This window comes from Procambarus clarkii, chromosome 59 (assembly GCF_040958095.1).
Source record: "Procambarus clarkii isolate CNS0578487 chromosome 59, FALCON_Pclarkii_2.0, whole genome shotgun sequence".
NCBI classification, from domain to species: Eukaryota; Metazoa; Arthropoda; class Malacostraca; order Decapoda; family Cambaridae; genus Procambarus; species Procambarus clarkii.
The window spans coordinates 24805592-24949770 of NC_091208.1; the positions used below are offsets into that span (position 1 = coordinate 24805592).

General features: G+C 45.5%; 2 protein-coding genes across 7 annotated transcripts; both read left to right on the top strand.

The window, feature by feature from the left end:
- The first annotated feature begins 3851 nt into the window (after nt 1–3851).
- Nucleotides 3852–105436, top strand: LOC123768229 (protein LZIC). 5 transcript variants are annotated; one of them, XM_045758688.2, is made up of 7 exons: nt 3852–3984; nt 4220–4347; nt 8249–8375; nt 39573–39708; nt 85205–85360; nt 97495–97615; nt 105380–105436. In XM_045758688.2, the coding sequence occupies exons 3-7, from the start codon at nt 8275–8277 to the stop codon at nt 105424–105426; spliced, it is 561 nt and encodes a 186-aa protein (XP_045614644.1). In that variant the 5' UTR covers nt 3852–3984; nt 4220–4347; nt 8249–8274; the 3' UTR covers nt 105427–105436. The 5 variants fall into 5 exon arrangements, with proteins under 5 accessions (XP_045614644.1, XP_069163151.1, XP_045614647.1 ...); XM_069307050.1 differs by having other exon boundaries at nt 3946–3974; XM_045758691.2 differs by lacking the exon at nt 3852–3984 and adding an exon at nt 5728–5786 and having other exon boundaries at nt 4115–4347; nt 8274–8375.
- Nucleotides 105437–125396: 19960 nt separating this feature from the next.
- LOC123768231 (zinc finger protein 3 homolog) lies at nt 125397–141428 on the top strand. 2 transcript variants are annotated; one of them, XM_045758692.2, is made up of 3 exons: nt 125397–125477; nt 130919–131044; nt 138696–141428. In XM_045758692.2, exons 1-3 carry the CDS (start codon nt 125466–125468, stop codon nt 140487–140489), a joined length of 1932 nt encoding a protein of 643 aa, XP_045614648.1. In that variant the 5' UTR covers nt 125397–125465; the 3' UTR covers nt 140490–141428. The 2 variants fall into 2 exon arrangements, with proteins under 2 accessions (XP_045614648.1, XP_045614649.1); XM_045758693.2 differs by having other exon boundaries at nt 125464–125611.
- The last annotated feature ends 2751 nt before the right edge of the window (nt 141429–144179 follow it).

A 144179-nucleotide genomic window follows, 5' to 3' on the forward strand; every position in this document is an offset into this window, starting at 1 on the left:
TCAACCGCCCCAAACCGCCTTAGTGTATGAGAACAAGCATTTTATTGCTTCTTAATTACAATTAGTACTTAATCTATAGCTATACTGATATTACAGTTTTATAAAACTAATAAAACAAAACTAAAATCTTTCAGTAAATTATAATGTCACTCAAGATTCTTTCAAATTTTGTATAAAATCTCTATTGTTTAATAAAACTGTAAAAGAATTCTTTTATATTTAAAACTTTTGTATACAGAAAAGAATTCTTTTATATTTAAAACTTTTTTTATACAGAAATAAAGCTAAGTACTTATTAAAGTCCTGGAACGTTAATCTCTGAAATCATCTTAAGATACTCCTCAAGAAGGTGTGGGGGAAAACACTTAAGACAAAAACTTAAAACTAATTGAGATCAAATATTAAATTGTAGTTAAGAAGGGAAAAAAGAATGATAATTACATGATGGATGGAACAGCAGAAATTGAAACAGAACAGGAGAAGTCATTTTACCTAAATAAACAGAAGACTACAACTTCTTCTAATAAGTACATACATAGAAGCAGTTACAAACATTCCGATTGATTTATGGATAGAGCTTGTACATACAATACCTAAAGCCTTGCACTACGGGCTTACCATAGCCCGTGCTACTTGGAACTTTGTTCCAGGTAGCGAATCTTTAACAACAACAACAAACAACCTAAAGCCACTAGTACGCATAGCGTTTCAGGTAAGGTGAGGTGGGGAAAAAACAATTAGACTAAAACTTAATAGTAATTGAGCTTAAAGTATAAATTGTGTTGAATGAGAAAAAAATAATAAAAGATAAAAAAGGGAGGAACATGGTAAAAAATAGTATACAAGTTGGTCAACAAACAGCATTGTTTAACAAAATAGTAAGACATGGGTTGACATTTAGAGGTAAGGTAGGTTACATGGAGTTAATTAGGTAGTACTTAGTTTTCATCTTAAACTGGTTGAGAGAGGTACAGCCTTTGACATGATTGGGAAGGTCATTCCACATTCTGGGTCCTTTGATTTGAGGAGCATTTCTAGTTTGATTAGGTCGTACTCTTGGAATATCAAATAGGTATTTGTTTATGTATCTGTGTAAACACTCTATGCAAATTAAGGGACCTAGTCTGTGGAACTCACTCCCTAGTGAATTGAAAAACTGTAAAACTTTTGCCTTATTTAAAAGCAAAACCAAAAAGTACCTAATTTCATCTTCTTAGTTTCCTACACTGAGCTTTAAATTTGCTCTGTACCTAGTGTTACCCAATCTCCTAATTTTTATGTAATATCAAACAACCTTATCATTGTGTTCATTGCTGTCTTCTTTAATGTGCTAGCCATATGCTGTATTGTGACTACCAATTTTTGTCAACTACCATTCAAGCTGTCATTGCAACCAATCTTATATTGTTTCTGCTGTATTGTGCCTACCAATTTTTTTGTCAACTACCATTCAAGCTGTCATTGCAATCAATCTTAGCTACCTATGTGCTTTAATATACTGTACCTACAATTTTCTCTCATCTTTTTTTCATTTCATGTAATCTGTTATCATTTTTTGTCTATAATTTTTGCAAGTATTTACCTCCTTAAAATTTTCTTAAATTAAGGACCTGCCCGAAACGCTGCGCGTGCTAGTGGCTTTACAAGACTGTAATTACCATATTTGTATCCTCACATTCCTTATGTACATTCTTGTATATGCATAAATAAATAAATAATAAATAAATAAGTTTATGGTGTGGTGCCCATGGGTTTTTTATTTTTATATTTTCTCGAGACAATTTATACTTTAATCTCAATTAAAGTATAATAGATAATCAATCAATTAATCATTATCTGCTGATGTAGACCTGACCAAATGTAAACTGTGTCAACAAAATTATTCGCACACCCTCCGTCACTATGTGATAGAGTGCGAAAAGATACGTGAATTTAGAGACAATTCTATAACCAATGTTCCAGCGATGTGTCAATATCTCATTCAAAATGATCTGCTACCAGAAATTTTAGCCAAATATCCCCAGTTTGCTAACTGTAGGTAGTAACTGAGTGATTGTAACCTATCCACCGCTGCCCACTGGATGGGGGGCGGTGTGCAGGACAAACATATCAATTTTGACACTAGCTCTCCACATATGTCAGTTGCTTAATTTAGAACCTGTACTTGTGGTCGATCTCGAACCCATTGTTGATGCGATGACTTATATTGAATTTTGTAACTATAGTTACAAAATTGATGAGCTATAGCTCATCAAGATTGTAACTTGCTTAGCTAAATGAATTGTGGGGTTCAGTCCCTGAGCCCATTATGTGCCTCTGTAACCCTTTCCACTACCGCCCACAAGATGGGTATGGGGTGCATAATAAATGAACTAAACTAATTAACTAATCTCAATTAGTATTAAGTTTTAGTCTTTAGTGTTTTTCCTGCCCGAAACGCTTTGCGTAATAGTGGCTTTAGGCATTGTATGTACTAGCTCTATCTATAAATCCATCAATGTTTGTATCACACCTTGTATGTATGTACTTTACCTGAATAAACATTTGAACATATTCAAAGATTTGAGTAAGGGTACCGAGTGCTGTCTGAGATATTGTTCTAATAGCAGCTTTGTGTTGGGTAATTAGAAGACGTAAATGAGTTTGGGTAGTAGAACCCCAAGCACAAATACCATAGTTGAGATAAGGATAGATGAGAGAGTAACAGAGCGTCACCAGGGCAGGGCGGGGTACATAATATCTGATCTTAGAAAGAATACCAACAGTTTTTGAAACTTTTTTTGCTATATTTAGAATGTGTCCCTGGAATTTCAGCTTGTTATCGATGAGGACACCAAGGAATTTACCATCAACTTTACTACTGATTTGTATATTGTTTATTCTTAGATCAATTTCATTTGAGGAATTATTACCAAACAAAATATAATTTTTTTGTCAATGTTAAGGGTGAGTTTGTTAGCAGTTAGCCAAAGACTTTACATGACAATAAAGACATGAGACTTTATTTAGTTTAGTATTCACAGTGACATTTAGAGCAAGAGGATCAGGACTGAAGAAAATGAAAGTTGTGTCATCAGCAAATAAGATTGGTTTGAGGTGTTTATAGAGGCATTTGGAAGGTCATTAATATAGATGACCAAAAAGAGAGGGCCAAGTATGCTGCCTTGTGGAACACCAATGTTTACGGGTAGTATAGGAGAAATGGAATTATTCACAGAAACATACTGGAGCCTGTCAGTAAGGTAGGACTGAAGGTATTGCAGGGTATTACCCTGCAATATCTTTGACAATACCAAGAAGGTATTACCTTTGACTCCATAATGATGTAATTTAAGAAGAAGGTTTTGGTGGTTGACAGTGTCAAAAGCCTTACGTAGGTCCACAAATACCCAACAGGGAACTCATTTTTATCAAGAGCTGTATGTATCAAGTTAATCATACTAATCAGTGCATCGTTAGTGCTTTTATTGGGTCTGAAACCATATTGGCAAGAGCTAAGTATATTGAGTTTGGCTAGATATGAGTAAAGCTGCTTGTAGATTAGCTTTTCAAATATTTTTGACAAGTTTCAAATTGATATGGGTCTGTAATTGTTGACATCAGTGAGATTACCACATTTGTGGACTTGGGTTATTCTCGCTTTTTTTAGAATAAGTATATGAATATGAATAAGTATAAGAATAAGCATAGAATAAGTATCTATATAAGAATATATGTAAATAAATTAAATAAATAAATACTCTGAACAAAAATTTAAAAGCAGCACGGGTTATGATGAGCTCGTCGTACTTACCTGGCACAGGAAATATGCCCCAGGTGTCGTTACCATCAGACGTCCACGCGTCGTCAAAACTGAACCAGAAGCCATCATCTGTAAACTTTGATAAATTATTGGGGGGGGGGTGTTATCTTCAAGAACACACGCAACACGACTTCCTCTCCACATTAAGGCCACCGGAGATGGTAATCCATAGGTAAATTCAGGTAAACATATACAAGGCACTTAATAACGTTGCAATACTTGGCCTGATTGAGGCCTATCTAAGGTCTAAATTTCAAACTTAGCAAAGTATATCCATCATTTACCATGACGAGAGAATCGGACACGTGTTGATACTTTATCAGTCAGCTGATCGGCCTGCGGGGTTGCTCTTGTTTACATTTCTAACCACTGAAGGAGTACATTGACGCACCTGACATGTAATTGAATTCCTTGCAGATTACCATGCACATTCTTCCACCGAGGAATATATACTCTCATTGTCTTCACCTTCGAATTTGGATTGGCAAGGAACATATACAGTTTAGTCCCGTCGCTGCCCCTAATTAACAACACGCCCTGTCTAGGCAAGTTTTTCTTAACGTTCCTTTTATGTTTAAATGTTAATTAGATATAAACCATGTGTTAAATATTCACATATGATCTTTCCATTAGTCTTTGCTGCAGAGGGGGTAAAATCCTACCACTGCTGGAGATAGCTTGGCTACTTTACTTTGAAGAGGTTTCAAGAATCAATATCCTTATGCCAGGCATCTTGGCTGGTGATCTGGTCACAAGGCTGTTAGATGCCTCTGCTCGAAGTCTAACATATAATAATAATAATAATTATTTAATAATTTAGCAGTCTCCGTGGTGTAGTGGTAAGACACTCGCCTGGCGTTCCGCGCGTGCTATGTCATGGGTTCGTATCCTGGCCGGGGAGGATTTACTGGGCGCAATTCCTTAACTGTAGCCTCTGTTTAACGCAACAGTAAAATGTGTACTTGGATGAAAAAACGATTCTTCGCGGCAGGGGATCGTATTCCAGGGACCTGCCCGAAACGCTACGCGTACTAGTGGCTGTACAAGAATGTAACAACTCTTGTATATATCTCAAAAAAAAAAAATATAATAATAATAATGCATTGTCTTGGGACTGCCAGTCAGAGTGTATTCATACATATTAGGCTTACATCAAGAACTCTTTTCCCCCCCCCCCTCCTTAGGTCACATTACTGACCCCACCCAGGAGGCAACCCAACAACAAGCTGACTAATTCCTGGGTACCTACTTACTGCTAGATGAGCAGGGGCATTAGGTGAAATGTGCCCAACCATTTCTGTCCTGCCCGGGATATGAACCCAGAATTCTCAATTGTTACGAATCGAGAACGAACCCGATTGTACTACCAGGACCCTTAAAATACAATGAATAATACCTTAATAAATTATATACAGTTCATCAGGTGGGGATATGGTAATATCATGCACAATCGTGTGACAAAGCTCATTTTCTGATTGCCTAACCTGTATCATTAGGTTAGCATGTATTAAGTTAAGCTTGATTGAGTTAGGTTAGTTTGGGTTAGGTTAGGTCATGTAAGGTTAGGTAGGTTTTAAAGTCCATTGGTGAACTCTTGTATTGCATACTTTTCATTTTTTTTATTTTTATTTATTTATTTATTTATGTATATATACATACAAGAGGTCTTAAATTCTTGTACAGCCAGTAGCACGTATACCATTTTGGGCAAGTCATTAATCCTAATTTACCCCAGAATATGACCCACCAAATCATTTAACAACCAGGTACCCATTCACTGCTGGGTGAACTGAGGCTACAGTTAAGGATTGATGCCCAGTAAATCCTCCCGGCTTGGATATAAAGTGCCAGGTGAGTGTTTTACCACTGTGCCACAGGGACAGGCACAAGAGTTGTATCATACAAGTAGATTATATCTCCAGTAGATTGACCGTTGAGAGGCGGGACCAAAGAGCCGCAGCTCAGACCCCATAAGCACAATTAGGTGAGTACAAGTACATTGTGACTTGTATTCGATCAGGTATTTTTTGGAGGTGTATTAAGTTTTCTCTTGAACACCAAGATAGGTTGTCTAGTTATGACCCCTTATGTATATAAGTGTGTTGAAAAGTCTTGGGCCAGGTGAGAGAGAGTGCTAAGAAGCAAGATCACAAAATACATGGAATCACAGCATCTCCATAACCCCGGACAACATGGTTTCAGAACAGGGCGCTCTTGCCTGTCGCAGTTGCTGGACCACTATGATATGGCATTAGATGCTATGGAAGACAAACAAAACGCTGATGTAATTTACACAGATTTCGCAAAAGCTTTTGGTAAATGTGACCATGGTGTTATTGCACATAAAATGCGTTCAAAAGGAATTACCGGGAAAATAGGCAGATGGATCTACAATTTCCTGACTAACAGAACCCAATGTGTAATAGTCAACAAAATAAAATCCAGCCCATCAACCGTGAAGAGCTCAGTCCCCCAGGGTACTGTGCTTGCTCCAGTACTTTTTCTCATCCTCATATCGGACATAGACCAGAACACAACCTATAGCACTGTATCATCCTTTGCAGATGACACTAGGATTTTCATGAGAGTTGGCAACATAGAGGACACGGCAAACCTCCAATCAGATGTAGATCAGGTCTTTCTATGGGCTACAGAAAATAATATGGTGTTTAATGAGGATAAGTTCCAGCTCATGCGCTACGGAAAAATTGAAAATATAAAAACAGAAACCACGTACAAAACTCAGGCAAATCATAACATAGAACGAAAAGGCAATGTAAAGGATCTGGGTGTACTCATGTACACCTTACCTTTAAAGAACACAATAAAGTAGCCGTCACAACTGCAAGAAAAATGACAGGTTGGATAACAAGAACTTTTCACACTAGAGATGCTATACCGATGATGATACTTTTCAAAACGCTTGTGCTCTCTAGAGTGGAGTACTGCTGCACAATGACAGCCCGTTTCAAAGCTGGAGAAATTGCTGACCTAGAGAGCGTACAGAGATCCTTTACTGCTAGAATCCACTCAGTAAAACATCTAAATTACTGGGACCGACTAAAGAGCCTAAATCTGTACTCCCTTGAGCACAGGCGGGAGAGATACATAATAATTTACACGTGGAAAATAATTGAGGGGCTGGTCCCAAACCTGCACACAGAAATAACACCACATGAGACCAGAAGACATGGCAGGATGTGCAGAATACCCCCGTTGAAAAGCAGAGGTGCAACAGGTACTCTGAGAGAGAACTCTATCAACATCAGAGGCCCGAGACTGTTCAACACGCTTCCACTACACATAAGGGGCATAACTGGCAAACCCCTCACAGTGTTCAAGAGAGAACTGGATAAGCACCTCCAAAGGATACCTGATCAACCAGACTGTGACTCATACGTCAGGCGTATGTTAGACGTCAGGCGTCATACGTCTGGCTGTTAGACGCGGCTGCTCGCAGCCGCGTCTAACAGCCTGGTTGATCAGTCCAGCAACCAGGAGGCCTGGTCGACGACCGGGCCGCGGGGACACTAAGCCCCGGAAGCACCTCAAGGTAGCCTCAAGGTAGGTAGGTAGGTTCTGTCTTTGGTAGGCCAAACACACTCCACGGAGTGATCGGTCTGAGTGAATTATGAACCTCAGCTCCCTGTACATCTTTAAAATACCCATAAAATGGGAATTGATAATACACATAAAATTGTTAAACAGTTTGTCATGGTCATATTCTGGGGAACATAGGATTAAGGACTTGCCCGAAATGCTACGCATGCTAGTGGCTGTACAAGAATGTAAGAATTCTTGAATATATAAATAAACAAAAAAATAGAGGGGGGCCAGGTTTTAGCTCACAATGCCTTTCAAGTACTTGGTGTGACTTGACTTTGATGGAGCTATCCAGATAGCTAGCAACAGGGAGCCACCATATGAGCCTTCTCAGAAAACAGTGATCAAGTACTATACTGTATACAGTATAGGCCTGCAATGTAATATATATACTGTACAGTACATTTATTGCATGTAAATCTGTTCCTGGCTCAGCTCAAACGAAGTGTCTTGAAGCCCACTCTTTGCTGCTATTCTGTCTGGTAATGCTCGAGGTTACCAGTGGGAAACACCAAATTGTGATGTGACCATAATTGCTTTGCTGGTGGAAGCGTACAAGATTACCTCATCTATAATAAGCCATTAAAAAGATAAATTTTCATGGGTCTAGATTAACTCCATTACAACCATATAGATGTATTATAACCATATTTACATCATTTGTATAAAATCTGTGTGATGATAACTAAAATCAACATACAATGATAACTATGTTATCCATTGGGTTAACAAATGACAATAACCACACACTAATGGTTAAATATCTCTTTTCATAAGAAAGTTGTCTACCATCACTCTATGCTACCCTGTACATTATTTTATTCCTTGATTGTTAATTTACAGGTGTAAAGATTCTGCTTTCTAACAGTATGGCCAGTCGTGGGATGAGTGAAACACAAAGGTTACGGCAGCAGATGGAAGAGCAACTTGACCGATTAATGGCACAGTTAGCTGATCTTGAGGAATGCAAGTAAGAAGTGAAAAACTTGTTAAATGTTAATCAGAAGTGGATAACTCAAATTAGATTTATCTCATTCTATCCTATCATCAAATGAGTATTAGTGATTAAGCTTTTGTAATAATATCTAAACTGTATACTGTACAGTACTAGAATATGAGAGATCCAAATACACTACTGCATTTAAAAGCATGTCTCTGCCATTTATCTTTTTATACTGTTCTATGTTGAGAGTTTATAGTATCCACACAACTTAAATTCAGGTCTCTGTTTTAGCTGAGCTTTTCCCTGGCACTCTGCTTATCAAGCAGCTGTTGCTTTTTGAGCTAGGTTTGCTCTTATCTGTAGGTTGCGGCTTACCATCAATGGAGTTACCCCATGGCCGGCCCTTTTGATATTTTCAGGACCTGATCTTGGAGCAGTTGCTCTTTTCTACTTGGTCTAAGTTTGCACCTCCGTCTCGTTTGCCGGGTTCAACAGTTATTGTGTAGTGGGCCTAGGGTCTCCCCTTCTGCTCCCAGTTCTGAAATGCCTGGGGGTTTGAAAGCCTGGGGGATGGTGTTTATTCAGGCATGTTTATGCCTTCTCGAGACCACCTCTTCCACTTTGACACCAAAGGTAGTTGAGCTTCTGTTTCCTCATAAGGATGTGCTCCCTTTCATTCCTCAGGAGGGTTTTCCTGCTGCAGATCCTTCCCTTTAAAGTTGTGGATGGAATTGACTTCAACAACCTCTTCCTTGAATGCATTTCACTTGCCTACAGGGAATGAGAATGTCCTTACCTTTCCTTGGCTCAATTGTTTGTCCGGCTTCCACTGATGTTCCCCCTTGTCCTAACTTTTTTTAATTTAAATAAGCTTCTTTTATGCAATTTATCTATTCCCTCCAAGATCTTGTGCATACTTAACATATCCCTTCTGATATGATCAAACTTCAGGAGTGGGCAGATAAATTATGCTCACTCCTGAAGCACCCTACAGTCCTTTTCAGTTCTTTCTCTTCTCATTAACTTTGCATCATCTGCAAACATCAATATGTATGAGCACCACTCCCTCTGTCATGTCATTTACATTAATTAAAAGCAATTGTCCTAGGACAAAGCCCTGTGGAACACCACTTTCCACTCCTCTCCAGTCTGACATGTCCTCTCTGACTACAACGCTTTGTTTTCTGTGCGTCAAGTACTCCATACTCAATCTAGTGCCTTTCCTGTTATCCCTCCTTGTCTTTCCATCTTGTGTATTAGCCTCCTTGTATTTCCATTTTGTGTATGAACTGCATCACAATCTTTTTGCCAGTCTTAAAATTCAATCAAGTTTGTTAAGTATGATTTTCACTATCTGAAACCATCATGTGCCTTTGTTATAAAATTTACTCTTTCTCCCAAATGTTCTATTTTCCTTTAATTGATGACTTTTTCTGGGTGGAGCCCCTTTGGCTCCCTGGAGCTATCCAGGCTGATATGGATATTATTAAACTTTGGCATCAGTCGATGTGAATGGAGTTCATAGGCCTACCAGGGACCACGAGCCAGAACCTGGCCCCCTCAGAGAGGCATGAGGAGCAATGGCCTATAGAACTGCACATGTGATTTGGAGCATTCTATGTCTGCCATCGACCAGGTCAGGCACCCAAAAAGGTAAGCATCCCACAACAAACCCCCTATTCTGGTTGAAACTACTACTGAAAGTCAAACGATTGGACAGAACTCCCCAAAGAAAAAGAAGCAAATGAGCATAATGTCGCCACTTGCCGCGCTGCTGTCTGTGCGGCTCCCCCCCTCCCTGGGAGGGGGAAGGGGGAGCCCCAGACCCCCCACGCCAGCTACCCACACCTTCAGTTCTTTGGCCATGTGAATGGCATTGGTCATTATGGCTCTGGCTCCTGACTTCTGTCCTTTGCTCTGTGCCTTGTGGTGTGGGGTGAGTCTTCTCTGGTGGTGATCCTGTTTCACAGTCACAGAGAACATAGAATTTCAATCCAAATCTGTTGCATTTGGAGGGAATATGCTGCTTGAACCCAACACATCCTTTGAAAAGCACAAGAGATTCGTCAATCACTAGCTTCTGTGCTGGTACATAGAAATATTTGTATTTTCCAATCACTTCATTCGTAATGTGCCTGACTCTCCAAAGTCTTCATAATGTGCCTGACTCTCCAAAGTCTATCATCCTCTGTCCAGTCTTCATTACAGGCATACCTCAGTTTAAGAGTTTAATTGGTTCCTGGAGACGCCTCGTATTCCGAAAACTCGCATTCCGAAGCTAATTTCCCCAAAAGAAATAAAGAGAAATGAATTAATCCGTTCCTGACTACCCCAAAAACCCCACATCAAACTAAATTTTTATACCTAATTCATCTAAATAAACCTACAAAACTATGTTCCAGTTATTACTTACCTTGCTGTCGAGTGCTGTAGGCGTATGGAAGATGGTGAGGAGGGGGGAGGAGGAGAGGAGTTACTGTTTGGAAGGGGAGTCCCCTTCCATAATCACATCAGGCAGTGAGGACCTTTCTGGTGTGCTCTCCCTGGGACGTTTTATCTGAGTGCCACTAGGTCCTGGTTGAGGCTCACTGCTCGATTTCCTCACCACAAATCTGTCCATGGAAGCTTGCTTTTCCCTTCTTCGCAAGCTCTCTCTGTAGTAAGGCATCACATTGTCATTGAAAAGATTAAGACAACGGCCTACTACAGCTTTCTCTGGGTGAGTCTTTTCAACAATTGTTTGAATCTCTTCCCACATCTGACACACCTTAATTACTGCAGAAGGGACATTCGCTTCTAGACATTCAAAGTCTAGTTCTCTCACACATTCAGGCCACAATTTTCTCCAGCCAGAGATCAGGGTTCTTTGAGTCACTTCTTGCCAGGCTTTGTCAACGAGTTTTAAAGCACTACAAATGTTAAAATGCTGTTTCCAGAACTCTTTGAGGGTGAGGTTTGTGGCTTCAGTCACTTCAAAACATTTCCGGAAAAGTGCCTTTTCATAAAGTTTCTTAAAATTCGCTATGATTTTCTGGTCCATAGGCTGAATTAGAGGAGTGGTGTTAGGAGGAAGGAATTTAACTGTGAGGAATTTATTGTATCTGGGCAACAAATCATCTTCCAAGCCTGGAGGATGAGCATGAGCATTGTCGAGGAGAAGCACGGCTTTGAGTGGCAAATGTTTCTCCTGCAGATATTTTTCTATGGCAGGGCACAGCACTTCATTCACCCACTCCGAAAAAATAAGCCTAGTCACCCATGCTTTTTTATTAGACTTCCACATCACACACAAATGGGTTTTCTGCACTTTATACTGTTTGAAAACCCTTGGATTTTCAGAATGATACACTAGCAAGGGTTTAATTTTCAAATCGCCACTCGCATTTGAACACAGCACAAGCGTAAACCTATCTTTCATAGGCTTGTGTCCAGGCAAGGATTTTTCCTCCTTGGTAATGTATGTCCTCTTAGGCATTCTTTTCCAAAACAGTCCTGTTTCGTCACAATTAAACACTTGTTGCGGTAGGTATCCCTCAGCCTCTGCAAACTCTTTAAATTCGTCAATAAATCGTCCAGCGGCTGGTTTGTCTAAGCTGGCTGCCTCCCCATGCCTTGTAACACTATGGATACCACTTCTCTTTCTAAATTTTTCAAACCAGCCCCTGCTTGCCTTAAACTCTTTCGTATCTGCATCACTCGTTGCAGGGGTATTCTTTAGAAGGTCTTCGTGCAACACCCTGGCTTTCTCACAAATAATGGCCTCCGAAACACTATCACCCCTCAACTCCTTGTCGTGTATCCAAATTAATAACAACTTTTCCACTTCTTCAAGTATTTGTGGTCTTTTCTGGGGGGAGCCCCGTCGGCTCCCCGGAGCTATCCCAGGCTGATATGCTAATGTCAGACTTTGGCATCAGTCATGTGTATGGAGTTCTTAGGCCTACCGGGGACCACGGCCAGAACCGGGCCCCCTCAGAGAGGCAAGGGGAGCAATGGCCTATAGAAGCCCCCGTGTAGTTGGAAGCATTCTATGTCTGCCATCGACCGGAACAGGCACCCAGAAAGGTAAGCGCCCCAAAACAAACCCCTATTCTGGTTAAAATTGCTACCTAATACCGAACTAGTGGATAGAACTCCCCAACCGAAAACAAGCAAATTAGTGTGACGTCACACACTGCCGCGCCGCTGTCTGCGCAGCTCCCCCCTCCCCGGGAGGGGGAAGGGGGAGCCCCAGACCCCCCGCGCCGGCTACCCACACCTCAGTTCTTGAGGCTGATGCTATTGGCGGTGGTCGTGTGCTCTGGCTCCGGTGTCGCTACTGCACTGTGCTTTGAGTGTGGTGTTAGTTTTGTGGGTGTGAGAGCCAGGAGTTATCTTCAGTACTCGGGCTGCATGCGCCTAGGGCTGCCTTCCCTAGGTGCCCTGTAAGTCCTGCCCTTGGGGCTTGGGGCCAACTTCCACAGGCTCCTCGGGGTCTGCCTCTGCTGGTCCGTTTTACCTTTCGGTTTTTCGGCCGCCTGTTGGGCTCTTGGGTGTTCTGTTCTCCCTTGTTACCGGCAGGTAAGAGGCAGTTTGCACTGGTCGGGGCGCAGGGTGCTGCTCAGCTTGTAATTCCCGACATCGCGGCCGGCTCTGTTCCTTGGGGTTCGCTGTCCTCTTGCGGGGTTTTGTTTTTCTTTTTGTTTTTTGCCTGGTGGGGGGTTCTGTCATTTTATTCAGTTTGTTTTTGCCCTTCCACTGTTCTCCTCGGTGGCGCCCCCTGCTAGGTCCCCGTGAGTGTACACGTCCCTGGGGTTCAGCTTTAGAAGTTTGCTTGGTAGTTTTGGGCGCCGGTTTGCAGCACCCTGCCTGGGACTACCTGAGCGCGAGTCCTCTTAAAGTAAACGCTCAGGACCCTGGGAATCCCCTAGGGGGCGCGTGGGTCCGATGGATGTGACCCCGGAGTCCCCACTCGCTGTGTGCGAGTTTGAGGGTTGCTCGGTCCCCTTGTCTCAGGGTGACCCTCATTGTTTTTGCCTCTGCCACGCTGCCTGTTGGGTCGGTGATACTTTCGACCCTGAGTCCTGTGAGTGTTGCTGCTTGCTTGTGACTCAATTTACCCAATCCTCTGATGATTCTATTCGGGTACAGGCGGCACGTGCGTTGCAGTCTAGGTTTCGTCTGTTGCAACGCGCTCGGTTGGTTGCTTCCCCGGATGCCCCGGGGCTGCCCCGCTTTGCTTTTCGAGACCCGGACTTGGGGGTGGGGGTCGCTTCGATCCTGGTTCAGTCCGCACCTCCTCGTCCTTCCCCTTCTGTTCGTTCTGGTCCCCCGCCCCTGCTTCCGGCCCCGAAGCGTCTGAGGGTTTCGGGGTCGGAGCAGGGGTTACTTGATCTCGAGACTCGGGCAGCTTCGGGGGTTGCCCCTTCCGGGGGGGCGGCAGAGGCATTCGAGTCTTGTCTCCCGGCCGAAGCTTCAGGGTCTGACCAGTGGGCCCCCCTTCCTCCAGCTTTTCCGGCTGCTCTGTCCTTGTCTTGTGGGGTCGGGGCTTGGGGAGAGGACTCGGCCTCGGGTCCTGTGGTGACGGACCTCGAGGCTGGGGAGGGGCTGACTTGGGGGCCTTGGGCCCCGCTGGACCCCGCCTGGGTTTTTCTTCCCACTGAGCGGGGCTTATTGTTACAAGGAGTGGGGTTTTCTTTCCCCCCCTCTGCGTACGAGTTGGATTTGGTGTCGGCCCCTCCCCGGGTACGGTTCCGTGTTCCCCCGGGTACGTCGGTTCCGTCCTTCAGGAGGTTTTCGGCTTATCGCATCCAACCGGGTGTGGTGCGCGCGGCCTTTGCAGCTTACCTCCTGCGTGACCCGGATTATGCCTCGGAAATGGATCCGTCCACGTTCAGGTTTGGGACTTCGTTCCCTTTCTGGCTCCGTTACGAGGTTCCGGAGTCATCCTGGCTAGCAGACTGCCCCTTGTTTGGTCTGGATTCCTGGCATTCCTTTTGTCGTTCCCGCACGCTGGAGTGGCGGGCAGCTTCCACGGTGCTTCAGGTTTTCCTGGGGGGTGAACTTGAGTACCTGAATGAGTGCTTGTTTGCCCCTGCCCTTCCCCGCGATGTGGGCGTTATTCAGCTCCATGTGCAGGTTCCCTCCCTTTCGGCGGCGCTCGTGGCGGAGGACTTGCGCGCTCGGGGCCTTTTGTGTTCGGCCTTGCGGTTCTTTTCCCTCCTGGAGCTGTCTTCGGATTGGCTCGTGGAGGATGTGGGGACGCTTGGGTCCGTCCCGGGGTCCGGCACCTTGTCCTCGGCTGCGCGTTCGTCGGCTGCCTTGTTGAAGCTGTTCACGCCGATTTTGCGGGATGCGGTTTCCCTGTTCTATGCTTCCCGTCTCGCGTGTCGGCAGGCGGTGCTGGGTTCCTCCGTGGAATCTGCTTGGGCTCTGGCTCTTAGGCGTTCTTCACCTTTTTGTCCTCTCCTGTTTGGGGAGTCGGCCGTGGCGCAGTTTATTCAGGCTGCGTCGGCGGCTTGTCGTCCGATGTCGGACTTGTTGGTTTTCCGGGGGTCCCGGGGTGGGTCTTCCCGGAAAGGTCGTGCCAGGGCTCGGGGTTCCTCTCGTCGTGGTAGGCCTCTGGTGTCAGGTTTGGGGTTGGCTCCTCCTGCGGACCCTCCCTCGTCTGGTCGGCGCGGTGTTCGCGCTGTGCGGGGTTCTGGGTCTCGTAAGGGTCGCCGGCCCTTTCGCGGTTTGCCCCTTTGACGGGGCGATGGGGGGGCGGCTTGCGCTGTTCGCCCGCGCCTGGTCCCACGATTCGTGGGCCTTTCGGGTCGTGTCTCGCGGCCTGCGGTGGCGTTGGGTGGCCCCTCCCCCCTTTGGGGGGTCGGGGCTGGCGGGGCAGGCTTCTTCCCCTGCGCTCTGTCGAATCGTCTTGGAGTGGGTACGCTTGGGCGTCGTCGAAACGACGTCGTCCCTCAGATGGGTTTCCCGTCTGTTTCCGGTTCCGAAACGGGACTGCGCGGACCTGCGGTTCATTCTGGACTTGTCCCGTCTGAACCCCTGGGTTCATTGCCCCTCCTTTCGGATGACTACGCTGTCTCAGGTTCGGCTCCTCTTGGAGCCGGGTGCTTGGATGGTGTCCCTGGACCTCCGGGACGCTTATTGGCATGTCCCGATTCATCCGCGGTTCAGGGACTGGCTCGGTTTTGTAGTGGGGCGTCTGAGTTACCGCTTTCGTTGTCTCCCGTTCGGGTTGAACCTGGCACCTCGCGTGTTCACACGCCTTACACGGGTTGTGGTGGCTCGTTTGCGTCTCCTAGGTGTTCGGGTGTTGGCCTACCTCGACGACTGGCTGGTTTGGGCTCCCAGCCAGTCAGCTTGCTTGCTAGCCAGGGATTTGGTTCTTTCCCAGCTCGCCGGGTTCGGGTTCTTGGTGAACTGGAGGAAGTCCCATCTGGTTCCCTCTCAGGTTCGGACTTGGCTGGGTCTCGTGTGGGACTCTCGGACCGCCTCCTTGTCTCTCCCTCCGGAGTCTCTCCTGCGGCTGCGGTCCCGCCTTCGTCTGTTTCTGGAGGGCCCTCGGGTCACCCGGCGGTTGCTCGAGGGGCTGTGCGGGAGCCTGAACTTCGCGATGGTGGTCTACCCGCCAGGTCGGGTTTGGCTTCGACGGCTGTTCTGGTTCCTTCGGGGTTCCCCCTTCCTCCTCTCTCGCGATCGCAGAGTTCGACCCCCGGGGGACTTGCGTTGGTTGCTGCGTCACCGGCTTCCTCTTCGGGTTTTTCGGGGTTCAGTGCCTTGGCGCCTACCCGAGCCCTCGCTCGATGTGTACACGGATGCGTCGTCTCTCGGCTGGGGTTTTGTGACCAGTGCTCACCAGGCCGGCCAGGGGCGTTGGGATCCGTCCTTCCGTCGAGCTCACAGTACGGTGCGGGAGTTCGCGGCAGTGTGGTTTGCTCTGGGGAGGATTCGGGTGGCCCGCGGATCGACGATTCGGCTCCATTCGGACTGCTCTCCGGTGGTTCATTGCCTGAACCGCGGGGGTTCGATGCGGTCCTTGTCTCTTTGGGGTTGGTCGCTTCGGGTGACTCGTCTGCTGAGTTCTCGGGGTTTGGCTCTCCTGGCGGTTCACGTACGGGGCGTGTCCAACGTCTTGGCCGACGCCCTGTCTCGCTTCGTTCCCCTCTCCACGGAGTGGACGGTCGACGACGAGTCCTTCCGTTGGCTTTGCCAGACGTTCGGGCGCCCCGAGGTGGACCTCTTCGCGTCGGCGTGGTCGCGGCGTCTTCCCGTTTATGCGGCGCCCTTCCCCGATTGCGAGGCCGTCGGGGTCGATGCCTTTCGGCTCGACTGGTCGAGGTGGGGGTTCCTGTACCTCTTTCCCCCAGTTCGGCTGTTGCTCCAGGTCCTGACTCGCTTAGAGACTTACCAGGGGAGAGTTGTCCTTCTGGCCCCTTGGTGGCCGGCCCAGCCTTGGTTTCAGGCGCTGGTTGCTCGGTGTCCGAACCCGAGGGTTTTCCCGCGGCTCCGCCTCTTTCAGCAGATCGGGCCGGTACGTCACGTAGCTGGTTCGATCTTCTCCTCGAGTCTTCGCGTATGGTTTTTTTGACTCGGGTCTATCATCATCTCTATGGTGATCAGGTGGCCTCCTTGTTGGTGTCCCACCTGAGGGCTTCTTCTCGGCGGCTGTATGAAGTTTCCTGGCGGTCCTTCCGTTTCTTTTTGCGTCTTCGTCGTGTTAGCTCCTTGTCTGTTCGGGTGGTCTTGTCCTTCCTCTCGTGGTTGTTTCAGGACCGTCATCTTATGCCTAACGCGGCCTGCGGTGGCGTTGGGTGGCCCCTCCCCCCTTTGGGGGGTCGGGGCTGGCGGGGCAGGCTTCTTCCCCTGCGCTCTGTCGAATCGTCTTGGAGTGGGTACGCTTGGGCGTCGTCGAAACGACGTCGTCGCTTCGTATCGTGCGGCGCTGGCGGAGCCGCTTCAGCTTGCTTTCGGTATCGATGTTACGTCTGCGCCGTTTCGCAAGCTGTCTCGTGCATTGTTTCACCTCCGGCCTGCTCTTGCGTCGCCTGAGCCGTCCTGGTCTTTGGACAGAGTGCTCGCTTTCCTTTCATCTCCTCGTTTCGTTGTGGCCCCTTCGGTCCAGGATTGTTTTTCCAAGGCACTTTTCTTGTTGGCTTTGGCCTCTGGGGGTCGGGTAGGGGAGCTTCATGCTCTCTTCCGGCGCAGGGGTTTCTGCTCTTTTGGTCGTGGTGATAGTTTTGTTCGTTTGCAGCCGTCTCCTTCTTTTCTGGCGAAGAATGAGACTGCTGCGTTCCGGAGGGGTCCATGGGTGGTTGATGCTTGGTTGGTCAGGCCGGGGGTGCATCATGTTTTGTGTCCGGTTGCGGCGCTTCGCCGTTATTTGCGCGCCACAGCTTCTGTGTCCGGGGACGCGCTGTGGGTTGATCCGGTTTCCCTTCTTCCCTGTTCGCGGGTTCGGGTCTCTCAGGTCGTCCGCAGGGTTATTAGGTCTAGCCAGCCTGCGGTCTATCCCCGTGCCCATGACGTTCGTAAGTTCGCGGCTCTTGCTGCCGTCTTTGGGAATATGTCTTGGTCTGATATTCGGGCGCGGGGATTTTGGCGGTCGAACAGGGTCCTGGCTGCTCGTTACCTTGTGAATGTCCCTGGCCCTCGTCGGGCCTGTGTTGCTTTGGGTCGGCGGTTGCAGCCAGTTGTCTCGGCTTCGAGTTGAGGGGTGAGCGACGACCGCCTCCCGGGTAAGTCCCTCTTTTTTCTGTCTGTGGGTAGTTAGCTCCGGGGAGCCGACGGGGCTCCCCCCAGAAAACCAGCGTTGAATGTAATGAAACGCCATTTTCTGGGTGAGTCCCGGAGGCTCCCCGGCATCCCTCCCTCCCTCCGGTCGGCGGTTTTTCGCGTTTTTGACATCCAGCCTCAAGAACTGAGGTGTGGGTAGCCGGCGCGGGGGGTCTGGGGCTCCCCCTTCCCCCTCCCGGGGAGGGGGGAGCTGCGCAGACAGCGGCGCGGCAGTGTGTGACGTCACACTAATTTGCTTGTTTTCGGTTGGGGAGTTCTATCCACTAGTTCGGTATTAGGTAGCAATTTTAACCAGAATAGGGGTTTGTTTTGGGGCGCTTACCTTTCTGGGTGCCTGTTCCGGTCGATGGCAGACATAGAATGCTTCCAACTACACGGGGGCTTCTATAGGCCATTGCTCCCCTTGCCTCTCTGAGGGGGCCCGGTTCTGGCCGTGGTCCCCGGTAGGCCTAAGAACTCCATACACATGACTGATGCCAAAGTCTGACATTAGCATATCAGCCTGGGATAGCTCCGGGGAGCCTCCGGGACTCACCCAGAAAATGGCGTTTCATTACATTCAACGCTGGTTTGTTTCGTTATTGTTCTTACTCCTTTTGCCACTTTAGCACCCATAATCTCATTTTTCTTCTTAAGTATAATGCATATTGTTGATGTGGCTTTGTTGTACTGCCTACAAAGTTCAACAACACGTGTACCATTCTCATGCTTCCGAATGATCTCTTGTTTCTCCTCTATTGTCATCCTCACATGAGCTTTCTGGCCTTTATCCTTACCACTGGCTTTCTTGGGACCCATGGTGAGATATATAATAACAAATTGTATAGACAGATCACCAAAAATCCAACAAAACACTGAAAATCAGCGAGAAGAATTGATGTGGGGGTAGTCACTGAGCGCGAAACAATGGTAAACTGAGGGGCGGCGGGGCAGAGGGGCGACGATCGCCGAACCACTACGCGCTAGGTCGGCCTGTACGCGTATCAACAAACTCGCGTCCCGAGGTAACCCTCGCCTTCCGAGACATATTTTTGGAGTAAATCCTGCTCGTCTTCCGAAAAACTCCCATACAGGGACACTCCCTTGGGAAAGAGTGATCACGTCCTGTTAGACATTAAATATGCTTTAAGATATCATCTAGAAGAAAATGGGGACATTGAAACAGTTGATAAACTCGATTTAAGGAGAGGCAACTATGGGGAACTTCGAAATTTTTTTAATGAGTGTAATTGGACAGAATTGTTGCTAGGTAGGGAAGTAAATGAAATGTATGCCAAATTTTTAAAACTATACGAGGAAGGCACACAAACATTCATACCAAAACAGAGATGCAGGGCCAGAAAACAGGATTGGTTCGACAGAAATTGTGAGAGGGCAAGAGACCAAAAGACACAAAAATGGAATCAGTATAGGAAGAGGCCAAACCCCCAAACATACCAGCGATACAAAGATGTGAGAAACAACTATACAGCAGTAAGGAGAGAGGCAGAAAGAAATTTTGAAAAAGGGATAGCAGATAAATGTAAAACAGAACCGGGCCTATTCTTCAAATTCATAAACAACAAATTGCAGGTAAAGGATAATATCCAGAGGTTGAAAATGGGAAACAGATTCACGGAAAATGAAAAGGAAATGTGTGAAACATTAAATGAAAAGTTCCAAAGTGTGTTTGAACAAAATGAAATCTTCAGAGAACCAGACACAATAAGAATTCCAGAGAACAACATAGAGCGGATAGAGGTGTCTAGAGATGAAGTGGAAAATATGCTAAAGGAGCTCGGGAAGAACAAAGCAGCTGGCCCAGATGGCGTTTCACCATGGGTTCTGAGAGAATGTGCATCTGAGCTCAGCATTCCACTTCACCTGATCTTTCAGGCATCCCTGTGTACAGGAATCGTAGCAGACGTGTGGAAACAGGCTAACATAGTTCCAATCTACAAAAGTGGCAGCAGGGAAGACCCCCTCAATTATAGACCTGTATCATTGACAAGTGTAATAGTGAAAGTATTGGAAAAGCTAATCAAAACTAAATGGGTAGAACACCTGGAGAGAAATGATATAATATCAGACAGACAGTATGGTTTTCGATCTGGAAGATCCTGTGTATCGAATTTACTCAGTTTCTATGATCGAGCCACAGAGATATTACAGGAAAGAGATGGTTGGGTTGACTGCATCTATCTGGACCTAAAAAAAGCTTTCGACAGAGTTCCACATAAGAGGTTGTTCTGGAAACTGGAAAATATTGGAGGGGTGACAGGTAAGCTTCTATCATGGATGAAAAATTTTCTGACTGATAGAAAAATGAGGGCAGTAATCAGAGGCAATGTATCGGAATGGAGAAATGTCACAAGTGGAGTACCACAGGGTTCAGTTCTTGCACCAGTGATGTTTATTGTCTACATAAATGATCTACCAGTTGGTATACAGAATTATATGAACATGTTTGCTGATGATGCTAAGATAATAGGAAGGATAAGAAATTTAGATGATTGTCATGCCCTTCAAGAAGACCTGGACAAAATAAGTATATGGAGCACCACCTGGCAAATGGAATTTAATGTTAATAAATGTCATGTTATGGAATGTGGAATAGGAGAACATAGACCCCATACAACCTATATATTATGTGAGAAATCTTTAAAGAATTCTGATAAAGAAAGAGATCTAGGGGTGGTTCTAGATAGAAAACTATCACCTGAGGACCACATAAAGAATATTGTGCAAGGAGCCTATGCGATGCTTTCTAACTTCAGAATTGCATTTAAATACATGGATGGCGATATACTAAAGAAATTGTTCATGACTTTTGTTCATGACTTTCTGTTATAAATAATGGTGTGTGGGGCTTCTATGGGGTACTGGTACTATTAAGGGGTAAGGGTAGTTAGAAGACAGAGTATCAAATATGGGAGAGCTAAAAGGCCCGGCCCCCAAAATAAACTATCCACAGTAGTAATAACTTGCTACTAGACCATATATGTTAGTCTAAGGGTTGATCAATGCGCTCCCACACAGGAAGAAGGGATACTCTGTAATTCATGTACTTATTTATTAACCCCTTAACAACCCCCCATATACACTCACACCAATAACAAAAATAATAATAACTTTACCACACTATCTTACGTTAAAAGCCTTGGTCCACGTAGGCAGGATACAAGGTTTACACTAAGAACAAGCTAGGGTAAAGTACTACTGGATAAGCACTGAAGCTGGATGCAGCTTAGGGTAGGGAAACCACGTGGGACCCTAATACAAAACACAACACTTAGGGGTACCCAAAACACTGGCAAATACTACCCCCAGGTCTCACCAATCGTTACTACCAGATAAGGTACACTTAATAATGCCCCGTACTTAACTTAAGGGTACAGGAACTTCAGGTAAGGGAAATAAGTAAGAGGAGAAGGGAGAAGAGTAGGGGTGCAGCCACAGAGTAGGTCTCGTCCGCACGAACGCCAGCCAGAGAAGAAAGCTCCTAGCGACCAGCTAGCCTCCCTCATGTCGTGGTGCCGGAAGGAGCCTAATTGATCGTGCAGCTAAGCACATTAAAGATCTTCCCCTATGCAACGTATTGTTACTTTACAAATGATTAGAAAGTATTAGTAAGCAAAGTTGGTGCCTGTTATTATTTAATAATCAACCCCCAGCTCAGTCTTTAAATGCTCTTTGAGAAACAATAATAGTCTTACGTCTGGCAGGGAAGATACAAACAATTGCCGCTCGTGATGCCTCAACTGTACTACCAGAAAGTTTAATAGCTCAATTTTGACCTCTGGTTTCCACTGGAGAACCCAGGGTCGTAACACTCCTCCCCCCTTCAGAGAAAAAAAAATGTGACTACTAGAATAGTAGTCATATTTTTTTGTAAGAGTATACAGAGAATAAAAAGAAAAAACATATGACAAAAACAAAAAATCAATCAAAAACAATTTCTCTGCAAAAAAAAAAATACAAAGGAGTTCTCTGAAAGAAAAAAACACACAAAAAATAAAAGAACAGGGAAGTAAAGAAATTGGACACGGAATATTTAATGTCACAGGAGAACCTAAAAAAAAATAACTAAAGCATGACAGTTGGTAAATGGCTTTCTGTGGCTCAGATGAATGTTATTCAGGCAACTGGGACAGAGCGTCGGCTATCACGTTGAGTCTGCCCGGTAGGTGGGTAATGGAAAGATTGAAGTCCTGTAGGTACAACGCCCACCTGAGGATGCGTTTATTCTTACCCTTCATCTGAGTCAGGAAGACTAGTGGGTTATGGTCCGTGTACACTTCCACTATATTACCTGTGAGGTAAACTTCAAACTTTTTACATGTTAACACTAGCGCCAACACCTCTTTTTCTACCACTGAATAATTGCGTTGCGCCTTGTCGAATTTCACAGAGTAATAATATACTGGGTGTTCCACCTGATCATCCCCTGTTTGCAACAACACTGCACCAGCACCCGAGTCAGACGCGTCAACATGAATTTTAAACGGTCGGTCGAACCTTGGACTAGCAAGCACTGGGGCGGAAGCTAAGATCAATTTCAAATTTTTAAATGCCTCTGCACCGTCTGATGACCACTTAAATTTAACGGTTTTCCGCAACAAGTCTGTGAGAGGAGTGGCAACACTGGAAAAGTTCTGACAAAAGCGTCGATAGTACGCACACCTACCGATAAATCTTTGAACGTCCTTTTTAGACTTTAGCACTGGATACTCCAGAATGGCACTGATTTTATCTTGCCGAGGTAACACTTTTCCTTGGCCCACTTCATAACCGAGGTACGTCACTGTGCCTTGGCCAAAATGACACTTTTTAGCATTTAAGGTAAGATTTGCCTCTTTCAAGATTGCGAAGAACTGGCATAACCTAGCTATGTGGTCAGCCCAATTACTGTCAAAGAGCACGATATCATCTAAATACACCCGACAATTTGGCACCTTAGCGAGCAGAGAGTTCATGAGTCTCTGGAACGTGGCAGGGGCATTACGCAAGCCGAATGGTAACACTTGATACTCAAAAACACCCTCTGGTGTCACGAACGCAGTTAGCTGTTTAGCACGTTCAGTGAGTGGGATTTGATAATACCCCCTCGAGAGGTCGAATTTCGAAACGTACTTGGCATTTCCCAGCTCGTCGATGCAGTCCTCGAGGAGGGGCAGCGGATAGGCATCCACAATGGTCACCTTGTTGAGCTGCCGATAGTCGGTGCATAATCGCCAGGAGCCGTCTGGTTTGGGGACCAAAAGGCAGGGCGAGCACCAAGAGCCCTGGCTCGGCCGGATGAGGCCGTGCTGGAGCAAGAAGTCGACCTCCTTCCGTACGATGGCCTTCTTTTCTGGACTCATCCGATAGGGTTGAAGGCGAATGGGAGTGTAGTCCGTCAGTCCGTCAACTCGACATCATGGCAAATGGCATCAGTCTGGGTCGGGACCTCCCCGAACAGACTGGAGAATTCATCAACCAACGACTGCACCTCTTCACGTTGGGCCATCTGCAAATGGGACAGTCCCTCCACAGCATTCACAGAACTAGAATTATTGAAAATGAGATTAGTTGGGTCCCCAGAACAATCATCCCCTCTCTCACTGGAAATGGAAACATTGGTTAGTGCAATGGGCCTGGGGCCCTGGAACTTCTTCAGTCGATTTACATGTATGAGCATTACCTGGTTACGTTTGTCAGAGTGCCTCACTTTGTACGTGAGGTCCCCAGTCTTTTCTGTCACAATGTAGGGGCCTTCGTACTTGTGGGACATAGTGTTCCCTAGTCGAGGCTTTAATACCAGGACAGGGTCGCCAGGCTGAAATACCCGTAACTTAGATTTAGCATCGTTACGTTCTTTCATCTTTTCTTGGGCCTTGCCAAGATACAGGCATACCTCAGAATAAGAGTTTAATCCGTTCCTGGAGACGCCTCGCGTTCCGAAAACTCGCATTCCGAAGTTAATTTCCCCATAAGAAATAAAGGGAAATGAATTAATCCGTTCCTGACTACCCCAAAAACCCCACATCAAACTAAATTTTTATACCTAATTTACCTAATTCATCTAAATAAACCTACAAAACTGTGTTCCAGTTATTACTTACCTTGCTGTCGAGTGCTGTAGGCGTATGGAAGATGGTGAGGAGGGGGGAGGAGGAGAGGAGTTACTGTTTGGAAGGGGAGTCCCCTTCCATAATCACATCACATAACCCCATGCCTTGTAACACTATGGATACCACTTCTCTTTCTAAATTTTTCAAACCAGCCCCTGCTTGCCTTAAACTCTTTCTTATCTGCATCACTCATTGCAGGGGTATTCTTTAGAAGGTCTTCGTGCAACACCCTGGCTTTCTCACAAATAATGGCCTCCGAAACACTATCACCCCTCAACTCCTTGTCGTGTATCCAAATTAATAACAACTTTTCCACTTCTTCAAGTATTTGTGGTCTTTGTGCCGTTAATGTTCTTACTCCTTTTGCCACTTTAGCACCCATAATCTTATTTTTCTTCTTAAGTATAGTGCATATTGTTGATGTGGCTTTGTTGTACTGCCTACAAAGTTCAACAACACGTGTACCGTTCTCATGCTTCCGAATGATCTCTTGTTTCTCCTCTATTGTCATCCTCACATGAGCTTTCTGGCCTTTATCCTTACCACTGGCTTTCTTGGGACCCATGGTGAGATATATAATAACAAATTGTATAGACAAATCACCAAAAATCCAACAAAACACTGAAAATCCGCGAGAAGAATTGATGTGGGGGTAGTCACTGAGCGCGAGACAATAATAAACTGAGGGGCGGCGGGGCGGAGGGGCGACGAACGCGCTAGGTCGGCTGTACACGTATCAACAAACTCGCGTCCAAACTCGCCTCCCGAAGTAACCATCGCCTTCCGAGACAAATTTTTGGAGTAAATACACCTCGCCTTCCGAAAACCTCGCATACAGGGACAATCGCATTCCGAGGTACCACTGTACTTTAATGTAGCCGCCTTGCAGTCCTTGAGTCTCTGGTGGTGTTGCGCAAAGAAAGCCGAACCTTCGGTTAACGTTACGTTCCCTAACAGATTCTCCTGTAACATTTGCAAGGGTCCACGAACCTTATGGCCAAAGACTAACTCAAAAGGAGAACAACCCAGTGAACTTTGTAATCCCCCTCTAGCCGCAAACAAAACATACGGTAAATTCTCATCCCAGAAGGTGTGGGAACTCTCGCACGATGTCTTCAACATCTGCTTCAGAGTTAGATGGAAACGTTCAATTACCCCCTGACTCTGTGGATGGTATGGGCTGGAAACCTAATGAGTTATTCCATGTTCCTTACAAAATTGCTCAAAAATATCAGACTTAAAATTAGTACCATTGTCAGTTTGCACGACCCGAGGCAGTCCAAAAGTGGAAAAAAATTGCAACATACGAGCAACAACAGTTTTTGCTCGGATGTTCCTTACAGCAAAAGCCTCTGGGTAACGAGTAGTGATACACATCATTGTGATTAGGTAAATATTACCAGACTTAGTTCTAGGTAATGGTCCAACACAGTCCATTACCACATGAGAAAATGGTTCCTCTGGCACGACAATAGGCTTTAGACGAGCTTTAGGTGGAGTCTGGTTTGGTTTCCCAACCAGTTGACAAACAATACACGCATTACAAAATTTTGCCACATCGCTTTTCAGCTTGGGCCAGAAAAAATACTTTAAAATTTTGTGATACGTAATATTAATACCTTGATGTCCCCCCATAGGATCATCATGAGCAGCTGCCAAAACTCTTTCTCTATAGCAGGTCGGCAACATAACCTGGTGGACTACCTGCCACTCATTTGACAAGGGAGCACTCTGTGGTCTCCATTTTCTCATCAAAATCCGATCATTGTAGTAGTACCCAGTTGCTGCGTCTACAATTTCCTCCATAGAGACAGCTGTCTCATGACAATCTGCAAGAGTGGGGTCAGCTTTCTGTAACTCACTCAAGGAGGCATCTAGGCCTTGGTCAGATGCTATTGGCCGAGGCTCAACAGTGTTCTCCTCCACCTCCCCACTACTCTCGGTAGATGGCGGTGGCAGGCTTTCCACAATGTCCTCGGCCACGTCATCGAGTCGGGCCATGAATGTGTCCGCGAGGTCCACTTGGTTTTCACCACTCGGAAAGCTCCTCGTGACCTCGGGATTTACCACCTTGGCAAGCACAGGGCTGCCCTTACATTTAAGTCCCATAGACCTGGTCACCGCGCACGCAGGGTACACAACATTATCCTCTGCGGCGGGTGGATCCAGGCAAACCTTAGGGGTAGGCAACATAATAGGCAGTCTGGAGTCCCCTACCTTATCCCCTGCTAAATCATTACCAACTATTACATCAACATTAGGGAAAGGTAGGTATGAAGTGACTCCGACTGTACAAACACCCTTGTGGAAATCAGATTCCAGGGTAACCTTATGGAGGGGTACTGCTCGAGTATCACTAGTGACACCCTCGACCAGTACCACCTCTCCAGTGTCGAGAGTGTTGGCACCTTGCAACGCACTCTCTAAAATTAAAGTCTGGATGGCACCGGTGTCTCGGAAGATCACCACGTCCTTCCAGGAAGAACCCTCAGACAAAAGTAGTCTCCCTTTCGATAAGAATGGGGTAAGCAAGTCCAACCACTGTGGGTTGGAGGTCTTACTCCCTAACCCTTCTGAAGGCCTCAAGCCCTGTGTCACAACTAGAGCATTGGGTCTTTTTTCCGGGTACAGTTGCCAACAACGGCTAATATTGTGGTTGGAACGATTACAGTGACCACAAAAACGTCGGGGAGAAGAGACATTACTAACAGAATTACCCTTCGGTTCACCCTTAGGTGCCGTGGGGCTAGACACTTTAACAGGGTTAGTTATGTCTGAAACAGAAGGTGCATTAGTTAAAGGGTTAGAATGAGCTGGTCTGGACTGGCTGTGGGTATAAGTTTTGCTACTCTGTGGGGTATAATTATTTTTATTGGGCCTTTTGCCCGCCAATTGGTAGTTTTCTGCCAACTTGGCCAAATCCCCTATTTTAGAATTTACCTCTACCCTTCCTCTAATGTACTGTGAAACATTCTCTGGCATAATATCTATAAAATGCTCCATTAAAATTAAGTTCCTGAGAACCTCGTATGTTTCGGCTTTCGCCGAGCGAATTCATCTATCAAACAATCGAATTTGATCATTCACAAATTCAGTGAGCGGTTGGTTGTGAGTAGGCCTAAGGTTGCGATAAACTTGGCGGTGAGCTTCAGGAGTAATTTCATATGCCCGCAAAATACATTCCCTGACTTTATCATATTCAAAACACTCGTCGTCAGGCATGTTTATAAAAATATCTTGTGCTTTACCCCTAAGTCTTCCCTGTAGGATTTTCACCCACTCTTCCTTTGGCCAGTTCATGGACGTGGCCAATCTCTGAAAATGGTTGAAAAACCTTTCAGGGTCAGACTCGGAAAATTCAGGCAAATTATGCTTTTTCTCATAATGCCTGGGGTTTGAATCCCCGGCAGGTGGAGGTCCAGTGGCATTCGCTCTAATTCTAGCCTCCTCGGTTTTGAGTCTTTGCTCCTCTAATTTTATTCTTGCTAACTCTAGAGCTAATTCTCTATCCTTATGAGCTGCACTTTCTGCTTGGCTAGGCTGGCATAAAGGTGTATCACTTGCCAATAGTTCTTCATCAATACAATGTTGTAATATTTCATTCACCAAAGTCCACTTTTTATCCGCGTCATTTAATTCTAGGCCAAATTCCTTGCCTAACAATACTAAATTAGACTTTTTAAGTTTCTTTATCTCTACCACTGAAGGCTCGCTTGCCAGTCTCTGCATTTCAGAAGACATCACTAATAATTTTAGCTCCCAGCCAAAGAAAAAATTAAAAAATAAAAATTGGAAAAAAACAAAAATTTGCACGGCCCCTAACACAAGGCCACACTAACCTTAATCGTGAAGGGATCCAGCTGGGTGTCCAGTCAGTGCAAGAATGTCCTTTGCTAGATGAGCTGGACCCTAGGCTAGCACACAACCGTTCTGCGGAAAACAAAAAATTTTAATTTTGGCACTCAAGAATCTATTTTTTTACACTTATAATGTTCCTCCCGGACTGGCCAACCACTTGTTATAAATAATGGTGTGTGGGGCTTCTATGGGGTACTGGTACTATTAAGGGGTAAGGGTAGTTAGAAGACAGAGTATCAAATATGGGAGAGCTAAAAGGCCCGGCCCCCAAAATAAACTATCCACAGTAGTAATAACTTGCTACTAGACCATATATGTTAGTCTAAGGGTTGATCAATGCGCTCCCACACAGGAAGAAGGGATACTCTGTAATTCATGTACTTATTTATTAACCCCTTAACAACCCCCCATATACACTCACACCAATAACAAAAATAATAATAACTTTACCACACTATCTTACGTTAAAAGCCTTGGTCCACGTAGGCAGGATACAAGGTTTACACTAAGAACAAGCTAGGGTAAAGTACTACTGGATAAGCACTGAAGCTGGATGCAGCTTAGGGTAGGGAAACCACGTGGGACCCTAATACAAAACACAACACTTAGGGGTACCCAAAACACTGGCAAATACTACCCCCAGGTCTCACCAATCGTTACTACCAGAGTAGGTACACTTAATAATGCCCCGTACTTAACTTAAGGGTACAGGAACTTCAGGTAAGGGAAATAAGTAAGAGGAGAAGGGAGAAGAGTAGGGGTGCAGCCACAGAGTAGGTCTCGTCCGCACGAACGCCAGCCAGAGAAGAAAGCTCCTAGCGACCAGCTAGCCTCCCTCATGTCGTGGTGCCGGAAGGAGCCTAATTGATCGTGCAGCTAAGCACATTAAAGATCTTCCCCTATGCAACGTATTGTTACTTTACAAATGATTAGAAAGTATTAGTAAGCAAAGTTGGTGCCTGTTATTATTTAATAATCAACCCCCAGCTCAGTCTTTAAATGCTCTTTGAGAAACAATAATAGTCTTACGTCTGGCAGAGAAGATACAAACAATTGCCGCTCGTGATGCCTCAACTGTACTACCAGAAAGTTTAATATTACATTAGGCATTAGGCCAAAGCTAGAATATGCAGTTGTTGTGTGGTGCCCATATCTTAAGAAGCACATCAACAAACTGGAAAAGGTGCAAAGACATGCTACGAAGTGGCTCCCAGAACTGAAGGGCAAGAGCTACGAGGAGAGGTTGGAAGCATTAAACATGCCAAAACTAGAAGACAGAAGAAAAAGAGGTGATATGATCACTACATACAAAATAGTAACAGGAATTGATAAAATCGACAGGGAAGATTTCCTGAGACCTGGCACTTCAAGAACAAGAGGTCATAGATTTAAACTAGCTAAACACAGATGCCGAAGAAATATAAGAAAATTCACCTTCGCAAATAGAGTGGTAGACGGTTGGAACAAGTTAAGTGAGAAGGTGGTGGAGGCCAAGACCGTCAGTAGTTTCAAAGCGTTATATGACAAAGAGTGCTGGGAAGACGGGACACCACGAGCGTAGCTCTCATCCTGTAACTACACTTAGGTAATTACACTTAGGTAATTACTCGCATTCCGAGGTACCACTGTACTTGCAAAATGAAGACACCTGAGGAGTATCTGAAACCTGTCTTGAGACATATATTTCCCAAACAAAGGTGTTGGAACAGTCTGGTATTTGCTTCAGTACTCTGAGATAACGTGTTTTACACAACCTTTCATCAACATACATAGTGCCAAAAATACATACATTTCACCTACAGTAGTGTTTTTCCAACTGCAGTAATCAGTGAAAATTCTGTTATCTCTCTTCAATGAGATGAGCTGCATGAATGTTTGTTTGGTGTACAATATATTCCATGAGCAGCTCATCATAAAATGCTGTAAAATAGCTCTGAAGCTATGCTCTGAATCCACTTCACTAAAATCAGAAAAAGAGTCACCTTCCTCTGACTCGTTGCCCAAAATATCCTCATACTCTAAATAAGTACAAGAATGTGTGGTCGTGGGCGAATTGGAGTAGACACTGGGCGAGGCGGCACTGGTGAGCGTGTAGGCCTCGCCATGGGAGCAGGCTGTATCTCAAATTCACTCTGTGCTACTTTCATCGGTCAATTGTGTGTAGTACCTTATCAATGTTAGTCATCAATATCACTTTCCTCACCATCAGAAAATAATGCACTAGTTATTTGCTCTTGAGTAGGTGATTGTGTGGTGCATGCCTGGGAGGCTTTTGGTCGTGCGCTCGCCGTGGTGACTGCTGGGTAACTGAGGCCTCCCACGCTTTGGTGGCGGAGTTGGATTTTTTTTCAAAATGGCGGCTGTTTACTATAGCCCCTGGGCAGCGTATGGGGGGGCCCCCCTACCCCGCTGGCCATTCAAATCTTGCGTGGTACTCCATCATGTCATATGAAGCGTTGCGCACTTTTGCGTAAGTTACTCAATACGTCATATGACGTGTTGTGCAGTTTAAAAGTTAACCTTCCTGTAGTTAGTGGAGGGGTTGTAAATAACACTTACCACAATCTTCATGGTCCTCACTGTTATCATACCTAGTATAAAATCCTTCTAATAAATATAATAAATAAATAAATGTTTTTTCAGGTAAAAGTACATTACAGTACATACATTCAAAATGACTTCTGGTTGATTATCTCCAGAATTTCTGTCTCCTCAAAGCAACAATGTTGTTGTCTCAATAGGGCTATGCCTCCTCCATCCCTCCCTCCCTGTTTATCCTTTTTTTCTTACTACCTATTATCCTTTTGGTAATATTGCATCTTCTATTATGTTCCTTAGTTTTGTCTCCAGTACTGTGATGATGTAAGGATGCAATTCTGCCACCGGTATTTGCAACCCTTTATTTGTAATGCTGTCTGCATTTGTGTATTAAATTTATATACTAATTTCTACTGGGCTGCTCTTTCTTTGGAGAGCCTAATCGGCTCCCTGAAGTTACCCAAACTGACATGTGCAATATTAGTTTGGGGGTCATCAGTCACAGAAATTCTTGTGCCTACTGGGAACCATAAGCCAGACCCTGGTCCCCTCAGAGAGGCGCAGGGAGCAATTGCCTATGAGCTCTACATTTAGAGTACTGTATGTCATACAGTACTTGCCATCGACCGGGGAAGGCACCCAGAAAGATAGGCGAAACAAAGCAAGCCACAAGCTGTTAAAATTGCAACGTACATCCAAACCAAGCAAAATAACTCCCCCCCCCAAAAAAAATGAAGAAAAACAAGTAAAATATCATCCCCATAGCCTAACCACTCATTAGCTCCTCCCCACCCCCTTAAAAGGGGTGGGGGGAGTTGGTTCATCCCCTCAGTTCTCAACTGATGTGCTTGGTGGTCAGATGTCACCTTTGGCCTCTGTATCTGTCAAGGATTTTGTCCTGTGTGACTGTCGCAGCAGTGTATGTGAGGTGGCCAGGTGTTTCTGTTACGTGGAGCTGCATGCATTTGGGGTGCCTTCTCCGTAAGTACTTTCCTTGCGTTTCAGGGTTATCTTTCCTGGGATGTTCAGGTCTTACTCCCATTTGAGGGCTTCGTCGCTTGGCATTGTTCTCGCCCTTGGAGGAAGTCAGGGGTCTTGGGGCTTTCCGTCTTGCCCCGGGTAGGGAGGTTTTGCTGGGGTTTGTGCACTGCGGCCGGCACAGCCTACACTCGTGGCGGCTGACAATTCTTTCTGGCAATTAGTTTGTGTGTGTATCTTCGAGGGGGGGGGTTGTTTTGTTTTTCTTGTGTGTTCGTTTGTGATTGGTGGGGCTGGTTGCTTTGAGTAGATCTTTTGCTGAGTTCTCAGTGTTTAGCTCTCCATGGCATTAATATTCAGGGAGTGTCCAACGTCCTGGCAGATGGCCTGTCGTGCTTTATTTCCCTTTCCACGGAGTGGACAGTTGACACCATTTCCTTCCTTTGGCTTAGTCGGACGTACGGGCGCCCAGAAGTGTATCTCTTTGCATCGGTGTGGTCTCAGCATCTTTCATTATGCATGGCTATGTTCTCTGACTGCAAGTGGGGAACGTCCACCATCGCGGTGGACGTTTTTCGGCAGGACTGGTTGAGGTGGGGGGCTCCCACTTCGAATAAAGGTTCCTGTACCTTTATTTCCCAGTCCAGCTGTTGCTCCGGGTTCTGGCTCGGCTCGAATCTTATCGAGGTGAGGGCTTCTCCTGGCCCTATGATGGCCGGCCCAGCCTTGATTTCAGGCACTGCTTGCTCAGTGTCCGAACACAGGTATCTTTCTGCAGCTCTGCCTCTTTCAGCAGGTTGGGCCGGTGAGGGACCTCACTGGTTCGGCTTACTCTTCCGATATTCGCATCTGGTTTTTCTGATGTGGGTGTATCGCCACTTGTATGGTGATCAGGTGGCTTCATTAATGGTGTCTCACCTGCGGTCTTCATCTCAGCAACAGTATGTAATCCCTTTGCTGTCTTTGCGCCAATCCTTTTCTGGGGGGGAGCCCCGTCGGCTCCCCGGAGCTATCCCAGGCTGATATGCTAATGTCAGACTTTGGCATCAGTCATGTGTATGGAGTTCTTAGGCCTACCGGGGACCACGGCCAGAACCGGACCCCCTCAGAGAGGCAAGGGGAGCAATGACCTATAGAAGCCTCTGTGTGGTTGGAAGCATTCTATGTCTGCCATCGACTGGAACAGGCACCCAGAAAGGTAAGCGCCTCAAAACAAACCCCTATTCTGGGTAAAATTGCTACCAAAAGCCGAACTAGTGGATAGAACTCCCCAACCGAAAACAAGCAAACTAGTGTGACGTCACACACCGCCGCACTGCTGTCTGCGCAGCTCCCCCCTCCCCGGGAGGGGGAAGGGGGAGCCCCAGACCATCCACGCCGGCTACCCACACCTCAGTTCTTGAGGCTGATGCTATAGGCGATGGTCGTGTGCTCTGGCTCCGGTGTCGCTACTGCACTGTGCTTTGCGTGTGGTGTTGGTTTTGTGGGTGCGAGAGCCAGGAGTTATCTTCAGTACTCGGGCTGCATGCGCCTAGGGCTGCCTTCCCTAGGTGCCCTGTAAGTACTGCCCTTGGGGCTTGGGGCCATCTTCCACAGGCTCCTCGGGGTCTGCCTCTGCTGGTCCGTTTTACCTTTCGGTTTTTCGGCCGCCTGTTGGGCTCTTGGGTGTTCTGTTCTCCCTTGTTACCGGCAGGTAAGAGGCAGTTTGCACTGGTAGGGGCGCAAGGTGCTGCTCAGCTTGTAATTCCCGACATCGCGGCCGGCTCTTTTCCTCGGGGTTCGCTGTCCTCTTGCGGGGTTTTGTTTTTCTTTTTGTTTTTGCCTGGTGGGGGGTTCTGTCATTTTATTCAGTTTGTTTTTGCCCTTCCACTGTTCTCCTCGGTGGCGCCCCCTGCTAGGTCCCCATGAGTGTACACGTCCCTGGGGTTCAGCTATAGAAGTCCCCTCTCCACGGAGTGGACGGTCGACAACGAGTCCTTCCGTTGGCTTTGCCAGACGTTCGGGCGCCCCGAATTGGACCTCTTCGCGTTGGCGTGGTCGCGGCGTCTTCCCGTTTATGCGGCGTCTTCCCGTTTATGCGGCGCCCTTCCCCGATCGCGAGGCCGTCGGGGTTGATGCCTTTCGGCTAGACTGGTTGAGGTGGGGGTTCCTGTACCTCTTTTCCCCAGTTTGGCTGTTGCTCCAGGTTCTGACTCGCTTAGAGACTTACCAGGGGAGAGTTGTCCTTCTGGCCCCTTGGTGGCCGGCCTAGCCTTGGTTTCAGGCGCTGGTTGCTCGGTGTCCGAACCCGAGGGTTTTCCCGCGGCTCCGCCTCTTTCAGCAGATCGGGCCGGTACGTCACGTGGCTGGTTCGATCTTCTCCTCGAGTCTTCGCGTATGGGTTTTTTGACTCGAGTCTATCATCATCTCTATGGTGATCAGGTGGCCTCCTTGTTGGTGTCCCACTTGAGGGCTTCTTCTCGGCGGCAGTATGAAGTTTCCTGGCGGTCCTTCCGTTTCTTTTTGCGTCTTCGTCGTGTTAGCTCCTTGTCTGTTCGGGTGGTCTTGTCCTTCCTCTCGTGGTTGTTTCAGGACCGTCATCTTATGCCTAACACTGTCGCTTCGTATCGTGCGGCGCTGGCGGAGCCGCTTCAGCTTGCTTTCGGTATCGATGTTACGTCTGCGCCGTTTCGCAAGCTGTCTCGTGCATTGTTTCACCTCCGGCCTGCTCATGCGTCGCCTGAGCAGGCTGTCCAAAGACCTGTCCTGGTCTTTGGACAGAGTGCTCGCTTTCCTTTCGTCTCCTCGTTTCGTTGTGGCCCCTTCGGTCCAGGATTGTTTTTCCAAGGCACTTTTCTTGTTGGCTTTGGCCTCTGGGGGTCGGGTAGGGGAGCTTTATGCTCTCCTCTGGGGCAGGGGTTTCTGCTCTTTTCGTCGTGGTGATTGTTTTGTTCGTTTGCAGCCGTCTCCTTCTTTTCTGGCGAAGAATGAGACTGCTGCATTCCAGTGGGGTCCATGGGTGGTTGATGCTTGGTTGGTCAGGCCAGAGGTGGATCATGTTTTGTGTCTGGTTTTGTGTCCGGTTTAGCCCCAGACCCCCGCCCGGCTATCCACCCTTCAGTTCTGAGGCTGATGCTATAGGCAACAGTCGTGTGCTCCGACTCCAGTGGTTGTTTCAGCACTGTGCCTAGAGTGTGGTGACTGTCTTCTAGGTGGTGCATGAGCCAGGAGTGACTCCCCAGTACTCGGGCTGCATGCTCCTAGGGTTTCCTTCCCTAGGTGCCCTGTAAGTACTGCCCTTGGGGCTTGGGGTTACCTTCCCCAAGTTCCTTGGGTTCTGCCTCTGCCAGGCTGTTTACTGCTTGGTTTTCGGCCTCCCTTTGTGTGCTAGGGTGTTCTGTCTCCCTTGTTCGCCTTATGGTGAGGGGCAGTTTTGCGCTGGCTGGGGTGCAGGGTACTGCGCAGCTTGTTTTCACCAATCATAGCGGCCGGCTCTGTTCCACCTGGGTCCGCTGTCCTCTTGCAGGGTTTTCTTCCCCCCCCCCCCTCCCGATGTGGTGGAGGATGGTGTCATCCTCCACCACATCGCTTCCTCATGCATTCCGCTTGTCTACTACTCAGACACTGCTATACTTCTTTCCCATGTCTCTATGCCTCGTTTGGGCTCTCATTCCACTGGTGTTCCCTGGTGCGTTTGGCCCTGGGGTCCCATAGTCGGTCTTTCTCTATCTTCTCAATTCCTTTGAGAATCTTAAATGTGGTGATCATATCCTCGTAGCTCGTACTCCTTGGTTTGTCTAAAGCCTGTCCGGTCTTGTGTCGTTTCATGGCATCTGTTGAGGTTGACAGTTTCTTCTTTGCTTTGAGACATGCAGTGCTGCTGCTTCCTGAGTAAGTCCATGTTTTTCCTTCTGTGTAAGTACTATAGTTAGCTTAATGGAGCTGACAGGGCTTCCTTCAGAAAGCCAGCGTTGATGTAATAAAACGCCTTTTTCTGGGGGTAGCCCCGGAGGCTTCCTGACACCATCCCTCCCTGTAGTCTGCAGTTCTCATCAGACTTTGTCTTGGAGGGGTGGACAGTGAATGAGCCGGTTCCTCCTTCCCTTTGCGGGGGAAAGGGGGGGGTACGTTATTTACTAGCAGTCGTACTAACAAACTACAGTGATACCTCGGAATATGAGTGTCCCTGTATACAAATTTTTCGGAATACGAGTCGGATTTCCTCAGAAAATGTGCCTCGGAAGGCGAGGGTTACCTTGGAACACGAGTTTGTTGATACGCGTACAGGCCGACCTAGCGCGTGGTGGTATGGCGATCGTCGCTCCTCCGCCCCTCAGTTTACCAGTGCCTTGAGCCCAGTGACTAGCCCACGTCAATTCTTCACCCGGATTTTCAGTGTTTTGTTGGATGTTTGGTCATTTGGCCATAAAAGTTGTTATTATATATTTCACCATGGGTCCCAAGAAAGCCAGTGGTAAGGATCAAGGCAAGAAAGCCGATGTGAGGATGACAATAGAGGAGGAACAAGAGATCATTCGGAAGCATGAAAATGGTACACGTGTTATTGAACTTTGTAGGCAGTACAACAAAGCCACATCAACAATATGCACTATACTTAAGAAGAAAAATGAGATTATGAGTACTAAAGTGGCAAAAGGCATAAGAGCAATCACGAAACAAAGACCACAAATACTTGAAGAAGTGGAAAAGTTATTAATTTGGATACGCGACAAGGAATTCAGGGGTAATAGTGTTTCGGAGGCCATCATTTGTGAGAAAGCCAGGGTATTGCACGAAGACCTTCTAAAGAATACCCCTGCAACGAGTGATGCAGATATGAAAGAGTTTAAGGCAAGCAGGGGTTGGTTTGAAAAATTTTGAAAAAGAAGTGGTATCCATAGTGTTGCAAGGCATGGGGAGGCAGCCAGCTCAGACAAACCAGCCGCTGGACGATTTATTGAAGAATTTAAAGAGCTTGCAGAGGCTGAGGGATACCTACCACAACAAGTGTTTAATTGTGACGAAACAGGACTGTTTTGGAAAAGAATGCCTAAAAGGACATACATTACCAAGGAGGAAAAATCCTTGCCCGGACACAAGCCTATGAAAGATAGGTTTACGCTTATGCTGTGTTCGAATGCGAGTGGCGATTTGAAAATTAAACCCTTGCTAGTGTATCATTCTGAAAATCCAAGGGTTTTCAAACAGTATAAAGTGCAGAAAATCCAAATGTGTGTGATGTGGAAGTCTAATAAAAAAGCATGGGTGACTAGGCTTATTTTTTCAGAGTGGGTGAATGAAGTGCTGTGCCCTACCATAGAAAAATATCTGCAGGAGAAAAATTTGCCACTCAAGGCCATGCTTCTCCTTGACAATGCTCCTGCTCATCCTCCAGGATTGGAAGATGAATAGATGCACAGATACAGTAAATTTCTCACAATAAAGTTCCTTCCTCCTAACACCACTCCTCTAATTCAGCCTATGGACCAGAAAATCATAGCGAATTTTAAGAAACTGTATGAAAGGGCACTTTTCCGGAAATGTTTTGAAACGACTGAAGCCACAAACCTCACTCTCAAAGAGTTCTGGAAAGACCATTTTAACATTTGTAGTGCTTTAAAACTCATTGACAAAGCCTGGCAAGAAGTGACTCAAAGAATCCTGATCTCTGGCTGGAGAAAATTGTGGCCTGAATGTGTGAGAGAACTAGACTTTGAGGGGTTTGAGCCTCTAAATGATGCACCTATTGTTGAGGAAATTATTACTCTGGGCCGGCAAATGGGCTTGGAATTGGATGGTGATGATGTGGAGGAGTTGGTGGAAGAACACAACGAAGAACTGACCACCAAAGAACTCCAAGCCCTTCAAAAGGAACAGCAAGATGACGCAGCTGATGATTCTCCAGTGGAGGAGGATGAGGCAGTAGCGAATGTCCCTTCTGCAGAAATTAAGGTGGTGTGTCAGATGTGGGAAGAGATTCAAACTTTTATTGAAAACATTCACCCAGAGAAAGCTGTAGTAGGCCGTTGCCTTAATCTTTTCAATGACAATGTGATGCCTTACTACAGAGACAGCTTGCGAAGAAGGGAAAAACAAGCTTCCATGGACAGATTTGTTGTGAGAAAATCGAGCAGTGAGCCACAACCAGGACCTAGTGGCACTCAGATAAAACGTGCCAGGGAGTGCACACCAGAAAGGTCCTCAACGCCTGATGTGATAATGGAAGGGGACTCCCCTTCCAAACAATAACACCTCTCCTCCTCCACCCTCCTCACCATCTTCCATACCCCTACAGCATTCAACAGCAAGGTAAGTAATAACTTGAACTTTAGTTTTGTAGGTTTATTTAGATGAATTAGGTATAAAATTTAGTTTGATGTGGGGTTTTTGGGGTAGTCAGGAACGGATTAATTCATTTCCCATTATTTCTTATGGGGAAATTAGCTTCAGAATACAAGCTGTCTCCAGGAACGGATTAAACTCTTAAACCGAGGTACCACTGTACTGTATTATGCTAGTACAGTGGGGCCTCGATTTACGATGGTAATCCATTCCCAGAGACGTATCGTAAGTCGAAATATCGTAAGTCGAAACGATTTTTCCCATGAGAAATACAGGAAATGAATTAATCCGTTCCTGCCGTTCCTGACTCCCCCAAAAATTATCTTCAAAGTAAATTTTATACCTAATTTACCCAAATCTTCAATACAAACGTATGTACAAGTTATTACTTACCTTTAATGATGACTCCTGTTGGCATATAGAAGATGGTGAGGAGAGGGGTTACCTTACCTTGAGGTTACCTTGAGGTGCTTCCAGGGCTTAGCGTCCCCGTGGCCCGGTCATCGACCAGGCCTCCTGGTTGCTGGACTGATCAACCAGGCTGTTGGACGCGGCTGCTCGCGGGGAGGAGGAGAAGTGTTGCAGTTTGGAAGGGAAGTCCCATTCCAATATAACATCAGGCAGAGATGATTTCTCTGGGGTACACTCTCTCCTATGTTTTGCCTGCATGCCACTAGGACCTGGTTGTGGTTCACTGCTAGTTTGTCTCACTAAAAATTTGTCTAGTGACACTTGTTTTTCCCTTCATTTTAACATTTGTCTGTAGTGATGCATCACAGTGTCATTGAAAAGGTTAAAGCAACAGCCTACTGCAGCTTGATTTGGGTGAGTCATTTCAGTAAAAGTTTACAGTTCTTCCTATGCTGCACACATTTTCTTAATTTTTGAGGAAGGGATATTCTGTACTATTGCTGCTATGGTCATCCTTACATGTGTTTTCATTTGAACCTTACCACTGACTTTCTTGGGACCCATGGCATGATATATAATAATCAGTTTTATGTTCAAAAAGCAAAAAATAACAAAAAAAATTGAATTTCTTATAAGCGTGATTGTCACTAAGTGGGCAAGTTATAGTAAACTGAGGCAGGTTGATCCGCATGACTGGGAACCATGCGCTCAGTCGACGCAGATATGTATCAACAAATATCGTTAGTCGACGAAACTATTGTAAGTTGAGGCGCATTTTCCGATCAAATTTGCATTGTAACTCAGAATTATCAGTAAGTCGGGGCAATCGTAAGTCGAGGTGCCACTGTACTAATTTGCTTGCAGAGTTGCTAGTTTCGGTTTGTTTATTTTATTGAAAGGGAGTTTCTTTGCTCTTTTGGGCTGTAGGTTTCATTTCACCTGCTAGTTACTTGTTTTAATTCGCCTATTTTTCTGGGCTACTGCCCTGATCAATGGTGGAATATGACTTTACTTTAAATGTAAAGTGCTCATACGCTATCGCTCCCTGTGCCTCTCTGAGAGGACCAGGTTCTGGCTCATAGTCCCCGGTAGGCTCAGAACTCCAGTAACTGATGACCCCAAACTAATAAAGTACACATCAGTTCGGTTAGCTTCAAGAAGCCTCCAGGGCTAACCCCAGAAAAGGGTGTTTCATTACATTCAATGCTGGCTTTATTGTAACCTTTATGCTTGCTTCTGCATTTCTTTACAGAGGAGAATTAGATCCAGAGGAGTATGAAGAAGTCCACAAAGACACCATTGAACAACTGAATGAATTTCATTCTTCGCTCTCACGCATGACTAGTGGTGACATGACACTGGTTGATTCCTTTAATGCAATGCAGTTGGTGAGACCCTAATATTCAATTGTACAAAACATACTATGTACAATACATTGCTTAATCATATGTCAAGTTACAAAATGTACTAATTTGGTAACTTGACATATGATTAAGCTTTTTAAGTAAAGAATAATATGGCTTAAAATAAATAAATAATAAATAAATGTTTATTTAGGTAAGGTACATACATACAAGAAATTTTTACAAAGATTGGTTGACTTATAGGTAGAGCTAGTACATACAATGCCTAAAGCCACTATTACGCAAAGCGTTTCGGGCATGAAAAACTTAAATGACAAGCTTAATACTAATTGAGCATAAAGAGTAGAATGAAAACAAGAAATGAAAACATAGCTGAAAAAGCAGCACAAATACAATTATGTCGACAAACAGCGCTCTTTAAAAAAAACAGACATTGGTTGACAATAGAAGGGTAAGGTAGGTTACAGGGAATTTATTAGGTATAGCTTCGTTTTTATCTTAACCCTTAAAGTGCGCATCACTTCATATGAAGTGTAAATCGTTTTACCAGTCAACTGCGCTTCACTTCATATGAAGTGTATGGGTACCGCGCACGATTTGAATGGCCCGCGGTGTAGCTGGGGGTCCCATACGCTGCCCAGGGGCTCTAGTAAACAGCGGCCATTTTGAAAAAAAATCCAGCTCACGCTCCGATGGCATGGGAGGCCTCAGTTTAGCGAGAGTCACCATGGCGAGCGCATGGTCAAACGCCCCACGGGCACGCACCACTCAGTCCCTCACCCCAGAGCAAATAGCCCACGAATTATTCTCTGAAGGTGAAGAAAGTGTGTTTGACGATTCAGACAACGATGAGGATTATACACAGTTGTCGGGAGATAGTAGCAGCAGCAGTGAAAGTGAGAATGACCGCCATGCCATGGCGAGGCCTATACACTCTCCCATGCCTCCTCGCCCATTTTCTACCCCAATTCTACCACGACCTCACAATTCCTGTGGATATTTTCTGTTTGAGGGTGACGAGTCAGAGGGAGGTGACTCCTTTTCTGGGTTTAGTGACTCAGATCAAAGTTTTATTGAGCCTGTGGCTGGTACCAGTGGTGTAACTGGGCGAGAAATTGTCGCGTCAGCAGCATCTCGCCCAGCCAAGCGCCACCGCATGGCACCACATGAGGGACCAAGACCCTCGTGTTCACGTGCACCCACCTCACGTGCACCCACCTCACGTGCACGTAGCCGCCGTGCTTCTCGCAGACGGTATTCAGCTCCTGGTCGCCGGTATGCATCGCTTCCTCGCCGTCTTTCCTCTGCATCTCGCAGGACGCCTGGTGTACTTGAGTGGAGTGATGGTGACGATTTTATTCCTAATATTCCTCACTTTGACGATAAAGATGTAGGGATTACAAACCTTTTCCCTAATCAAGGTGAGGACATGGCTGAGATGGAATATTTTACAGCATTCTATGATGAACCACTCATGGAATACATTGTACACCAAACGAACCTGCATGCTGCTTACCTGATTGAGAGGGAAATCACAGAATTTTCACGACTGCAGCGTTGGAAAAATACCACAGTGGCGGAAATGTATGTGTTTTTGGCACTCTGTTTGTTGATGAAGCACTGTCACAAACATGCAATAAATGACTATTGGAGCAAGGACAAGACAATACCAACACCTTTATTCGGGAAATATATGTCACGAGACAGGTTTCAGATACTCCTCAGGTGTCTACATTTTGGAAGTGTTCAGGACCGAACACCTGATGATAGACTGTGGCGAGTGAGGCACTACATGAACGATGTTATTGGAAAATTCAGAGATTTTTACGTACCAGCACCGAAGCTGGTGGTTGATGAATCTCTCATACTTTTCAAGGGACGTGTTCCATTCAAACAGTACATTCCCTCAAAACGAAACCGATTTGGCCTGAAATTTTTTGTTCTTTGTGATTGTGAGACAGGATACGTGTTACACATGATTCTGTACTCGGCTAGTGATGTAGACATTCCCGGTAACGACGAACATGGATTCTCGGGGAGTGTAGTGAAGACCATCATGGCTCCGTGGATGAACAAGGGACACATTTTATACACAGATAATTACTATACAAGTCCCTTGCTAGCTCGGTTCTTGCTAGAAAATAGAACCGGATTGGTTGGTACAGTAAAGCCACAACGAAGGGAAATGCCTGTGTTTGACAACGACATTGCAGTTGGTGAGTGTCTAAGTATTTGCCACCTGGTGTGAAGCGTGCAATAGCCCAACGTGATTGCTTGGTGTGTAAAACAACGACACGTAGAGACAAGAAACGGAAGCTTGTGCAAACATGGTGTGAAAAGTGTGGTATCCCATTATGTGCTGTCGACTGCTTCAATGACTACCACAGTCTAGAAATCTTCTAAGTGTGCTTCAAAGTGTGTATAGCGTGTGCGAGTGTGTAAATATGTAAACATATAAGCAGAACATATAATATAATAGACTGTAATGACATATTATATTGCCGTAATTGAAAACATTTGTGTGCGCCTGTGTATACTCAAATATGCAACAATTATTGATACAAAATATGTTCAAACAGTATTTGAAACACAATTAGTGAAAAAAAATTAGATAAAATGCGCTTAGACATTGTAAATAAATAGCGCGAAAATATATTTGTGGCAACTCTGGCTGTTTGAGGACCGCGCGCAACACCTTCCGGGCGTGTACTGCATGAGCGAACATGCAGATTGTGACGTCATCACCGAGCTTCTCGGCTCTATTGCAACAAAAGTAAGTACAATAGAATTTTTTTTTTATTTTTCCCGTGATCAGTGAACAGAACTTAACAGATTAGCAAAAAAAAAAAATTTTTTTTTTTTTCAAAATGACATGCGCCTGTGTGGATAGCAGGATATTAGACCCCGAGCACGTTAAGGGTTAAACTGGTTGAGAGAGGTACAGTCTTTAACATGGTTGGGAAGGTCATTCCACATTCCTTGAGCCCACAACATCCCAAACATGATGTAACAACCCCAGAAGGCAGCTAAGTACCCAGTGACCGAAATATTCGACAAAACCTAACCTACTAGCTCATCTCGACCTCATTTGTGTTGCTCCCTGGAGGAAGCTAACCTGACGCTTGCTGCTGCCATAGCAACGAGTCTACCCCATCTGCTGCGTACATCTCTGCTGCTACCATGCAAAACAACTCTAAGCTCGGCAAGGCCGCAAAGAATGATAGCACACCTAGCAGGATGAACCCAACCAGCCAAGCTAGCAACAGGAATAACGCGGCTGTCTCCCCCTTAGGGGCTACCGGGGGGAGTACCGACCCTCCGTGCGTCAACAATAACAAACCTTCCCAGCTGATTGAAGCGTCGTCACTTACTCGAGCCTTACAACAGTTATGTAACCATATGGAGCAACTTAAACGAGCTGCCTCCCCATGTACTGACTTTAAGCGTCTCGCTGATAATCCATGGCTCAGATTATTGACTCAAATACATGACGACCAAAAGTCTATAATCCGAGAGCAGTCGGACCTGATAATGAAGCTTCAGAGTGATGCTTTGGCCATGCACAAGATTAACCAAGATCTGTCTGCCAGAGTCGGCCACCTCGAACAGGAATTAAGCTCTCTTCAGATCTCGGTTACTAACTTTAAACCAGCAGAAACCTCTAAGAAGCAAGAAGAGATGCTACAAAAGTTAGAGAACCATTTTAACTCCCTACAACAGCAACACACTGCAACCCAAGACGAATCAGACCAGCTTAAGCTCCTTGATTCTGTCATCATCTCATCACAGGATTTTCCCCATGAAACTTACAGAGAAGACTGTACTGCCATCGTGATCCAGGAATTGCGTACTAAGTTGAATTATTCAATTGAAGCAAGAGACATTAAGTCAGCTTATAGAGTGGGTGCCAAATCATCTGGTACAAACAACAGAAAGATAAGGGTGAAGTTAGATAGCTGCTCCCGCAAGTCAGACCTTATCACTACTGCAGTCGCTATGAAATCCAAGGTTTATGTGAACGAATGTCTTACCAGATTCAGACAAAATCTCTTATTTAAACTACGTGGAATTTGCAATAGATCCACTGCTATTAAACATTGTTTTGTGCGCGATGGTAAAATAATAGCTAGGAAGACTGACTCTGGAAAAACTTATGTCATAACCACTGAAGCACACCTCACTTCTTTCCTGGATGACTGTGGGATATCAGCTGAATAACCAGAACATAATTTGTAGTCTCACATACAACCAAAGTGTACTTAAGCTCTGCCTTTCCTTTCCAAAGGTGTTTATTTTTATTTTTATTTTGTTATTTTTTTTTTGTTTGTCATCTTTGCCTGTTTTATACTCTTAATTATTTGTTCTTAGTTAATCCCCTTGTCACTAAACCTAGGGCTTTTTATTACCCTGTTAATTAACCATTACTAAGCTAATTATCTTCAAGATCATTTTTTTTTTTATGATTATCATTTTTCTTATTATTTTTTATTTTACATTTATATTGTCAGTCTACTGATTTTTTGTTTTTTTATTTTATGTAACTTGTGTCCTCCCTGGCTAACTATTGGATCTTTATTTTACTTCTAAATTGTTACTATTTTATTGTATTTGCTTTTATTCTTGTGTTTTGCTTTATCGTGTATCTTGTATCGTGATCCCTCTGCATCCTATGCACACTGATATTGATCCTGATCAAAATCTTCTGTCTCATATCTACACCAACCAGCACATTGATCATCATTATTGCAAGTATTTCACAGCACACCAGGCTAAACACAAACTTCAAAATAGCACCTGTCTATCAGTTTATAACCAAAATGTTAGATCACTTGGTAAACATTTTGACGATTTAAATGCATTACTCACAGCAATAGGTACTAACCTATCGTTCATTATTTTAACAGAAACTTGGCTAAATAAAGACTATACCCAACTCTACAACTTAGCTGGTTATAAAGCCATTCATAACTGTAGGCCTAATAAAAAAGGTGGTGGCACAGCTATATATTACCGAGATACATTTATCTGCAACAGTGTTATTAGTGACAGAGATGACTACTGTGAATATACTTTTGCTCAGTTTTCAATTATATCCCTTAAATCTTCTTTGACTATTGGAGCCATCTATAGATTTCCCAATACTAACATAGCTTCTTTCTCAGACAACCTAAGGAATCTTATTATAAACAACAATCTCAACAAAAACCACTTCATTCTGGGAGGAGATTTTAATATTGACCTGGGTCAACAAAATTGCTCTCAAGTTAACTATTTCCTTAACAGCATGAACTCCTGTATGCTAATCCCCACAATCACCAAACCTACCCGAGTCACCCAAACATCAGCCACTACCTTGGACCACATATGGACAAACATAACAGCTCCCCTTGTATCTGGTATAATCTACGACAGAACAACTGACCACTATCCTACCTTTCTCATAGCGAACATGGACATAACACCACCAAAATGCAAGAAACTTTCATTTAGGCTACACAGTCATGGATGGCTATATGGATTTCTATCATGGATGAAAAATTTTCTGACTGATAGAAAAATGAGGGCAGTAATCAGAGGCAATGTATCAGAATGGAGAAATGTCACAAGTGGAGTACCACAGGGTTCAGTTCTTGCACCAGTGATGTTTATTGTGTACATAAATGATCTACCAGTTGGTATACAGAATTATATGAACATGTTTGCTGATGATGCTAAGATAATAGGAAGGATAAGAAATTTAGATGACTGTCATGCCCTTCAAAAAGACCTGGACAAAATAAGTATATGGAGCACCACTTGGCAAATGGAATTTAATGTTAATAAATGTCATGTTATGGAATGTGGAATAGGAGAACATAGACCCCACACAACCTATATATTATGTGAGAAATCTTTAAAGAATTCTGATAAAGAAAGAGATCTAGGAGTGGTTCTAGATAGAAAACTATCACCTGAGGACCACATAAAGAATATTGTGCAAGGAGCCTATGCTATGCTTTCTAACTTCAGAATTGCATTTAAATACATGGATGGCGATATACTAAAGAAATTGTTCATGACTTTTGTTAGGCCAAAGCTAGAATATGCAGCTGTTGTGTGGTGCCCATATCTTAAGAAGCACATCAACAAACTGGAAAAGGTGCAAAGACATGCTACTAAGTGGCTCCCAGAACTGAAGGGCAAGAGCTACGAGGAGAGGTTAGAAGCATTAAATATGCCAAAACTAGAAGACAGAAGAAAAAGAGGTGATATGATCACTACATACAAAATAGTAACAGGAATTGACAAAATCGACAGGGAAGACTTCCTGAGACCTGGAACTTCAAGAACAAGAGGTCATAGATTTAAACTAGCTAAACACAGATGCCGAAGAAATATAAGAAAATTCACCTTCGCAAATAGAGTGGTAGACGGTTGGAACAAGTTAAGTGAGAAGGTGGTGGAGGCCAAGACCGTCAGTAGTTTCAAAGCGTTATATGACAAAGAGTGCTGGGAAGACGGGACACCACGAGCGTAGCTCTCATCCTGTAACTACACTTAGGTAATTACACTTAGGTAATTACAGTGAATCAGCTTTAGACAATCTTACAGAGGCACTTTACAATATTAACTGGGATTCTGAATTCAATAATACCCATGATATAAATTCATTAGCTAACCTCTTCATCTCCAAAACTCTAAGCCTCTACAACATTCATTGTCCCCTTCTTACCAAGCAAGTAACTGACAAAAGATTAAACAATCCATGGCTCACACGTGGCATTCTCAACTCAATCAACAAGAAACATGAATATGAAAAGAAAGTTAGGATTGGCCTAGTTTCAAAGGAAGTAGCTAAAAGGTACTCATCAATGCTTACCAGTATCATAAGAAAGGCAAAACTTGCATATTATGTGAATAGATTCAATGAAGCAAAAGGCAACATGAAAAGCACTTGGAAAACTATGTCTAGTATCCTAGGAACTAAACAACACTCACATAACCAAATAAAACTCTACAAGGATGGGGGTATACCGTCAACTGACTTAGAAATGGCAAATGAATTTAACAGTTTCTTTTCATTGGTTGGTGCTAATCTTGCCAGTAAAATCCCACAGACTCAGACACATATTAACATATATCTCTCAGGCAGCTATCCAAACTCTCTTCTCCTTTCACCAATCAGCCCGGCAGATGTTGTGTCCATCATACATTCTCTAAAAACCAAGGCAGGGAACACCAGTGAAATTCCGTCCATTGTGTACAAGAGAGCCTCCCATGCCCTTGCCCCACCCATAGCACTACTGTTCAACAAATCTATAGAGTATCACACCTTCCCTGATATCCTCAAAAAAGCAAGAGTAACGCCAGTCCATAAAGGAGGCAATCCGGCGGACATAAACAATTATAGACCAATATCAAATCTACCCATTCTATCAAAAATATTTGAAAAAATTATTTACAAACAGCTCTATTCCTACCTCGTAAAATTCGACATACTCAGCCCCTGCCAGTTTGGCTTCCGGTCCCAAAAGAGCACCAATGATGCAATCATTAGTCTCCTTGACATTATCTACTCAGCCCTTGACAAAAATGAGTTTCCGATTGGACTCTTCATTGACCTAAGAAAAGCCTTTGATACTGTTAATCACAACTACCTCTTACTTAAACTCCAGCATTATGGAATCTGAGGCCTTGCCCTTGACTACATCCGATCCTATCTTAGTGACAGACACCAATATGTAACCATCAATGATACAACTTCTTCCACTCTACCAATTACCGTTGGAGTGCCACAGGGCAGCATCTTAGGACCTCTTCTATTTCTTATATATATAAACGATCTGCTTAATGTCTCTAATATTCTCAAACCTATATTGTTTGCTGACGATACTACCCTTATCTACTCAAACCTCAACCCACATACACTAAATAATGTTGTGAATAATGAATTAAAAAAAGTCCACTTATGGATGTCAACGAACAAACTAACATTAAACATCGAAAAGACTTACTACATCTTATTTGGAAGCAAATCATCAAATGCAATTCAGCTACAGATAGACAACATTAACATCAGTAATAAAAATGATGGCAAGTTTCTTGGCCTATTCCTAGACAAGAGACTCAACTTCAGCACCCACATTCAACACATAACTAAGAAAGTCTCTAAGACAGTTGGTATACTCTCCAAAATCAGATATTATGTTCCTAACTCTGCTCTCCTCTCACTATATTATGCACTAATCTACCCCTATCTTAATTATGGTATCTGTGCATGGGGGTCTACCACTGCAAACCACCTTAAGCCCATCATCACACAGCAAAAATCTGCTATCAGAATAACAACTAACTCTGCTTTCAGACAACACTCAGCTCCCTTGTTTAAATCCCTAAACTTGCTAAATATTAACTCCCTCCACACATTCTCTTGTGTCAACTACATTTACAAAACCCTGTTCTTAAATGCAAACCATGCTCTGAAACTCTCCCTGGACAGATGTAATAGGACCCATTATCACCACACCAGAAATAAATATCTCTTTGATATCCCCAGGGTCAAACTTAATCTGTGTAAACACTCTATGCAAATTAAGGGACCTAGTCTATGGAACTCACTCCCTAGTGAATTGAAAAACTGTAAAACTTTTGCCTTATTTAAAAGCAAAACCAAAAAGTACCTAACTTCATCTATTTAGTTTCCTAAACTGAGCTTTAAATTTGCTCTGTACCTAGTGTTACCCAATCTCCTAATTTTTATGTAATATCAAACAACCTTATCATTGTGTTCATTGCTGTCTTCTTTTATGTGCTAGCCATATGCTGTATTGTGACTACCAATTTTTGTCAACTACCATTCAAGCTGTCATTGCAATCAATCTTATATTGTTTCTGCTGTATTGTGCCTACCAATTTGTTGTCAACTACCATTTTAAGCTGTCATTGCAATCAATCAGAGCTACCTATGTGCTTTAATATACTGTACCTATAATTTTCTCTCATCTTCTTTTTTTTTCATTCCATGTAATCTGTTTTCATTTTTTTGTCTATAAACTTTGCAAGTATTTACCTCCTTAAAATTTTCTTAGATTAAGGACCTGCCCGAAACGCTGCGCGTGCTAGTGGCTTTACAAGACTGTAATTACCATATTTGTATCCTCACATTCCTTATGTACAGTGGTACCTCGGAATGCGATTGTCCCTGTATGCGAGGTTTTCGGAAGGCGAGGTGTATTTACTCCAAAAATTTGTCTCACAAGGCGAGGGTTACTTCGGGAGGCGAGTTTGGGCGCGAGTTTGTTGATACGCGTACAGCCGACCTAGCGCGTTCGTCGCCCCTCCGCCCCGCCGCCCCTCAGTTTATTATTGTCTCGCGCTCAGTGACTACCCCCACATCAATTCTTCTCGCGGATTTTCAGTGTTTTGTTGGATTTTTGGTGATTTGTCTATACAATTTGTTATTATATATCTCACCATGGGTCCCAAGAAAGCCAGTGGTAAGGATAAAAGCCAGAAAGCTCATGTGAGGATGACAATAGAGGAGAAACAAGAGATCATTCGGAAGCATGAGAACGGTACACGTGTTGTTGAACTTTGTAGGCAGTACAACAAAGCCACATCAACAATATGCACTATACTTAAGAAGAAAAATAAGATTATGGGTGCTAAAGTGGCAAAAGGAGTAAGAACATTAACGGCACAAAGACCACAAATACTTGAAGAAGTGGAAAAGTTGTTATTAATTTGGATACACGACAAGGGGTTGAGGGGTGATAGTGTTTCGGAGGCCATTATTTGTGAGAAAGCCAGGGTGTTGCACGAAGACCTTCTAAAGAATACCCCTGCAACGAGTGATGCAGATAAGAAAGAGTTTAAGGCAAGCAGGGGCTGGTTTGAAAAATTTAGAAAGAGAAGTGGTATCCATAGTGTTACAAGGCATGGGGTTATGTGATGTGATTATGGAAGGGGACTCCCCTTCCAAACAGTAACTCCTCTCCTCCTCCCCCCTCCTCACCATCTTCCATACGCCTACAGCACTCGACAGCAAGGTAAGTAATAACTGGAACACAGTTTTGTAGGTTTATTTAGATGAATTAGGTAAATTAGGTATAAAAATTTAGTTTGATGTGGGGTTTTTGGGGTAGTCAGGAACGGATTAATTCATTTCCCTCTATTTCTTATGGGGAATTAACTTCGGAATGCGAGTTTTCGGAAGGCGAGGCGTCTCCAGGAACGGATTAAACTCTTATTCTGAGGTATGCCTGTACATTCTTGTATATGCATAAATAAATAAATAAATAAATAAATAAATAAATAAATTCTGGGCCCCTTGATTTGTAGAGCATTTCTAGTTTGATTAAGTCGTACTCTAGGAATATCAAAACTGTATTTATTTCTGGTGTAGTGCTCATGGGTTCTGTTACAACCTTCTATGAAGCTTTTGAGGTCAGGATTGGCATTACAGTTTAGCGTTTTATATATGTATAATACACATGAGAGAATGTGCAGTGACTTAATGTCTAACATATTCAGAGATTTGAGTAGGGGTACCGAGTGATGTCTGGGGCCAGAGTTGGATATTGTCCTAATAGCAGCTTTGTGTAAACCATTAATTTAAATTAATTTAAAATTAATTTAAATTTAAATTAATTAATATCTTACATGATAGGAATTATGTGGAATCAAAAATTCATTGCTTGTTTTGGTTTTGCTGTATTGTTGTTTTTATATTGTTAATAAGAAGTACTGTAGCTACCTTCTTAACTTACAGTCGGGGATCCCAGGTTTGATTCCTGGGCGGGACAGAAATGTATGGGCACATTTCCCTTCACCTAATGCCTCTGTTGACCAAGCAGTAAATAGGTATCTAGGAGTTAGGCAACTGTTGTGGGCTGCATCCTGGATGCAGGATGCATCCTGTATCCAAGGTCAAACTACTGACCTTGCATCCTGGAAGGTCAGTAGTTTGACCTAGGGAAGACTTCTGTACAAGCCTAAATTATATATGTACTCACAGGCTTCTTGTCACTGACAATTGGAATTAAGGTGATAAGTAAGATTGCTGACAAATGATTTATTGAGAATGTTTTAACAATTTAGGTACAGTATCTCAGTTCTATCTCTCATACAGGTGTTGTAACACTGGATTACACATCTCCAAAATCAGGATTGCATCTTTCTGGACCTGACCTGGATTTCTGACAAAATTTGCTCCCCCTCCCTCCCTCCCCCTTTTTTTCTATTTATCACTAAATCTATATTTTGCATGTAAAATTATAAATGAAAATGAACCATGAAACTTTAGCCTAAATATGGCTCAATGGCTTTCTCAAAGCACCAACAGTTTTTGTTATATCCTGTTAAAAATATGATCAGACCCATATTAACTCTTGGGCTGTACCCCTGTTTATGAAGCAGTTACTTGGGTGTGCAGGAATAAAAAATAAAAAATAAAAACCTACATCAGTTCATGATCTATCAGCTCCAGACAGACCCAGTGCCGACTTGGAAGCAGGAGCTTTGGGATGTCACCTGTTTGCAGTTTTTGTGTAGTAGGGGATTCAAGCAAAGCTTAGAGCGAACTATTTTATTTTTTAATGAAACATTTGCAGAGTTGTTTTACAATTTTAGTTCTTCATTTTTGTGAACCATACAGTTGTCTGTATTGCTTTGCTTACTTTCTGGAGACTTTCACAATGTGGGTGATTGTTCCCTGCCTCTTCCAAGCACTTGGGCTGGACAGTAGAGGCAACAGTCTCACTTCATACAGGTCGGCATTCAATCCCTGCCTATCCAAGCAGTTGGGCACCATTTCTTTCCCCCATCCCATCCCAAATTCTTATCCTGATCCCTTCCTGGTGCTATATAGTCGTAAGGGCTTGGCCCTTTCCCCTGATTTCCCCTGATCTGTGGGGGGGCCAGGTTCTTGCTCTAGTGCCCTGTTGCCAAACAGGACTCCTGTGACTGATGTGACTCAGTAGTGGGAAGCCATCTCAGAGAGATACCTTCAGGGAATCACTGGAACTCTGCAAGAAAGAGGTGTTTCATTACATTCAATGCTAGTTTTTTTGGAGGAAAGCCCCTTGTGGCTCCCTGAAGCTATCTCACTGAGATGACTTCCACACTATTAGGCTGTGGAGTTTTGTTTGGCCTGCCATGGATCAGATCCAGAATTTGGGTTTCCCCCTCACAAAGGCACAGAGAGCAGGTGACACTCTACCACCCAACAAAGAAAGCATCCAGAAAGTCAGTAAAACAATACAGACCACTGCTGGGTTCAAAGAGACTCATGCCTCAAAACTGACATATAACACTTCCCAACAATGTAAACAATCAAATATCAAAAGAAGTGCATGGTCCCAACAATGTAAACAATCAAATATCAAAAGAAGTGCATGGTCTTACCATGTGCACTACCCCCCTCCCCATTAGTTGAGCGGTGCGTGGCTGGAACCTCTGGTACCCATTGGGCTATGAAGCCAGTTCTGTCACTGATGCAGATTGTACAACACGTCCATTGTAGGGCTCCTGGGTCGTCAGCATGCTGTGACAGTTCCCACTGCTTCTCAGCTAAGTACAGCGTGGGAGGGTGCAGCCAAGTTGTATACCTTGAGAAGGATTCAGATTAGTCTGGGCTCCATGCTTCAGCTTCATTTGGATTGTTCCCCAGTGGGGAACCCCCAGTACCTCTACACCACAAACCCAACATGGAGGCGTGTGGAGGCTGCTTTAACCATCGTGCTGCGCCGAGTTTATTGTGAAATTCCCCCTGTGCGCATGAAATAAAGTGTTCCCAAAAATTCTTTTGTCTTTGTAAAATGATAAATTCCCTTCCCTGAACATGTCTATGTAAAAATAAATACCAAATTCCACTTACTTTGGCTGTGGGGATGTAGATAAGGTGCGCTGTGATGTCATCAGGGCCTGGTCACCCGTGCATGAATCACCCAGACACGGTCGCGCGGGCCATTCAAGCACCGAGTGTTTCCACAAATATATTTTAAATTATTTGTTCTATGTATTTGCAATGCGGTTATATTTTATTTTTTTATCGCATATGATGCATATTTATGTTCTTTACAATATGTATACAGTAGAACGTTCATAATCTTCCATGGAACTGTGATACATGTGTCAGTAATGTGGCTATAATAAATGTTTATTGTCGCAATATTACTTGTTAAAAATTCACTAAAATTACAATATATACAGTTTCACACACTATTTACACAGTAACACACTGTATTACACACTCAGTACTTCAGAAGTGAGTAATAATCAACGAAGTAGCCCATGGTACACAACGCGACTTCGCTCTCGTTGCACCAGGTACAGATAAATTTTTGCTTCCTGTTTCTTCATTCTGTGTGCTTGCAAATAACACACTCACGTACACTCTTGGCTTTAGTACTTGTAGGTTGTATGTAGCCAAGCTTGTAAAGCATAAGGTAGTCTTGAAAAGATTATAGGAAAAGATAAATTTGTAAAGTAGCCTTGAAAAGATCGCTTTTTATGATCCCACACAAGAAGATATTCAGCTTGCCTCAAAGAGTTTTCATCAGTCAAAAAGAGATTCAGCTAGCCTCAAAGAGTGTCCGTCAGTCAGGAACAGATTCAGGTATTCTTGAAAATATCTATGGAAAACACCACCATGGAAGCCGTTAACACTGTTCATCTATGCTACTTGTATCAGATGCATCATCACTGAATGCAGAAAATGATTCATCTATGTATCATCTAAATAAATTGGAGATAGCATAGGATTGCAAGGGTGATGCTCCGAGCTACAAATAAATAACGCTCGCTGTATCGTCCTCATAGGTGCTGTATAACTTACATCTGACCTTTGTGTTAGGTCCTTATTGCGCCTAGCTTCACCAATATTATGACCCTTATGTTCTTCAAACAATAAGGTTTGAATTTCACCGACAAAGCGTTATCTTTCAACACCGCGTCGAACAGGTGTTTGGGAGCCAGAGGCACGTGCGCCACTCATGGTTGCTCACTCAGAACTAACCCAGCCAGCAGCCCTAGGGCATTCTGGGAATTTTTTCCAAGATTGCTGCCTCTCACTGGAGGTCCTAAGAGTCCATTTCATACACAACCAACCTCGTACACATTTAGAATGGGTACGGAAAAATCAAAAAGAGTTTTCTCGGTTGGCGCAGTTTCCCGCCGACCGAGAATACTCGGTTGGTGCAGTTAAGTGGATTAAGCTACTTCGGAAGAGTGTTGTACGGATTGTATGTAATATTTGTAACATAAGATTTCACCTGAGTTGTACAGGACTGCCTATGCAATATGCAAACAGACAAAGTAACTACTGGATCTGTCACAAGGATAGACTGATGTGGGAAAACATCACCAAACTAATGAATGACATTCCTGAAATACACAGGCTTCAATTCACACAAAAGATACCAGAAATGTATGCAGAGTATGTAAAACCAGCAGCGAACACTGAACACAACCCAGGGACTGAGAGCTTAGAGAGCCACATTGGCAATGTAGAAGGACATTGTGTCGAGGTACACGAAAATGAAGGCAATATTGAAGATCAAACTGGTAATAGGAGTAAGGAGAGAAACAATAAGAAGGACGAGAACACAAATGAGAAAGACGAAAGCAGCAAGGAGAAAGATAAGGGCAATAATGAGAATGAATGCGGAAACGAGAAAGTTGGAACAAAAACACAGAGGTAGCCAAGTCGTGTACGGGTACAAACAATAAAAATACAAGCACAGATGAAAATATTTGCAGGTATTATGCGAAAGGACAGTGCAGATATGGGGCCAGAGGCACGGAATGCACATTCATGCACCCATGGAAATACCGAAATATGTTAGGGAAAGGCAGCTGTTGTTTTCGAACAGATTGTAGATATTTCCACCCTAAGTTATGCAAACTCTCAGTGAATGAGAGGAAATGCTATGATCTCCATTGCCCTGATTTCCACGTGAGAGGTACACAACGCTATATGAGAGAGGAAGTCCAATATAATAGCCCGGGAAATTTTTTAGAGGCAAACGGAACCAGGAGAAACAGACAGGCAGAAACATTGCAGGAGTACAGATGGGGAGGGGGACATGCCCAAGACTGGACTAAGTTTCGTCATCAAGCCCACACATACTACACCCCCAATTACGCAGAAACTACCACACTCCACAGTACCAACTTCAAAACTGGACAAACCATTGCCAGACCAGCACACCCTGGGTCAGGGTAGAGAGGAGGGAGAACTACCAAACCCTTCCAAAAGTGACACAATATGGACAATCATTCATATTTACAAACATTCATAGTCTAAAGTCAAAGTCAAGAAATAAAGTTAAGTTCATAAATGGCCTCCTATTAGAGTCAGACTCAATATTTGGGGCATTCATGGAAACTCATATGGAAGATTACATGGATAGGGAAATCTGGATTCCAAATTATAATTTATATAGATGCGATAGAGAAAATAGGTCAAATGGAGGAGTAGGTTTGTATATTAAAGAGAACCTGGTATGCACAGAGCCACTAAACTCAACTAATGAGGTGGTAGAGGTACTGTGTTTGGAATTAAGGTAGAAAAAATAAACCTAATTATTATTTTAATATATAAGCTGCCAGATACAACGGTTGAGGAATTCACAGAGTAGATGCACAAAATAGAGAACATCCTTGGTAATCTAGCGAACCCAGCACCAGATATTATCTTCCTTGGAGATTTCAATTTACCAAGTCTAAGATGGAGAATGGCAAACACAAATATCATAGCAGGGAATGATCCGGGGAATAACCAACCACAGGTCAGAGAACTTTTTAAGATTCTGTGACAAATTCTCGCTCAATCAACAGATCACAGAACCAACTAGGAACAAAAACACACTAGACTTGTTATTCACAAATAAGGATGAACTAATCAGAGACATTACAATCTCAGGTACTACATACTCAGATCATAAGCTCATTGAAGTATGAACTAGCATAAATAACGGTAGTAGGTCTAAGAGACCCAACAAGCGAGAAGGGGTATTCAATCAATTCAATTTCAACAATAAGAGGATCTACTGGGAGAAAATAAATGTAGACCTTGCAAACATTCAATGGGAAACGGTCTTAAGTTTTTTTTTTTTTTTTTTTTTTTTGAGATATATACAAGAGTTGTTACATTCTTGTACAGCCACTAGTACGCGTAGCGTTTCGGGCAAGTCCTTAATCCTATGGTCCCTGGAATACGATCCCCTGCCGCGAAGAATCGTTTTTTCATCCAAGTACACATTTTACTGTTGCGTTAAACAGAGGCTACAGTTAAGGAATTGCGCCCAGTAAATCCTCCCCGGCCAGGATACGAACCCATGACAGCGCTCACGGAACGCCAGGCGAGTGTCTTACCACTACACCACGGAGACTGCAAAGTGACAAAACTCCCACACAGGGAATACTCAACTGATGGCTGAAGCATACAAAGTCTGCTTGAAGCACGTGTCTGTGATGAGGGTCAGAAAGAGGACCACTCTAGAAAGAGAATGCAAGCGACTGTACAGAAGAAAAAAAAACTGAAATGCTTATGCAGACACGACTATCACCAGAAAGGAAAATAAACCTAAACAGGGAGATCGAAGAAATAGAACAAACGTTGAAGCGATCATACAAGTCTAAGGAAATGGAACTGGAACAGAAAGCTATACAAGAGATAAAGAAAAATCCTAAATATTTTTTCACATGCGCAAAATCAAAATCAAAAACCTCCACCAGTATTGGATCTTTAATTACTACTGAAGATACGCACACAGAGGACAACAAAGAAATTAGTGAAATTCTAAGAAACCAGTATGAGGCTTTGTTTAGCACACCAATAAACATGAAAGTTGATGATCCAGACAGCTCTTTATGAATAACACTCAAGCTGCAGATAATATAACGGATATTAACAGAAACTCGGAAGACTTTGAAAGAGAAATTGACAATATGCCCATGCACTCAGCTCCTGGGCTGGACTCGTGGAATTCAATATTCATTAAGAAATGTAAAGTACCAGTAGTGCGAGCGCTCAGCATAATATGGAGAAAGAGCCTGGATACAGGGGAGATACCAGCAGCACTTAAATCAGCAGATGTAGCTCCGCTGCACAAAGGGGTAGCAAGGCCTTGGCAAAAAAATATAGACCAGTTGCACTAACATCACACATAATAAACGTTTTTGAAAGAGTGATTAGGAATCAACTTTTTAGTGTTATGGAAAATAATGAACTACACAACCCAGGACAACATGGATTTAGAGTGGGAAGATCCTGTCTGTCACAGTTACTCAACCATTATGACAAAACCACAGAAACTCTGGAAGAAAAGCAAAATGCAGATGTAGTATACACAGACTTTGCAAAGGCATTCGACAAATGTGATCATGGGGTGATAGCACACAAAATGAGGTCAATGGGAATAACTCATAAAGTAGGACGCTGGATACTCAATTTCCTGTCGAACAGAACACAAAGAGTAACAGTCAATCAAATAAAATCGAGCCCAAACGGAGTTAAAAGCTCTGTACCTCAAGGTACAGTCCTTGCACCACTGCTTTTCCTTATTCTCATATCAGATATAGACAAAAACACAAGTCACAGCTTCATGTCATCCTTTGCAGATGATAAAAAAATCTGCATGAAAATTACCTTTGCTGAAGACATTGATAAACTACAAACAGATATTAACAAAGTTTTCGATTGGGCAGCAGAAAATAACATGATGTTTAACGGTGATAAATTCCAGGATCTCGGGTACAATAAAAATGAGGATCTGAAACATAATACAGGGTACAAAACACAATCGAATCTGCTCATAGTAGGAAAAACAGCATGTCAAGGATTTGGGAATAATGATGTCCGACTACTTAACGTTTAGGGAGCATAACCAAGCAAATATTGCGGCAGCTAGAAAAATGATAGGATGGATAACGAGAACTTTCAAATCCAGGGATCCCATCACAATGGTTGTACTCTTCAAGTCACTTGTGTTGTCCCATCTTGAGTACTGCTCAGTAAAATTCCACTTCAGAGCAGGAGAGTTTGCTGAAATAGAGGGAATACAGAGAACATATACGGCATACACAGACGCGATAAAGCACCTAAATTATTGGGATCGTCTCAAAGCTCTCCAAATGTACTCACTAGAAAGGAGACGAGAGAGATACCAAATAATATACACATGGAAAATACTGGAGGGCCAGGTCCCAAATCTACACAGTAAAATAACAACATACTGGAGTGAACGATATGGAAGAAAATGCAGAATAGAACCAGTGAAGAGCAGAGGTGCCATAGGCACAATCAGAGAACACTAGAAACATCAGAGGTCTGCGGTTGTTCAACGTCCTCCCAGCGAGCATAAGAAATATTGCCGGAACAACCGTGGACATCTTCAAGAGGAAACTATATTGTTTCCTCCAAGGAATGCCGGATCAGCCGGGCTGTGGTGGGTATGTGGGCCTGTGGGCTGTTCCAAGCAACAGCCTAGTGGACCAAACTCTCACAAGTCGAGCCTGGCCTCGGGCCGGGCTTAGGGAGTAGAAGAACTAGTCTCCGTGGTGTAGTGGTAAGACACTCACCTGGCGTTCCGCGAGCGCTTTGTCATGGGTTCGTATCCTGGCCGGGAAGGATTTATTGGGCACAAATCCTTAACTGTAGCCTCTGTTTAACTCAACAGTAAAATGTGTACGTGGTTGTAAAAACGATTCTTCGCGGCGGGGATCGTATTCCAGGGACCTGCCCGAAACGCTACGCGTATTAGTGGCTGTACAAGAATGTAACAACTCTTGTATATATCTCAAAAAAAAAAAAAAAAAAAAAAAAAACTCAAAGAACCCCATCAAGCAGGTATCAAGCAGTGGTTCATTGTCTGGACAGGGAGAAGGGTGGTGAGCTCCTTTCAATCTGTTGTTCCTTAAAGCTGGATGCTCCAAGTAGCTCCTCTTGCTAGCTTCTCTAGGTTTAATTCATTGTGCTGTTTACATTAGTGTCCAGCACTCTCGCAAATGGTCTGTCCTGGTTCCTTCCCATCTCCACAGAATGTACCATCGACACCACTGCCTTTCAGTAGCTTTGCAAGATTATTTTTATTTATTTATTTATATATACAAGAGTTCTTTCATTCTTGTAAAGCCACTAGTACATGTAGCATTTCGGGCAGGTCCTTAATCCTAATTTTTCCCTGAAATACGACCCACCAAATCGTTTAGCAACCAGGTACCCATTCACTGCTGGGTGAACAGAAGCTGCAGTTAAGGATTGGCGCCCAGTAAATCCTCCCCGGCCAGGATATGAACCCAGGCCAAACCGCTCGCTAAGCACTAAACGAGTGTTTTATCACTGTGCCACGGGAACTGCAGTGGGCATGTTTGGGCGCACTGACATGGATTGTTTGGCTTGGAATTGAAATTGGTGCCTTCTTCTTTATGTAACTCCATTCCCCAATTATGAGGCCCTTGCAGTGGATGCCTTGGATTGCAGATAACAGATCGCAGTGGGGGGGGGGGGGTTCTGTACTTCTTTTCCCCTTTCCAGCTGTTGCCCCAGATTCTGGCTAGGTTGGAGTCTTACAAAGAAAGTGGGTCCTTCTGCCTCCTTGATGGCTGGCTCTATTTTGGTTTCAGGCGTTGCTCACTTGTTGTCTGGATTTGGACATTTTTCCACAGCCCAACCTCTTTCAGAAGATTGGCTCAGTAACATGTCTCACTGGTTCAAACTTCTTCTTAGCTCTTTGTATCTGGTCTTTTTTCCACATCTTTATCGCCATCTCTATGGCAAGCAGGTTGTTGAATTGATGGTGTCTAACTGCTATTATCATCTCGGTGCAGTATGAGATTTCTTTGCGCTTTTTTTCACCACTTTTCTGGGGGGAGCCCCGTCGGCTTCCTGGAGCTTTACCGGCTGATATGCTAATGTCAGACTTTGGCATCAGTCATGTGTATGAAGTTCTAGGGCCTACCGGGGACCACGGCCAGAACCTGGCCCCCTCAGAGAGGCAAGGGGAGCAATGGCCTATAGAAATCCCCGTGTGGTAGGAAGCATTCTATGTCTGCCATCGACCGGGTCAAGCATCCAGAAAGGTAAGCATTCCAAAACAAACCCCTATTCTGGTGAAAATTGCTACCTAAAGCCGAACTAGTGGATAGAACTCTTCAACAGAAAACAAGGAAACTAGTATGACGTCATACGTTACCGCGCCGCTGTCTGCGCAGCTCCCCCCTCCCCGGGAGGGGGAAGGGGGAGCCCCAGACCTCCCACGCCGGCTATCCACCCATCAGTTCTTCGGCTGATGCTATAGGCACTGGTTATGTGCTCCGGCTCCAGTGGTTGTTTCAGCACTGTACCTAGAGTGTGGTGTCTGTTTTCTAGGTGGTGTGTGAGCCGGGAGTGATTCTCCAGTACTCGGGCTGCATGCGCCTAGGGTTCCCTTCCCTAGGTGCCCTGTAAGTACTGTACTGCCCTTGGGGCTTGGGGCCGCCTTCCACAAGTTCCTTGGGTCCTGCCCCTGCTTGGCCGTTTACTGCTTGGTTTTCGGCCGCTCTTTGTGTGCTCGGGTGTTCTGTCTCCCTTGTTCGCCTTAGAGTAAGGGGCAGTTTTTGCACTGGTGGGGCGCAGGGTACTGTGCAGCTTGTCTTTACTAATCATAGCGGCTGGCTCTCTTCCGCTTGGGTACGCTGTCCTCTTGCGGGGTTTTCTTTTTCTTTTTGTTTATCTACCTAGTGGGGGGGGCCTGCCTTCATTCTTGCCCCCTTGTGTTCTGAGTATTTTCTGGTGGTACCCCCTGCTAGGTCCCCGTGAGTGTACACCTCCCGGTGGTTCAGCTCTTAGAAAGTTGTTTGGTAGCTTTGGGTGCCGGTTAGCAGTACCCTGCCTGGGATTACCTGAGCGCGAATCCTCTTATAGTAAACGCTCGGGACCCTGGGAAACCCCTGGGGGCGCGCGGGTCCGATGGATATGACCCCAGAGTCCCCCCCCTCGCTTCCAGCGAGTTTGAGGGTTGCTCTCACCCTTTGTCTCTGGGTGACTCTCTGTTTTGCCTCCGTCTGCTGCCTGTGGGGTTGATGATACCTTCAACCCGGAGTCCTGCGAGTTTGGTTGCTCGTTGTGGCTCGGTTACCCAGTTGTGCTGACAAAGCGGGTGCGGGCAGCAGGGGTGTTGCACTTGAGCCTTGGTGGTGGCAACGTTCTCGTGGTTTCCTCCCCGGGAGCCCCGGGGCTGCCCTGTTGTAGTTCGTTTTGGGACTTGGGGGTGTTGGTTGCTTCGGTTCCATCCACGCCCCCTTGTCTTTCCCCTGGTTCACCCTTCCTGCCTGCATCCGGTTCCTTATTGTCTGTAGGTTCGGGGCGGGGTTTTTGATGGTGATGAGACTCGGGCAGTCTCGGGGAATTCCCCTTCCGGGGTAGTGACGGGGGCATTTGAGCTTGTTCCTCCAGCCGTGTTGTATGAGTCTGCCAGTGGGCTCCCTTCCTTAGTGTTTTCACGGCTGCCCCGGTTTTTTGGTACGGCCAGGGCTTTGGGGGAACGGCTCGGCCCCGGGGCCTGTCCCGGGGCTGACTTGGGGTGCTTTTGCCCCGTTGGACCCCGTGGGGGTTTTTATCCCCCTCTAGGCGGTGCTTGTGGTTACGCGGAGTGAGGTCTTTCCTTCCCACTCGCCGTGCGTGCTGTTGGGCGTCGGCCCCTCCCCGGACTCGGTTCCTTGGCCTTTGAGTTGGTTGGTTCCGTCCTGTGGGTGGATGTTTCCTCCCACCCTTTTTTGGGACGGTGTTTTCGTCATGTTTCCCCGTTCGATGGGGTTCTACGTGACTTCTGATCTCGGGTGCGCCTGCGCCTTTGTGTGCCTTCGGGACTAGTAATTACCTAAGTGTAATTACCTAAGTGTAGTTACAGGATGAGAGCTACGCTCGTGGTGTCCCGTCTTCCCAGCACTCTTTGTCATATAACGCTTTGAAACTACTGACGGTCTTGGCCTCCACCACCTTCTCACTTAACTTGTTCCAACCGTCTACCACTCTATTTGCGAAGGTGAATTTTCTTATATTTCTTCGGCATCTGTGTTTAGCTAGTTTAAATCTATGACCTCTTGTTCTTGAAGTTCCAGGTCTCAGGAAGTCTTCCCTGTCGATTTTATCAATTCCTGTTACTATTTTGTACGTAGTGATCATATCACCTCTTTTTCTTCTGTCTTCTAGTTTTGGCATATTTAATGCTTCTAACCTCTCCTTGTAGCTCTTGCCCTTCAGTTCTGGGAGCCACTTAGTAGCATGTCTTTGCACCTTTTCCAGTTTGTTGATGTGCTTCTTAAGATATGGGCACCACACAACAGCTGCATATTCTAGCTTTGGCCTAACAAAAGTCATGAACAATTTCTTTAGTATATCGCCATCCATGTATTTAAATGCAATTCTGAAGTTAGAAAGCATTGCATAGGCTCCTTGCACAATATTCTTTATGTGGTCCTCAGGTGATAGTTTTCTATCTAGAACCACTCCTAGATCTCTTTCTTTATCAGAATTCTTTAAAGATTTCTCACATAATATATAGGTTGTGTGGGGTCTATGTTCTCCTATTCCACATTCCATAACATGACATTTATTAACATTAAATTCCATTTGCCAAGTGGTGCTCCATATACTTATTTTGTCCAGGTCTTCTTGAAGGGCATGACAATCATCTAAATTTCTTATCCTTCCTATTATCTTAGCATCATCAGCAAACATGTTCATATAATTCTGTATACCAACTGGTAGATCATTTATGTACACAATAAACATCACTGGTGCAAGAACTGAACCCTGTGGTACTCCACTTGTGACATTTCTCCATTCCGATACATTGCCTCTGATTACTGCCCTCATTTTTCTATCAGTCAGAAAATTTTTCATCCATGATAGAAGCTTACCTGTCACCCCTCCAATATTTTCCAATTTCCAGAACAACCTCTTATGTGGAACTCTGTCGAAAGTCTTTTTTAGGTCCAGATAGATGCAGTCAACCCAGCCATCTCTTTCCTGTAATATCTCTGTGGCCCGATCATAGAAACTGAGTAAATTCGATACACAGGATCTTCCTGATCGAAAACCATACTGTCTGTCTGATATTATATCATTTCTCTCCAGGTGTTCTACCCATTTAGTTTTGATTAGCTTTTCCAATACTTTCACTATTACACTTGTCAATGATACAGGTCTATAATTGAGGGGGTCTTCCCTGCTGCCACTTTTGTAGATTGGAACTATGTTAGCCTGTTTCCACACGTCTGCTACGATTCCTGTACACAGGGATGCCTGAAAGATCAGGTGAAGTGGAATGCTGAGCTCAGATGCACATTCTCTCAGAACCCATGGTGAAACGCCATCTGGGCCAGCTGCTTTGTTCCTCCTGAGCTCCTTTAGCATATTTTCCACTTCATCTCTAGACACCTCTATCCGCTCTATGTTGTTCTCTGGAATTCTTATTGTGTCTGGTTCTCTGAAGATTTCATTTTGTACAAACACACTTTGGAACTTTTCATTTAATGTTTCACACATTTCCTTTTCATTTTCCGTGAATCTGTTTCCCATTTTCAACCTCTGGATATTATCCTTTACCTGCAATTTGTTGTTTATGAATTTGTAGAATAGACCCGGTTCTGTTTTACATTTATCTGCTATCCCTTTTTCAAAATTTCTTTCTGCCTCTCTCCTTACTGCTGTATAATTGTTTCTCGCATCTTTGTATCGCTGGTATGTTTGGGGGTTTGGCCTCTTCCTATACTGATTCCATTTTTGTGTCTTTTGGTCTCTTGCCCTCTCACAATTTCTGTCGAACCAATCCTGTTTTCTGGTCCTGCATCTCTGTTTTGGTATGAATGTTTGTGTGCCTTCCTCGTATAGTTTTAAAAATTTGGCATACATTTCATTTACTTCCCTGCCTAGCAACAATTCTGTCCAATTACACTCATTAAAAAAATTTCGAAGTTCCCCATAGTTGCCTCTCTTTAAATCGAGTTTATCAACTGTTTCAATGTCCCCATTTTCTTCTAGATAATATCTTAAAGCATATTTAATGTCTAACAGGACGTGATCACTCTTTCCCAAGGGAGGAAGGTACTGGATGTCAAAAATCTCTTCTTCTTTCCTGGTGAATACTAGATCCAGTACTGACGGTATATCTCCTTCCCTCATTCTTGTGGCTTGCTTTATGTGTTGATACAAGAATGTCTCCAGAATGAGGTTCACAAATCTGCATGTCCAAAAGTCCTCCGTTCTTGCTTCATAGGCCTCCCAGTCTATTGCTCTAAAGTTGAAGTCCCCCAGTATCAACAGTCGTGATTTATCTTTATCTGCTTGTACAATAATATCTCTCATGACCATTATGAGGCCCTCTCGTTTGTCATCCAGTTCTTCCTTTGTCCACGTGTTGCTTGCTGGTGGGCTGTAGGCATTTACAATTATCAGGTTATCATCCTGATTCCAGACCTGCAATCTTGCAATAGTGTTGGCTTCTGTGTTCTCGAGGGTTCGGGAAGGTTTTTCGCTACTTCCCGCATTATTGGAACGTCTGTCGGCTCCTCGTCCTTGTCGCCGTTTTGGGCTACTTGTGGCCCGGTTGGGCTACTTGTGAGCTGGTTGGGCTACTTGTAGCTCTGTTGGGCTACTTGTAGCTCTGTTGGGCTACTTGTTGCCCTGTTGGGCTACTTGTTGCCGGTTGGGTTCCTTTTTGGGCTCTTTGCTTCTTTGGCCGGTTGTATTGTTCCTGCTTCCTCTTTTGGCTACTTTTCTGGTGTAGTAGTCCTGGTTGGCGCCTTCCCGCAGAGGGTTGTGCAGTTTGGCCAGCGTGTTCTGCGCATGCGCCGTGGAGTTTGTTTTGATCTGGGCGGTGTTTCAGTGCTAGTGTTTTGCGCCCTTTTTGCTACAGTGCTTCGCCTCTCGTTCTTCTCCCTGGCTGCGGTATGTGCCCCTTCACTCCGGGGGTGTCCTAGTTCCCAGTTGTGGGGAGGACACCGCAGTTTTCCCTGTGTCATGGGTGTGGGCCGCCTCCTTCGCCGCTCCCTGCTCTCCTGCGAGTCCGGCAGGGTCCGGCTCTGGCGTCTTCACCTGGCAGTGCTCCCAGGTTCTTCTGGGCACGGTTGAGTCGTGTCAAGTTTGTGCCACCGTTCGACAGGTGAGTTTCTGCAGTCTGGCGTCTTTTGGCCGGGTGCTGGATGCAGTGTTGTTTATATACCTGTCTTTATTTAGGTATATTTTTGTACGACTGAGACCATTCGCACACCAGTGACTGTCCCTTTTTCAACCCTTCCTGTCCCCCTCATGTGCATGTCCAACCCATGCTGGAGTCATTCAGGGGACCCACCTTTTTTCATGTTGTGAGGTGTGGGGGTTGTAGGGTTGGTTCTGTACTCACCTGGTAAGGCTCCTGGCTGTGCTTGCAGGGTTTGAGCTCTGCCTCTTGGGTCCCGCCTATCTGGTAGAACTTGCGGGATAGTACCAGTGGAGTGCAGTGGTGTTATTGGCACAATTGGGGAACACTGTATTCCCATCAGTGGTCTGTACTTGTTACACGACCTACTTGCGAGCATAAGCCTTCTTGCTGGTTCATCTGTGGACTTCCAGGGCACACTTGCCTGTTTTCGTATAGCAGTTCCGGCCCATCCTGGTTGTGGGGGTATGTGGGCCGGCGGGCCGCTCCTAGCAGCTGCCTGGTGGGCCACCCTCTGGCCGGTCTAGCCTGGCCTTGTAATTACCTAAGTGTAATTACCTAAGTGTAGTTACAGGATGAGAGCTACGCTCGTGGTGTCCCGTCTTCCCAGCACTCTTTGTCATATAACGCTTTGAAACTACTGACGGTCTTGGCCTCCACCACCTTCTCACTTAACTTGTTCCAACCGTCTACCACTCTATTTGCGAAGGTGAATTTTCTTATATTTCTTCGGCATCTGTGTTTAGCTAGTTTAAATCTATGACCTCTTGTTCTTGAAGTTCCAGGTCTCAGGAAGTCTTCCCTGTCGATTTTGTCAATTCCTGTTACTATTTTGTATGTAGTGATCATATCACCTCTTTTTCTTCTGTCTTCTAGTTTTGGCATATTTAATGCTTCTAACCTCTCCTCGTAGCTCTTGCCCTTCAGTTCTGGGAGCCACTTAGTAGCATGTCTTTGCACCTTTTCCAGTTTGTTGATGTGCCGGGCTTGGGGTGTAAAAGAGCTCCCAGTACCCCATCCAGCAGGTATCGAGCGGGGTTTTCTCTGCCGTCGGTCGCCTGGAGCAGGTTTCTGGGCCTGCTGGGTTTTGTCGTGTCTCCGTTGGCCCTGTCTGGGGTCTGCCTGCTCCGTTTCTCTGCCTTTGCAGAAGGGAGTTGCTATTTACATGTTGCATGTGCGGTGGTGCCTGTTGCTGCTGCTGCACGTGTGCATTGGTACCATGTTTCACGGTGGCGTGTCCTTGTTCCTGTGTCCGGTTGTGGTGTGGCACTTTGCTGCTGTTTTGTGCCTGGGGATTGCGGGGGGGTTTTGTCCCTGCCTGATTGTCCACCCCTGGTTGTTTTCCTGGGGTTTTTGTGCTTCCGCTCTTTCTTCCTGCCTCCTCTGCAGCAGGGGTGTTGTGTGTGTGTTCTTGGGCGTTTTTCAGCCTGTGTCCTGTGATGTGCTTCTTTGTCTCGGTCTATTGCAGTTGTTCGTACCCCTTGGTTCGGGTACTGTTCTGGCGGCGACCCTTCCGCCTTCTTTGGTTTCCTAGCTTGCCCTGCCGGTTTTTTTTTTTTGGGGTCTTGCGATGTCTCGCGTCGGACCCGTTGTTTCTGAACTCCTGGCGGGCTTGCATGCTTTGGAGAGTTTTTCTGTTCGGCAGATGTTCCATCTCCTTGTGCCGTTTGGGTTTCGGTGGTCGTGCCCGAGATCTTCCCGCGGCTCCGCCTTTTCCTGGGCTCGGAGGGGCCTTGTCGGGGCTGCTTATGTTCTGCCTCGTGATCTCGCCTCCGGTTGGTGGTCGGGTGGCTTCGTGGTAGGTGTCCCACCTGCCTGCTTCTCTTGGTGGCAGTATGGGGTATTTTGGCGGTCCTTCCTTTTCCTGTCCCTTCTTAGGTGGTTACTCTTGTTAGCTTGGTTTACTCTCGGCTTGGTTTTCTGGTGGGGGTTGGAGGCCGTCGTCTTGCCACATACTGTCGCCTCTTTTTGTGCGGCGCTGACGGAGCCGCTTCAGCTTGCTTTCGGTCTTGGTGTTGCTTCTGCACCGTTAGTAAGCTGTCTTGTGCATCGTTTCACCTCCGGCCTGTTCGTGCGCCGCTTGTACCATCCTGGTCTCTGGTCAGCGTGCTCTGTCTTCTCCTCGGTTGGTAGTGCCCCTTTGGTTCCGGTGTGTTTTTTTGTCGGCTGTTTCCTTTTGGCCTTTGCCTCTGGGGGTCGAGTCGCTGAGTTTTCTTGCTCCTTCGGTTTTAGCGGTGGCAGCAGTCTCCATCTTTTCTGGCGCTGGGTGGGGCTGCTGCGTTCTGGAGGGGTCCAGGGTTTGTTGGTGCTTCGTTGGTCGGGCCGGGGGTGTGTCGTGTTTTGTGTTCAGTGGCAGCCCTCCGCTGTTGTTTGCGTGCCACAGCATTTGGGTCCGGAGCGCGTTTTGCGTTGATCCGGTTCTGTTCTTCCCGGTTCGCGGGTGGTGGTGTCCCGGGTGGTCAGCTGTATTCTTGCGGCTAAGCTGCCTGTGTTCTTCCCTCATGCCTGTGGCATTTTTGGCTTCGCTGCTCTCGCTGCCGTCTGGGCGATGTGGCCTTGCGGTCTTTCGGGCATGGATTTTTGGTGTTCGTGCGGGGGGCCTTGCTGCTCGTTGTTCTCGTGTTGTTCCCGGGACTTTTCGGGGTTGTGGCGCCTTGGGTTGGCGTTTGCTGCCGGTTGTCTCGCTTCCGTGGGGGGTGCGTGGTGTCCTCCTCCCGGTTCTGTCCTTTTGACCTTCCTCTGTGGGTAGTTAGCTCCGGGGCTCCCCCCAGAAAACCAGCTTTGAATGTACGGTAATGAAACTCCATTTTCTGGGTGAGACCCGGAGGCTCCCCGGCAACCCTCCCTCTCTCCGGTCGGCGGTTTTTCACGTGTTTTGACATCCAGCCTCAGAACTGATGGGTGGATAGCCGGCGTAGGAGGTCTGGGGCTCCCCCTTTCCCCTCCCGAGGAGGAGGGAGCTGCGCAGACAGCGGCGCGGTGACGTATGAAGTCATACTAGTTTCCTTGTTTTCTGTTGAAGAGTTCTATCCACTAGTTCGGCTTTAGGTAGCAATTTTCACCAGAATAGGGGTTTGTTTTGGAATGCTTACCTTTCTGGATGCTTGACCCGGTCGATGGCAGACATAGAATGCTTCCTACCACACGGAGGTTTCTATAGGCCATTGCTCCCCTTGCCTCTCTGAGGGGGCCAGGTTCTGGCCGTGGTCCCCGGTAGGCCCTTGAACTCCATACACATGACTGATGCCAAAGTCTGACATTAGCATATCAGCCAGTAAAGCTCCGGAGAGCCTCCGGGTCTCACCCAGAAAATGGCGTTTCATTACATTCAACGCTGGTGTTTTCCCTTCGTCATAACTTTTCAGTCTCCGTTTGCATGGTTCTTTTGTTCCTTTCTTGATCGGAATCTCATGCTGAATACTGTCACCTCTTACCATGTGGCATTGGTGGAGCCAATGCCACTTGGCTTTGCCATCAAAAGCTTTAGCAAAACCCATGTATACTACATCCACTGGAAGGCCTTTGTCTGAGTAGCTGTTACCTTTTCCAAAAATGTGAGCAGGTTTATAGGGTAGGATCTGTTTTTAACAAATCCATGTTGTGTCGATTGTACAAGATTATTGTACAAGATTATTCACTGAAAGATGGTGAATGATTTCCTCCCTGAGGATTCTCTCCGTGAGCTTGCAGATGTGTGATGTCAAGCTGATCGGGTGGTAGTTTTCTGCTGAGCTCTTTCTGCCCTTTTTGAAAATAGAAGTGGCATTTGTACATTTCCGATTTGTACATTTCCGATTCACAGCTGATCTACGACGGCTTCTAACTGAGGGACTAGCTAGTTAACTAACTAACTTCTAACTGTAATTACCTAAGTGTAATTACCTAAGTGTAGTTACAGGATGAGAGCTATGCTCGTGGTGTCCCGTCTCCCAGGCACTCTTTGTCATATAACCCTTAAACAGCGCAAATCATACATTTATAATTTGAGTAACTGTCACAAAACGGCGCAAATCATATATATGATTTGCATATTTAAAATAGTTAAAATAGTCCTACACATACATAGAGCTCACATTTGCTTCCTCAGACCACCAGTAATCATCCCCCATCTTGATAAAAATATCCAGAGTCCCTCGCTTTTCTTCTAGGGCCTTTGTAAGAAAATGATGACCATTGCTTGGCAACATCACCATCGAGTATCTGAATGTTTAGGGCAGCCATAGAGTTGACACTAAACTTTTAGTAACAGCAAATGAGTGATTACCATGTATATATTTGAGGCAAAATGTGTGCTATATGCAATTTTAAGATTTAGGCTTAAAATATATTTATACCTGTACATGTATTATTATGAATAAGTATGTAGGTGTCTTTATATCATTACTTGTATATTCATACATACTTATATTTTCAAAGTTTTACATAATAGACAGTAACTTTGACACACAAATACAACTTGTTAGCATGAAAAGACTAAATTAATAAATTGAAAAACAATGAAAATAAATCAACAAAGTTATTCCTATGCAGCACCTCAACTAAAAATATGCAACTTCTCCAGGCCACTACAGCTAAACCACAAGAGCTAGACACTTTTTGTTTGGATTTTTGTGCTTCCTGAAGGCTAATTAACAATGTCATAAGAAAAAATAATTTTTATCAAAACAATTTTTTTCTTGAGCGCCCTGGGGATGTTTGCTATTTAACAGTTAGCGGTTTAAGGGATAATGCTTTGAAATTACCGACAGTTTTAGCCTCCACCATCTTCTCACCTAACTTGTTCCAACCGTCTACCACTCTGCTTACAAAAGTGAATTTTCTTATATTTCTTCGGCATCTCTGTTTCGTTAGTTTAAATCTATGACCTCTTGTTCTTGACGTTCCGGGTCTCAGGAATTCTTCCCTATCAATTTTATCGATTCCTGTTACTATTTTGAATGTAGGATGGCCTCTTTTTCTTCTATCTTCTAGTTTTTGCATATATAATGTCTCTAACTTCTCCTCGTAGCTCTTGTCCTTCATTTCTGGGAGCCACTTAGTGGCATGTCATTGCACCTTTTCCAGTTTGTTGATGTGGTTCTTAAGATATGGGCATCATACAACCGCTGCATATTCCAGCTGTGGTCTAACAAAAGACGTGAAAATTTTTTTTAGTATTTCTCCATCCATGTACAATATTTAAAAACAATTCTGAAGTTAGAAAGTGTAGCATAGGCTCCTCGCACAATGTACTTAATGTGGTCCTCAGGTGACAGTTTTCTATCTAGAACCACCCCTAGATCCCTTTCTTTGTCAGAATCCTTTAAAGATTTCTCACATAATTTATTGGTTGTGTGGAGTCTTTGTTCTCCAATTCCACATTCCATAACATGGCATTTATTCACATTAAATTCCATTTGCCAAGTGTTGCTCCATATACTTATTTTGTCCAGGTCTTCTTGAAGGGCATGACAATCATCTAGGTTTCTTATCTTCCCTATTATCTTAGCATCATTAGCAAACATGTTCATATAATTCTGTATTCCCACTGGTAGATCATTTATGTAGACAATGAACATTACCGGTGCAAGAACTGAACCCTGTGGTACTCCACTCGTGACATTCCTCCAATCCGATACCTTGCCTCTGATTACGGCCCTCATTTTTCTGTCAGGAAATTTTTCATCCATGATAGAAGCTTACCTGTCACCCCTATAATATGTTCCAGTTTCCAGAACAACCTCTTATGGGGAACTCTGTCGAAAGCCTTTTTTAGGTCCAGATAGATGCAGTCAACCCAACCATCTCTTTTCTGTAAAATCTCTGTGGCTCGATCATAAAAACTGAGTAAGTTCATTACACAGGATCTTCCAGATCGAAAACCATACTGTTTGTCTGATATTGTATCATTTTCCTCCAGGTGTTCTACCCATTTAGTTTTAATTATTTTTTCCAATATTTTGACTGTTACACTTGTCAATGATACAGGTCTATAATTAAGGGGGTCTTCCCTGCTTCCACTTTTGTAGATTGGAACTATGTTAGCCTTTTTCCACACATCAGCCACAACTGTAAACAGGGATGCCTGAAAAATTAGTTGAAGTGGAATGCTGAGCTCAGGTGCACATTCTCTCAGAACCCATGGTGGAACTCCATCTGGACCAACTGTTTTGTTCTTACTTAGCTCCTTGAGCATTTTTTCCACTTCGTCTCTAGACACCTATGTGCTCTATGTTGTCCTCTGGAATTCTTATTGTGTCTGGTTCCCCAAAGATTTCATTTTGTACAAACACACTTTGGAACTTTTTGTTTAGTGTTTCACACATTTTCTTTTCATTTTCCGTGAATCTATTTCCCATTTTCAACCTCTGAATATTATCCTTTACCTGCAATTTGTTGTTTATGAATTTATAGAATAGACCTGGTTCTGTTTTACATTTGTCTACAAACCCTTTTTCAAAATTTGTTTCCGCCTCTCTCCTCACTTCCGTGTAGTTGTTTCTTGCATCTTTGTATCGCTAGTATGTTTGGGGGTTTGGCCTCTTCCTGTATTGATTCCATTTTTGTGTCTTTTGGTCTCTGGCCCTCTCACAATTTGTGTTGAACCAATCCCGTTTCCTAGTTCTGCATCTCTGTTTTGGTATAAATTTTTTTGTGCCTTTATCATATATTTCACAAAACTTGACATACATCTCATTCACTTCCTTGCCTAGCAACAAGTCTGTCCAATTATACTCACTAAAAATTTTTCTGAGGTTGCCATAATGTTCTCTCCTGAAGTCAGGTTTTTCAACTGCTTCAACCTCCTTATTTTCTTCCAGCTTATAACGCATTGCAAACTTTATTCCCAAAAAGACATGGTCACTTTTACCCAAGGGAGGAAGGTACTGATTGTCAAATATCTCTTCCTCCTTCCTGGTAAATATTAAATCTAGCATGGAGGGAATGTCCCCTTCCCTCATCCTCATAGCTTGTTTAACATGTTGATACAAGAATGTTTCCAGGATGAGGTCTGCAAATCTACAGGTCCAAAAATCTTCTGTTTTAGCTTCAAATGCTTCCTAGTCTATGGATTTCAAGTTGAAGTCGCCGACTATCAACAGTCGTGATCTATTGTTATCTGCTCTCGCTATAATCTCTCTCATTATTGTGATAAGACCTTCTCGTTTACTATCTAGCTCTTCCTTTGACCATGTGCTGCTTGGCGGTGGACTATATGCATTTCTGATCATTAGTTTATCATCCTCATGGCAGATCTCTAGTGCTATTATGTCAACTTCTTGTGGATTGACTGTCATTATTTCCTTCACCTTTAGGTGTTCTTTCACCAAGCACAGCAACGCCTCCACCTTTCCTAATTTTTCTGTCCCGTCTCCAAAGTGAGTAGCCCCTTGGGAATATGACCTCATGACTGTGTGTATGGTGGTGTGTTGGCCTAGGTGTTCTCAGTATACTGGGCTTCCCTAGGGCTTCCCTAAGCCCCAGGGAAGCCCTTACCTTCCCTAAGCCCCAGGGAAGCTTAGGGAAGGTAAGTCCTTCCTTAATAAGGAAGGAGTAAGAAGGAAGGTAACTTCCTTCTTACCTTCCCTAGGGCTTAGGGAAGGTAAGCCCTTCCTACTAGGACTGCCTTCCCTAGGTGCCATGTAACTACTTCCCTTGCATTCCAGGGTTATCTTCCCTGGAATGTTCGGGTCTCTCTTCCGTTGGAGGGTTTCATCACTTGGCATTGTTCTCGCCCTTTGGGTATGTCGGGGGTTTTGGGTTTCCTGTCTTGCCCCGGGTAGGGAAGTGGGTTTTGCTGGGAGTGCCGCACTGCGGCTGGCACAGCCTGTATTCTCGGTGGCCAGCGATTCTCTCTGGCGGCCAGTTTGTTTGTGCGTGTTGCTTCAAGGGGTTTTGTTTTGTTTTTTAACGTGTTCTCTTGTGATTGGCAAAGGAGGTCTGCCTAGCTTCCCATTAGGCCTGCTTAGGTTGTGTTGGTGGTCTTCTTTTGTTGCCCCGAGGTTTCACGGCATCTACTGGTTGTCAGTTTTCCTGCTAACAAACAGGGTATACCGGTTTAGCTAACCCCAGTGTCTGGGCTTCCCGCAGGGCTAACGTACCCTACAGGCCCTGGAAAAACCCCATTGGGTCCGGGGGTACCATGGATGCGTCTTCCGAGTCCTGTCTCACCTTGTGTGATACTGAAGGTTGTTTGTTGCCCCTGCCTCGCGGTGACGATCACCCATCCTTCCTCCGTCATGCTGCCTGTTTGATCAGTGACACCTACGACCCTGAGTCTTACGGGATTTGTTCCCCCATTTGTCATTCAGTTTACCCATTGTCTGAGGATGTTTACCCATTGTCTGAGCATGCAACGCAGTCGCTGCAGGCAGCGACTGCATTGCATGCTAATTTCCTTTGTTGCAACGAGCCAGGTTGGTTGCCCGGTTGGAAGCCCCAGAGCTGCCCCGCTTGGGTTTTAGGGACCAGGATTTAGGGGCAGTGTTAACTTCAACCGTGGTTTCGTTTGCACCCTTGCTTCCTTCCCAGGTGGGTGTGATTTGCCCTGCTCCTTCCTCCCTGCTTCCGGCTTCCAAACGTCTGAAGGTTTCGAAGTCGGGGCTGGGTTTAGCTTGGGATGAGGCTCAGGTGGCTTCCGGAAATGCCCCTTCTGATTCAGGGACAGAGGTTGTTGAGCCCGATTTCCCCACTGAGGCTTCGGAGTCAGCCCAGCAGGCTCTCTTCTTTGAAGCTTTTCCCCAGGATTTCGCCTTTTCATCAAGGGTGGTAGGGATGAGGGTTCTGCCCCAGGGCCTGTGTTGAGGTTTCTCGGGGCTAAGGGGGAGTCTGTTTATAGCGCTTGGGCTCCTTTTAATCCTGCCTGGACTCTTATGCCTTTTGGGTAGAGTTTATTGTTGCAGGGCCGGGGGTTTCATATCCGCCTTTCCTGTCTGAATTTGAATTGGGTGCGGCTCCCCCTTGGGTTTGTTTCCGTGTGCCTTTAGGTTACTTGGATACGTGCTTCTGGAGGTTTCCTTCCAATCGGATTTCCCCGGCAGAGGTTTGTGAGGCCCTTGGTGATTACCTCCTGCGAGACACGGGTTATGCCTCTATAATGGATCTGTCTTTGTTTGAGTTTGGTTCCTTTTCCCCATATTGGGTGCAGTACACCCACGGTTCCGGAATCTTCCTGGCTGCAGACTGCCCTTTTTTTCTTATTGGGAGCTTGGCGCAGGTTTGTCGGACCTGCACGCTTGGGTGGCAAGAGGTGTCTTCGGTGTTGCAGGTGTTCTTGGGGGCTCAATTGAGTTCCTCAATGAGTGCCTCTGCACTTTCTTGTGATGTGGGTCTGGTGCAATGACATGCTTAGGTTCCCACTCTTTTGACTGCATTGGCAGCTGATGATCACCGAGTTCGTGGTCATTTGGCTCGGTCTTGCGCTTCTTTGGTCTTCAGGGGTTGGCTTCAGACTGGCTTTCGGAGGATGTGGGGGTGTTGAGTGGGGGCCTTCAGCTGGGGTTCTGGTTTCGGCTGCCCGGCTAAAGCTGCTTGTGCTGATCCTTTGGAAGACGGTACTGTATCTATGTTTTTCTGTGGGGAGCCCCTACGGCTCCGTGGAGCTTATCGGGCTAATGTATGTTATGTTAGACCGGGACATTAGCTATGGAGTTCAGACCCACCAGGGACCAGCGCCAGAACCTGGCCCCTTCAGAGAGGTTTCAGGGAGCAATGGCCCTGGAAAACCCCATATGGTTGGGGGTTTTCCTTATCTGCCATCGACCGGGGTTAGGTACCCAGAAAGGTAGGCGTAACAAAACAAACCCCACATGGTAAAAAACTACAACAAAAAACTGAACAGAGAGGTAGAAAACTCCCTACAATCCCAAGGAAAACAATCAAACAATCAATTTACTGCCGCGCCGGTCGTCCGCGCAGCCCTCCCCCCCCCAGGAGGGGGAGGGGGGGGCCCTGGACCTCACCACGCCGGCTGCCGTCAGTTCGGAAACTAGGCTTCAACCGGGATAGACGCTTCTCTGGCCTCAAATTAATTGGCGGTGTTTGCCTCGTGTGGCGTTCTCTGCTGTTGTTGTGGTGTGCGGTGGCCAGGAGTACTTCATCAGTGCCGGGGCTGCATGCGCCTAGGGCTTCCTTCCCTAGGCGCCCTGTGAGTACTGCCCTTGCGTGTCAGGGTTATCTTCTCTGGGGCGTTCGGGAACCGCTCCCGTAGAGGTTTTTGCTGCTCGGCATTTGCCTCGCCCTTGGGGCCAGCTGGGGCTTGGGGCCCTTGTTTGGCCTTGGGTAGGGAGTGGTTTTGTGCTGGCTAGGGCGTCAAGGTGTTGCGCGGCCTGCCACCTAAGCGGCGACCGGTTCCTGTTGCTCTGGGGATGGTGTACTTTTGCGGGGTTTTTCTTTTGTTTTGTTTTTGGTTGCCTGGTGGAGGTGCTGCCTCGTGGGCCCACGAGGCAGCACCGTTGCATGTCAGCGTTGCATGTTAGATTTAGGTTATTGCAACGCGCTAGGTCGGTTTCCCGCCTGGATGCCCCGAGGCTGCCCCGTTTTGGCTTTAGGGACCCTGACCTGGGGGCGTTGGTTGCTATGGCTTTGACTCCTACGCCCTCTGGTCCTTCCCCTGTGGTTCTTCCTGCACCTCCTCCCCTGTGTCCGGCTCCGAAACGTATGCGGTTTTCGGCCTTGGCACAGGATTTAGTTGGTGGAGAGACTCGGGCTGCTTCGGGGGCTGCCCCATCCGGGTCGGGGACGGAGGCATTTGAGCCGGTTCCTCCTGCCGAGGCTTCTGGGTCCCACCAGCAGGCCCCCTTCTTGTCTGCCTTTCCCTTGGACTCTACCTTTTCTTCAGGGGTAGAGGGTTTGGAGGACGGCTCTGCCTTGGGCCCCCTGTAATTACCTAAGTGTAATTACCTAAGTGTAGTTACAGGATGAGAGCTACGCTCGTGGTGTCCCGTCTTCCCAGCACTCTTTGTCATATAACGCTTTGAAACTACTGACGGTCTTGGCCTCCACCACCTTCTCACTTAACTTGTTCCAACCGTCTACCACTCTATTTGCGAAGGTGAATTTTCTTATATTTCTTCGGCATCTGTGTTTAGCTAGTTTAAATCTATGACCTCTTGTTCTTGAAATTCCAGGTCTCAGGAAGTCTTCCCTGTCGATTTTATCAATTCCTGTAACTATTTTGTATGTAGTGATCATATCACCTCTTTTTCTTCTGTCTTCTAGTTTTGGCATATTTAATGCCTTTAACCTCTCCTCGTAGCTCTTGCCCTTCAGTTCTGGGAGCCACTTAGTAGCATGTCTTTGCACCTTTTCCAGTTTGTTGATGTGCTTCTTAAGATATGGGCACCACACAACAGCTGCATATTCTAGCTTTGGCCTAACAAAAGTCATGAACAATTTCTTTAGTATATCGCCATCCATGTATTTAAATGCAATTCTGAAGTTAGAAAGCATAGCATAGGCTCCTTGCACAATATTCTTTATGTGGTCCTCAGGTGATAGTTTTCTATCTAGAACCACTCCTAGATCTCTTTCTTTATCAGAATTCTTTAAAGATTTCTCACATAATATATAGGTTGTGTGGGGTCTATGTTCTCCTATTCCACATTCCATAACATGACATTTATTAACATTAAATTCCATTTGTCAAGTGGTGCTCCATATACTTATTTTGTCCAGGTCTTTTTGAAGGGCATGACAGTCATCTAAATTTCTTATCCTTCCTATTATCTTAGCATCATCAGCAAACATGTTCATATAATTCTGTATACCAACTGGTAGATCATTTATGTACACAATAAACATCACTGGTGCAAGAACTGAACCCTGTGGTACTCCACTTGTGACATTTCTCCATTCTGATACATTGCCTCTGATTACTGCCCTCATTTTTCTATCAGTCAGAAAATTTTTCATCCATGATAGAAGCTTACCTGTCACCCCTCCAATATTTTCCAGTTTCCAGAACAACCTCTTATGTGGAACTCTGTCGAAAGCCTTTTTTAGGTCCAGATAGATGCAGTCAACCCAACCATCTCTTTCCTGTAATATCTCTGTGGCTCGATCATAGAAACTGAGTAAATTCGATACACAGGATCTTCCAGATCGAAAACCATACTGTCTGTCTGATATTATATCATTTCTCTCTAGGTGTTCTACCCATTTAGTTTTGATTAGTTTTTCCAATACTTTCACTATTACACTTGTCAATGATACAGGTCTATAATTGAGGGGGTCTTCCCTGCTGCCACTTTTGTAGATTGGAACTATGTTAGCCTGTTTCCACCCGTCTGCTACGATTCCTGTACACAGGGATGCCTGAAAGTTCAGGTGAAGTGGAATGCTGAGCTCAGATGCACATTCTCTCAGAACCCATGGTGAAACGCCATCTGGGCCAGCTGCTTTGTTCTTACCGAGCTCCTTGAGCATTTTTTCCACTTCGTCTCTAGACACCTCTATGTGTTCTATGTTGTTCTCTGGAATTCTTATTGTATCTGGTTCCCTAAAGATTTCATTTTGTACAAACACACTTTGGAACTTTTCGTTTAGTGTTTCACACATTTCCTTTTCATCTTCCGTGAATCTATTTCCCATTTTCAACCTCTGAATATTATCCTTTACCTGCAATTTGTTGTTTATGAATTTATAGAATAGACCTGGTTCTGTTTTACATTTGTCCGCAATCCCTTTTTCAAAATTTCTTTCTGCCTCTCTCCTCACTGCCGTGTAGTTGTTTCTCGCATCTTTGTATCGCTGGTATGTTTGGGGGTTCGGCCTCTTCCTGTATTGATTCCATTTTTGTGTCTTTCGGTCTCTAGCCCTCTCGCAATTTCTATTGAACCAATCCTGTTTCCTAGTTCTGCATCTCTGTTTTGGTATAAATTTTTTTGTGCCTTTATCATATATTTCACAAAACTTGCCATACATCTCATTCACTTCCTTGCCTAGCATCAAGTCTGTCCAATTATACTCACTAAAAAAATTTCTAAGGTCACCATAATGTCCTCTCCTGAAGTCTGGTTTTTCAACTGCTTCAACCTCCTTATTTTCTTCCAGCTTATAACGCATTGCATACTTTATTCCCAAAAAGACATGGTCACTTTTACCCAAGGGAGGAAGGTACTGAATGTCAAATATCTCTTCCTCCTTCCTGGTAAATATCAAATCTAGCATGGAGGGAACGTCCCCTTCCCTCATCCTCGTAGCTTGTTTAACATGTTGATACAAGAATGTTTCCAGGATGAGGTCTACAAATTTACAGGTCCAAAAATCTTCTGTTTTAGCTTCATATGCTTCCCAGTCTATGGATTTCAAGTTGAAGTCACCGACTATCAACAGTCGTGATCTATCGTTATCCGCTCTCGCTATAATCTCTCTCATTATTGTTATAAGACCTTCACGTTTACTATCTAGCTCCTCCTTTGACCATGTGCTGCTTGGCGGTGGACTATATGCATTTATCATCATTAGTTTATCATCCTCATAGCAGATCTCTAGTGCTATTATGTCAACTTCTTGTGGATTGGCAGTCATTATTTCCTTCACCTTTAGGTGTTCTTTTACCAGCACAGCAACGCCACCGCCTTTCCTAATTTTTCTGTCCCGTCTCCAAATTGAGTAGCCCCTTGGGAATATGACCTCATTTAAAATTACATCTTCAAGTTTTGTCTCCGTGAGTGCAACAATGTCTGGTGTCTGCAGCTGTATTACATCACTTAACTCCAGTATCTTCGATCTCACTCCATCTATGTTGGTGTATGCAATCTTCAGGAACTTGTTCCCCCTCTCTCTATTGATTTTGTTGGTTTGCCTTTATGTACCACTTTACTGGTTTGCCTACCCCTATCACTTTGTAGAAAAAAGAATTTATTTCTTCTTCATTCCTGCTCTCATTTAAATGTTTTGCCTCGGCGAGGTTCAGTTTCAGCTTCTCTCTATCTTCTTTTGAAAGATCTCGTCTTAACGACCACCCTTTCTCATCCTCATCCCTTTGCAATTTTCTAGCATTCCTTAGTACTTCTTCCATCTGTTTGGCACCGTTTAGGGTGATCCTCAAAGGTCGATCTTTCCCTTTTACGTACCTGCCTATTCTCCTGTAGTCGCACACATTCTCTCTGTTTGTAAGACCTTCCACGAGGCCAACAATTTTATCTACTACTTTAGCTTCTTCTACAGCTCTTTCTGACCTAGATGTTATCGCCTTTTCTTTGCAGCCAAAAATGATCAGGGACTTACTCCGATCAACTGTGTTTTGCACCAACTTCGGGTTAGATGCCAATTCTTTCCTCACTTCTAGCCTAATGTTTGTTTTATCTTGGTTGCTGCAGTGTTTGACTTCCTTTACTGCTTCTTCTATTTTTTCCTTCTCCTTGGCCACTTGTGCATAAGTGAGTTGCATATCTTTCTTGCACTGTTCTATTCCCTGTGTAACTTCCTCCATCTGTGCTGACAAAAGCTGTTTCTCCTGTTGAATTTCCTTGCCTAACCTATTGTAGTCATTTATGTTTAAATTTACTTTAACTTCTTCCAAAGCTATTTTTAAGAGTTTATTTTCTTCTTCCATGGCTTTGCAATTTGTTTCCAATTGATTCTTATCCTTGCGCAAATCTTTCACTAAACCCTCAAGACATAAAACTTTGCTATTCAAATGGTCATTACTTTCTTTCAATTTACTAATTATTTCTACATGAGAGTTCACTATAGTATCTAAATTTACCAACTTGTTATGTAGACTACTAATATCAATGCTTTCTTCATTGAATCCCTCAAAATCAAGCTCTGTTTTGTTTTTCCCCTTGCCAGTGGCCATCTTGAATGTTCTTCTCTGCACTGTAAACACTAGGGCAACTTTTTCTCATCCTATTTTTCACTTCCCTTAGCACTTTCCTGTTATCTCACCTATTTTTCAAGAGCACTATACCTTTATGTTCTCTGGGACACCACTCACTACCATCAACCTGTACTACAATACTTAGGATTGTTGAAATATGCTGGAGCTCCTCTGCTGCAAGTGTTGACCTTAGGGGTGTCACCTTTTTCACTATTCACTATTTGTGAATATCTGTGACCTATCTGTGACCCCGCTTGGGTGCTTTTGCCTTCCCCACGGGGTTTATTGTTGCAGGGGGAGGGGTTTTCTTACCCTCCCTCCCTGTATGAGTATGATTTGGGTTCGGCTCCTCCCCGGGTTCAGTTCCGGGCGCCTTTGGGTACCTCGGCTCCGTCTTTACAGGGGTTTGCTACTTCCCGTCTCTCCGCGAAGGTAGCACGGGAAGCTCTTGCTGCATACCTCTTGCGAGACCCGGGTTATGCCTCCCCAATGGATCCGTCCTCGTTTCAGTTCGGTTCTTCTTCCTGTTTTTGGGTGCGTTTGGAGGTTCCGGGGTCTTCCTGGCTAGCAGACTGCTCTTTCTTTTCGTTGGGGGCGTGGCATGGGTTCTGTCGGACCCACGCGCTTGATTGGCGGGAGACTGCTACTTTTATGCAGGTTTACCTGGGGGGGCGAGTTTGAGCACCTTAATGCGTGCTTATTCGCTCCTGTGCTTTCTCGGGATGTTGGCCTTTTCCAGCTTCACGTGCAGGTTCCTCAGCTTTCGGCTTCCTTGGTTGCGGAGGAGTTGCGCTCCCGTGGGCATTTGGCTTCGGTCTTGCGTTTCTTTTCCCTTCTCGAGCTCTCTTCTGCTTGGCTCGAGGAGGATGTGGGAGCGTTGAGTGAAGGGCCTTCGTCCGGGGCGCTTTCTTCGGCAGCTAGGGCGTCGGCTGCACTGTTGAAGCTCTTTGCGCCCATCCTGAAGGAAGCGGTGTCTCTGTTTTTTGCTTCTCGCCTCGCGTGCCGTCAGGCTGTGCTCGCCCTCTCTTTGGAATACTCTTGGGCCCTGGCTCTTAGGTTTTCGTCTCCATTTTGTCCGTTGCTGTTTGCAGAGTCTGCAGTGTCCCAGTTTCTGCATGCGGCTTCGGCTAGTTGTCGTCCTATGGCGGACTTGTTGATTCTCCGGAGCGGTCGTTCTCGGCAGTTTCGGAGGGGTCATGCCAGGGTTTCGGGTTCCGCTGGTCGAGGTGGGCCATTGGTGCCAGTTTCTGAGCCACTGTTCCCTTCGGGGCCAGCGTCGTCTGGTCGGCGCAGTGATCGCCCTGTTCGACGGTTGGGTTCTCGTAAGGGGCGTCGGCCCTTTCACGGTTTGCCCCATTGACGGGGCGATGGGGGGGAGGCTCGCTCTGTTTGCCCACGCTTGGTCCCACGATTTGTGGGCCTTTTCGGTCGTGTCATCCGGCCTGCGGTGGCGTTGGGCGACTCGTCCTCCTTTGGGAGGTTCGGGGCTAACAGGGCAGGTCTCTTCTCCTGCGCTTCGTCAAGTCATCTTGGAGTGGGTGCGCTTGGGCGTGGTCGAAACGGCTACGTCCCTCAGGTGGGTTTCCCGCCTGTTTCCAGTGCCGAAATGGGACTGTGCGGATCTGAGGTTCATTCTGGACTTGTCCCGTCTGAACCCCTGGATTCCTTGCCCCTTTCGGATGACTACTCTGTCTCAGGTCCGGCTTCTGTTGGAGCCGGGTGCCTGGATGGTGTCCCTGGACCTCAAGGACGCGTATTGGCACATTCCTATTCATCCGGGGTTCAGGGACTGGTTAGGCTTCGTGGTAGGGCGTCACGCTTACCGTTTTCGATGCCTACCTTTTGGCCTGAATCTGGCACCTCGCGTTTTCACGCGTCTGACCCGAGTTGTGGTGACCTGTCTGCGTCTTCTAGGGATTCGGGTTTTGGCCTACCTCGACGACTGGCTGGTGTGGGCTCCCAGTCGGTCAGCTTGTCTGCTCGCCAGGGATATGGTTCTTTCCCAGCTCGCCAGGTTCGGGTTCCTGGTGAACTGGAGGAAGTCCCATCTGGTTCCGTCCCAGGTTCGGACCTGGCTGGGTCTTGTTTGGGATTCTCGGACCGCTTCCTTGTCTCTCCCTCCGGTGGCGTTGCGGCGGCTGCGGGACCGCCGTTTGCTGTTTCTGAGGGGGTCCCGGGTCACTCGGCGGTTGCTCGAGCGGTTGTGCGGGAGTCTGAACTTCGCCATGCTAGTCTACCCGCCGGGTCGGGTTTGGCTTCGGCGTCTGTTTTGGTTCCTTCGGGGACGTCCTTTCCGCCTCTCTCGCGATCGTTGGGTTCGCCCTCTGGGGGTCTTATGTCGGTTGCTGCGTCACCGACTTCCTCTTCGGGTTTTTCGAGGTTTGGTGCCTTGGCGCCTTCCCGAGCCCTCGCTCGATGTGTTCACGGACGCGTCGTCTCTCGGCTGGGGCTTTGTGACCAGTGCTCACCAGGCAGGCCAGGGACGGTGGGGTCCGTCCTTCCATCGGGCTCACAGCACGGTTCAGGAGTTCGCGGCTGTCTGGTTCGCGCTTCGGAGGATTCGGGTCGCTCGGGAATCGACCATTCGCCTCCATTCGGACTGTTCTCCGATGGTTCATTGCCTGAACCGCGGGGGTTCTCTTCGGTCCTTGGCTCTTTGGGGTTGGTCCCTTCGAGTGGTTCGTCTGCTGGATTCTCGGGGTTTGGCTCTCCGTGCGGTTCACGTCCGGGGAGTGTCAAACGTTCTGGCGGACGGTCTGTCTCGCTTCCTTCCCCTGTCCACGGAATGGACGGTCGACGACGACTCGTTTCGTTGGATCTGCCAGACGTACGGTCTCCCAGATGTGGACCTCTTCGCGTCGGCGTGGTCCCGGCGTCTCCCTATATATGTGACGCCCTTCCCCGACTGTGAGGCGTTCGCGGTGGATGCCTTTCGGCAGGACTGGTCGAGGTGGGGTTACCTGTACCTCTTTCCTCCGGTCCAGCTGTTGCTTCGGGTTCTGGTTCGGTTAGAGACATTCCCGGGGAGAGTAGTCCTCGTGGCCCCTTGGTGGCCGGCCCAGCCTTGGTTTCCGGTGCTTTTGGCTCGGTGCCCGAACCCGGGACGTTTCCCACAGCTCCGCCTCTTTCAGCAGGTCGGCCCGATCCGGTACGGGGCTGGTTCGACCTTCTCCTCTGCTCTTCGCGTCTGGTCTTTTTGACGCGGGTGTATCACCATTTCTATGGTGATCAGGTGGCTTCTTTGATGGTGTCCCACCTGAGAGCTTCGTCTAGGCGACAGTATGAAGTTTCCTGGCGTTCCTTTCGCCATTTTCTGGCTCTCCGTAGGTTGTCTTTTCTTTCGGATCGGGTTGTTTTGTCCTTTCTTACTTGGCTTTTTCAGGACCGTCATTTGATACCTAATACTGTCGCCTCGTATCGTGCGGCGCTGGCGGAGCCGCTCAAGCTAGCTTTCGGGGTGGACGTCACATCCGCCCCGTTTCGTAAGCTTTCCCGTGCTATGTTTCACCTCCGGCCTGCTCATGCGCCGCCTGAGCCGTCCTGGTCCTTGGACAGGGTGCTCTCCTATCTTTCCTCTCCTCGGTTTGTGGTGGCCCCTTCGGTTCCTGATTGTTTTTCCAAGGCTTTGTTTTTGTTGGCATTGGCCTCTGGGGGCCGGGTAGAGGAGCTTCATGCTCTCCTCCGGCGCAGGGGTTTCTGCTCTTTTGGTCCTGGGGGTAGGTTTGTCCGTTTGCAGCCTTCTCCATCCTTTCTGGCGAAGAACGAGACGGCTGCTTTCCGGAGGGGTCCGTGGGTCATTGATGCTTGGTTGGTTCGGCCGGGGGTGCATCATGTGTTGTGTCCTGTTGCTGCACTTCGCCGTTACCTGCGCGCTTCAGCCGGAGTGGCTGGGGATGCGCTTTGGGTTGATCTGGTTTCCCTCGTTCCCTGTTCCAGGGCTCGGGTCTCCCAGGTTGTCCGCAGGGTTATTAAATCTAGCCAGCCTGCGGTCTATCCTCGCGCCCATGACGTTAGGAAGTTTGCGGCTTTGGCTGCCGTGTTTGGTAATATGTCTTGGGCTCATATTCGGGCGCGTGGATTTTGGAAGTCGAACAGGGTCCTGGCCGCCCGTTATTTGGTGAACGTCCCTGCTCCTCGTCGTTCTTGTGTTGCTTTGGGTCGCAGGTTGCAGCCAGTTGTCTCGACTTCGAGTTGAGGAGTTTGTGGCCGCCGCCTCCCGGGTAAGTCCCCTTTTTTCCTTCTCTTTGGGTATGTAGCTCCAGGGAGCCGTAGGGGCTCTCCACAGAAAACCAGCGTTGAATGTAATGAAACGCCATTTTCTGGGTGAGCCCCGGAGGCTCCCTGGATACCCTCCCTCCCATCCGGTCGGCGGGATTTTTCGCGTTGGTTGAAGCCTAGTTTCCGAACTGACGGCAACCGGCGTGGTGAGGTCCGGGGCCCCCCCCCCCTCCCCTCCCGGGGAGGGGAGGGCTGCGCGGACGACCGGCGCGGCAGTAAATTGATTGTTTGATTGTTTTCCTTGGGATTGTAGGGAGTTTTCTACCTCTCTGTTCGGTTTTTTGTTGTAGTTTTTTACCATGTGGGGTTTGTTTTGTTACGCCTACCTTTCTGGGTGCCTAACCCCGGTCGATGGCAGATAAGGAAAACCCCCAACCATATGGGGTTTTCCAGGGCCATTGCTCCCTGAAACCTCTCTGAAGGGGCCAGGTTCTGGCGCTGGTCCCTGGTGGGTCTGAACTCCATAGCTAATGTCTCGGTCTAACATAGCATACATTAGCCCGATAAGCTCCAGGGAGCCTCCGGGGCTCACCCAGAAAATGGCGTTTCATTACATTCAACGCTGGTTTTTTACCTCTCGACTCATGTGTCGGCAAGCCATCCTTGCTCTCTCTCTAGATTCAGCTTCGGCCCTGGCCTTGCAGTCTTCATCTCCGTTCTGTCTTCTGTTATTTTAAGAGGATTGTGTGGCTCATTTTTTGTCGCCAGTTTCTGCTAGTTGTCTCCCCATTTCTGATTTGTTGGTACTCCGGGAGGAGCACACTCGGTTCTCTTGGGGTGATCGTGCCAGGGCTCAGGTTTCGGTAGGTCTAGGTGGATCTTTGGTGCCCGTTTCTTTATATTTTCTTTTGTATCAAAGATAGGACCATGACATCAATGAACCAGGCCCATAAACTTTGCTATGCTCAAAATGCTCTTCTTAATTCAAAGTTTTATATAAAGTACTAGTTTTAATAATAATTTAGATTATATCATCTAATAACCATTTTTTAAATAACATTTCTGGCACTTTCACTGGTTTAAACTTTGATATCTGGTGAATGATAAAAAAAACACAAGAATATAAAAAATAGAAATAATGCAATCTGCAGGAAATTACTTTGTTTAGTGATCCATATTTAAAAATTGGAGGGGAGATCTGGCGCCCAAATTTTGTCCATATTTTAATAGGGATCTATCATAGGGAGGTCCTGATTTTGGAGGTACCACTGTACAGTACTGTATTATTCCTTCTGTACCTTCACCAAGATTATTACATATTTTGGTTCTGCAGGCTATTCAAGCAGCAATATCTCAAGCTTTTAAAACTCCAGAAGTTATCCAGATGTTTGCAAAGAAGCAACCAGACCAGTTGCGAGAGAAGCTTTCTCAGATTGAGAGAGATCAGAAGATTGGCAAGATTGCATTAGATTCTTACACACAGCAGAAGGTATTTTTTTTTGTATTGCAACTGGAGTAGATACAATTAGGTAAGATTTAAGGAATTAAGGAATTTTCTGGAGAGAGTCCCTTCAGCTCCCCGGTGCTATCCAGGCTGATATGGATATACATTATTAAACTTTGGCATCAGTCAGTGTGAATGGAGTTCTAGGCCTACTGGGGACCACGAGCTAGAACCTGGCCCCCTCAGATGAGGCATGAGGAGCAATGGCCTATAGACACCCCTGTGTGGTTGTTAGCATTCTATGTCTGCCATCGATCAGGTCAGGCACCCAGAAATGTAAGCCCCAGTTCTGGTTAAGAAATTGCTACTGTAAGCCAAACTAGTGGATAGAACTCACCAAATGAAAACGAGCCAAGGAGCATGATGGGACCACGTCACCGCGCCGATGTCTGAGCAGCTCCCCCCCACCCCTATCCCTGGGAGAGGGAAGGGGGAGCCCCAGACCCTCATGCCGGCTATCCACCCCAGTTCTTTGGCTGATGTGAATGGCAACGATTGTGTGACTCTGGCTCCTGATTTCCTGTTTTTTAAGCTCTGTGCCTTGTGGTGTAGTGCTAATTCTCTGGTGGTGCGCGAGCCAGGAGTAATTTCACAAGTACTCAGGCTGCATGCACCTAGGGTCACCTTCCCTAGGTGTCCTGTAAGTACTGCCCTAGGGGCTTATGGCCCCCTTCCACAAGTCACCTTGAGATTTACCTGTGCTTGGTCTTTTGCTGCTCAGTGATTGACCACCCTTAGTGTGCTGGGGTGTTTCATGCATCCTTGTTTGCCTTAGGGTAGGGGGTAGTTTGCACTGGTTGGGGTGCGGGGTACTGCACAGCTAGTTTTCACCTCTCATAGCAACCCGGCTCTGTTCCGCCTGGGTACATTGTCTTATGGTGGGTTTTCTTTTGTTTTTTGTTTCCTGCCTGGTGAGGGTTCTGCCCTTGGTTTTGGTTACCCTCCTATTGTTCTTGGTGGTCCCCTGGTAGGCCCCTGTGAATAGACATGTCCCAGGGGTTCAGCTGTAGTAGTTTGCTTGGTAGTTTTTGGGCGCCGATTAGCAGTACCCTGCCTGGGCTTCCCTTAGCGAGAGTACGTGAATAACGGTCCTGGGAAACCCCATGGGGGCTTTTTGGTCTGATGGATGCGACCCCTGGATCCCCTCTCACTTCATGCGAGTTTGAAGGTTGCTCTGTCAGCCTTCTGTGGAGATTGTCTCCATGTGGGATCCTTCTTTTTTCAGGTTTGGATCTTCATTTCCTTCCTGGGTTCGTTATGAAGTTCCAGAGTTGTCCTGGCTAGTGGTCTGCCTGGGCCCCTGTCTCTTAGGTTTTAGGTTTTCTTCTCCTTTCTGTCCCTTGTTGTTGGCAGAGTCTGCAGTTGGGCAGTATTTGCAGGCGGCTTCTGCTTGTTGTTGTCCGATGTCAGATTTATTGGGTCTCTGGGGGGCCCGTGGGGGTTTTTCCCGGTGGGGTCGTGCCAGGGCTCGGGGTTCTTTCCATCAGGGTGGTATCAGGTTCGGTGTCAGCAGCGCCTTCGAACCCACCTTCGTCTGGTTGGCACGGTTCCCTACGGGAGCGTCGGCCCTTTCGTGGTTCGTCCCATTGAGATGGCAATTGGGGCGTGGCTTGCGCTGTTTGCTCACACCTGGTCTCACGATTTGTGGGCTTTCGGGTCGGTTTCGACGGCCTGCGGTGGCATTGCGTGGCTCCTCCCCCTTTGGGGTTATGGGCTAGGGGGGTGGGGCGGGCCTCTTCTCCTGCTCTGTCGAGTCATCTCGGAGTGTTTTTTTTGTTTGTTTTTCTTTTGCCTCTTATTTCGGCTTGACCCTGGCACCTCGCATGTTTACACGCCTTACCCAGGTCATGGTGGTTGTCTGTGTCGTTTAGGGATTCGGGTTCTAGCCTACCTCGACGACTAGTTGGTGTGGGCTACCAGCCAATCAACATGTCTGCTCGCCAGGGATTTGGTTCTTTCCCAGCTCACCAGGTTAGGGTTCCTAATGACCTGGAGGAAGTCCCATCTGGTTCCCTCTCGGGTTCGGTCTTGGCTGGGTCTTGTGTGGGATTCTCGGACCGCTTCCTTGTCTCTCCCTCCAGAGTCTCTGCTTCAGCTGTGGTCCCACCTTCGCCTCCTTCTGGGGGGCGGCCGGGTCACCCAACGGTTGCCAAAGGGTTGTGCGGGAGCCTGAACTTTGCGATGATGATCTATCCACCGAGTCGGGTTTGGCTTCGTCGGCTGTTCTGGTTCCTTCAGTGACGTCACTTCCTTCTCCCGCGATTGCTGGGTTCGACCTCCAGGTGCCTTATGTTGGCTGTTGCATCACTGGCTTCCCCTTCGAGTTTTTCGGGGTTCAGTGCCTTGGCACCTACTCGAGCCCTCGCTTGATGTGTCCACAGATGCGTCGTCCCTCGGCTGGGGCTTTGTGACCAGTGCTCACCAGGCTGGCCAGGGGAGGTGAAGTCCGTCCTTCTGTCAGGTCCTCAGCACGGTGCGGGAGTTGCGGCAGTGTGGTTGTCGCTTCGGAGGGTTCGGGTTGCTCGCGGATCAACGATCCGGCTCCATATGGACTGCTCCCTGGTGGTTTGTTGTCTGAACTGGGGGGGTTCGATACTGTCCTTGGCTCTTTGGGGTTGGTCGCTTCGGGTGACTCGCCTGCTGAGTTCTTGGTGTTTGGCTCACCTGGCCGTTCATGTTCAAGGAGTGTCCAATGTCCTGGCGTACGGCCTGTCATGGTTCATTTCCCTGTCTGCAGAATGAACGGTCGACGCCGACTCCTTCGGTTGGCTCTGCTAGATGTATGGGCTCCTTGAGGTAAACCTCTTCATGTCAGAGTGGTCGCGGCATCTCCTGGTATCCATGGCACCCTTCCCCGACTGCGAGCCCATTAGAGGTGATGCCTTCTGGCAGGACTGGTCGAAGTGGGGGTTACCTGTACCTCTTTCCCCAGTTCTGCTATTGCTCCAGGTCCTGACTCGCTTGGAGGCTTACAAAGGGGAGAGTAGACCTCTTGGCTCCTTGGTTTCAGGTGCTGCTTGTTCGGTGTACGAACCCGGGGTCTTCCTGCGGCTCTGTCTCTTTCAGCAGATCGGACCAATCCGATATGTGGCTGGTTCGATCTTCTCGAGTCTTTGCTTCTGGTCTTTCTGATTCGTGTCTATCACCACTTGTATGATGAGCAGGTGGCATCCTTGATGGGGGTCCCAACTGTGTGCTTCGTCTCGGTGGCAGTGCATAGTTTCCTGGCGATCCTTCCAGTTTCTCTTGTCCCTTCGTTGGTTTACTTCGGACTCTGTTTGGGTTGTTTGTGGCTTTCTTTCATGGTTGTTCCAGGACCGTCATCTTATGCCGAGTACTGTCGCCTCGTATCGTGTGGCGTTGGTGGAGCTGTACTGCAGCTTGCATTAGACATTGATGTTATTTCTGAAGCATTTCGCAAGCTGTCTCGTGCGTTGTTTCACCTTCGGCCTGCTCATGCTCTGCCTGAGCCGCTCTGGCCTTTGGATCAGGCACTCTCTCTTTTCTCTCCTCCTCAGTTTGTGGTGGCTCCTTTGGTTCAGGATTGTCTCTCCAAGGCTCTTCTTGTTGGCATTGGCCTCTGGGGAGGTTGGGTCAGGGAGCTTCATGCTCTCCTCTGGCGTAGGGGTTTTTGCTCTTTCAGTCCTGATGATAGGTTTGTTTGTTTGCAGCCATCTCCTTCTTTTCTGGCGAAGAATGAGACTATTGCTTTCAGAGGGGGTTCTCTGTTCTTGGGCCTGGTCGGGCCTGTGTTGCGTTGAGTCAATGATTTCAGCCAGTTGTCTTGACTTCAAGTTGAGGAGCTAGTGCTGACCACCTCCAGGTTAAGTCCCTCTTGTTTGTTATGATCTCAGCCTGCAGGAGAAACGAGTCTCCCCCCTTGAGAGTTATTCAGCAAGCCTGACCTAACCAGAAGGTCTAAGAAATATAGAGGTGATAACACAGATGTAAAATAGTTTGTTGGATTCAATGAACAGTTTAAGATTATGGGCAGTAAGTAAGGAAATAGATAAATGACTGGCTAGGAGATGTGGACATTTTGCTGGAGGCGTGAGGCTCGTTTCTGGAGGGCTTTGACCTCACTTGAGGCCAGACATCGCAGGGGGAAAGCCGCGCTCCGTTGAGCTCCCGTCAGAAGGGAACCCCTAGTGATATACTTCGAAGAGAAGAGAAGTGTGCAGACGTACCAGCTGTGGATGTGTGGTCTCAAGTCCTGGGCGAAGAGGAGTGTTTATTAAACCGCCCAGAGACATTTTCGTGGGCTGTGTGGAGCGCCCTGACCGGACGCCGTCAGAGGGATAGCGCCCTCGACTAGACAATCTGTGGTAAGCACGATATACGCCAGTTCATAGTGATTGCTTGTAGTTGGTCGTGTGCCCAGCGACAGTAGCAATGTTTATTGATAAGTTAGACATGTTTTAATAAGGCAGAAGGCCTGAAATAAGAGAGTGGAGAGGGAGGAACACTGAGCGACATCCGTCTCCTCTGAGTGCTGGCAGGCAACTGAGGGAGCCCGGCTCCTGACGGCGGAGGACCCTCCCAGCGTGAGTGAGGACCGCCGCCGGGCGAGGTGGAGTATGGACCCGCCCAACGGGGGAGTCCACTCTCACAGTATGTAGAGGACAGATAGAGGTTGGAGGCAAACATATTGTGTGATTATTTTTGTTTATGTGTTAAAGGGGAAACATTTTTATTGGAGTGTCGATGGGTTGCAGGTTTGTCTTTGGGGAAGAAGTTGCTGAGAACTTCGAAGCCAGCACAGATGAAGTAGTTGATGAGACTCCAAGGTAGTGGAGCAGAGGACCTCGAGCTGTGAGGAGAAGCAGTGAAGAGGAGTGTCACGTGCTTCTGTAGAGGTGGTGAAGCACCATAGTTGCTCGAGGGAACTTCATAGTGTAGCAGCCAAGAGAGCTGTGGAGGACCCTAGCAGAAGGGTGAAGCACCGTAGTTGCTCAAGGAAACTTCATGGTAGCAGCCTGGAGGAGCTGCAGAGGATCCTGGTAGTTAAGCCGGAAGAACCTAAAGATATCAGGGTAGTGAACTTCCAGAGGTGGAAGGGAAGTTCTGGTGGATTACTAGTAGGGAGTTGATAGTGTTTGGTTGTCATTAGCGTGCAAGACACAGTGAGAGGTGAGTGATTGTTTGCATTCTTATGTCAAGGAGTGTTTTATACTGAAGTTTAGAGTTACAGTTGTAGGCTGGATTACCTACAGATGTATGTGTTCTAGGACTGATAGGGTGATCGATTGATCATTGCGGTGTATCAATGAACATTTATGCTGAGATATGTTATTGCATTCACATGCTGATTTTCATTGTACACATTTATAGATATAGATATATATATATATATATATATATATATATATATATATATATATATATATATATATATATATATATATATATATATATATATATATTTATTTTCTCTTGCTGATAGTGCAACAGTGTATGTAGACTTGATCTACTTGAGGAGGTTAATAGTATCAGGTGGTGAACCAGGAGATAGGATACCACTTGATAAACTGATAATAGAGTTCTGATGGTGTTGGAGTGCACCCTGATTGTAATAGTATAGAGTATAGGATTCATTATTATTATATGTGTATATGTATTGTGTATGTGCTCTGTCCAGTAAATGTATTCAAATTTGCTGGTATTTGACCTTGTACTAGTGAGGCTTCCCATGAAATAGTACAGAAGGAGAGAGAGAGAGAGAAAGAACCAAGAACAACTGCTGTGGACAGGGTAGAAGGTAATATTAATAAATCAAAGGGGGATTGACGAGATCATATCACCTAAGGAGAGAGTGGGGAGTCACAGTGGCTCGAGTGGGTGTGTGCACGTGACAACGAGGCTATTTGTTGGAGCCGCATCCCCTAAACGTGTGATGTTGAGCCCCTCTCCAAGAGCCAGAAGCGCCCAGGGTGATCTCCTAGAGAGGTGTAAGCACTCTACTGAGTTATGGGTTGGGTTGTCCATAGAGAAGGATCAACGACAACACCACCACCAAGACACAAACTATAATAGTAAGTAGCTTCAGGGAGCCAATGGGGCTCACCCTAGAAAACCAGCGTTGAATGTAATGAAACACCAATTTCTGGATTAGACCCAGAGGCTCCCCTGCCACTCTCCCTCCCTCCAGTCACCGTTTTTTTTTTTTTTTTTTGCATTTTTTCATACAGTCTCGGAACAGGTGTGGATAGACTGCGTGAAGGTCGTTTTTATTTGGGAAGTTCTGTCCACTAGCTCGGCTTTCAGTAGCAATTTCTTAACCAGAATAGGGGGTTTGTTTTGGGGTGCTCAACTTTCTGGGTGCCTGACCCGGTCGATGGCAAACATAGAATGCTTCCACTCACTCCCATAGAAACCCCACTTACGGGGGTTTCTATGGGTTATTGCTCCTCGTGCCTCTTCTTAGGGGCGGGGGGGGGGGGGGGGGGCCAGGTTTTGGCTCGTGGTCCCCGGTAGGCCTAGAACTCCATTCACATTGACTGATGCCAAAGTCTAATACAATAGCACCTCGACATACGATTGCCCCTACTTACGATAATTTCGAGTTACGATGTAAATTTCATCGAAAATTGTGACTCGACATCCGATGGTGTCGTCGACTTCCAACATTTGTTGGTACACGTTCGGGTCGACCGAGGTCGTGATTCCCAGTCACGCGGCCGACCTGCTTCTGTTTACTACAGCTGCCCGCTTAGTGACGATCACGCCTATAAGAAATTCCGCTTTTGTGGTGATTTTTTGCATTTTGAACATTAAAGTAATTATTATATATCACGCCATGAGTCCCAGAAAAGTCAGTGGTAAGGCTCAACATATGAAAACCCATGTAAGGATGACCATAGAGCAGAAACAAGAGTACAGAATGTCTCTTCCTCAACAATTAAGAAAATGTGTGCAGCATGGGAAGAATTGCAAACCTTTGCTGAAACGACTCACCCAAATCAAGCTGCAGTAGGTCGTTGCCTTAACCTATTCAATGACACTGTGATGCATCATTACAGACAAATGTTAAAACGAAGGGAAAAACAAATGTCTCTTGACAAATTTGTAGTGAGACAAACAAACACTGAACCACAACCAGGTCCTAGTGGTATTCAGGCAAAACGTAGGAGAGAGAGTACCCCAGAGAAAACATCACTCCCTGATGTGATAATGGAAAGGGACTCCCCTTCCAAACAGGAACAACTCCCCTCCTTCCCTCTCATCACCATCTTCCATACACCATCAAGAGCCCTCCATAAAGGTAAGAGAAACTTTGGTACCGTATTGTAGTTCGAAAAAACATTGTATTCAGTATAAAATGTATTTGTATGTTAATATTTTGGAGGGTGGGGAACGGATTAATTCAAATCCCTTTATTTCTTATGGGAAAAATCGCTTCGACTTATGATCCGCCTCTGGGAACGGATTAGCATCGTAAGTCGAGGCCCCATTGTATATCCATATCAGCCTAGACATGGCTGAGGGTTCCCCTGAATGGCTCCCCTTCCCGGGGAGCCTCCGGGTCTCCCAGAAAATGGCGTTTCATTACATTCAATGCTGTTTTTTTTGTATGGTAACTGGAGCAGATACAGGAGTTTTGATACAATAATGTGAGATTTAACCACTGTGCTGCGTGGAGTTTATTGTGAAATTCCCACTGTGCACATGAAATAAAGTGTTCCCAAAAAATTCTGTTTTCTTTGTAAAATGATAAATTCCCTTCCCTAAACATGTCTATGTAAAAATAAATACCAAATTCCACTTACTTTGGCTGTGGGGACGTGGACAAGGTGCACTGTGACGTCATCAGGGCCTGGTCGCCTGTGAGTGAATCGCCCAGACACGGTCGCGCGGGCCATTCAAGCACCGGGTGTTGCCACAAATATATTTTAAATTATTTGTTTTATGTATTTCCAATGCGGTTTTATTTGTTTTGTTTTATCGTATATGATGCATATTTGTGTCCTTTACAATATGTATACAGTAGAACGTTCCTAATGTTCCCTGGAACTGTGATACATATGTCAGTAATGTGTCCACAATAAATGTTTATTGTCACAATATTACCTGTTCAAAATTCACTAAAATTACAATACAGTATGTACAGTTTCACACACTATTTACACAGTAACACACTGTATTACACACTCAGTACTTCGGAAGTGAGTAATAATCAATGAAGTAGCCCATGGTACACAGCGCGACTTCACTCTCAGTGCACCAGGTACAGATAAATTTTCGCTTCCTGTTTCTTCATTCTGTGTGCTTGCAATTAACGCACTCACGTACACCCTTGGCTTTAGTATTTGTAGGTTGTATGTAGCCAAGCTTGAAAAGCATAGGGTAGTATTGAAAAGATTATAGGAAAAGATCAATTTGTAAGGTAAATCTTGAAAAGATCGCTTTGTATGGTCCCACACAGGAAGAGATTCAGCATACCTCAAGAGTATCCATCAGTCAGAAAGAGATTCGGGTAGCCTCAAAGAGTGTCCGTCAGTTAGGAAGAGATTCAGGTATTCTTGAAAATATCTATGGAAAACACCACCATGGAAGCCGCTAACACTGTTCATCTATGCTATTTGTATCAGATGCATCATCACTGAACGCAGAAAATGATTCATCTATGTATCATCTAAATAAATTGTAGATAGCATAGGATTGCAAGGGTGATGCTCAGAGCTACAACTGGATATGCTCGCTGTGTCGTCCTCATAGGTGCTGTATCACTTGCATCCGACCTTCGTGTTAGGTCCTTATTGCGCCTAGCTTCCCCAATATTATGACCCTTATGTTCTTCAAACAATAAGGTTTGAATTTCACTGACAGAGCATTATCTTTCAACACCGAGTCGGACAGATGTTTGGGAGCCAGAGGCGTGTGCGCCACCCATGGTTGCTCATTCAGTACTATCCCAGCCAGCAGCCCTAGGGCATTCTGGGAATTTTTTCCAAGATTGCTGCCTCTCACTGGAGGTCCTAAGAGTCCATTTCGTACACAACCAACCTCATACACATTTAGAATTGGTTACGAAAAATCAAAGAGTTTTTCTCAGTTGGCGCAGTTTCCCGCCGACCGAGAATACTCGGTTGGCGCAGTTAAGTGGTTAAGGAATTAGTGACTTGAAAGATATGGTTGGTGCATTAGATTCATATATTTAAATAGTCAAATATGGTAGACAAGAATTTCAATTGCACATTTGTGGTTGTTTTTTAAATAAAATTATGACTGACATTAAGTGAAAGTAACATTCCTATACATTAAGATAGAATTGAGTATGGGAAAATCTATTAAGTACAGTGATTGGCTTTATCGGGAGATGGGTGCATACTCTGGTTATTCATTATACTGTATATATATCCTCTACATATAAGGATAGTGATTATGAATACGGTCCAATTAAGAACACCTGAGATAGGCGTGTAATATTAATAATTGGAACATATAAAATTTTTTGTTTGCAGGTGATAACTCTGTCACTGCTGAAAGAACTATGTAGACTGGAAATATTGAAAAAGACAAATAAAGTTCCAATATTCAGGAAAGGGGACAGATATGAAGCACTAAGCTATAGACCAGTGTCACTAACGTGTGTCCTATGCAATGTGCTGGAAAAAATTCTTCAGAAATAACTAGCATTGAATGTAATGAAACACATCTTTCTGGATGAACCCAGGTGGCTCCCTGAAGCTATCTCTTGAGATAGCTTCAACTGCTAAGTCACATCAGCTGTGGAGTTCTGTTTGGCCTACTAGGGACTGGAGCCAGAACCTGGCCCCCTCCCAGAGGCACAGAGAATGGGTGACACTCTGCCACCTCACCAGGATGGCATTTATAAAATCAACAAACCAATACAGCTCACTGCTGGGTTCAAAGAGACCAATGCCTCGAAACCGCCAAATGAACTCCCCCCAATCAACGTTAACAAGCGATCAAATCTCTCGAATCTTGCACGAGCGCGTTTGCACTAACTCCCTCAATGGAAGGGGGGTGCCTGGAGCTTCAGGTCTTCCCCAGCCTTCCAAGTCAGTTCTGGAGCAGATATGAAGATGAACACCAACCGACGAACCTGGAAGAGGATGGAGGCAATCAGAGCTAACAGGACTCGTCCAGAAAGAGGCATTTCATTACATTTCATGATGGTTTAATGTGGGGGGAGCCCTTTGTGGCTCCCTGAAGCTAATTATTCACAGAGAAGACATACCAGGGACTCACCAGGGGGAAAGAGGAAAGACTGCAGGTAATCAAGACAAAAGAGACTGGTGGTTGAGACAGGACCCAAAGCAACATAGGCATCACCAGGCCCAGGGACAATAGCTAAATACTGGGCTGCCAAACCTCTGTTAGACTGCCAAACCTCTGCCTGAACATCAGCGAAGGACGTGTTAGCGAAGACCGCTGCGAGAGCAGCATACAATACTTAAATACATCATGGGGCATAATGGTAGATGACAGGCTACCCTTACGCTCTTGATGTAAGCCTCAGGTGACCATAATATCAACTGAGGGCTACATTAAAAAAGCCTGTGCTATGCTTGCAAATTCTAGAATTGCTTTTAAATTTATGGCTGTAATAATGCTAGTGAAATTGTTCACATCAGTCATAAGATCAAAATTAGAATATGCAGCATTGGTGTGATGTCCATATCTCAAGCAAGACAAAAACTTGAAAATGTACAAAGATATGCTACTAAATGGGTTCCAAGTTGATATGAGGAGGGGCTAGGGGCATTAACTATGCCAAAACGTGGAAGATAAAAAGAAAAGAGGTGATATAATCACATCATACAAAATAGTGACAGGAATTGACACATTTGACTAGGAGAAACTTTTCAAACCAGTAGTTTCTAAAACAACAGGTCATAGATTCAAGCTAAGAAAACAATGGTGCCAAAAAATGTACAAAATGTCATACGATAAAGATTACACAGAAGACAGGATACCATGATCATAGCTCTTGTCCTTTAACTACACTTGAGTAAGTTTCACATTGGGATATATACACTGAGAGGCTTCTCAGTGAATGAGTTTAATGTAATCTTGAACTAAGTTCAAGATTAAAGTAGTGTACTTGCTGATTGGCCAGTGAGTGTCACAGCCTTTATAACCCTCCAGAGATTGAACCCAATACCAAACCACACACGAGAAGCATTTACTGTGTAGCATAAGCCCACTGCATGGTTGAAGCACTAAGTTCATTAGGGTAACTCAAATCACTTAATAGTTCTGATCACTTCCTGGTCATCCTGGTGTGAGGTAAGCCAGGTAAAAATATGAGGTAGTGGTTGGACTGGCAGCTTTGTTGTGCCTGTGCTGCCACCTGCTGACAGTCAAGGATAGTGACATACTGAGCTAATTGGTAATTAGTAGGTCAGTGCTTGGAAATTCCTGTGATACTATTTAAGCATTATGTAAACACACTTTCTGGATGTATTCTTGTCTATATTGAACATTCTACAGTCTCTCTCTCTAGTACTATTATGACCCATCAAAGTGGGAACTGGGTATATATGTAATGCATGTATATATTTAATTTATATAATGTTTCCAAGTACAGTATATAGATCTTGCAGCCCATCCTCCTGTTTTGGTAGTACTTATAGTAACGATGAGGACCATAGTATATATATACCGATGTACAACAAAATTAGAAAGTAGAAATTGGCACTATCGAGTTGGACAAACCGAAAAAAAATTTTTACTTGTGTTGCAAAGTAAGTAAGTAATTATCAAAGAAGGCACCAAGCCGGGAAGGCCATGTAGCATGTGTTGCAAAGACAAACTAAACTAACCTAACCTTCCTAGGCCTAATACACAATATTTGAGGCATAATATAGTACATATGTGTACTGTAGTTGGCCTAGGAATAATTAAGTTTGTTTTTCAGCTTTAATTTTTTTTTCTAAGATTACTAGTCAGTATACAGTACGTTTAGGTATATCTACCTAAAAGTTAAGTACGTATGAATTCATGACTATTGACGATTGTCACAATAGGTACTATCTAAACAGGAGGATGGGTTGAGATCTTGTCACAAAAAAGTTTATATCCAAGTGCCACAATTAATTTCTATTTGTAATTTTCTAATCTTAATGTAACATGCTAATACAATTTGAATACAGGCTGAGATTCTAAGTGCCTTGCAAAAATTGGGCGAGTCCTTAACTGCAGCAGAGCAAACGTTCCTAGATTCTCATGCCTCGGTTCTAATGAAGAACTTTGATCAGATCACCGATGAGACAGGTAAATGCAGGCTTTGTGCAATGATATAAGGAGTATATGTAAAGCATGAAGCAAATTAAATAAACCAGATAATGATTTTTCATGTGAATAGCATATTGATAACTTAATTTGCATGTAAATTCATCATGTTTTTTATCTTAATTATAAACAGCCAGCTTGTATACATCATTTGTCAATCTTAAACTATGTTTTTCATATTGCTTTCTGGGGGGAGCCCTACGGCTCCCCGGAGCTATCCAGCCTGATATGCTAATGTCAGACTTTGGCATCAGTCATGTGTATGGAGTTCTTAGGGCCAACCGGGAACCACGGCCAGAACCTGGCCCCCTTAGAGAGGCATGGGGAGCAATGGCCTATAGAAGCCCCCGTGTGGTTGGAAGCATTCTATGTCTGCCATCGACTGGGTCAGGCACCCAGAAAGGTAAGCATCCCAAAACAAACCCCTATTCTGGTGAAAATATTGCTACCAAAAGCCGAACAAGTGGATAGAGTTCCCCAAACAAAAACGAGCAAACTAGTGTGACGTCGGACCCCACCTGGGTTTTTCTGCCCTCTGAGCGGGGCTTACTGTTACAAGGAGTGGGGTTTTCTTTCCCCCCTCTGCGTACGAGTTGGACTTGGTGTCTGCCCCTCTCCTGGTTCTGTTCCGTGTTCCCCCGGGTACTTCAGTTCCGTCTTTCTGGAGGTTTTCGGCTTATCGCATCCAACCTGCTGCGTTGCAGGCGGCCCTTGCGGCAAACCTCCTGCATGACCCAGATTATGCCTCGGCAATGGATCCCTCGGCTTTCAGGCTTGGAACTTCGTTCCCTTACTGGCTCTGTTACAAGGTTCCAGAGTCGTCCTGGCTGGCGGACTGTCCTGTCTTTACCTTGGAGGCTTGGCACTCCTTCTGCCGTTCCCGCACGTTTGAGTGGTGGGAGGCTTCGACGGTGCTGCAGGTTTTCCTGGGGGACGACCTAGAGCACCTCAATGAGTGCTTGTTTGCTCCTGCCCTTCCCCGGGATGTTGGTGTCATTCAGCTCCTTGTGCAGGTCCCCTCCCTTTCAGTGGCGCTGGTGGCTGAGGACTTGCGCGCCTGGGGCCTTTTGGCTTCGGCCTTGCGTTTCTTTTCCCTCCTTGAGCTGTCTTCGAACTGGCTCACGGAAGATGTGGGGTGCTTGGGGCTGTTCCTGGTTCTGAAGCCTTGGCCTTGGCGGCTTGCTCGTCGGCTTCCTTGCGGAAGCTTTTCAAAACGATGTTGTGGGATGTGGTTGCGCTGTTTTATGCTTCCCGGCTCACGAGTTGGCAGGTGGTGCTTGCCTCTTCTGTGGAATCTGCTTGGGCCTTGGCTCTTAGGATGTCTTTGCCCTTTTGTTCTCTCCTGTTTGAGGCTTCAGCTGTTGCACAGTATATTCAGGCTGCTTCGGCTTCTTGCCGTCCTATGTCGGACTTGCTGGTTCTCCGTGGGTCCCGTGGTGGGCCTTCCCGGAAGGGTCGTGCCAAGGCTCGGGTTCTTCTCGTCGTGGTAGGCCACTGGTGTCGGGTTCGGGTTCGGCTCCTCCTTTGGACCCGCCTTCGTCTGGTCGGCGTGGTGTTCGCTCTGTGCGAGGTTCTGGGTCTTGTAAGGGGCGCCGGCCCTTTTGCGGTTCGCCCCATTGATGGGGCGATGAAGGGGAGGCTTGCACTGTTCGCTCACACCTGGTCCCACGATTCATGGGCGTTGGGTAGCCCCCCCTCCTTCGGGGGGTTTGGGGCAGGCCTCTTTCCCTGCGCTCTGTCAGGTCATCTTGGAGTGGGTTCGCTTGGGCATGGTCGAAATGATGACATCCCTCAGATGGGTTTCCCGTCTGTTTTCAGTCCTGAAATGGGACTGCGAAATGGACCTGCGGTTCATTCTGGACTTGTCCCGTCTGAACCCCTGGGTTAATTGCCCCTCCTTTTGGATGACTACGCTGTCCCAAGTTCGGCTTCTGTTGGAACCGGGTGCTTGCATGGTGTCCCTGGACCTCCGGAACGCTTATTGGCATGTCCCGATTCATCCGGGGTTCAGGGACTGGCTCGGTTTTGTTGTGGGGCGTCAAGGTTACCACTTTCGTTGTCTCCCGTTCGGGTTGAACCTGGCACCTCGCATGTTCACACGCCTTACACGGGTTGTGGTGGCCCATCTGCATCTGTTAGGTGTTCAGGTGTTGGCCTACCTCGATGACTGGCTGGTTTGGGCTCCCAGCCGGTCCTCTTGTCTGCTGGTCAGGGATTTAGTTCTTTTCCAGCTCACCGGGTTCGAATTCTTAGCGAATTGGAGGAAGTCCTATCTGGTTCCCTCCCGGGTTCGGACATGGCTGGGCCTTGTGTGGGACTCTCGGACCGCTTCCTTGTCTCTTCCTCCGGAGTCTCCTGTGACTGCAGTCCCGCATGCGCTAGTTTCTGGGGGGTTACCGGGTCACCCGGCAGTTGCTCAAGGGTCTGTGGGGGATCCTGAACTTCGCGATGCTGGTCTACCCGCCGGGTTGGGTTTGGGTTCATCGGCTGTTCTGGTTCCTTCGGGGACGTCCCTTCTGCCTCTTTCGCAATCGCTGGGTTCGGACCCCGGGGGGCCTTGCGTCGGTTGCTGCATCGCCCGCTTCCTCTAAGGGTTTTTCGGGGTTCAGTGCCTTAGCGCCAATCCGAGCCTTCGCTCGATGTGTTCACGGACACGTTGTCACTCGGTTGGGGCTTTGTGACCAGTGCTCACGAGGCCAGCAAGGGATGGTGAGGTCTGTCTTTCTGTTGAGCCCACAGCATGGTGCGGGAGTTCGCGGCAGTGTGGTTTGCTCTTTGGGGGCATCGGATCGTCCGCAGGTCGACGATCCGGCTCCATTCGGACTGCTCCCCGGTGGTTCATTGTCTGAACCGGGTGGATTCAATGTGGTCCTTGGCTCTTTGGTGCTGTTCGCTTCAGGTGACTCGTCTGCTGAGTTCTCAGGGTTTGGCTCTCCTGGCAGTTCATATGCGGGGAGTGTCCAACGTTTTGGCCGACGGCCTGTCTCATTTTGTTCCCCTCTCCACGGAATGGCCGGTCGACGCAGACTCCTTCTGTTGGGTTTGCCAGACGTTCGAACGACCCGAGGTGGACCTCTTCGCGTCGGCTTGGTCGCGGCGCCTTCCCCAGTATGTGACGCCCTTCCCTGACTGCAAGGCCGTCGAGGTCGATGCCTTCCGGCAGGACTGGTCGAGGTGGGGGTTCCTTTACCTCTTTCCCCTGGTTCCGCTGTTGCTCCGTGTCCTGACTCGCTTGGAGACTTACCAGGGAAGAGTTGTCCTCTTGGCCCCATGGTGGCCATCCCAGCTGTGGTTTCAGGCGCTGCTTGCTCTGTGTCCGAACCCAGAGGTTTTCTCGCGGTTCCGCCTCTTCCAGCAAATCGGACCAGTGAGTCACGTGGCTGGTTCGATCTTCTCCTCGAGTCTTCGCGTATGGTATTTTTGACTCGAGTTTATCATCGTCTCTATGGTGATCAGGTGGCTTCCTTGTTAGTGTCCCACCTGCTGGCTTTGTCTCAACGGCAGTATGAAGTTTCCTGGCGGTCCTTTCGGTTCTTTTTACGTCTTCGTCGTTGTACTTCACTTTCGGTTAGGGTGGTGGTGTTGTCCTTTCTCTTTTGGTTGTTCCAGAACTGTCTCTTTATGCCTAACACTGTCGCCTCGTATCGTGCGGTGCTGGCGGAGCCGCTTCAGCTTGCTTTCGGTATCGATGTTACATCTGCGCAGTTTCGCAAGCTGTCTCGGGCCTTGTTTCCCTTCGGCCTGCTCATGCGTCGCCTGAGCCGACCTGGTTATCGGACAGAGTGCTCTCTTATCTTTCTTCTTCTCAGTTTGTTGTGGCCCCTTCGGTTCAGGATTGTTTCTCCAAGGCTCTTTTTCTGTTGGATTTAGCCTCTGGAGGTCGGGTTGGTGAGCTTCATGCTATCCTCCGGCGCAGGGGTTTCTGCTCTTTCGGTCGGGGCGATCGGTTCGTTCGTCTGCAGCCTTCTTCTTTTCTGGCGAAGAATGAGACTGCTGCATTCCGGAGGGGTCCCCTGGGTTGTTGATGCTTCGTTGCTTAGGCCGGGGGTGCATCATGTTTTGTGTCCGGGTGCGGCTCTCCGCCATTATTTGCGCGCCACGGCTTCTGTGTCCGGGCACGGGCTTTGGGTTGATCTGGTTTCCCTTCTTCCCTGTTCGTGGGTGCGGGTCTCCCAGGTCATCCGCAGGGTTATTAAGGCTAGCCAGCTGGCGGTCTATTCCTGTGCCCATGACGTTCGCAAGTTTGCTGTTCTTGCCACCGTCATTGGCAATATGTTTTGGGCTGACATTCGGGTGCAGGGATTTTGGCGGTCAAACAGGTTCCTGGCTGCTAGTTACCGCGTTAACGTCCCTGGGCCCAGTTGGGCCTGTGTCCCTTTGGGACGGCGGATGCAGCTACTTGTCTTGCCTTCGGGTTGAGGAGTGAGCAGCAACCGCCTCCCGGGTGAGTGCACTTTTTTTCTCTGTGGGTGGTTAGCTCTTGGGAGCCGTAGGGGTTTCCCCCAGAAAACAGCGTTGAATGTACAGTACAATCTCGATTCAACGTACTATATGGGACCAACCCCAGTTCGTTGGAGCGTTGGATTCGTTGCAAGAGGTGACCTTCAAGAGGCGTTTGTGTCAGTGTCTTTTTTTTTCTTGTACACAATAAAAATGCATTATCATATTACATACTCTACCTATATATTACTTCTCTACTAAAAAATACTGTAATTCATAAATTTACCTTATTGTTGAAGTTATGTCCATCATGAAGTTTCGTGAAGTTGTGAATGCTCTACATTAAATACGTACTGCAGTGCATTATGCCGTTAGCACTGTGTTGATTAAAAGTAGTTCTGCTGCTGTACTACAATACAGTTTATGAAAACTATTGTACACTAAAATTACTGCAACTTTAATTTTAACACTGTGTACACACTTAAATTTAACACTTGTTCTAACTGTTCATGCTGCACACGATGTTTTTAGATGTTTGCATCAGCTTTGCTGGTGCTCGCTGCTGCTGTGGGTTCAGCTGCTTCTGAGCTGGTGCTGGCTGCTGTTGTACCAGTGCTGGGTACAACTGTGCTTGTGCTGGGTACGGCTGTTGTACCAGTGCTGGGTACAACTGTGCTCGTGCTGGGTACGGCTGTTCTCGTGCTGGGTACGGCTGTTCTCGTGCTGGGTTCGGCTGTTCTCGTGCTTGGTACGGCTGTTCTCTTGCTGGGTACGGCTATTCTCTTGCTGGGTACGGCTGTTCTCGTGCTGGGTACGGCTTTTCTCGTGCTGGGTATGGCTGTTCTTGTGCTGGGTACGGCTGTTCTCGTGCTGGGTACAGCTGTTCTCATGCTGGGTACGGCTGTTCTCGTGCTGGGTACGGCTGTTCTTGTGCTGGGTACAGCTGTTCTCGTGCTGGTTGATTTTCTGCTACTAGTTCTTGCAAAATATTGCTTCATTTTTGGCATTAATAAGGCACTATTAGTAAGCCCCTGAGACATTTTGTTTTATAACCAAAGAGCTGTAGTAAAAAAATGGTCAATTCCACGATTATTCTTCCACCGGCGGATAAATACTGTACGTCAATCACAGACAAAGCTAAGGGCACTGGGTGCATACTGTTAAACGCAGACTAAGTCTATACGTACACCCTTCAGTAGGCTGGTGTTTAAGCCTGATCCAGTAATATAAATTTCTCTTAAATATTCGATTTACATCAAATTATATATTTTTGGGTTATATATTTAGTTTAGCAACATTATTACAATAATAAGAGCTATAAAAAATACTTATTTTGGAACTGATTTATTAATTTTATTATTTCGAAGCCGTAGGTCACTGAACTGTGGCGACGAAATCGAACAAAACACTGCCTGGTGTTGTGTTCGATTTCCAGTAACATATATTTCTCTCAAATATTCAATTTACATCAAATTATATATTTTTGGGTTACATATTTAGTTTAGCAACATTATTACGATAATAAGAGCTATAAAAAATACTTTGGAACTGATTTATTAATTTTATTATTTCGAAGCCGTAGATCGCTGAACTGTGGCGACGAAATCGAACACAATAAGCATGGTGTTGTAAGGACAGGGATTAGACCTGTCCACTTGTGCTGGAGTTGTGCTGCCAATAACATGAATAATTTCTCAAATAGGAGATATCTATCTTATTACAGTATAGTTTTGGTTTTATTTAGTTTAGTTTAATTAGGATTATAAAGAGTTATTAAAACACCAGTTTTAGAAATGATTTATTAATGTGAAACGCTCAAAGCCATGGGTCACTGAACTATGACAACACAGACGAAAGTGAGTGAAACCTCACTGTAAAGTGAGGTTTACTGTACAGTATTCCCTTATCTGTCCACCCTCACTCGTCTTGTTTCATCACAGAAAATATATATAAGAAGATTTCAACATATTAGCTAGCTATTCACGCTTCAGCCTTTAAATAAATTTACAAAGATATGTGTGCCACAAATCGGTGAACGAAATCATTGAAACTCAATCGTCCACTTGTGTGGACGACTCTGGCTGGTGTTTAGTTAATATGCGTCACTTCTTGTGGACCATTCTGGCTGGTGTTTGGTTCATATGATTCACTTGTTGTGTGGTCCACTTGTGTGATCCAACTTGTCTTATGAAGGAATTATTAATTGTAATCTGTGATAGAATGAAACAGTTTTCCACCACTCTGTGAACTCTGTCCCAACATCGTAAGCTTGTGAATCACTTGTGGTCCACTTGTGTGGTCCACTTGTGTGGTCCACTTCTGTGGTACATTTGTGTGATCCAACTTGTCATATGAAGGAATTATTAATTGTAATCTGATGGTATGGTAAAGTTTTCTACCACTGTGAACTCTGTCCCAACATCGTAAGCTTGTGAACCACTTGTGGACCATATGTGCGGTCCACTTGTGTGGTCCACTTGTGTGATTGAACTTGTTATATGAAGGAATTAATAATTGTAATCTGTGATAGAATGTGAAAGTTTTCCACCAATCTGTGAACTCTGTCTCGACATCGTAAGCAAATCCGAACATCCCCCGCTTCGGCGAACCATTGTTCGTTGAACTGGGTGAGTAAATCCGGCCTGAAAAGTGTGCGAACTAGCCGGAGATTCGTTGAATCGGGGTACGTTGAATCGAGGTTGTACTGTAATGAAACGCCATTTTCTGGGTGAGACCCGGCATCCCTCCCTCCCTCCCTCCAGTCTGCGGTTTTTCGTGTGTTTTGACATTCAGCCTCAGAACTGGGGTGTGGATTGCCGGCACAGTAGGTCTAGGGCTTCCCCTTCCCCCTCCTGGGGAGGGGAGAGCTGCACAGACGGTGGCTCAACAACGGTTGACATCACACTAGTTTGCTCGTTTTTGTTTGGGGAGTTCTATCCAATTGTTCAGCTTTTGGTAGCAATATTTTCACCAGAATAGGGGTTTGTTTTGGAATGCTTACCTTTCTGGGTGCCTGACCCAGTCGATAGCAGACATAGAATGCTTCCAACCACACGGGAGTTTCTATAGGCCATTGCTCCCCATGCCTCTCTGAGGGGGCCAGGTTCTGACTCGTGGTCCTCGGTAGGCCTTAAGAACTCCATACACATGACTGATGCCAAAGTCTGACATTAGCATATCAGGCTGGATAGCTCTGGGAAACCTCCGGGTCTCACCCAGGAAATGGCGTTTCATTACATTCAACGCTGGTTTTTTGATGTTTGTAAATGGAAATGTACAAAGTGTTGCATTTAATTATATTTTCAGGCTCTAGTCAGAAGGTGTTGGAAATGGCTCGGCAGGGACTTCACTAGGAATAATAAGGTAGGAGACTTGTTGGTTTTAGATATACAGGTACATGCACATAGATTAAAATAACTACTACTACTACTAATAATAATGAGAAAATCCGTAGGAACCATGATAAGGGTTCGAACCTGTGCGGTGGGTGTTCCTATGCATACGCACTAGCGATTAGACCATGACATGGTCTAGCCTTGACCATGACATGGTTTAGCCTTGACCATGACATGGTCTAGTCTTGACCATGACATGGTCTAGTCACTAGCACGTGTGTGTGGGAACACCCACCAAATAGGTTCCAGTCCTCATCATGCCTCCTACGAATTTTTTCATTGATGCAGTCACATTAGTGTGATTACTCTCTGTGTATTGAAAGAGAAGTGTTAGAGGTAGAATATGCCCAGATAACAGAACCAGAGTGGATTGTGTGAAAATCCTGGTTTGGCTTAAGTGGAAGCCTCATAAAACCCTTGTGATCTCAGTAGAATTGCAGGTTGCAATTGTTTTAACCATGTCGTGGTCCAGTCGCTAGCACGTGTGTGAGAGATTAACCTTAACCACCGCATAGGTTTGAACCCTCATCACGGCTCATACAGATTTTCTTATCGATGCAGTCACGTTAGTGTGATTACTATCTGTGTAATATTAATAATAATAATAATAATAATAATAATAATAATAATAATAATAATAATCACACAGAAATTACACAGAAATCACACTAGTGTGATATATGTCAATGAGAAAATCCAATAGAGCTGTGAGGTGGTCCAGTGGTAGAGTATGCGACATTCAATGTCATGGTCGTAGGTTCGCACCACCTCACAGCCCAAATGGATTTTCTCAATTATAATAATACAGTGACACCTCAGCTTACAAATGCCCCTCTTTACAAACTTTTTGGGTTACAAGCCCAATTTCTTCGTAAAATCCGAATCGGGTTGTGAACTTTGTCTCGGGGTAACGTAGTTTGTTGATACGCGTATGGCCGACCTAGCGCGTAGTGGTACAGCGACTGCACCTCAGTTTACTAGTGCTTCCCGCCTAATGACAATCGCGTTTGAATTCTTTGTAAAGAATTTCAGTGTTTTTCTGATTTTTGGGTATTTGAACATAAAAGTTATTATTACAGCTGTATTATATATCTTGCCATGGGTCCCAAGAAAGTCAGTAGTAAGTTTCAACTTATGGAAATACATGTGAGGATGATCATAGAGGAAAACAAGTCTTTATGAAAAGGTTCTTAACATTTTCATGCTCCCGGCAATCGAGAAAAAAACTGGCCCCTTGTGCGCACGGCGTTTTGGGCAATCGAGCAGCAACACTGAAAAGTGTATACTCTTTTTCACTGTCCTGACCTTAATTTTCGATGTACGTATTTCATTTTTGTAGCAATGTGTTTGCAATAGAATGTTCTAGCAGAACATGTGTATAAAATATCACCAAAGCATGAGTTAGACCAGCACCAAATAAAGAACTACGTCGATCACTAGCTGTGAGCGCCAAACAGCGATGAAATGTTTCTACTCTTTTTCAGGGTTGTCAACTCCACACTTGTCCTACAGCATTAAATTTGGTATCACTGAGATCGCAATAAAATTCCCTACGTGGACATATGCATATAAGTGTAGAATCATGGTTACAGCCCACCCGCAAGAGTGTGGGAAATGGCCGAAGTGTTACCCGTTACCACACACCCGACGACACATCAGCGAGACCCTTATTGAAAAGTGTATACTGTTTTCACTGTTCTGACCTTACTGCAACCCGTTAGCCACACCTGCGACACCCGAAAAAAACTTAATGAAGTTTCCCGTTTACTTATACTGTAGAAGTTTATGTGATACATTGTTCATTTTCGTATCAAATTAGTCGCAATAAAATTGTCTACAAAACCTATAAAACATAATATCTTATTTATAAAAACTTATACAAAGTATGTGTACTTTGTCGTGTCAACAATACAATAGGCTGACCACGTGATCATGGCACCCTGTCCATGTAGGCCGGGGTGCCATGCGGCCTATTGGGGAGAATGGGAATTTCATGGCGCGCATTTTGAAATTATCCCCAAGTCGATCAGATAAAAAATGGATTTTATAGAAATATTTTTTCTCGTGACTCATGAGCGAGTCAGTTACGCGGACTCAAGAGAAAAATTGGTGCCGCTCTCGAGTGGCATGAATGCGCGAAAGTGTTATTAATTAATGAGACAAACAAGCACTGAGCCACAACCAGGTCCTAGTGGTATGCAGGCAAAATGTAGAAGAGAGTAGTACCCCAAAGAAGTCATTACTGCCTAATGTTATAATGGAAGGGGACTTTCCTTCCAAACACTAACACCTCTCCTCCTCTTCCCCCTCCTTTCCTCACCGTCTTCCATATGCCAACAAGAGTCATCAATAAAGGTAAGCAATAACTTGTACATACTTTAGTACAAAAGATTTGGGTGAATTAGGTATAAAATTTACTTTGAAGTTAATATTTGTGGGAGTGGAATGGATTAACTCAATTTACGTTATTACTTACTGGAAAATATGCCTCAATTTACGAATTTTTGGGTTACGAATCGTCTCTGGGAACGGATTAAATCCGTAAGCTGAGGTATCACCTCAGCTGAGGAAGCTGAGGCAGCTGAGGGTAAGCTGAGGGAGCCGGTCGGCCAAGCGGACAGCACACTGGACTTGTGATCCTGTGGTCTTGGGTTCGATCCCGGGCACTGGCGAGAAACAATGGGCAGAGTTTCTTTCACCCTATGCCCCTGTTACCTAGCAGTAAAATAGGTACCTGGGTGTTAGTCAGCTGTCACGGGCTGCTTCCTGGGGGTGGAGGCCTGGTCGAGGACCGGGCCGCAGGGACACTAAATCCCCGAAATCATCTCAAGATAACCTCAAGATAGATCACTGTACATACTGAGAACCCTTCACATACCAGAGACCACGAGGCAGAGTCTGGTTCCCTCAGAGAGGAGCAGGGAGCAATGGCCTATGAACACTCTACATTTAGAGTATGTCATACTTGCCATCGACCAGGGAGGGCACCCAGAAAGATAGGCGAAACAATACAAACTCCAAGCTGATGAAAATTGCAACCTACATCCAAGCAAAACAAAATAACTCTCCCAAAAAGAAAACAAACATGGAGTACCTCATTCAACTAGTGCATTCACTCATTAGTGCCTCAACCCCCCTCCAAAAGGTGGGGGGGGGGGGAAAAGGGGGCTGGCTCAGGCGAGCCGACAGATCACCACCACTAGTTCTCGACTGATTTGCCTGGTGGTCAGACATTACCTCTGGCTTCGCTTTCCTGTTCTGGAATTTGTGTGGCTATTCCATTAGTGTGTGTGGTGTGGTGTGGTGGCCAGGTGTTTATTTGTATGCGAGGCTTTCCAGGGTTATCTTCCCTGGGGCGTTTGGGACTACATCGTTTGACGTAGGCTTCGCTGTTGGGGTACATTGGGGGTCTTGGGCTTTTCGTCTTGTCCCGGGTAGGGAGTGATTTATTGCTGGACAAGGCACACTGTGGCCAATGCAGCTTGTACACTTGGCGGCCAACTTTTCTCTCTGGCTTCCAGAGTTTGTGTGACTTTGTATATTTTTTTTTTTTTTGTATTCTAGCATTTTTGCTTTTCTTTCCAGGGAAGGTTTGCCTAGCTTCTCATTAATTTTGCCTAGGTAGTGTTGGTAGTCCTCCTCTGTTGCCCTCAAGGTTTCATGACTGCTACTGGTGGTCAGTTTGCCTGCTAATAGACAGGACTCAACTGGCTTAGTTAGCCCAGTGGCTGGGTTTCTCGTAGGACTTACTTTCCCTTGTGGGCCATGGAAATCCCCATTAGGCTCGGAGTTACCATGAGTGTGTCTTCCGAGTCCTCTCTTGCCTTGTGCGAGGTTGAAGGTTGTTCATTGCCCCTGCCTCGGGGAGGCAATCATCCATACTGTCTCTGTCATGCTGTCTGTTGGGTCGGTGACACCTACGACCTGGAGTCTTGCGGGATTTGTTTTCCGCTTGTGCTCCAGTTTACCCATTCTTTACCTGAAGATCTCAGGGATCCGGCGGCAGCTGCATTGCATGCTAGGTTTTCATTGTTGCAATGAGCCAGGTTGTCGCCTGTTTGGAAGCCCTGGAGCTGCCCTGCCTGGGTTTTAGGGACTAGGATTTGGGGGTGTTGGTTGTTTCGATCTTGGTTCAGTCCATGTCCTCACTTCTTTCCCAGGTGGGCATGGTTCGCCCTGCGTTTACTCATCTGCTTCTGGCTCCCAAACATCTGAGGGTTTCAAAGTCAAGGCTGGGTTGAGCCCGATTTGCTTCCAGAAGGCTCTGTTTCTGTTGGCATTGGCTCCTGGTGGTCTGATAGGTGAGCGTCATGCTCTCCTCCGGTGCAGGGGTTTAAGCTCTTTCAGTCCTGGTGGTGTTCACCTAGTTGTACTCACCTAGTTGTGCTTGCGGGGGTTGAGCTTTGTCTCTTTGGTCCCGCCTCTCAACCGTCAATTAACTGGTGTACAGATTCCTGAGCCTACTGGGCTCTATCATACCTATATTTGAAACTGTGTATGGAGTCAGCCTCCACCACATCACTTCGTAGTGCATTACATTTATTAACTACAGTACTCTGACACTGAAAAAATTCTTTCTAACGTCTCTGTGGCTCATCTGGCTACTAAGTTTCCACCTGTGTCCCTTTGTTCGTGTTCCACCCGTGCTGAAGCATTTGTCTTTGTCCACCCTGTCAATTCGCCTGAGAATTTTGTAGGTGGTTATCCTACAAAATAATCGTATGGTCAGTTTGTTCGGTTGCAGCCATCTCCTCCTTTTCTAGCAACGAACGAGAAGGCGGCTTTTTGGAGGGGCCCTTGGGTCATTGTTGCTTGGTTGGTCTGGCCAGGGGTGCATCGAGTGTTGTGTCTGGTTGTGACGCTTCACGGTTATCTGTGCGCCTCGGCCTCTGTGACCGGGGACGCGCTTTGGGTTAATCCGGTTTCCCTCGTTCCCTGTTCCAGGGCTCCGGTCTTCCAGGTTTGCTTGCAGGGCTATTAAGTCTAGCAAGCCTGCGGTCTACCCTCATGCCCATGACGTTCGTAAGTTTGCTGCTTTTGCTGCCATGTTTGGCAACATATCTTGGGCTGACATTCGGGCACGGGGGTTTTGGAGGTTGAACAGGGTCCTGGCCGCCCATTATCTGGTCAGTATTCCTGGTCCCAGTCGTTCGTGTGTGGCTTTGGGTGACAGGTTGCAACCAGTTGTTGACTTCAAGTTGATGTGTGCATGGTGGCTGCCTCTCGGGCAAGTCCCTCTTTTACTTGTATTTGGTTAAGTAGCTCCAGGAAGCCGAAGGGACTCTCCACAGAAAACTAGCGTTGAATATAATGAAACGCCATTTTCTAGGTGAGCCCCGAAGGCTCCCTGGCACCTTCCTCCCTCCATTCGGAGGTATTGTTTTGCTTTTGATGCTCAGCCTTTGAACTGAAGGTGTGAGTAGGCTGCACAGGGGGGTCCGGGGCTCTCCTCTTCCCCTCCAGGGTAGTGGAGAGGAGGGCTGCACGGACAAGCGACACAGCAGCGGTGAGTGATGTTTGCTTGTTTGCTTGTTTTCTTATGTTTTGGAGGTGAGTTTTAGGTAAGTTCTGTCTCTCTATTCAGTCGTCAGTTACAATTTCTTACCAGGTGGGGTCTTTTTGTTATGCCTACCTTTCTGGGTGCCTAACCCCAGTTGATGGCAGACATGGAATGCTCCCAAATACACGGGGGTTTCTATAGGCCATTGCTCCCTGTGCCTCTCTGAGGGGGCCAAGTTCTGGTTTGTGGTCCCTGGTAGGCAGAACTTCATTGACTGATGCCCCAGACTAATACAGTGGTACCTCAGCTTACAAATTTAATCTAGTCCCAGAGACAGTTGATAAACCGAAAATTCGTAAACCGAGGCAAATTTTTCCATAAGAAATAATGTAAACAGAATTAATCCATTCCACACTCCCAGAGAAATTAACTTCAAAGTAAATTTTATACCTAACTCACCCAAATCTTTAGTACTAAAGTATGTACAAGTTATTGCTTACCTTTATTGATGACTAACACATAATTTTGACTGAATTAATAACAACTTTTGAACATCCTCAAGTGTTTGTGTTATTTGTTTAGTGATTGTTGATACTCCTTTTGCCAGTTTAGCACTCATAATGTCCTTTTTCTTAGCAATTACAGTGCATATCGTTGACATAGATTTGTTGTACTGCCTAGCTAGTTCAACAACCCGTGTACCATTTTCATGTTAACAAATGATCTCTTGTTTTTCCTCTATGGTCATTCTCACATGTGTTTTCTTGGCTTGAACCTTACCACTGGCTTTCTTAGGACCCATGTCAAAATATAGAATAATAACTTTTATGTTCACATATCCAAAAAAAAAAAAAAAAAACACTGAAGTTCTTTACAAAGAATTCGGGCGCAATTCTCACTAGGTGAGAGGCACTGGTAAACTGAAGCGCGGCCGCTGTACCACCACATGCTAGGTTGGCCATACCGTATATCAACAAACTTCGTTTCCCCGAGGCAAAGTTCGTAACCCGATTTGAATTTTACAAAGAAATTAGGCTCGTAACCCAAAAAGTTCATAAAGATAGACATTCGTAAGCCGAGGTGTCACTGTATAGCGTATATCAGTACGATAGCTCCAGGGAGCCTCCGAGGCTCACCCTGAAAATGGCATTTCATTACATTCAACGCTAATTTTTTACTCATATTTTCACATAACCATGATAAACCATGAAACCCTTTAGCCATCCATCACTATACACAATCCTCACAAATCTTCATCTACTGATAAAAAATTCTTTTCCCTCTCCTTAATCAGTCATCGTCGCACTAATTTCACCTCGTCAACATTTTTTAAGCAAGCATTAGTGGGTACTTTTCTTTTACATATTGCTACATCATTCTCGCCTTTAATACAACAGGTAAAGATCTTATCTTTAGATTTCAACATAGCAAGGTAAGGAAGCATTAAGAGTGGTTGTGTTAACTTTTGTAGTGCACATGACACTCCTAGGAATGCCAGTTCCACTTCCTTTATAAGTTTTAATTTTTTTTTTTTTTCAAAATATATCACATTTTCTCTTAGTTTCACAGCCTGTTGAAATCTAAATCAACAGATTTCCTGCATTTCTTAAAGCCATAGTGATGGAATGCAATGTATTTTCAGAAGAATAAAAATGGACCGAGTTGATGGGGCAGATGCAGAGGTGGTACAGAGGTTTAGACAGCTGCCACAGGATACTGGCCTCTTGAGTGTCAAAGGTGGTGGGGAGCAGGTGAGATGACTGGTCAGTCATTTGCACAGTTGAAATAATCGGACATTTGAAACTTGAACCAGAGGATTGACCAGTTGCTTGTAGGTATAAAATTACTGTATGAACAAGTTTATACAAAAGTTCATTACAGTATAATAAAAATAATAAAAATACAAGTCTTTAGGTGTCTCTTTGTTATTTTAAATACCATGTTTTGGTAATGATTTTCCATGATAATAAATTCTTACAATTAATGCATTTGGTTTTATATGCACATTGTAATGGTAAACAACATTAAATGTTTTCACAGAATGAATTATTATGAACTGATGACATGAGAGGAAATTCATTTATGAAGTGACAGTTATCGAATAGGTTCTTTAATTTAGAATTCAGTTTTCAGTCAAAACTTGACAATGTTTGTTGGTTAGCATCTGAAAGCTCTCAAAATTTTTTATGGGAATTGAGAATTGTTTATTTTTACAAACTTACGCTATGAATTTTATGCAGTGTAATGTAACTTGTTGGCCTTTTATTGTACAAATTCAATTATATGGTAGCTAATAAAAATATAAGAATATTTCTAGTCAAAGAATATTTGATAAAATTATAATGGTTTATATTAAAAAGATTATAGCTCAGTGTTAAATTAAGTGATTATAATAATAATATTGATAATGGAATGTTTTAAATAAAATTTTAATCACATTTGTACCAATGTAATACTTTATTATCCATTCAATTCTAACATATATTTTTGACTGAAGCCCACAATGCGGTAGTAAGAACTACCGGTAAATATTTAAGATATTAAATATTTCAGTAATATGTAAAGACAAATTTTGGGTTTATTTTAATGATTTAACCCTTAGACCGCGCATAATACTGTGCATATTGGGGATCTGGTAGTGAAAAATATTCAAATTATGTAAAAAAATAACTTTAAAATGTTAAACAAATCTCCAACTCAAAACTTGAAAACTTTCGTGAAACTTTCATCAAAATATTTTCAGAAATTGATTTTAGACGAATTTTAAAAAATAAGAACATTTTATTGATAAGGAGAACAGCTTCTGATAACTGGAACTGAAGAATTATGCAGTAATAAAGAGATGCAAGCATCTCTTGCAGGATCTGTGAGAGACTGCGGGATCTGTGTGAGGGCAGTAGCACTCCTAGCTTGCATTCCTTTCGACCATGTTGTGGCACAATAGACTAAGGCGCATCTGGGATCATCCCGGATGTAAGTTCAAACCTTCATCACGGCCCCGTCTGGATTTGACCATAGTGAATACTTCATACCTAAGACTAATACAAATTAGAGGTATTATCAGACAACATTACCTGTGACAAGGTAATTGAGGAAAGGAAGACAAAGCACATACCAGTGAATCTGTACGCAGGTACAATGTGGCTGCAGCTGGCAATCCTAATCATTATGGACGAAGAGGAAGGTGACCGCAGCAGAGAATCAGTAATAGCAAGAATTTGTCTTGGATACAATTATCCATGGCGATTTGGGATGGAAACAACAGCTGAGCAGCAGAGTTGCAGAACTTGGTGAGAGTGATGGACAACGCCTTACCTACTACCTGAGAGAATGTGAACATCTAAGAGACATTAGAAATGTGTGTAGAATAATAAACCCCCCACATTATATGAGTTAGGAAAATAATATGTTAAATATAAATGCTGTTCTCAAAATATTTCCCCATTTTGCACCTGCAAGATAACATAAGTTTTTCAGGGTTGGCAAATGTTAATCTTCTTGTTTGATAAGCTGTTCATTTGAGACAGTTAAGCAAGTCCCAGCTGTATTTACCTAATTGTGCTTGCTGGGGTTGAGCTCTGCTCTTTTGGCTCACCTCTCAACTGTTAATCAATCAACTGTTACTAACTACTAACTAATTTTTTTCTCTCCACACACACACACATTCCTTAACCACTACCTGAGAGAATGTGAACATCTAAGGGACATTAGAAATGTGTGCAGAATAGTAAACCCCCACATTATTTGAGTTACGAAAATAATATGTCAAATATAAATGCTGTTCTCAAAATATTTCCATAGTGTTATTCCCGATATGACAAAGAGTGCTGGGAAGACGGGACACCATGAGCGTAGCTCTTATCCTGTAACTACACTTAGGTAATTACACACACACACGCACACACACACACACACAGCATTCCACTTCACCTGATCTTTCAGGCATCCCTGTGTACAGGAATCGTAGCAGACGGGTGGAAACAGGCTAACATAGTTCCAATCTACAAAAGTGGCAGCAGGGAAGACCCCCTCAATTATAGACCTGTATCATTGACAAGTGTAATAGTGAAAGTATTGGAAAAACTAATCAAAACTAAATGGGTAGAACACCTAGAGAGAAATGATATAATATCAGACAGACAGTATGGTTTTCGATCTGGAAGATCCTGTGTATCGAATTTACTCAGTTTCTATGATCGAGCCACAGAGATATTACAGGAAAGAGATGGTTGGGTTGACTGCATCTATCTGGACCTAAAAAAGGCTTTCGACAGAGTTCCACATAAGAGGTTGTTCTGGAAACTGGAAAATATTGGAGGGGTGACAGGTAAGCTTCTATCATGGATGAAAAATTTTCTGACTGATAGAAAAATGAGGGCAGTAATCAGAGGCAATGTATCAGAATGGAGAAATGTCACAAGTGGAGTACCACAGGGTTCAGTTCTTGCACCAGTGATGTTTATTGTGTACATAAATGATCTACCAGTTGGTATACAGAATTATATGAACATGTTTGCTGATGATGCTAAGATAATAGGAAGGATAAGAAATTTAGATGACTGTCATGCCCTTCAAAAAGACCTGGACAAAATAAGTATATGGAGCACCACTTGACAAATGGAATTTAATGTTAATAAATGTCATGTTATGGAATGTGGAATAGGAGAACATAGACCCCACACAACCTATATATTATGTGAGAAATCTTTAAAGAATTCTGATAAAGAAAGAGATCTAGGAGTGGTTCTAGATAGAAAACTATCACCTGAGGACCACATAAAGAATATTGTGCAAGGAGCCTATGCTATGCTTTCTAACTTCAGAATTGCATTTAAATACATGGATGGCGATATACTAAAGAAATTGTTCATGACTTTTGTTAGGCCAAAGCTAGAATATGCAGCTGTTGTGTGGTGCCCATATCTTAAGAAGCACATCAACAAACTGGAAAAGGTGCAAAGACATGCTACTAAGTGGCTCCCAGAACTGAAGGGCAAGAGCTACGAGGAGAGGTTAAAGGCATTAAATATGCCAAAACTAGAAGACAGAAGAAAAAGAGGTGATATGATCACTACATACAAAATAGTTACAGGAATTGATAAAATCGACAGGGAAGACTTCCTGAGACCTGGAATTTCAAGAACAAGAGGTCATAGATTTAAACTAGCTAAACACAGATGCCGAAGAAATATAAGAAAATTCACCTTCGCAAATAGAGTGGTAGACGGTTGGAACAAGTTAAGTGAGAAGGTGGTGGAGGCCAAGACCGTCAGTAGTTTCAAAGCGTTATATGACAAAGAGTGCTGGGAAGACGGGACACCACGAGCGTAGCTCTCATCCTGTAACTACACTTAGGTAATTAACACTTAGGTAATTACACCTAGTAACCTCACCTCCTAGTAACCCCATCACACGCGTTCTCTCTCTCTCTCTCTCTCTCTCTCTCTCTCTCTCTCTCTCTCTCTCTCTCTCTCTCTCTCTCTCTCTCTTGCTCTCTCTCTCTTGCTCCCTCTCTCTTGCTCTCTCTCTCTTGTTCTCTCTCTCTCTTGTTCGCTCTCTCTTGCTCTCTTTTGCTCTCTCTCTCTCTTGCTCTCTTGCTCTCTCTCTCTCTTACTCTCTCTCTCTCTCTCTCTTACTCTCTCTCTTGACAAGGGACAAAATGGCAGGAGGCCGCAACAGGGACACGGGAAGCAGCCAGGGAGATCAAACAAAGGAATTGCTAACCCAAGTTCTGGAGGAATTCAGGAGGGAGATGAATGAAATGAGGATTACAATTAACAATCTGCAAAGTGAGCTGGCATCAGCAAGGGAGGAGATCAAATCTCTCACAGAGTAAAATAAAGAGACCGAGCATCAGATTGTCATCCAAAGGGAAGGTGGGAATGTTACATTGGAAGGAAATGCCTCTGTACCTGATACATTTGTGGATATACTGAAAAAGAGCTCAGAAGCAATGGACACAGTGAGGGAGGTAGCGATGCAAGCAGCTACTACACAGTCACATCAGGAGGAAGACAACAGTGAAGGAACAGGTGATGAAACTTAGGGTGGGCGAGGACAGGTACACAGAGAATGACAAAGAGGTGTGTGAAGAACTCAACAAAAGGTTCCAGGAGGTCTTTACAACTGAACAGGGAGATGTCGCGGCGCTAGAAGAGGTGGCAGCAAACCAGGTGACCTTGGATAGGTTCGAAATTACAAGAGATGAGGTCAAGAAGCACCTATTGGAGCTGAATGTGAGAAAAGCTGTTGGGCTGGATGGAATCTCGCCATGGGTATTGAAAGAGTGTGCAGGAGCACTTTGCCTACCACTCTCCATAGTGTATAGTATGTCACTGGAAATGGGGGACCTACCAGAAATATGGAAGACTGCTAATGTAGTACCAATATACAAAAAGGGTGACAGACAAGAGGCACTGAACTACAGGCCAGTGTCCTTAACTTGTATACCATGCAAGGTGATGGAGAAGATTGTGAGAAAAAACCTAGTAACACATCTGGAGAGAAGAGACTTCGTGACAACCCATCAACATGGGTTCAGGGAGGGTAAATCTTGCCTTACAGGCTTGATAGAATTCTACGATCAGGTGACAAAGATTAAACAAGAAAGAGAAGGGTGGGCGGACTGCATTTTTTTGGACTGTCGGAAAGCCTTTGACACAGTACCCCATAAAAGGTTGATGCATAAGCTGGAGAAACAGGCAGGAGTAACTGGTAGGGCGCTCCAGTGGATAAGGGAATACCTAAACAATAGGAAGCAGAGAGTTACAGTGAGGGGTGAGACCTCAGACTGGCGTGAAGTCACCAGTGGAGTCCCACAGGGCTCTGTACTTGGACCTATCCTGTTTCTGATATACGTAAATGATCTCCCAGAGGGTATAGACTCATTCCTCTCAATGTTTGCTGACGACGCCAAAATTATGAGAAGGATTAAGACAGAGGAGGACAGCTTGAGGCTTCAAGAAGACCTGGACAAGCTGCAGGAATGGTCGAACAAATGGCTGTTAGAGTTTAATCCAAGCAAATGTAATGTAATGAAGATAGGGGTAGGAAGCAGGAGACCAGATACAAGGTATCACTTGGGAGATGAAATACTTCGAGAGTCCGAGAGAGAGAAAGACCTGGGGGTTGATATCACGCCAGACCTGTCCCCTGAAGCTCATATCAAGAGGATAACAGCAGCAGCATATGCCAGGTTGGCTAACATAAGAACGGCCTTTAGAAACTTGTGTAAGGAATCTTTCAGAACATTATATACCACATATGTCAGACCAATCCTGGAGTATGCGGCACCAGCATGGAGTCCATATCTAGTCAAGCATAAGACTAAAATGGAAAAGGTTCAAAGGTTTGCCACCAGACTAGTACCCGAGCTGAGAGGTATGAGCTACGAGGAGAGACTACGGGAATTAAACCTCACTTCGTTGGAAGACAGAAGAGTTAGGGGGGACATGATCATCACATTCAAGATCCTCAAGGGAATCGACAGGGTTGATAAAGACAGGCTGTTTAACACAAGGGGCACACGCACTAGGGGACACAGGTGGAAACTGAGTGCCCAAATGAGCCACAGAGATATTAGAAAGAACTTTTTTAGTGTCAGAGTGGTTGACAAATGGAATGCATTAGGAAGTGATGTGGTGGAGGCTGACTCCATACACAGTTTCAAGTGTAGATATGATAGAGCCCAATAGGCTCAGGAATCTGTACACCTGTTGATTGACAGTTGAGAGGCGGGACCAAAGAGCCAGAGCTCAACCCCCGCAAGCACAACTAGGTGAGTACAACTAGGTGAGTGTACACACACACACACACATTATAGCAGGTACTGTAACAAATGGAGGGAAAAAAATTATAGTCGCAGTCATATATAATCCACCACCAAATGACAGAAGACCTAGACAGGAATATGATAGAAACAACATGGCCACCATTAACATAATAGAAAGAGCAGCTTCTGTTGCTAGCAGGAATGGATCTGGACTACTAATTATGGGAGACTTCAACCATGGGAAGATAGATTGGAAGAACAGAGACCCGCATGGAGGACCAGAAACATGGAGAGCTAAGCTGCTGGACGTGGCAACAAGAAACTTTCTAAGCCAGCACACCAAAGAACCAACAAGAATGAGAGGAGAAGATGAACCAGCAATGCTTGATTTGATATTTACCCTAAATGAATGGGATATAAGGGAAGTTAAGATGGAAGCGCCCTTGGGAATGAGTGACCACAGTGTATTGAACTTTGAGTACCTGGTAGAGCTAGGACTTATCTCCCCCCAAAAAGAACTAGGAATCAAAAGGCTGGCATACCGAAAGGGGAATTATGAACAGATGAGAAGTTTCCTAAGTGAAATACCTTGGGACACAGACCTCAGAGACAAGTCTGTACAGGGTATGATGGACTATGTTACCCAAAAGTGTCAGGAGGCAGTAAACAGGTTCATCCCGGCCCAAAGGGAAAAATCCGAGAAGCAACAGAAGAATCCATGGTATAATAGGGCATGTATGGAAGCGAAGAAACTGAACAAAAAGGCGTGGAGGAACTTCCGGAATAACAGAACACCAGAAAGCAGAGAGAGATACCAGAGAACCAGAAATGAGTACGTCAGGGTGAGAAGAGAAGCAGAGAAAAAATTTGAAAATGATATAGCAAACAAAGCCAAGACCGAACCAAAGCTACTCCACAGTCACATCAGAAGGAAAACAACAGTGAAAGAACAGGTATTGAAACTTAGAACAGGCGAGGACAGGTATACAGAGAATGACAGAGAGGTGTGTGAGGAACTCAACAAGAGGTTCCAGGAGGTCTTCACAATAGAACAGGGTGAGGTCACTGTGCTAGGAGAAAGGGAGGTAAACCAGGCGGCCTTGGAGGAGTTCGAAATTACGAGAGAGGAGGTCAAGAGACACCTGCTGGATCTGGATGTTAGAAAGGCTGTTGGTCCAGATGGGATCTCACCATGGGTACTGAAAGAGTGTGCAGAGGCACTTTGCCTGCCACTCTCCATAGTGTATAGTAAGTCACTAGAGACGGGAGACCTACCAGAAATATGGAAGACGGCGAATGTGGTCCCAATATACAAAAAGGGCGACAGACAAGAGGCACTGAACTACAGGCCAGTGTCCTTGACTTGTATACCATGCAAGATGATGGAGAAGATCGTGAGAAAAAACCTGGTAACACATCTGGAGAGAAGGGACTTCGTGACAAATCGCCAACATGGATTCAGGGAGGGTAAATCTTGCCTTACAGGCTTGATAGAATTCTACGATCAGGTGACACAGATTAAGCAAGAAAGAGAGGGCTGGGCGGACTGCATTTTCTTGGATTGTCGGAAAGCCTTTGACACAGTACCGCATAAGAGGCTGGTACATAAGCTGGAGAGACAGGCAGGTGTAGCTGGTAAGGTGCTCCAGTGGATAAGGGAGTATCTAAGCAATAGGAAGCAGAGAGTTACGGTGAGGGGTGAGACCTCCGATTGGCGTGAAGTCACCAGTGGAGTCCCACCGGGCTCTGTACTCGGTCCTATCTTGTTTCTGATATATGTAAATGATCTCCCGGAGGGTATCGATTCATTTCTCTCAATGTTTGCGGACGATGCTAAAATTATGAGAAGGATTAAAACAGAAGAGGACTGTTTGAGGCTTCAAGAAGACCTAGACAAGCTGAAGGAATGGTCGAACAAATGGTTGTTAGAGTTTAACCCAACCAAATGTAATGTAATGAAGATAGGTGTAGGGAGCAGGAGGCCAGATACAAGGTATCATCTGGGAGAGGAAATTCTTCAGGAGTCAGAGAAGGAAAAAGACTTGGGGGTTGATATCACGCCAGACCTGTCTCCTGCAGCACATATCAAGCGGATAACATCAGCGGCATATGCCAGGCTGGCCAACATACGAACGGCATTCAGAAACTTGTGTAAAGAATCATTCAGAACTTTGTATACCACATATGTCAGGCCAATCCTGGAGTATGCAGCCCCAGCATGGAGTCCATATCTAGTCAAGGATAAGACTAAACTGGAAAAGGTTCAAAGGTTTGCCACCAGACTAGTACCCGAGCTGAGAGGTATGAGCTACGAGGAGAGACTACGGGAATTAAACCTCACTTCGCTGGAAGACAGAAGAGTTAGGGGGGACATGATCACCACATTCAAGATTCTGAAGGGGATTGATAGGGTAGATAAAGACAGTCTATTTAACACAAGGGGAACACGCACAAGGGGACACGTACAGGTGGAAACTGAGTGCCCAAATGAGCCACAGAGATATTAGAAAGAACTTTTTTAGTGTCAGAGTGGTTGACAAATGGAATGCATTAGGAAGTGATGTGGTGGAGGCTGACTCCATACACAGTTTCAAGTGTAGATATGACAGAGCCCGATAGGCTCATGAATCTGTACACCTGTTGATTGACGGTTGAGAGGCGGGACCAAAGAGCCAGAGCTTAACCCCCGCAAACACAACTAGGTGAGTACACACACGCACACGCACGCGCGCGCACGCACGCACGCACGTGGAATAGGAGACCATAGGCCCCACGCAACCTATATATTATGTGAGAAATCTTTAAAGCATTCTGATAAAGAAAGAGATCTAGGGGTGGTTCTAGATAGAAAACTATCACCTGAGGACCACATAAAGAACGTTGTGCGAGGAGCCTATGCCACGCTTTCTAACTTCAGAATTGCTTTTAAATACATGGATGGCAATATACTAAAGAAATTGTTCACGACTTTTGTTAGGCCAAAGCTAGAAAATGCAGCGGTTGTGTGGTGCCAATATCTTAAGAAGCACATCAACAAACTGGAAAAGGTGCAAAGACATGCTACTAAGTGGCTCCCAGAACTGAAGGGCAAGAGCTACGAGGAGAGGTTAAAGGCATTAAATATGCCAAAACTAGAAGACAGAAGAAAAAGAGGTGATATGATCACTATGTATAAAATAGTAACAGGAATTGATAAAATCGATAGGGAAGATTTCCTGAGATCTGGAACTTTAAGATCAAGAGGTCATAGATTTAAGCTAGCTAAACACAGATGCCGAAGAAATATAAGAAAATTCACTGTCGCAAACAGAGTAGTAGATGGTTGGACCAAGTTAGGTGAGAAGTTGGTGGAGGCTAAGACCGTCAGTAATTTCAAAGTGTTATATGACAAAGAGTGTTGGGAAGACGGGACACCACTGAGCATAGCTCTCATCCTGTAACTACACTTAGGTAATTACACAAAGAGTGTTGAGAAGATGGGACACCACGAGTGTAGCTCTCATCCTGTAACTACACTTAGGTAATTACACACACACACCTAGAAGGGGTACCACCTCTGGTGCAAGTGTAGGGACCGGGCCATAGCCTCGGAGAAGAAAATAAAGAGTACTCAGAGAAGACCTTGTGGATCCTCACTGAATACTTTGATATTTTCCTCTCCTACCACCCCTATTCTTTTGGTATGTGTGTATATATATCTAACTTTATTTGAAAATGCCATTACACAAAAAAGTTACAACATTGGTTACATGCAGGGTACAAGGCTACTTGTCACAAGTTGTATAGCTCCTCAGATGGCGGGCAGGAACCATGGATGCAGTGAGCATTTCCTCTCTGGATTGCCATACTAAGGCGCTGAAAGAGAAAACTGGCAGCTCTAGGGTCTCTAGTTGTTTCGATTAGCTTGGAACCCCAACTCCTTCAAAAAGCTAGAAGCACTTTTACCCCAGGCACCAAGTGTCTGAGGTAATGGGGACAAAATTGTAGTGGTGCTCAGGGTCTCTGTATTTATGTGACTTGGCTGCTTCCCAGTGATTGGCAGCTCCTCCTGCTTGTGTAGCACTGAAGTCAACATAGGTGTTGGCTAAAGTTGAAACGCAAGTGTAGTCCCACACCAACTGTCTACCATTCTTACAGGGGTGCATCGTGATTCCGTCTGGGCGACCGACAGGCTCATCAGAGTTGCGGGACATTAGGTAACGGGGCGCTCTCACTGTGGGACAACCGGCTGTGGTAAGGCTTCTCTTAATAATGTTGTTACCCTCGCCGTGTCTTGCATGCCATCCTCCTGTTCTTTGGCAGAGAAGGCCATGCCGTCCATACCTTTCGGGCCTCTGCCTCGCCGCAAATACACCTGTATCCGGTGTGGATTGGGGCAGCGAGGCGGAGAACCACAGCAATTCGGAGGGCCTGCGGTGTGAGATGGGTGCCGGTTGCTGACATTGGGGTTGCTAATAGGAAGTCACCTGCATGGGGAGCTGCTACAGCTCTACGTCGGGCAGTGTCATGTGGTGTTGTCGCAGCTTCTTGGTCGGCAATGGGGCGATCCCAGCTGGATTGCTTATGGGTTTCAGAAGGCGATGGTTGGGGTGCTGGTCCTGCGAGAGAGACCCATTTGGTTGTGCAGTCTGTGATGCTGGGATCATGTACCCCTGCCTGTTGAACTAGGTGCTCAGGTAGGATTTCCTTCAAGTTGTCAGACGCCACTGAAGAAGACTAGAACGCGTTTTGGGCAAGGTATGGGGGAAAACACTTGGACTAAAACTTAATACTATTTGAGATTAAAGCATAAATTGTGTTGAAAGGGATGGGGGGGGGGGGATGGCAGAAATCAGCAAATAAACAAGTTGGTCAACAAAAAGTATTGTTTGAAAATAGCAAGACATGGGTTGACATTTAGGGAATAAGGTAGGTTACATGGAGTTTATTAGGTAGTACTTTGTTTTTATCTTAAACCGGTTGAGAGAGGTATATCCTTTGACATGATTGGGAAGGTCATTCCATATTCTGAGTCCCTTGATTTGTATAGCATTTATAGTTTGATTAATGTGCACTCTTGGAATATCAAATTAGTATTTGTTTCTGGTGTGGTGCCCATGGGTTCTGTTACAACCTTCTAGAGAGCATTTAAGGTCAGGATTGGCATTACAGTTCACAGTTTTAAATATATAGAGTACACTTGAGAGGATGTGCAGTGACTTAATATGTAACATATTCAAAGATTTAAGTAAGGGTGCCGAGTGCTGTCTGGGGCCAAAGTTTGATATTGTTCTAATAGAAGCTTTGTGTTGAGTAATTAGAGAATGTAGATGATTTTGGGTAGTAGAACCCCAAGCACAAATACTATAATTAAGATAAGGATAGATGAAAGAGTAATAGAGCGTCTCCAGGGCAGGGCGAAGTACATATCGGATCGTAGAAAGAATTGCAACAGTTTTAGAAACTTTTTAGATTCTTATGTTCTCTTATGAGGATTAACGTCCTCAGGTCCTTCTTTCATAGTCTGGTCAACCAGGCAGTTGGATGTAGCTGTGATTTACATACATTACATTATAAATGCATAAATAATAAGTCATTGATTATCTTAACATTAGTAGCCCAAATTAGCCGAACTGATTTTTAAAATAGCCTAAAAAGTCGCAAGTAGCGAGATTCAAAATTTAGCAACACAAAAGAACTTTAAAAAGTAGCCCAATTTGCTACTTTTAGCCCAATCTGGCAACCCTGGTAGGGATCCCATCCCGATCCCAGCTTCCCGAAACGCTGTGTGTATAGTACTCACCTAGTTGTGCTTGCCGGGGGGGGGGGGGGGGGGGAGGCTTGAGCTAGTGGCTTTGCATGAATGTAAAAATACCAATCCAATCCTATGTAATCTCACCAAACCATTGTTCCTTCTTGCAAATAAATCATCATCATCATCATCATCATCATCATCATCATCATCATCATCATCACCATCACCACCATCATCATCATCATCTTCATCATCATCATCATCATCATCATCATCATCATCATCATCATCATCATCATCATCATCACCATCACCACCATCATCATCATCATCTTCATCATCATCATCATCATCATCATCATCATCATCATCATCATCATCATCATCATCATCATCATCATCATCATCACCATCATCATCATCATCATCATCATCATCATCATCATCATCATCACCATCACCACCATCATCATCATCATCATCATCATCATCATCACCATCATCATCATCATCATCATCATCATCATCATCATCATCATCATCATCATCATCATCATCACCATCACCATCATCATCATCATCATCATCATCATCATCATCATCATCACCATCACCATCATCATCATCATCATCATCATCATCATCATCATCATCATCATCATCATCACCATCATCATCATCATCATCATCATCATCATCATCATCATCATCATCATCATCATCATCATCATCATCATCATCATCATCATCATCATCATCATCATCATCACCATCCCCCTCTACTATTTCCCAGTACGGGGCCGCCGGAGCGCATCCGACCTCCCGATCCTCGTCGCCCCTAAAACAACAACAAATAAATAAATATAATATATATATATATTACAATTAAATACTTCATGAAGTGTTGATTTTTTCTTTACATAATTAACAAGCTTGAGTATAGAGAGGAATGTGGTGGTACTAGTTTGTATATGAAGGGTTAGCGAGCGAGGATGAGGAAACAGGTGAGAGTTGATGCAGTGTGCCCGCCTCACAGGCTGCTTGGTCACGCCTCAATGTTGTCCGCAGGTTGGCAGGCTGAAACAAGTAGTGACAACGTTGAACCAGCTGCACGAGGGTCGTGTTGGGCCTCTGCAAGGTTGGTATAAGCTCTCTTGGCTCTCGTGGGGCCAGGTGCTCTTGGCTCTCGTAGGGCCAGGTGCTCCTAGTCTTGGCTCTCGTGGGGCCAGGTGCTCCTAGTCTTGGCTCTCGTAGGGCCAGGTGCTCCTAGTCTTGGCTCTCGTAGGGCCAGGTGCTCCTAGTCTTGGCTCTCGTAGGGCCAGGTGCTCCTAGTCTTGGCTCTCGTAGGGCCAGGTGCTCCTAGTCTTGACTCTCGTAGGGCCAGGTGCTCCTAGTCTTGGCTCTCGAGGGGCCAGGTGCTCCTAGTCTTGGCTCTCGTGGGGCCAGGTGCCCCTAGTCTTGACTCTCGTAGGGCCAGGTGCCCCTAGTCTTGACTCTCGTAGGGCCAGGTGCTCCTAGTCTGGCTCTCGAGGGGCCAGGTGCTCCTAGTCTTGGCTCTCGTGGGGCCAGGTGCCCCTAGTCTTGACTCTCGTAGGGCCAGGTGCCCCTAGTCTTGACTCTCGTAGGGCCAGGTGCTCCTAGTCTTGGCTCTCGAGGGGCCAGGTGCTCCTAGTCTTGGCTCTCGTGGGGCCAGGTGCCCCTAGTCTTGACTCTCGTAGGGCCAGGTGCTCCTAGTCTTGGCTCTCGAGGGGCCAGGTGCTCTTAGTCTTGGCTCTCTTGGGGATAGGTGCTCCTAGTCTTGGCTCTCATGGGGCCAGGTGCTCCTAGTCTAGGCTCTCGTGGGGCCAGGTGCTCTTAGTCTGGGTCCGTCTAATTACCACAAGCTACCACAAGCTACACAAGCTTCAGAAAGCTTCCTGGCAATACGTTAGTAATGAATAAATAAGATATGTTAAGTTAGGCTGACCTAACCTAACCTAACCTATCCTAACCTATCCTAACCTATCCTAACCTAACCTAACTTAACTAAACCAAACCTAACCTAACCTAACCGAAGCTTGGATCGTCGACTTGATTTGGCGTCACCAGCTTTTTATTTTCGTCTAATTTCTTTATAAAAAGATACTTTTTCAGATTAAAATTATGTTTTTTCATGTTGTACATTCAGCACCTACATTATAATGAGTAAATATATCATTTATTCATTACTAACGTATTGCCAGGAAGCTTTCTGAAGCTTGTGTAGCTTGTGGTAATTAGACGGACCGCTTAGTCTTTGCTCTCGTAGGGCCAGGTGCTCCTAGTCTTGGCTCTCGTGGGGCCAGGTGCTCCTAGTCTTGGCTCTCGTGGGGCCAGGTGCTCCTAGTCTTGGCTCTCGTAGGGCCAGGTGCTCCTAGTCTTGGCTCTCGTGGGGCCAGGTGCTCCTAGTCTTGGCTCTCGTAGGGCCAGGTGCTCCTAGTCTTGGCCCTCGTGGGGCCAGGTGCTCCTAGTCTTGGCTCTCGTGGGGCCAGGTGCTCCTAGTCTTGGCTCTCGTGGGGCCAGGTGCCCCTAGTCTTAGCTCTCGTGAGGCCAGGTGCTCCTAGTCTTGGCTCTCGTAGGGCTAGGTGCTCCTAGTCTTGGCTCTCGTAGGGTCAGGTGCTCTTAGTCTTGGCTCTCGTGGGGCTAGGTGCTCCTAGTCTTGGCTCTCGTGGGGCCAGGTGCCCCTAGTCTTGGCTCTCGTGGGGCCAGGTGCTCCTTGTCTTGGCTCTCGTAGGGCCAGGTGCTCCTAGTCTTGGCTCTCGTGGGGCCAGGTGCCCCTAGTCTTAGCTCTCGTGAGGCCAGGTGCTCCTAGTCTTGGCTCTTGTAGGGCTAGGTGCTCCTAGTCTTGGCTCTCGTGGGGCCAGGTGCCCCTAGTCTTGGCTCTCGTGGGGCCAGGTGCTCCTAGTCTTGGCTCTCGTGGGGCCAGGTGCCCCTAGTCTTGGCTCTCGTGGGGCCAGGTGCTCCTAGTCTTGGCTCTCGTGGGGCCAGGTGCCCCTAGTCTTGGCTCTCGTGGGGCCAGGTGCTCCTAGTCTTGGCTCTCGTAGGGCCAGGTGCTCCTAGTCTTGGCTCTCGTAGGGCTAGGTGCTCCTAGTCTTGGCTCTCCTGGGGCCAGGTGCCCCTAGTCTTGGCTCTCGTGGGGCCAGGTGTTCCTAGTCTTGGCTCTCGTGGGGCCAGGTGCCCCTAGTCTTGGCTCTCGTGGGGCCAGGTGCTCCTAGTCTTGGCTCTCGTAGGGCCAGGTGCTCCTAGTCTTGGCTCTCGTGGGGCCAGGTGCTCCTAGTCTTGGCTCTCGCGGGGCCAGGTGCTCTTAGTCTTGGCTCTCGTGGGGCCAGGTGCTCTTAGTCTTGGCTCTCGTAGGGCCAGGTGCTCCTAGTCTTGGCTCTCGCGGGGCCAGGTGCTCCTAGTCTTGGCTCTCGTGGGGCCAGGTGCTCTTAGTCTTGGCTCTCGTAGGGCCAGGTGCTCCTAGTCTTGGCTCTCGTGGGGCCAGGTGCTTCTAGTCTTGGCTCTCGTGGGGCCAGGTACTCTTAGTCTTGGCTCTCGTAGGGCCAGGTGCTCCTAGTCTTGGCTCTCGCGGGGCCAGGTGCTCCTAGTCTTGGCTCTCGTAGGGCCAGGTGCTCTTAGTCTTGGCTCTCGTGGGGCCAGGTGCTCCTAGTCTTGGCTCTCGTGGGGCCAGATGCTCCTGGTCTTGGCTCTCGTGGGGCCAGGTGCCCCTAGTCTTGACTCTCGTAGGGCCAGGTGCCCCTAGTCTTGGCTCTTGTGGGGCCAGGTGCTCCTAGTCTTGGCTCTCGTAGGGCCAGTTGCCCCTAGTCTTGGCTCTCGTGGGGCCAGGTGCTCCTAGTCTTGGCTCTCGTGGGGCCAGATGCTCCTGGTCTTGGCTCTCGTAGGGCCAGGTGCCCCTAGTCTTGGCTCTTGTAGGGCCAGGTGCTCCTAGTCTTGGCTCTCGTGGGGCCAGGTGCTCCTAGTCTTGGCTCTCGTAGGGCCAGGTGCCCCTAGTCTTGGCTCTCGTAGGGCCAGGTGCTCCTAGTCTTGGCTCTCGTGGGGCCAGGTGCTCCTAGTCTTGGCTCTCGTAGGGCCAGGTGCTCCTAGTCTTGGCTCTCGTGGGGCCAGGTGCCCCTAGTCTTGGCTCTCGTAGGGCCAGGTGCTCCTAGTCTTGGCTCTCGTGGGGCCAGGTGCTCCTAGTCTTGGCTCTCGTAGGGCCAGGTGCTCCTAGTCTTGGCTCTCGTGGGGCTAGGTGCTCCTAGTCTTGGCTCTCGTAGGGCCAGGTGCCCCTAGTCTTGGCTCTCGTAGGGCCAGGTGCTCCTAGTCTTGGCTCTCGTGGGGCCAGGTGCTCCTAGTCTTGGCTCTCGTAGGGCCAGGTGCTAAGGCAATCGAGGTGTAGCCAAATCATGTACTGTACTGTGGTTTGTTGTCTTTTGCACACCATGTATTCATTCACAAGTGTAGTCGTGCTACGTCATCGCTACTCTTTAACCCTTAGAGAGTACTTACCTAATACTCTAATAGAGTACCATTGTTCCAAGTAGCTGTCAGCCACTAGTGCAGCTTATGAAATATATATTTGGTAAATACTGTAATTTAAATTACAGAATATATAGTAGGACAAAATCCAGTTTCTTAGATATAAAGAAATCTACAGTTTGTTTGATATAAAGAAGTCCATAGTTTCTTTGATATAAAGAAATCCACAGTTTCTTAGATATAAAGAAATCCTCAGTTTCTTTGATTTAAAGAAATCCACAATTTCTTTGATATAAAGAAATCCACAATTTCTTAGATATAAAGAAATCTAGTTTCTTTGATATAAAGAAGTCCATAGTTTCTTTGATATAAAGAAATCCACAGTTTCTTAGTTATAAAGAAATTCACAGTTTCTTAGATATAAAGAAATCCAGCTTCTTAGATATAAAGAAATCCAGTTTCTTTGATATAAAGAAATCTACAGGGAAATGAAATAATAAAATTTATACTAATTAAATGTTGATCTTGTTGGTAAATCATACTTATTTTTAATCATACAATAAAATTTAATTTAATTTAATCATACAATAAATATTTTTTGTGAGTGATGATGCCACTTGCTCCAAAATTATTGGCTGAATAATCTCTTAGGCTTGGTGCCTTCTTTTGATAATTACTTTACTCCAAAATTCTCTTTGGTTGTATGGTGCTGCTACCTGGTGGCAATTGTGGTGGGTCGGTTAGGTTGTCCAACTGGTAGTTAGCAAGAGTGTTCCATTGGCGGTCAGCATTTAGGACTTGAAATGCCTTGAATTATTATGAATAGAACCTTTTGGCAGTCATTCCAATGCTGAAATATCTCTTTTTTTTAAATGTTCCATAACATAAATATGGGGGGGGGGGGGTAGAAGGGCAAATAAGTGGGACTTTTGATAAGCCGCCGGCTTCCTGTCCTTGTTGAGGCCACTAGTGTGTTAGTGGCCCTCAGGTAAATTCAGGTTAACATTGTCCTGCAGTAACCGCATCAAAAGTTCACGTGCATGTTGTCAGAATGTCATCCTGCCTGATGGTTACAGGTGCTACTAATTACCCAAAGCTACCTAAAGCCTCCTTGCATTACGTAAGTAATGAAGAAATATGACGTACTTTATTTACCGACTATAATGACTATAATGTTGGTGCTGACTGTAGAACATAAAAAAACATTATTATTCTGAAATAATATTTTATAATGAAATTAGACGAAACTAAGTAGCAGGTGACACCAAAGGACATCGACGATCCAAGCGACAATGTTGTGGAGCGACTTATCCAAGATATATTGTTGCCTGGAGAGTGTTCGCTGGCATATCAGCCTCCTGTACCTAACCTAATATAACCTCCAGGCATCACCATATCTTGGCTAAGTTGCTCCTCAACTTTGTTGCTTGGCTCGTTGACTTCCTCTGGCATCAATTGCCACATAGCTTCATCTAATATTGTTATAAAATGATATTACTGTATTTCAGAGTAAAATATGTTTTTCATGTTCTGCATTCAGCACCAACATTATAGTGAGTAAATGTTACATTTCTTCATTACTTATGAAACGCTAGAAGGCTTTGGGTAATTAATAGGTCCGATCGTTGCTACCAGTAATTCTGTCCGATAAATACAACAGAATGTACTCGGGAAGTAACCGAGTCAGATTACTCTGAAAATAAAATCACCCTTAGACTTGGGGTTAACAGATAATATAGTTTGAACTTCCTGCCACCAGTAGTAATGCTGGAAGTGCCATCCCAGAATGTACTATGATTAACACTGAGGCAGTGGCCTGCAAACCACCACCTTCAGGTCCCAACAAATGTGGATAACCAAGTTTGTGGTACAGTAATGCTTCAATGCAGTTACAGATTAGCATACAGTATTTTAAAAAATTTACTGTAGCAGTTAAAAACATGTTATAGTTCAGCTAGTGTACTTTCCACAGATGATGGCAGCTGCTGACCCTGGAGGGCCTTCTGCTGTACACACAGTGGATCATGAAGCTTCTGTAGACTTGCAAAAGAAATTTGAATCCATTGTGGAAAGGGAATTAAAACAGGAATTAACTCAGGTATAGTTATACAGAATGGTATGGTAAACTACCATAATTTCAAACTACCATAGTTTCAATTTCAGGACAAATGGGGGGGGGGGACCTTTGACAAGTCTCCGGGTTCTCAATGTTCTCATTGACAAGTTCTCATTGAGGCCACTAAAGGTGGGTGGTTACCCTCAGGTAAAAGTGACATTGAAAGGCAATTTTAGTAGTGTAATCCTTTACTCTCACAAAACTGTGTGTGTGTGTGTATATGTAATTACCTAAGTGTAGTTACAGGATGAACGCTATGCTTGTGGTGTCCCGTCTTCCCAATACTCTGTCATATACTGTAACACTTTGAAACTACTACTGGGTTTGGTCTCCACTACTTTCTCACTTAACTTGTTCCAACCATCTACCACTGTGTTTCTAAAAGAAAACTTTCTAATTTCGTTCAGCACCTTTATTTCCTTAGCTTAAATCTATGACCTCTTGTTCTTGAGGTTGCCAGTTTCAGGAGTTCCTCTGTAAATTTGGTCAATTCCTGTTATTATTTTGTAAGTGGTGATCAGATTGCCTCTTTTTTTTTCCTTCTATCTTCTAGCTTTGGTATATTTAATACCTCCAGTCTTTCATCATAACATAAATTTATTTATTTATTTATTTTATTTATTAAAAGTTTCATGTATAAAATGTATAGAGTGCAAGGTGTTATAGTAAAAAATGTTATTACTTTATGTTTCAAGGAAATTGCCTTTATTATATTATGTAAACATTCCTTTGGATCACTGTATATAATGTACTGTATTAATTTTAAGCACTTTAGCCACTTTGTGGCTCTCTGGGAACTTAAATATTTTTAATTATGTAGGACATTGTGTATATTTTTCTAAACATATGGTAGCCAAATTTAAAGCATTCAAAGTCTAGTACAGATTGCTTTATACAGTATTTGTGTAATATTTGCTTAGAAACCTATACTGTGCAGTGATGTACAATATTGGCTCGCAGCCCATTTTGGTTATAAGGGCCCGGACTTGGGGGTATTAATCACTTCGACTTTGGTTCAGTACGCGCTCCCTGGTCTTTTCCCTGTTGTTCACCCTGTTTTTTCCCCTTCCCCCTTCCCCTGCTTCCGGCTCCCTAACGTCTTGAGTGTTTCAGAGTTGGAGCGGGGTTTAGTTGGTAATGAGACACAGGTAGCTTTGGGTGCTGCCCCATTAGGGTTGGGGACTGAGGCATTCGATCCGGCTCATCCTCACCGGCTTTCAAATAGCATGAGACTCCCCCCGTCGCCTCGTCAACGGGGCGATAGGGGAGAAGGCTCTCGCTGTTTGCTCACACGTGGTCCCACAGTTCGTGAGCGTTTAAGGTCATATCCTCTGGCCTGTGGTGGCATTTGGCGACTGTTGCCTCCTTTAGGGGGTTCAGGGCTGGGGGGGGGGGCGGACAAGCTTCTTTTCCCTGTGCTCCGTCGGGTCCTCTTCGAGTGGGTGTGCTTGGGCATGGTTGAAACGATTCCTATCCCTCAGGTAGGTTTCCCGCCTGTTTCTAGTGCCGAAACGGGACTGTGTGGATCTGCGATTCATTCTGGACTTGTCCCGTCTGAACCCCTGGATTCCTTACCCCTCCCTTTCGGATGACCACTCTGTCTCAGGTTCGGCTTCTGTTGGAGCCAGGTGCCTGGATGATGCCCCTGGACCTCAGGGGATGCATATTAGCATGTTCCCATTCATCCAGGTTTCAGGGACTGGTTAGGTTTCTTGGTGGGACATCAAGCTTACAGCATTCATTGCCTTCCTATTGGCTTGAATCTGGCACCTCACATATTCATTTATTTATTTATTTATTTATTTATGCATATACAAGAAGGTACATTGGGAATGTGAGGATACATAATATGGTAATTACAGTCTTGTAAAGCCACTAGTACGTGCAGCGTTTCGGGCAGGGTCTTACCGAGTCGTGGTGACCCATCTGCTTCTGCTAGGGATTTAGGTTATGGCCTACCTCGATGACTGGCTGGTGTGGGCTCTAAGTCAGTCTGCATGTCTGCTCACTAGGAGCGTGGTTCTTTCCCAGCTCACTGGGTTCGGGTTCCGGGTGAACTGGCAGAAGTCCCATCTGGTTCCCATTCCAGATTCGAACCTAGCTGGGTTTGTTTGTGCCTCTCGGACCCCTTCCTTGTCTCTATCCGGAGGCATTGCTGCAACTCTGTTTCTGGGGGGAGGGTCCCAGGTCACTCGGCGGTTACTCGAGCTTTTGTGCAGGAGTCTGAACTTTGCTGTGCTGGATTACCTGCTAGGTTGGGTTTGGCTTTGGCATCTGCTCTGTTTCCTTTAAGAACACCCCTTCCACCTCTCTTGCGATCACTGGGTTCTGCCTCCAGGGGCTTTGCGTTGGTTGCTGCGTCACCGGCTTCCTCTTTGTGTTTTTTAGGGTTCAGTGCCTTGGGGCCTACTCGAGCCCTCGCTCAATGCGTTCACGGACACGTCTTTCGGCTGGGGCTTTGACCAGTGCTCATCAGGCCAGCTGGGGCAGTGGGGTTCATCTTTCCGTGGGCCTCTCAGCATGGTGTGGGAGCTTGCGCCAGTTTGGCTGTCACTTTGGAGGGTTCGGGTTGCTCAGGGTTCGACCATCTGGCTTCATTCTGACTGTTCTCCGGAGGTTCGGTTGCAGCTTGAGCCGTGGGGGTTCCCGTTTGGTCCTTGCCTCTTTGGGGCTGGTTGCTTCGACTGGCTCGTCTGCTGGTTTCTCAGGGTCCATGCAGCTCACATCCGGGGGGTGTCCAACATCCTAGCCGAGGCCTGTCATGATTCATTCCCCTGTCTATGGAATGGACGGTCAACGGCGACTCTTTCAATTGGCTCTGCCAGACGTATGGGTTCCCGGAGGTGGACCTCTACGCATCGGCGTTGTCAAGACGTCTCCCGATATGTCGATATGTGGCGCAATTCCCCGACTGCGGAGCCTTCGCGGTGAATGCCTTTTGGCAGGACTGGTCAAGGTGGGGTTAGCTGTACCTCTTACCCCCCGGTCCAGCTGTTGCTTTGGGTTCTGGCTCAGTTGGAGTCTTACCATGGGAGAGTTGCCCTAATGGCTCCTTGGTTTTAGGTGCTGCTTGCTTGGTGTCCAAACCCGGGGCATTTTCCGTGTCTCTGCCTCTTCCAGCAGATCAGACTGGTTCGGTACATGGCTGGTTCGGTCTCCTCCGTTCTTCGCATCTGGTCTTTTTGACGTGGATTTATCACCATCTTTATGGTGATAAATTATTTCACCATTTCTTTATGATGGCTTTGTTGATGTCCCTACTTAAGAGCTTCGTCCCGACGTCAGTATTAAGTTTCTTGGCATTCTTTCCGCCATTTTCTCTCTCTTTGTAGGTTGCTTGTGCTCAGGCTCTTTCTTTGCCTATTTGTCCTCTTCCGTTTAAAGAGTTGGCCGTGGCGCAGTTTATTTAGGCTGCGTCGTCGGCTTGTCGTCCGATGTCGGACTTGTTGGTTTTCCAGGGGTCCCAATGTGGGTCTTCCCGGAAGGGTCGTGCCAGGGCTCGGGGTTCCTCTCGTCGTGGTAGGCCACTGGTGTCAGGTTCGGGTGCCTCCTACTTCGGACCCTCCCTCGTCTGGTCGGCGCGGTGTTCGCTCAGTGCAGGGTTCTTGGTCTCATAAGGGGCGCTGGCCCTTTCGCGGTTTGCCCCATTGACGGGGCGATGGGGGGGCGGCTTGCGCTGTTCGCCCACGCCTGCTCCCACGATTCGAGGGCGTTTTGGGTCGTGTCTGTCGGCCTGCGGTGGCGTTGGGTGACCCCTCCCCCCCTTGGGGTGGTCGGGGCTGGCAGGGCAGGTTTCTTTCCCCTGCACTCTGTCGAGTTGTCTTGGAGTGGGTTTGCTTGGGCGTCGTCGAAACGACGTTGTCCCTCAAATGTGTTTCCCGTCTGTTTCCGGTCCCAAAACGGGACTGCGTGGACCTGCGGTTCATTCTGGACTTGTCCCGTCTGATCCCCGGGGTTCATTGCCCCTCCTTTCGGATGACTACGCTGTCTCAGGTTCGGCTCCTCTTGGAGCCGGGCGCTTGGATGCTGTCCCTGGACCTCCGGGACGCTTATTGGCATGTCCCGATTCATCCACGGTTCAGGGACTGGCTCGGTTTTGTTGTGGGGCATCTGAGTTACCGCTTTCGTTGTCTCCCGTTCGGGTTGAACCTGGCACCTCGCGTGTTCACACGCCTTACGCGGGTCGTGGTAGCCCGTTTGCGTCTCCTAGGTGTTAGGGTGTTGGCCTACATTCGACGACTGGCTGGTTTGGGCTCTCAGCCGGTCAGCTTGCTTGCTAGCCAGGGATTTGGTTCTTTCCCAGCTCGCCAGGTTTGGGTTCTTGGTGAACTGGAGGAAGTCCCATCTGGTCCCCTCTCAGGTTCGGACTTTGCTGGGTCTCGTTTGGGACTCTCGGACCACCTCCTTGTCTCTCCTTCCGGAGTCTCTCCTGCGGCTGCGGTCCCGCCTTCGTCTGTTTCTGGTGGGCCCTTCAGGTCACCCGGCGGTTGCTCGAGGGGCTGTGCGGGAGCCTGAACTTCGCGATGGTGATCTACCCACTGGGTCGAGGTTTGGCTTCGTCGGCTGTTATAGTTCCTTCGGGGTCACCCCCTTCCGCCTCTCGCTGATCGCAGGGTTCGACCCCCAGGGGCCTTACGTCGGCTGCTGCGTCACCGGCTTCCTCTGCGGGTTTTTCGGAGTTCAGTGCCTTGGCGCCTACCCGAGCCCTCGCTCGATGTGTACACGGATGCGTTGTCTCTCGGCTGGGGCTTTGTGACCAGTGCTCACCAGGCCGGCCAGGGGCGTTGGGATCTGTCCTTCCGTCGAGCTCACAGCACGGTGCGGGAGTTCGCGGCAGTGTGGTTTGCTCTTTGGAGGATTTGGGTCGCCCGCGGATCGATGATTTGGCTCCATTCAGACTGCTTTCTGGTAGTTCATTGCCTGAACCGCGGGGGTTTGATGCTGGTCCTTGTCTCTTTGGGGTTGGTCGCTTCGGGTGACTCGTCTGCTGGGTTCTCGGGGTTTGGCTCTCCTGGCGGTTCACATACAGGAAGTGTCCAACGTCTTGGCCGATGCCCTGTCTCGCTTCGTTCCCCTCTCCACGGAGTGGACGGTCGACGACGAGTCCTTCCATTGGCTTTGCCAGATATTCGGGCGCCCCGAGGTGGACCTCTTCGCGTCGGCGTGGTCGTGGCGTTTTCCCATGTATGCGGCGCCCTTCCCCTGATTGCGAGGCCATCGGGGTCGATGCCTTTCGGCTAGACTGGCCGAGGTGGGGTTCCTGTACCTCTTTTCCCCAGTTCGGCTGTTACTCCAGGTCCTGACTCGCTTGGAGACTTACCAGGGGAGAGTTGTCCTTCTATGGCCCCTTGGTGGCCGGCCCAGCCTTTGTTTCAGGCGCTGCTTGCTCGGTGTCCGAACCCAAGGGTTTTCCCGCGGCTCCACCTCTTTCAGCAAATCGGGCCGGTACGTCACGTGGCTGGTTCGATCTTCTCGAGTCTTCGCGTATGGGTTTTTTGACTCGAGTCTATCATCATCTCTATGGTGATCAGGTGGCCTCCTTGTTGGTGTTGATGTCCCACCTGAGGGCTTCTTCTCGGCGGCAGTATGAAGTTTCCTGGCGGTCCTTCTGTTTCTTTTTGCGTCTTCGTCGTGTTAGTTCATTGTCTGTTAGGGTGGTCTTGTTCTTTCTCTCTTGGTTGTTTCAGGACCGTCATCTTATGCCTAACACTGTCGCCTCGTATCGTGCGGTGCTGGCGGAGGTGCTTCAGCTTGCCTTCGGTATCGATGTTACGTCTGCGCCGTTTTGCAAGCTATCTCGTGCCTTGTTTCACTTCTGGCCTGCTCATGCGTCGCCTGAGCCGTCCTGGTCTTTGGACCGAGTGCTCGCTTACCTTTCGTCTCCTCGTTTCGTTGTGGCCCCTTCAGTCCGGGATTGTTTCTCCAAGGCTCTTTTCTTGTTGGCATTAGCCTCTGGGGGTTGGGTAGGCGTGCTTCATGCTCTCCTCTGGCGCAGGGGTTTCTGCTCTTTTGGTCGTGGAGATTGTTTTGTTCGCTTGCAGCCTTCTTCTTTTCTGGCGAAGAATGAGACTGCTGCGTTCCGGAGGGGTCCATGGGTAGTTGATGCTTGGTTGGTCAGGCCGGGGGTGCATCATGTTTTATGTCCAGGTTGCGGTGCTTCACCGTTATTTGCGCGCCATGGCTTCTGTGTCCGGGGACGTGCTTTGGGTTGATCCGGTTTCCCTTCTTCCCTGTTCGCGGGTTCGGGTCTCCCAAGTTCGTCCGCAAGGTTATCAAGTCCAGCCAGCCTGCGGTCTATCCCCGTGCCCGTGACGTCCGTAAGTTCACGGCTCTTGCTGCCGTCTTTGGGAATATGTCTTGGTCTGATATTTGGGTATGGAGTTTTTGGCGGTCAAACAGGGTCCTGGCTGCTCGTTACCTTGTGAATGTCCCTGGGCCCCGTTGGGCCTGTGTTGCTTTGGGTCGGCGGTTGCAGCCAGTTGTCTCGGCCATGAGTTGAGTGAGCGACGACCGCCTCCCGGGTAGTTCCCTCTTTTTTCTGTCTGTGGGTAGTTAGCTCCGGGGAGCTGACGGGGCTTTCCCCAGAAAACCAGTGTTGAATGTAATGAAACGCCATTTTCTGGGTGAGTCCTGGAGGCTCCCCGGCATCCCTCCCTCCCTCCGGTCGGCGTTTTTTTCGCGTTTTTGACATTCCAGCCTCAAGAACTGAGGTGTGGGTAGCCGGCGTGGGGGGTCTGGGGCTCTCCCTTCTCCTTCTCGGGGAGGGGGGAAGCTGCAGAGACAGCGGCGCGGTGACGTGTGACGTCACACTAGTTTGCTTGTTTTCTGTTGGGGAATTCTATCCACTAGTTCGGCTTTTGGTAGCAATTTTAACCAGAATAGGGGTTTGTTTTGAGGCACTTACCTTTCTGGGTGCCTGTTCCGGTCGATAGCAGGCATAGAATGCTTCCAACCACACGGGGGTTTCTATAGGCCATTGCTCCCCTTGCCTCTCTGTGGGGGCCCGGTTCTGGCCGTGGTCCCCGGTAGGCCTAAGAACTCCATACACATGACTGATGCCAAAGTCTGACATTAGCATATCAGCCTGAGAAAGCTTTGGCGGAGCCTCTGGGACTCACCCAGAAAATAGGGTTTCATTACATTCAATGCTGGTTTTTTTCTTATATTATTGTTTGATAATATTTTTGTAGAATAACATATATTGAATTTGAATTTAGTGAACAAAATGTATGCACTTTACAGTAGATTAGGTATGCTTTTATCATGGCTGTGTCATGGTGAGCTTGCTTGGCTTCTGATTTGCGTGAATAATTCTCACAAAAAGAAACATTTATTTGATTCTCTTCAGGAACTTATTCAATCCATGCAGGAATTTAATTCAGCAGGGGCACACTGTATCTACATGGTGAACTGACAATCCGGTTTCATCAAATTCACCCCTGCCCCCCAGGATCCATAATGTTTTCTTCATAAATCTGAATTTTGGGGATGTTAACCAGTGAGTGGATTTGGTCTGTTTTTAGAGGGACCCATGATATGTAGGTCTTGATTTTGGAGGTACCACTGTACATGTATACATTTGTATGATTTTGGTTTTTTGATTGTAGATACAAGTATTTTGTATTCTTTTCAGGATTCTACCATGACCAGCGTGAGTCTGTGTCTCACATGTGGCTCACCAGGTGGGAGCATCAGTGCATTTACCAGAATAGGTAATGCTGAACCTCTTCTTAATCTTCTTGGTTACATTTTAAAGAAATCTGTTGCTGACATTCACTTGTATAGTGATGTCGTGTGCGCTAAATGTTTTAAGAAATTTGAATCAATTGAAAAACAACTTTGTAAATTTGTAGACGTGTGTCGAGATACCATTCAAAGTTTTAACAAAGCTCTTAAGATATTTATGAAGTCAAAACTTTCCCAAGTAATAGAGGATGAAGATGGAAAGTGTTTACTTGTTTTAAATAGTGTGGACCTAGCAACAAATGAGAATGGTATTATTGCAAAAGCATTGTCATTGGCTACCATGAGGAAAGTAAGTAAGAGAAATGAATCCAAACCAGAGAGAAAGCACACATGCCCAGTGTGTAGCAAGACATTCCGGGCTTACAGTCACAGAGTTGAACATATGCTTATTCATACTAAAGATAAGTCATTCAAGTGTAATATTTGTGGATTTCTTACTAGCACAAAATCCAATCTTGCCAAACACAGGCAGCAACATACTGAAGAATGTGTATGTAATGTTTGTAATAAAAAACTGTGTAATAAATTTTCTCTAAAAGAACACATGAGAATCCATAATAATGACAAATCACATCAGTGCGAGCATTGCAAGAAAATGTTTTTGAGGGATCGGGATAAGAAGATCCATGAAAAAATCCACATGGCAGAAAGTCCCGGATTGCACCAGTGTAAAGTCTGCAAAAAATGCTTCGTAATTAAGTCAAGACTAATTAGGCATATGCTAATTCACCAAAAAGAAAAACAATTTGTTTGTCAAGTATGCAGCAAAAAGTTTGTTAGAAAAGATGATCTTAAATGTCATGAGAGGGTGCATACAGGTGAAAAGCCATATTCTTGTAAGGAGTGTGGCAAAGTGTTTAGATATATATCTAATTGCAGAAATCATATGAGGATACATATGAAAGATTCCAATATATATAAGTGTAGACCTTGTAACATCTCATTTCCTACCGAGGGCAAATATAACAATCACTTAAAAACCCGTAACCACAGGAAAAAACTATCAGACCCTTTGTATGATAATGCTGAGCACGTATATTGTGATGGACGTAAAACTCCGTTCACACTTGCAGATAATTCATTACACAAGACGATTTGTATTAAGCAGAAGCCAGGAACAACAGAAGAGCCAATGTATTGTAATGTGTGTTGCTTAACATTTGACAGTGTAGATCAGTTATCAGAACATACTCTTCATTCTCATGTAAAAGAAAGTGCCTTGTCACAGAATGCTGAAACAGGAATTATTATTTCAAGCGTAGATGTTGGCAGTGACACTAATATTGTTTCATTAACTCCTTTGGAACAACTTACTGTTACAGGTGAGGGTGTAAACATGATAGTAACAATGAACACTGATCCAACATCTCTGCAAATACCTCTTGTTCATGGATCACCTTCCACAAATGCTTCTCTTCTACCAGCAGATGCCCTTAAAGATGGATCTCACACAGCATCCACCATACTTCCGCTAAATGTAGACAATAAGGCCACTAATATATCTCGAAGTGATACAGTATTAACAGGAATTTCAGATAACAGTGTATTATGTAATGAAACCTTTGAACAGCCAGTTGGAGATTCTACATTACCAACATCTGGTACAGTTACTATTTTAAACCCATCAACTATTTTTAAAATAAGTGACTGGGATATTAGTCAGTATTATCAAAAGTCATGATAGAACACATCTTTGCATCTTCCTTTACTTTCATAACTATTACAGTATTGATAATTATATGTATGTAACAGTTCAAGAATCACTTTATTATGTGATTTGGATATGTATTGTTTATTATTTTAATATGAAGCATTTTGATGGTTGCTTAATTACCGGTAACTTTTTTATTCGTAGACCAGATTTTAGTCCATATGAACCCTTTCCATAATAACCCATCTTCTTATTCTACCCTCTGGATTTAGTATATATTTTCCCTAGCTGCTCATGCTAAATGAATACTGTACCTGTAAATATAAAGTTTATATATTTATACTGTGTGTATATACTATACATTGGTCCAAAAGTCTACATACATGGACAAAATTATCACCTTTTATCAAAGTGTAACTTCATTCACAAAATATGTTTACATTTTTTACATTATGTTGAAAATGCAAACAGATGTAATTGTCCCACTTCTGGTGAACTCGCATAACACTCCTGGTGTTACATACGGTTACATTTTGAATGCCTTTCCGATTCATGTTCATATCTTTTCCTGGTACTGTACACCATGGCTTTCAAGTGTCCCCAAAAGATGTTCTTCAAAGGTACAAGTATCTGTAAAAAGACAAATAATTCAATATGTATGTAGAGCATATTTAGAAAATATTACATGTTATTAAAGTATTAATTTCTCCATCAGTGGAGACATTGGTTATGAATATAAGGTATACATAATTTTTCTAAAAAATCAATGGTTGTTTCTCTATCAGGATAATAATTCTAGTGTAGAAATGAATGATTTGCTATATAGTTTGTTGTTATTCATAAAGTGCAAGATATTTTGATACATGGTAAGAATATAAATATAAAGTCATTGTTTTGTCACAAGTGTTATAATATGTATAATGGATATATATATAATATGTGAATTTCTAAAATATATTTTTTGAGCTATTAAGAGTATTTCTTGATTCTGAGTTTATCCGAGTTCTGCTGATCCTCACATTGAACTGTCAGTAATAGTGAGGTTATAAAACAAAGAGTGTGAACATTAATAATAGTAATAACTGAAATACAGAAATGAATACAGAAATAATTATAATTTATATGTAAAATGTATTATGTGTAAAATATGTACATACAGTGCCGTTTGAATTAGGGTAATGTCGCATGTATTTGGATAGGCACCAGTCTTCGAACATAAAAGAAACTCCATTTCCTAAATCGTTTTAAATTACAAAAACAAAAATCACCAGAGCATCTGCATACATACCACAACGACGTATGCTAATACGATAGATATTCTCTACTAAACATTTGACATCCAGGTGTAGTATGTCAAATGAGAATCGTAACAAAAATTATATTTTGAGTGTAGATAAAAAGTGTATAACATAAAGCATTTTGGTTTTTAATTTCAGGCAGATATAGGATCGCAGAAGTTGAAGCTAACAAACTGATACAAACCTAGGAAGGGTAATTCTAGGTGTAATATGATGGGCTGGTGTCCAGACATTAAAAATTCTTATCACTGGTCTCCGAAGAGAAAACTGACTCCAAATCACATGTGGAAACACTAATCCAAAAATTAAATACCATGCTACATTGCATATAAAAATCAGATGTTAACACTCAATAATTTCTATAGTTTTTGGCACTGAATGTGGTGGTGTCAGATTCCAGTATTCCAGGCATGATTGCAGACTCGACGGCAGGCTTATCCTTGGATTGTGTGGAGACTTACGTGGAGAGTGGTAGTTAGACTGGCCTCAAACCACCTCCATATGCATAATAGACCTCATATCTTTACTACATTATCTACTACGTAGATAATGTAGTAAAGATATTATCTACATTATTTTTGCACCTCATTTTCCCACCCGCATATATCCACTAAAAAGGTATTAAATACCACAATCCATTGTCATATCACTCTCCACTGAAGACATATCTCAAAATCAGCACACTTAACTACTCATAATTAGATAGGCCTGCTCTGTGTGTAGTTACAGGATGAGAGCTACTTTCGTGGTGTCCCGTCTTTGTAGCATTCTGTTGTATAATGCTTTGAAACTACTGATGGTTTTGGCCTCCACCACCTTCTTGCCTAACTTATTCCAATCGTCTACCACTCTGTTTGCAAAAGTAAAATTTCTTATATTTCTTGCCACAGCTTTGTTTAGTTTAAATATATGACCTTTTGTTCTTGAAGTTCCAGGTCACAGGAATTCTTCCCTATTAATTTTATTGATTCACGTTACTATTTTATACGTAGTGATATTACCTTTTTTTCTTCTATTTTCTAATTTTGACATATTTAAGCCCTCTAACCTCTCCTCGTAGCTCTTGTCCTTCAATTTCAGGAGCCATTAAGTTGCATGTCTTTGCACCTTTTCCAGTTTGTTGATGTGTTTCTTAAGATACAGGCACCATACAACCACTACATATTCCAGCTTTGGTCTAACAAAGGTCATGAACAATTTCTTTAGTATTTCACCATCCATGTATTTAGAAGCAATTCTGAAATTGGAAAGTGTAGTATAAGCTCTTCGCACAATGCTCTTAATGTGGTCCTCAGGTGATAGTATTATATCTAGACCCACCCCTAGATCTCGTTATTAGAATTTTTAAAAGATTTTTCATGTAATTTGTAGGTTGTGTGCGGTCTATGTTCTATTCCACATTCCATAACATGGCATTTATTCACATTAAATTCCAGTTGCCAAGTGGTGCTCTGTACACTTATTTCGTCCAGATCTTCTTGAAGGGCATGACAATCCTCTAAGTTTCTTATCTTCCCTAGTATTTTAGCATCATCAGCAAACATGTTCATAGAATAATGTATTCCATCTGGTAGGTTGTTTCTGTAGACAATGAACATCACCGGTGCAAGAACTGAACTCTGTGGTACTCCACTGGTGACATTTCTCCAGTCTGATACATTGCCCCTGATTACTTCCCTCATTTTTCATAGAAAATGTTTCATCCATGTTAGAAACCTCCCTGTCACTGCTCCAGTATGTTCCTGTTTTCAGAACAACCTTTTATGTGGAACTCTGTCGGAAGCCTTTTTTAGGTCCAGGTAGATGCAGTCAACTCGACCATCTTTTTCCTGTAAAATTTCTGTGGCTCTATCGTAGAAAGTGAATAAATTTGTCACGTACAATCTTTCAGATCAAAAACCATACTGTGTGTGTACTCGCCTATTTGTGCCTGCAGGATTGAGCGGTGACTCTTGGATCCCGCATTTCTAGCCCCCGGTTTATAGCAATGACTCCTGTTCTATTTCCCTATCATGTCTAGTTTTAAAATTATGAATAGTTTGCTTCCACAACCTCAGGTTCATTCCATTTTCCCACTACTCTCACACTAAAAGAAAACTTCTTAACATCTCTGTGACTCATCCGAGTTTCCAGCTTCCTCTCATGTTCCCTTGTTCTGTTAGTATTCAGTGAACATTTAGTCTATTTCAACTGTCAATCCCCCTAAGTATGTCACATGTTCCTTTCATATCTACCCCCTCCTTTTTTCTAGTGTCGTCAGGTTCAGTTCCTTCAGTCGCTCTTCATACCCCCATCCCTTGTAACTGGGACGAGCTTTGTTGCAAACTTCTGAACCTTTTACAGTTTTCTTGTATGTTTCTTCAGATGGGGGCTCCATGATGGGGCAGCATACTCTAAGACTGGTCTCATGTAGGCAGTGTAA

Coding starts and splice junctions, on each gene's coding strand:
- LOC123768229 (XM_069307050.1), top strand. Junction 4,348..8,248: donor TAACAACACGCCCTGTCTAG/GCAAGTTTTTCT, acceptor GTTAATTTACAG/GTGTAAAGATTCTGCTTTCT. Junction 85,361..97,494: donor ATTCTTACACACAGCAGAAG/GTATTTTTTTTT, acceptor ATTTGAATACAG/GCTGAGATTCTAAGTGCCTT.
- LOC123768231 (XM_045758692.2), top strand. Junction 131,045..138,695: donor TAAAACAGGAATTAACTCAG/GTATAGTTATAC, acceptor TATTCTTTTCAG/GATTCTACCATGACCAGCGT.